This window comes from Phymastichus coffea, unplaced genomic scaffold (genome assembly GCF_024137745.1).
Source record: "Phymastichus coffea isolate CEN01 unplaced genomic scaffold, Cenicafe_Pcof_1.1 PCOF00159, whole genome shotgun sequence".
Taxonomy (NCBI): domain Eukaryota; kingdom Metazoa; phylum Arthropoda; class Insecta; order Hymenoptera; family Eulophidae; genus Phymastichus; species Phymastichus coffea.
This window is the reverse complement of record NW_026706970.1, coordinates 80243-224065: the sequence shown is the minus strand read 5'-3', so window position 1 is coordinate 224065 and position 143823 is coordinate 80243. Positions and strand designations below refer to the sequence as shown.

General features: G+C 43.2%; 8 protein-coding genes and 1 pseudogene across 9 annotated transcripts in view; 3 read left to right on the top strand and 6 right to left on the bottom strand.

Moving 5' to 3' along the window:
* Window positions 1–24914: 24914 nt before the first annotated feature.
* Window positions 24915–52141, top strand: LOC131672826 (uncharacterized). Its single transcript, XM_058950313.1, has 13 exons — window positions 24915–25895; window positions 27825–28050; window positions 32305–32420; window positions 32998–33234; window positions 33805–33956; window positions 41888–42104; window positions 44092–44253; window positions 44776–44973; window positions 45377–45486; window positions 45981–46303; window positions 47858–48187; window positions 50795–51056; window positions 51608–52141. The coding sequence occupies exons 1-13, from the start codon at window positions 25074–25076 to the stop codon at window positions 51780–51782; spliced, it is 3330 nt and encodes a 1109-aa protein (XP_058806296.1). The 5' UTR covers window positions 24915–25073; the 3' UTR covers window positions 51783–52141.
* An 11660-nt stretch (window positions 52142–63801) lies between these two features.
* Window positions 63802–68040, bottom strand: LOC131672818 (lipase 1-like). The gene is made up of 8 exons (XM_058950298.1): window positions 67853–68040; window positions 67178–67376; window positions 65869–65983; window positions 65482–65728; window positions 64859–65017; window positions 64701–64785; window positions 64176–64318; window positions 63802–64093 (listed from the first exon to the last, which is right to left on the bottom strand). The coding sequence occupies exons 1-8, from the start codon at window positions 68018–68020 to the stop codon at window positions 63965–63967; spliced, it is 1245 nt and encodes a 414-aa protein (XP_058806281.1). The 5' UTR covers window positions 68021–68040; the 3' UTR covers window positions 63802–63964.
* A 4194-nt stretch (window positions 68041–72234) lies between these two features.
* On the bottom strand, window positions 72235–74482 carry LOC131672813 (lipase member J-like). The gene is made up of 7 exons (XM_058950293.1): window positions 74321–74482; window positions 73711–73912; window positions 73379–73493; window positions 73057–73303; window positions 72830–72997; window positions 72531–72758; window positions 72235–72464 (listed from the first exon to the last, which is right to left on the bottom strand). The coding sequence occupies exons 1-7, from the start codon at window positions 74480–74482 to the stop codon at window positions 72312–72314; spliced, it is 1275 nt and encodes a 424-aa protein (XP_058806276.1). The 3' UTR covers window positions 72235–72311.
* Window positions 74483–75988: 1506 nt separating this feature from the next.
* Window positions 75989–82094, bottom strand: LOC131672823 (arginine kinase-like). The gene is made up of 6 exons (XM_058950302.1): window positions 82038–82094; window positions 81762–81899; window positions 80710–81042; window positions 79099–79264; window positions 76302–76603; window positions 75989–76222 (listed from the first exon to the last, which is right to left on the bottom strand). Exons 1-6 carry the CDS (start codon window positions 82092–82094, stop codon window positions 75989–75991), a joined length of 1230 nt encoding a protein of 409 aa, XP_058806285.1.
* Window positions 82095–85693: 3599 nt separating this feature from the next.
* On the top strand, window positions 85694–90887 carry LOC131672822 (uncharacterized). The gene is made up of 7 exons (XM_058950301.1): window positions 85694–85753; window positions 86152–86274; window positions 88872–88934; window positions 88991–89053; window positions 89749–89790; window positions 90396–90470; window positions 90813–90887. The coding sequence occupies exons 1-7, from the start codon at window positions 85694–85696 to the stop codon at window positions 90885–90887; spliced, it is 501 nt and encodes a 166-aa protein (XP_058806284.1).
* A 20998-nt stretch (window positions 90888–111885) lies between these two features.
* LOC131672806 (leucine-rich repeat-containing protein 24-like) lies at window positions 111886–118894 on the bottom strand. The gene has a single exon (XM_058950280.1). The coding sequence runs from the start codon at window positions 118623–118625 to the stop codon at window positions 116562–116564; it is 2064 nt and encodes a 687-aa protein (XP_058806263.1). The 5' UTR covers window positions 118626–118894; the 3' UTR covers window positions 111886–116561.
* Window positions 118895–128824: 9930 nt separating this feature from the next.
* LOC131672808 (threonylcarbamoyladenosine tRNA methylthiotransferase) lies at window positions 128825–130709 on the top strand. The gene is made up of 2 exons (XM_058950282.1): window positions 128825–129409; window positions 129485–130709. Exons 1-2 carry the CDS (start codon window positions 129003–129005, stop codon window positions 130707–130709), a joined length of 1632 nt encoding a protein of 543 aa, XP_058806265.1. The 5' UTR covers window positions 128825–129002.
* Window positions 130710–132648: 1939 nt separating this feature from the next.
* Window positions 132649–135624, bottom strand: LOC131672821 (uncharacterized; annotated as a pseudogene).
* A 7858-nt stretch (window positions 135625–143482) lies between these two features.
* The window catches only part of LOC131672812 (ATP-dependent RNA helicase me31b), a 7855-nt gene continuing 7514 nt past the window's right edge, over window positions 143483–143823 (bottom strand). For both annotated transcript variants that reach the window (XM_058950291.1, XM_058950290.1), the window contains exon 8: window positions 143483–143823. This exon is cut by the window's right edge and continues 4215 nt beyond it. The gene's annotated coding sequence lies outside the window, so the exon portion shown is untranslated.

Genomic DNA, 143823 nt, shown 5'->3' with positions numbered 1-143823 from the left:
GGTGCTTTTAAACCGCACGCAGTCGCGATTAACAACAGCTACTTATCTCCCGTGTCAATCTTTCTCGAGATCACCTCTTTTACGAGATGATGGATGGGAGGGAGAGGCCTCGTAATTACAGTCCGTCGGTTTTCGTTGTTTCTATCGACCTCAACATTGAATGGCTTCATTATCACAATTCACATATATATACTCTGCTTCTTTTTTATGTTTGCCTCGTAGTTATGCATTCTTAATACAGGCGTTGCGTAAATGTGCACGCTTCCAACTTCGTTAAAGGTCGCTGGATGTTGCAAAGCGCGGCGTCGTAAGGAGGTCGCTTACAAATCAAACTTCGCACGTTTTATTAGACGACTTTAAAGACTACGTGCACTCGTGCGATTGTTATAAATTTGTCAGCGCGATCGTTTTCATTAGCGATCGTACGCGTTTCCCTCTGAAGTATTTTTAGGACCATTTCGCACGTGCGAATGTGTACGCATTGAATAACAAAACGCGCGAGCGCATTGACTGAAATAGAATTTTCGCGCGGCAGTTTCATTAACATCGCTTTTATGAATACTCATTTCATTCGGAACTGTGGGCCTTTTTAAATAAAAAAAAAAAGAAAAAAAAACACGTTGCCGTATTACCGTAACCCTCGCGAAATATTTCCAGAAATACGATCCATCAGTGGCTGTATTTTTCGAAAAGTAGCGTCGAAATCCCGATGAATCGTTCACGCCAGTCGCAGAGGACGCGCTCAAACCATCGAGAATTGCGAGCTTTTCACGAAACTAACTCGCGTGTAAAGTGAGAAAATTACGTCGCGTCGCGTACGCACACTTTCGGAATGACAGTTCATTCGCGCGATACGCGAACACTGGCTGACAGTTGATCGATAATAGGGCGAAGCAGCAAGAAGAAAAGCTTCCTCCTGGGAAAGAGAGAGAGAGAGAGAGAGAGAGAGAGAGAGAGAGAGAGACGTGCCAGGTGTACGGCATTTTGTTAAACAGTTCCCGAGAAACGAATGTTAGTTTAACTGCCGTTATTGTTGCAAGGTGTTTTTGCTCGCGCGCCACACCGACTCAGCGTGACGAATAGCGGGGAGTCTGCACGGCACTGTTTCCACGTAAACTCTTGCGAAACCTTATCATTCTTCTTTTTTCCCATTTCTCGGAAACCGCGTTCGTCATGTTATCGATCAAGCGTAATTAATACGATCGCGCGGTGGCAATTGTCGCCTAGTTGGGCGGCCTCGAGATCTAGCGTTTGCTCAGCAACTCGAAAGTGCCTATTTATGCGAATTATTATCGACGAGGTGTTCTTCAGCGCACAGCCGTCCGACTCTAATGCGATAAGAAACGCTTTTCTTTGCGAAAAATTCCAACGGTTCCCGAAGCTGCAAAGTCATTGAAAAGTCGCGCAATAAAGCGCATCTCTCGACAAGAAAGTGCTCGCGAATGAAATCGCCAAGTCAGGCCGCGGAAAGCGCGATATCGTTTCGCGATGTGGCTTCCCGCAAGTTCCCTTTGGGGTCGGGGGAAGCGAGCGACTCCGCTCTCAATAACAACCGCGGACACGCAAATACACTATGTGCAATTTCGATCACGCGTGAGATTTTCGCTCGGGCTCTTGGCACACGTGCGAGTTTTCCCCTCGATTATTTGCTTTTCGGTCCGATACGTAATTTCGACGATTGGATCGTAGATTGATAGAGATGAGGCAAAAGAGCTTTGCGTAGCTGTCAGAGTAATGTGTAGTTTATTGTTGTTCCTTCATATTGTACAGTTTAATGGACAAATTGCATATGCAGTTGAAGGAATAATTTATTTACGGTGCAGAACCTTCACGGGCGCTGATCTTAGCGCCGATTTATGTTTTTCCGTAATTGACAATAACGGCTCGAATTTTTTGTACCCCAAAGTATTGGGCTGCGTCGATGAGAGGAACAGCGCTGACATTGTAATTTGAATTCCCAAACCATAGCACGACATCATTCGTCCATTACGACACACAAATCGAAAAGCTCAAAGCACTCCGACATGTAATGAATAATATCGCAAGCGTCAATTTCACCTCGGCCGAGGCGACGTACGTCGTATCCGAGCTTGCCCAGCTTTTTTCCTTTTTTTTTTCGCGAGTTCGCTCCCGTTTTCCTTATCTAACATCGAGCTTTAAGCCTCTTACGGGTATTACGAATTGTCGGGCATAAGGAGCTTTCACTGCTGCCGGTGCTCGCGAGGGAGGGTGAGCTATAAATAAAGACGACCGAGACTCTTACCATTTCAATCATAGAAACGTCAAGAGATGTCTGTTTCTCCACGCTCGTTATGCGACAACTGAGAATTAGTCATCGTAATACACTTTGGAGCTACGGGTTTGATGGATGACCGCTAAGAGGATGTTGGTCGCGATTGCTTCGCGATTGCTTCCGCGCGATAATTGCGCACGCGCGCAGCTCTTAAATGGGGCATTATGTGTCGATGGTGAGTGTACAGCGCAGTTGAAAAGCCAGTGGCGCGTCGCGCTTAATAACAACCAACAATAACTTCACTACATAGAGAGCAAAAATAAAAGACCGAAGCTTTCTTGTCTCCGAAGAGTAAAGCTCATTAGCAGACATATGTGGTACATTGCATCAAGTCGACGTTCATACGACTTCGCTGTATTTTTTTTCCTTCCTCCCTCTTAACACACAACATACATGCTAAACAACACGAGCAGAAAATAATTGCACGGACACGTCCCGCAACCTTGCTATGTGTATAAGTATCTGTAGCAGTCTCTCGCGCGACATTTTAACCAGAGACAAATTTAATTTTCGCATAACGTATCGCTCGTAACGCGCAAATCAAGGTAAATTCGTCGCGAGCAAATCAACGTCGGATAAAGTTTCGTATAATTCGTATAAACTTCGCTTGCATTGTTCGCACATATATCCGCGTCAAGCAGCCGACAGCCAACATCTTCTCTTCCCTCTAGACCGTAATGAAATCAGTGTCTCTCGTGTCGCCTCTGTAGTATCATAAGGGAATTAAGCTCCGCAGCGAGTTGCATTGCACCGTTCAGAAAGAGCCACTACTGCGGTCTCTCTCTCTCTCTCTCCTTCCCTATTGTCAATAAAGAAACCAGAGAACTTTTGGAGCTCTTTCTCACTCTCTCTCTCTACGCCTCTTTTCCGCAAGCTTCAAAATGAACTTACGACTCCTCTCACTTCTTGTGGGCTCTATGAAAATTCGCGGGACTTAAGTGGAAAGAGGTGTTTATCGCGTACTCTTTTTAAATTATATTTTGGTTTTACCGTAATCTTTGGCGTAAAGTCGTCGTTGCGAATACTTTGGGGAGTCAATTAAGTTAAACAATTTGCTTTTGCAACTTGCTGATAGTGCCCGGTCGATTTAATTATTCAGCTTTAGTTATTCTCTTTCTAAATATTGCAATCAATGAGATTTTTTACTTTTCTTTTTTGATGTTCATATGTCGATATAATACTTAATTATCAATTCTTTCTTTAAACTTCAAATTACACCAGTTTGTAAGATCTCGATTAATTGTGCTTGCGTTACCGATAAACTCTGTATTATTTTGGTTGACGAATAAAACATTCCATTTCGATTGTTCACGCAGCCATTTCATACAGCGAACTAATAATTAATCGTGCTATTACATAAATTATTAACTAAATTCTGCTTTACGTCCGATTTCATTCGCAAATTTATTTTACGATTTTTTGAAATAAATTGGGATTTTCAGCTCTCAATTGTTAGCTCTCAAAACTTTAAGACAAGGAAAAGATGGTAAACTAAGAAAATGAGAAACAGTATCCCAAGTGAGACTCGAAACGGTTCAGTAAACCAGTAAGTAGGAGATCGCGAGTTCCATCTTGATTTGGTACGCTGTCTTCGCACTTTCCCAATTTAACATTTTTACCTTGTCTTTACGCTCTCAGACTGAGCGACAAGACGAAGATCTCGCTTGCTCCAAAACTATTTAAAATAAACGTATTTTCAACGACATTCATGTTACCTGAACACATAATGTAGATAAACAAACCAACTGAAAGTTTGATGTTTTTTCGAAGTTTGACGTTTGTTTGTTTATTTTTCTCAGTCGAATCTAACAATCTAATATTTTCATAAATTTTCCTTTTGTTTTGTTTTCCAGACAGAGCACAAATATATGACACGCATACACCCATATATATATATACTCTGTTATCGAAGTGTCAAAGTTCATTCTTGAATACGTTGGGATTCCCATGTGATAAGTAATTGTTACACTCGTAGCACTCGCGACTGTGAACTTGAAATAATATTTACACGCAGCAAAAAGCACGTACACTTGTTTTCGAAAGTCCCGAGTAACTGTCAGACCTTGAACAAATGGGCTAACGGTAAATCGAACATAAGTCATAGCATGATAATTGCAGCACGTTTGAAATTTAAATAAGAGTCTACCTTTACAAAAATATGGCAGCTCCGTTACGTAAATATTCATGGACGAAAGTAAAATAAATAACTTAATAATTATCAGCTTCGAGGGGGAAGCATTCTTCGAGATTGAAATATCAATTATTCCTCTTTGCGCGTCCGAGCGGGCAAAGCGAGAGGAAAAAAAGACGAAGAGGAGGAGCAGCGCAGGCATCTCGGTGGAAACTCGCTTATTGCCCAAGTTGCTCGGCGAGAGGAATTTAAATAAGCCGCAGCACAGCAGCAGCCGAGTTTCGAGCCTTATGCCTAACGACGCGTGAACTATACGCCGACGCTCATTGTTTCGTAATTGGAAGACGTTTTGCCGCCGTGGGACGGACCCTCCCCCAATTAAAAACAATTTTTTTTTTTTTTGGGAGAGCTTGCAGCTGTTTCGCTAGGACTTGTGTTGTACACCAACTGCCTTTTTTCATTCTCGCGCTCGGGCTGTTTCTTAGTTTGGAGGCGTGCTGCCGTTATGAATTTCAGTGCGATATTTTTATGCGCGCGCTCGACGACGTACGGCGCGAAATGAATCTCATATGATTGGGGGATATCGGTGACGTGTCGATCGATGGATTTCGTTTTTGAGGCGCGCGCGAACGCGCCGAATTGATTTCACGTCAGCGGCATTGGAATAAAGCAAAACTCGATTGCCGGAAAGTGTCGTAACGATTCGTTTTCTCTTTGTTCCGAGCTTTGTTGTAGACTTTCTTCCTATATTTGGCGAGGAATCCAATCTGCGCCGAGTTTATTCGCATCGTGTCAACGTCGTTTTTCGCAAAAAGTCTCATCACACAACGTTGCTTTTTTCTTCGTACTGTACAGTAAACGATCTTAATTGTTCGTTCGACAGAGAACACACGTGTTTCCTTCAACGGGTAAATGGTGGTTTCTACTGAAAAATTACTCGATGCATACCTGCCAATACTGTTTTCGATGCTTCAAAGCTCTACTCGATAAAAAAAAAAAAAGAGCATCCGCAACAGCAGAAAGAGGAAAAAAAGAATCTTTCATCTCCTCGTCGTCATCGTGATAAAGACGGAGAGGGGGGAGGAGAACAGCTTCTATCGAGAAGCATATCGCATCTGCATCTTTGAAAGCCGTAATCCGCACGACTGCGATCTCTAATGGATGCGCCTTTGGCGTTGGGCGCTAGCATTCAGTGACGCGGGTAGCTGGCTGAATAAGCCAGCCTCTCGATTAATTCCAGCGGCGTAATTGCTTAAGTGCACAGTCGTAGTCGAAGCTTCCCCCTTTTTCTCTCGCCGATTATTATTCTTCGTCGGGCTTTTCTCTGTCCGCGGAAACCCGTCGGATACGTTCGTTTGATCAAAGAATAGCGCTGCTGCCACTGAAATTCGAATAAAATTTCTCCCTCGCGCTCGTTAAAGAGCTTTAAAGAGCCACCCCGCCCCACCGCCGAACTAACGAGCGGGCGTAATCTCATTATTTTCGGTACGGCCGCGTACGCGCGTTCGTCTTGCGTGCTCTCGCAAGGGGAACGGAGCGAACGAGCCGCCGCTCGCGAAAGAAAGCTCAACTTTCGGCGCTTTCGGGAATTGAAATGTCCTCGTCGTCGCTGTCGTCGGTGCGCCGCTCAACAGCGCGAGCGCGAAACGCCCCAATTGTGCTCTCACGGCGGCGCGGAAAATCAATTAGAGCTTCTCTCTTTGCGCAAACAACATTGCGCCTCGCGGAAATTTGTCGTACATTCCGATTCAGCGCTCGTCGTCGCTTCCAAACGGGCTCCCGTCGCGTTTCGCGTTTTCTTTTCCCAATCGCAATATTTGCGAATTGCATAGTTGCCGGATGAAGACTTGCCTCGGGACTCGTCAAAAGACTTAGGACTGGAGTCTTAGGACTGGCTGATCGAGATGACGCTGGCGTGATTCGCGTAGGTTAGCTTTCGCTGGCAATGGGCTAGAAATGAGGTTGGCTTACGCTCGGGCAATAACTCAGGACAGTCCGATGAACGTCAAAGTCCTCGCGATTTCCAAGCGCGTAATTGCTCGAGCGCCGACCGCACGCGTGCACCTGAAAATCTTCATCCCACTTAACGGATGATTCCGCGCCACCTCGGCAACCGGCGTACGTCAAAGACCCGCGTGCAGTGATATCGGAGAGCATTGAAAAGGCATGAATCAGTGTGTGGGGGACTGTGATAGCGCTCGGCACAGCGCGCGCCGCGAGGCGAAATAACAATCGAGGAAAGCTGCTTACGCGATAAGCCCGACGCCGACTTTGTGCACGGCTCTAGTCGCACGCGAAATCCTTTGACCGCGCCGCCGCATCCTTTCGATCCGCATTCGCTCTCTATGCGCCCAATCCTCTCGGTACTGGCTTTCTCCGCGGCGCCATTGTGAATTAATGCTCGCATTATAATGGATATAACTCGTGTATATATATATATATATATATATATATATATATATATATATCGCACTGCTTCGTGAAGTTTGCGGTATGCGTCTCGCGTAGTATATATCGGATCGATTCTGATTGTTTTTCCCTGCCAATTGGTCTTTCAAGCTCGTTCGATGTTGGTCGAATTTATTAGATCCGACTTGCCTCTTTTGTTTCCACCTGCGCCCGACAACGTCACGGTCATGAAAATTAAGCGAGCACGCGCTCGAAAAAGAAAATAGGGAAAAGGAAAAAGGCAGAAGGCGCGTGATCGCGAGCACCGGTACGTGAAATATTGCGCAATCAATCAGAGGAGGAGAGTACAGCAGATAGCCGTGCGTATCGTTTCATGCAAAGTACATTTTGAAACGAGGCGACGGGGCGACGGGGCGACGGGGCGACGGGGCGACGGGGCGGGACAGCGGCGTGCAAGATAAAGCGGACTCGCAAGGAAACCGGGCAAAGACCGGCAAGCGGCCGCAAAGCTGTAAAAAAAGGATTCGAAACGAGACAAAGGAGCGAGTGCGTCGCCGCTACGCGTCGCGCCGTGGAGAGGAAAAAAGCGCTTTAGCGCGAGATCCCGCGCAGACGCTCACGTATGCATGGAATTTTGCCGTGCATAGGCGATAGATACGTGCGCCTCGCCTGCGTTTGCGAGTGCCTTCGAACACGTCGAACCTCGATGCCCAAGTGAAACTCGTGTATTTCTTGCGCTTACGAGGTATGGAACACTTGTCTTTAATTGACATTTCGCGTCGTCCGGAGGATCTTTATTGGCTCCGCCCGTTCCGCGCGACCTTATTATTTTGCTGCGTATGCGCTTTCGTAGAATTCTCGTAGAGCATGCTGCTTTTGTAATTAAATGCAACAAGGAATTCGTTTAAAATATTTATTCGCAGAATATTACTTTAATTTCTCTGATGTTTACGAAAATTGACATAAACTTAATTTACTGCATTCCTGGAACACCTGTACATTTTTTTGCATTGAAATCCTCGTAAATATTCAATTTTTAAGGAATGTCATTATTTTAACAGCATTTCCAAAGCAGATTAAAAAATATGAATTCGAACGTTTCTGCGTACTTTATCAAAAATTTCATTGAATCTGTTATCGAATTACATGATAAGGTAATATCGATAAAAAGATTCGAGCGACAATATTGACAATATCACAAATGCATTAACAAGCGACTTATGTGCCCTTTTCTCCAAACATCGCAGATTTAACAAATACTTCGTGTATCTTTTAATACGAAATATTCCTTTCATTTTTAATTCTACAAAATCCTCTTTGTAAACTAGAATAAGCTCTTCTAAATTTAAGATATGGTGAAATATGCTTCAACTAGGAAAATGTCACTCGCTGAATATTTTAGTGCTCGAAATGCATTTCTACTGAAAAGTTGATTTTATATTTATATTTATGCCTGCTAAATATTTCATAATTATTCAATTTGCTCACTGTAACAAGTAATTTGCTATTCTGATAATTACATGCATGCGAGCTTTCAGAATATAAAAGAATCCTTTACTGGAAAATAAAGAAGACGCGAAAAAAAGCTCACGTTTTTGCAACTGTCAGTCCTCTGTTTATCCCTCTCCCTCTCAAAGAAGTCAAAGCGTCGAGTGCAAGCAAATCCCCGGCAATTACTAGTCGGCAAGCTATTCTCAACTGCTAGCTTCATAATTACTCGTCGCGCGAGCGTCGGGGCTCGAAATCCGGCGCTCTCGGTATTATTTACTCGATTCGATCTCTCCCGCGTTGCTTTTTTTACCCGTCGCTTCGTTCCCGCTAGATTGTCCCGGGCTTTTCTCGTGCAAACAACACTTCCACTTTTTTTCTCTCGCCCATTATCGGATATCGACACCTCTTCGTCGATCGACTTATGGACCCGACGTATTAGACTCGGAAGTATCTTTTATGCAAGTTGCCATAAAAAGATGTCTGTTTAGCAGCTGCCATCGGGTCACGCGCAGCTTTATTGACACTGCGATAAAAGTTTTGATCCCTTACTTTGCGATCATTTCCTTCCTATATACTGCAACCTTAGTAACTTTCCGCGTTAAAAAAAAAGCGAGGAAAGGAAGGGCCGATATTCCGTTGTGAGTTGATAATAATTTCCACATCGAAGTTGACGCTTTGATTAATGTTTTCCGGGAAAATCGAGCGAATAATTACGACGAGCAAAGCAGACGTTGAGTGATTTTGTCGTAGATCCCGAGGCACGCCCGACGCGAGAGCATCGATTACAATCTCCAACTCTGTTTTATAAAAGCGACTTATTCGAGATGCTCGCGCGCCCGTAAATTACGCGCACTTGCGCGCGCAGCGCACTTCAAAGAAGGCGAAACGACTACATCCTTACAATTCATCTGGTCCCGTGAAATTTGCATTCAATTATGCCGCGCGCTCGCCGCGGCCGCGCGAGAGAATCTTGTTAACTGTCGGCGATGCAATTACTTCCGCTGGCAGATAGAAATGACGTACGAAAACGTCGCTGGCGTATTACACCTTCGCCGATAAAACAGAGAGAGAGGGAGAGGAACGAGTTATCGTTTACAGCCGATGGCGAGGAAGCCTGACGGTGCTGCAGGTATTCTTTCGTAGTCTATTTATGCGAAATCGCAAGGACGATTTTTCGATGATACCGTGCAATGCCAATTGTATCGCCAGCATTGATTCTCAATGAACAGCCAAGTGCGCTGTAAGTATTGCCTGAGCGATTTCGCCACTGTCACAGTTACTAATATTAATATGTAAATAATTAGGATAACGAATTATTTGGTAATAAAGATACATGACCATTCGATTGAAATATTAGGGATACGCTAGTGATAATTTTAGCACATAGTCATAAGATTTATATGACTATAGTATACCAAACATAAAAAAATAATATCTTAGTAGTTGAGAAACGAAAAATTAAATGTTTTACTCTTCGTACTCCTGATACCTTATGCTTGGTATAAAAACTACGTTGACAGCTAGCCGCCAGCGGAATGTCTTCTATAAATTTATAAATATATCCAGATTTAGTATACATAAAACGTCGTGGTATCTTCAAAACCAGAGCTGAATGAAAAAAAAAAAAACGTTCATTCTTCACAAATGAAAGTAGTGCAAATATAATAGTGTTTTTACATCAAATAGCTTCAGTTGTGTTCCACGAGAAGTATCACCTAAAATTAGGTAAAGTACCAGTTCAGGACCAAGCAGTGATTAAAGCGAAAGAGCCAGTCGACACTGACGAGATCCGCCAACCAATCGCTCTGCTCGATGCTAACGAGGAATTAGCATTTGAATCTTTAGTCGAGGTCACTGCGGATTAGACGACACCGCGAATTTCAACTAAGAGCTGGTTCGGTATTGATTGTCGACGAATAAAACTAGCTTGCTGGTGGTGTCACGGCGTAATAGAGCGCCGATTTCATGCAATTTATTAACGACAGGATTAGTTACTGTTTTCAATGATACTTGAGCTGGTGTTCACTCGTTGAAATTGTATTTTGGAATAAGGGACACGACTATACTAGCCAATGCACAATTCTCGTCGAAATTTTTGAACGCTAAGGAATCTCATGAATCAACATAATGAGACATTTGCGTGGTCGATACGCTCTTTGATTCTGGGCGATAAAGCTTATCGGAACTCAATCTTGAAGGTTGTGTAACGACCGTCGTATATATCTGGCTCCTGCATGTATACCCACAATCTTGGCAAATTGGGCGAGCTGTGTCAGCTTGCCTATCGCAGTAGCACTGCAATTACATTCAACCGAGCTCGATGTAAGCATTGACCTAATAGTGTAACTAATCTCCGCGTGTGCTGTAATTTTATGAATACAGATTTGTTGATACCACGAATTAGCTGCAGAGATACTAAAAATTAATCGGGTGTACTACTCGACTGTAATATCTATTTCTGAGGCGTCTAATGCGTGACAAGTCATAAGCATGGAGGTGTTTATGGACAATTTTTAACGCGCACGCAATGGCTCTACTTGATAAAATCGCGTCGTTAAAAAAAGAACATATTACGACTGAGATCAAGGATAAATGTAAGTTTTCCAGGAACTTTCAGAAGTTGCCTTTGCGCCCGCGAGTCAAATATACTCGTCTTAAAAATTCCTCAGTGCGAAAAGGAGTGCAGATTCAAGCTCGTTCTACGCACAAGGCAAACGTCATTGTTCGCAAAGAGAAACCGCAGAGATAATTTGTCTCGGCGTATCAAAATGTAGCGCAAAAGCGACGTCGTGAAACAATCAAGAACGAAGAAAGAAAGCCAAGCGCGAAGAGAGACATGGATGAGATACCGCGATGTCGCGGATTAGCAAAGCCCATCTCCGACTAACGAGCAATCGCGATAGATGCCATGCCACGTCGCGTCACACAATCGGATCTGGCGAAATTACACGTACGCAATGATGTATCAGGTCGCGCGCGTTCAGCCCAAGTAGTGTGTATAAACAAGCGATCGCGGAAAGCCCCTCTCCCGTGGAAATGAGGAGTTTCCAACTCGTAACCAATTACGCTATGTCTACCGGCGAGAGATCCGCGGCTCTCTGCAGCCTGATCGGTCCATCAGCTAAACTTGCGCGCACGATAACTATGTACAGCTATACGTACGTGCGCGCGTGGGCGTTCGGTTAGTTTAGGATCCCGATTGGCTTTTATCGGGCCAACGTGGTAGACGAGACGGTAAACAGTATACGCGCTAACTGCCGACCATGCAACTACCTATATGCTCTCTGTCTCTCTCTCTCTCTCTCTCTCTCTCTCTCTCTCTCTCTCTCTCTCTCTCTCTTGTTTTCGTTGTTTTGCTTTTGGGGTCAACGAGTTTTTCCTTTTTGTCTACCTCGCTCTGTTGATTGCCTACTGTTTGGTTTGCCCGTTTTTTTATTTGCGAGAGTTAATTTTCGGGAGCTAGTTTATTTGGGAATATTCGAATGATGTCAACCGTCGATTAATTTGATCGAATGATTGAGAATTTAAGGAATTTCGATTGCTAATCGACTCGTACTGCCATATAAATACCGCGTTCGCGAGGATATGATTGTTTGATATATAATCTCACAAATTGAGTTATTGCAATGGTATTTCGCTGAAAAGTGTTGATGAAATCCGATTAATTATGAATAATTACACGTTGTCATTGGAAATTACCAAAGCGATGGTATTTATTTATTTATCCTCGACAAGAGAGTCATGGAAGTCCTTTATATCTGTTCTCTTATCCAATTCGTATGTTCGTCATTCAATGAAAAAGCATTCTGAAAAGTAGAAACTGTCACGCGCTCGAATCAAATTCAAAGCATTTGGCTTCCAATCAATAAAAACTTGTGCCATGCAAATATAAACTAAATCACCAATAAACCTTCCAATCAATTGAAGCACTTTTTTCGCCCATTGAAAAATTACGAATAAACGTTGTAAAAAAAGACAAATAGTTCAAAGGCTATATATATTTAAGCCTGCGTTGTGAAAGCCACGAGGTTAGCTTACGTATAATAACAGTTATCCGAGGCTCGTCGGTGGTCTTCAAAGCTACACCCATACATATACACACGATTTTCATAGACATCGCGCTTTGGCGACTTTGATTACTCTTTCGGATGGCGATCTTATTACGAGGCTTGCTGTGCTCGGGCTGTAAAGTTCGCTCGCCGTTGAAGGCAAGAGAGAGAGAGACAGAGTTTACAGTTTCGGTAACTTGGATTAAGGATTAGTTAGGGTTACAGCTCCTCTCTCTTCCTCCTTCCAACGTTGATTAGTTTTCTGCTCGTGCGGCTATCTTATTTACATCTTGAGAGTTTCCAAACTCGTCGTGTCCGTTTGTTCGGCTGTTGTTATTCCCCCCCCCCCCCCCTCCTTCTCTTTTTTTCTCGCTGTATACCATTCATTTTCTTTTCGCACTCGCTACGAAGAAAATTCGGACCGCGAAGCACTGCGCGTGAAAATTCGAGTGGACGAATTCGCTGGCGTTGACAATTTTGTGTAGCGTGCGCGTGTTATTTCGGTTGCGTGGATGGTTAAACAATACCTACGAAAATTATATATTCTATCGTTTGCCCGAAATTTCCAATTCGCGCCGCTCATGCGAAAAATCATTGTCCGCGCGGGCTCGCCGCGAAGGTACGGGCGTCGCTACGTAGGACAGTGGGCAAATGTGGCGCATTATTTTATCTTTTTGACAATTTATGCTTTCGTTGTATCGAATGGTTGTCGCATTAGGAGAAAAAACATGTTGTTCAAAGTTAGAGTCGAGTTTGTGAGACTTGCCAAAGCGATAACTATGAAGCTACTATATATTGAGCAAGAATCTGTGTAGAAACTCCGAGGCACGAAGTAGATCTTTGAAGTCTATATCTATCGAGGAACTGTCATAAAGGTTTATTACAGACTTTAGCTGTGTAGTCGAAACCCTTAACTGCAGTCCTATTCGACGTCCTATTTTAGTTCTCTGACTCTGTCTCGCTCTCGGATCTTTACGGTGCACCAATGTAATGGAACTATCAGAATCAGAGGTAAATACTCTTTTGTCGACCTGCATTGCGGCAGTATATGGGCAATAGCTACCTTATGTTTTCTTAAATTCGATATATTCCTAGGATTTCATATTATCATTCCGAATTTAAAAATGATAAAAGGCATATCCGTCGGAAATTCGAATTTTATAATAGCATGTGATGATAAATGGGAAAATATAATTACAAAAGTCAATAAATATTAAGGAATAATTGCTAACTGGCTTACTGCCAATAAACTAATACTAAATATAGAGAAGACTTTTGGTAGCTCTAGAGATACCAGAATAAGCTGAAATTAGAATAATAAATAGATTATTGAAGACCGTAGAAAATATTAAATGTTTAGGGATAACAATTTACTTCAATTTCATACGGAGTTTTCGTATAAGCAATGTAGCCAATAAAACCAAATAGTTGATATTTATTTTTTACAAATTTGTAAAAACAACAAGTACTAAACTGCTACTAACCATACATTACGCATACTTTCAGAGTTTACTAAATTATGTTATAATAGCTCATGGGGTCACGCCAATAAAACAACTTTATATCCACGTCAACGTCTACAAAACAAACTTTTCAAAATTATTAGTAAACAAACTTTTATCGTATATAACTATTCTTTAAGATTCGATCAAACTTTTGTACACGAATCACTTTGCTATTACTATGATGTATTAAAAATTTTATATACAAATTTTAACATCAAAATGAGATGGAATAGTTTACAATTACCAAGGTTAAAAGAAACTGATGCAATATAGTGACTATTGTAATAACATTTTATAATATACTTCCGCTAGAATAAAAAGTGTTAAAAATTACAAAAAGAACATAAAAAACTTTGAAAGTTGATTATTGATAATACCTAGTTGAGTATACTCATATTAGTGTTATTCACATATAAGCCTTTTAATGTAAAAGCAAATTATCTATTTTATTATTACTGCTGAACCGTTTAAATTTACAATGTATCAATTTTGTAAAAGACTGTATATAACTTTAGTACTAGTGATCGATTAATTTTGTACCAATATTCTGAAGGCTTTCACATATAAACAACTGATCAATGCTATATTTTTAGTCACATAAATAAATAAATAAAATAAATATTTTTCAATTAAAATATGAAAGTTCTAGTAGTCGAGATCAGTTGTCGGATTCTTTTAATAAAATCATTCGATGAATCAGACAGAAACAAAGTATACACCAAAACTGCAAAGAAACATGTTAAGTGTATACACCTCGAGGCAAGACAAGTAGCAAACAAAACAAAGTTTGGTTTTATTAGAGAGCGAAAACGGCGCGTGGCTCAATCGATTATTCAAACTCCCATAATACCGCCAAATAAACAACAATATTAACAACTCGGGCAGCAATGCTATACACGCGTATATATTCAAACGCTTGATCAATAGGCCAAAAGTTGCGTTTGGTCGGTTCATATAGTCTATCGCACAGGAATCCCCGTTGATCAACTATCTTAGCCACTTGGAACTCATCAGCGTAACGAACTGACCTCCATTACGAATGGATTGTTAAATGTGAAAATTATATCAAGACAATGCTAGAGCGAGAAAACTCAACTGAATTTTCATTGGACATTGAAATTAACAATTAATGGCCACGCGTGTAAGACTACGAAATGAAATTAAGCGGCTCACTGTACGCGTACGTAGAGCGATAATATTGAGCCAGGCGTATCGGCCTTTCAAAGACTCACATCCCTAACGTAGCGGCTAATTGACACCACTGCCACTGCTGCTGCTGCTACCGCTGCTGCTTGGACCGTAGAGCCCTTTGACGAAGACGGGCGGACCTACCTCGCTCTGCCCCTCCTGCCCCTTTCCCAAGTCAATTTACTTCGTAGGTTAACTAGATTTTGTGCTCCTGGCCTATACGTGCGATCGATTGCTGGTTATTGAATTCCCACGCTTGTGAAGGGAAAAGCCTCGCTTTCAAGTATCTTTACTCTTAAGCCTTTGTTCATTAATGATTTTTTCTCATGCTTTTGAAAGCCAGAACAAATAGTACGAATTTATAAGTTTCCATTATTGAATAACTTTCTATAAAATAAGTAATTTATTTAGAAAGTAAACTACAATTATCCGTAGTATTCTAGCAATGTACACGATTGTTGTTCACATAATATGTTGGTCAAAATGCAGATCAGTGTTAATGAGGTATATAGACGTATTTTTTTTTAATATTCAATACTTTTATATTTATATAGTGGCAATGTTCGAACTCAAACATCTAAATTATTAGCGCAATTATTAGATAATCCATTATGAAATTTTAATAAAATGACTTGAAGCTTTAATAAGAGAATTGTATTTACTATTCTTGTAGAATATAAATCTTGTGTCTTGATAAATTTTGGTATCGAACGTTGGTCGCAGCATTTTACGCCAATGTCTGTGGTGATATTATTCTTTAAAAGCCTCTTTAACGTTTGATCTTGACAGAAAATTTATGATGCCGTTTGTAAAGTTCAATAATAACGAAAGTTCCTATAGCTTGCAACAGCAGTGAGGTTGAGTTTATGTCCACTGTACAGGAATGTTTTTCGTAACTCGTTGGGTCTATCCTCACATGCAGTAGTATGCCATCGATCAATTTACGCAGAAGCATGCAGCCAAAGAGTCTCTCCAGCTCGTTGTTATAACTGAACAACTCGTATAGCAGAAGCGGGCCATCGTAAAGTTGACGGTCGGAGAAAATTCCGTCTATCCACTTTGGAAATTTGAGGTTCATTCTCTGTGTGGCTACTATACTGTGATACGTGTTGAAACTATTGTTGCTAGGTTTACTAGTCTCCATTGTTAAGTATTTTATAAAATGGGACAAACTCGTTGAGCGTACTCTCTATTACCGCGATGATTCTATTCTATTTATACACAAAATAATATCCATTATTTTAGTTGTCCTGGGTACAAAGAAGCATATTTAAGTTTGTACATTTTTTTGCATTTGTTACTCACGACACTTAATAATTGTAATACTGGTCAAGTAAGCAAGACAGCAAGCTTGATTAGTATATATTCACATCTACATAATATGTATTCAATCACTTTACTATCGGTTCAGGTACAAACAGCTAACTGTTCCAAATTTATTAACAAGGAGCATAAATTATCAGTTGCGAAATTGTAAATACCATGACCAGCTGTGTCTATTTATTCTCAATTATGGACAATTTCACTATGTGAATTGCAAATGCAATGACGTTATTCTGATTCAACAAAGATTAATATTCTTATAAATTTGTGTTGATCTCTTTTCTTTTAATAACAAATGAGAATTCTAAAAACATTAAGTATTTATTACTTTTGAAATGTAATAACTGACGAATTGCAAATCGTTTAATGTTATGATGAATATTTAGAGTTTGTTAAGCTCGTCAAAAGTTTTGTAAATAATACCAAAAAGTGTACCGAAAAAGCGTATAATTGAAGATAATAATATTAAAATAGAAATCGATAAGACTGTACGATGTTGATATTTCTAGGAAAACACGAGAAAGATTTTCATAAGAAGATGAAGTTGTGATGCTACAAGGTCAAAAGTGAACTGCAAAGCGATTTGCCAGTTGCCTGTCAACTTATACTTTGCTTTTGCAACAGTTCGTTCGCAGATAATGTCGACATTATTCCCTTCATTCGCAATTGTCTCCAAGGTATTGCTGCAATTAAATACACAATTTGTTTTATTATGATAAGTCTTTAAACTCACGTCGTATCTTCAACAATTTCCAACGAAAATTGCGTAAACACTTGAGAACTGAAAGCTAATCAAGCCAACGTACTTTCCGAGAGCAAGTCGAGCTATATACTTTTCAAAGATCGCGAGATATCCGCAGCTGTATACAACTCGGAACTCATAAACAATTTGCCAAGGTATACGTATATATAATGTGGCTCGGTGGTGGCTAAAGTTTCGTCGTAAAATTCGCGACGTCGGACGTTTAGCACCGGCGACAATGTCACGGAGGAGGGGGGGGGGGGGCGCTAAGAAAACGAACCAGAGGCACGCGAACGTGCCGAGCCAAAGTAATAAGTACGAATAAGTATTATTACAGTAGCGGGGAATAGTATCATTGAATCATCTTCGCGCGCCGCATTCTTATGACTTTATCGCTCGCACTTCCCCCCGCCCCCTCCGCCCCGCCTCGTGCACACGTGCGCTCGCGCCTTCTTTCTCACCTTACTTTTCACCTCTTCCGAGGCGTATCACGAAAGCGGAGAAGAGGTGGGATTGATTGCAATGATTTTTTTCGCGCGCCATAACGGCCACGCTCGTTTTGGATCTTCATGTTACACTACGGATGTTTTGTTTCGCGAGAATATTGGACCTGTTCTTGTTTGTTTCTCCATTTATTTTTTCTATTATATCGATGATTAAGTTGTTATTTATGAACGTGGAGGATGTTATGGCTGATTTCTTTTTGCTTTTACTGGATATCGATATAGCAAGGTAAAATACAGCCATTGATATTTCATACGCACGCAAATATCGGTCGGTTTTTTTAATTGGAATGTCTGATTATGAAAACGCTTGTATTATTGATGATACTGTATAAATGGTATTATTGTGACATTAAAGCGAGCAATCGTCGTGGAACGCTTATCGAGCGTCGATTTACAACGGTGCTTCGGCTGATCATTCGCAAAATTATGTCCGTTAAAACATGAAACGTTTAATGGGATCAGGAAAGGTAAAGGCAACCGAATGGCTCCCCTTTCAGACAAGCTTTTTTTGGATATTTAAGGGGAGCGCGTGTTTCATGAAAGTAATACTAGCAAGCAGACCAATCAATACGCTTTTACAGCGTAGCAGAAAAGTCCGTCTAACGCGGGAGTTTCTTGCGTCTCTCAAGAGCATCGCAATTTCCTGCGTTACATCGAGCTCCCATCATCTCCTTTCCGTGCGCTTCGCGTTACCGATACACCACCAACCCCTATCACGCTTTAGGTGCAAGGCTTCAGACGCCGCCTAGGTAAATATTTTTCGAGGGCCTTTGCGTCTTCGTATATCGTGTAGCTCGAGTGGCTTGCTAGTGCACTTGTTCAAATATTAGACGGACGCACGCACGTATATGATACTTTACCTTGTGAAGAAGCTTCTCGATAGCGGCTGAGTCACTTTCTTCTCTCCTGCACTTTGCCATCTACATTTGTTTATCCAGGCTAGATAATTGCCCGTGGTTTTATGGAAGACTCGCGATTGATTTCAGTAACTGCGAGCTGACTTCTTGCTTTTTCATCTGCACTTTCCTTCCCAAAGTCTATTCGTTTTTCGATTAATTTACATGGCTTGAATGGTCATTTGCCATGCTATGAGAACGCACTGGATCTGTTTACGAAGTATAATTTTGACTGTAATCGACAACATGATCGAATCGACAAGTATAATCAACAACTAATATTTCGTCTTTGTAATTATATGAAGCTGATATTTAATTTTTCCCGCAATTATTTGTCAAAATACTGTCGATTGCATTGACGTCTTTCCCGCATTGCGCAAATGCTGTAATTTAATGCACACGATAAGTTTATAATCAACTTTTACATGTCGTGAAATATTTTCTAGAACGTTGTATAATAAGTGTATAAATTATGCTTCCACAATTTTCCATTAGCTGCAATTATCTCAATTTAGTGCGAATTTTAAAAGTTTACATAAAAGTTCTTCTCATCAATGCAAGTTTCACATACGAGTACAAGCTTATGGCAAAAAGACGACATTGTGCTTACACGCACCCATTAAAAATAAGAAAATAATTGTGATAAAAGACCCGTAAAACTAGCCTTCTTATGAAGTTACCTTTAAGTCTCTCTTTCATGAGGTATAAACGTACTGCAATGCTTACTGCCGTGAAAATATCATCGCATTTTGAATAGATGTTTCAAATAAGAGGAGCGATAAGAATGTTTTATGCATCGAGAATAAAAGAACCAAAGGTGGAATATTGAAATCTTTCACTTATTCAGATTGAAATTCCTCTTTTTGATTTTCTTTCTTGTTTTTCGCGTAAATCCTTTATTATTATGCTTCGTGTAAGGTGAATCTCTTTCTCCCCTTATTAGTTTAGTAGAAGCAGTCCTAAAAGTTACAAAATGTGGATGTAAGGGTAGAGAGCTATTTTATGTTTGGAATCGCTTACGAATATTAAAGTACTTAGAGTAAGATATCTATAATATCGAATTTACTTGTGCGTTTTCTACAATAAATGTTCAAAGCTAAAAAAAATGAAAAAATGGCTTTTATCGACACGTTTCCTCATGATGCTCATCTAAGACCATACAAACGATAATTTATTAAACATCACTGGCATACAACATATTTTTTTTTTCTTTACATGCATGAAAATAAAGTTATAGAGCGTTGAATTTGAAATATGAGAATCGTGGTTCAAAATTATAATAATATGCCTCGGCCACATGACAAAAACTTAATTGAGAAATTTAGTAACTCAATTTAGTAAATTAAGTTTTTAGCAGAATTAAAAAAGAGAAATTGAAAAAAAAAATGTTTTCGCGCTCGGAATTTCAATCGATAACACAAGTGGACATTATTGATGTACGTTCCTTGAAAACTACAATCTTACAAGAATTGAACGAAAAAGAAATCAGATTCATAGCTCCTCGTTGCTAAGCTATCGCATTTGTTGATTTAGATGATATGATTATTTTGCAATAGGTCAGGCATTGATATTTGCCACGATTTGTTTAGATATACTGCGAAGTTTTAAATATCATATACCGTGATTCATTTAACAGTTTTTTAATATCAACCACCTTAAATCATTTTTAACTCTTCCGATTTTAACGTAGTTTAACAAATGTAATATTTCCGCAACTTTTCGATAGTTGTTAGTTGCGCTCGAGATAAATTAAATTTTTTAATTTTGAACCACGGTCTCGTATTGCAAATTTAATATTATCAAACGTTATTTCTAATCACATCTATCGTTTATGTGTTATTTTTCAATAAAATTAAGAAATAGGAATTTTTTAGTTTGAAACGTTTATGGTGCAAAACTCACTAGGAAAGGCAATGCGATTGATACAGTACTTGGATTACTATAATAGATGGGCGATTCCAAAAATAAAACAGCTCTCTGCTTTTACTTCCCTCTCCAATCGTAATTCAACCAGACTATATCTACAGACTAAAAAAATGCAAACTTGTACTGTATAATTTACTCTTGTATTTATGTCCGTTCAAGTAGCTTTCTTTGAACGTCATTTGGAATTCTCGTGTACCTGCTTGTTTGATATTTGTTTTATTTAGAGCTATATAATAGGATATATTTGAATATTTATAGAGTAACTTTGTATTATGTATGAAAACATCAAGCATTGCCAGATATTCCTTTGAAGTAATTATTTTTAAATGTTGATCTATATTTCTTCGCTAGAAAGTTAGGGAAATAAGTTTCTTATCGTATAACTTTTTTTTAACGGCCGTTCATTTTTTACACTTGTACTTTATTGAAAGTTTATAAGCTATGTATTATAAGTTTTTCATTGATTATTTTTGTTGGCAAAGCGTCAATAGCTCTTGAATAGAACTTTACGTGTTGTATACAAAATGTTGTTGACGATGGTTCTTTGAAGTTGAAACTTTGAAAGAAGTATCATTAAAGGGGATATATTAACGATAATTATATTGGAATGAATGCAGACAAAGGATTAGTGTATAATTTGAAATTCTTGAAAAATAATTTTGAACCAAAGCAACGCGTGTATCAAACAACTAACTGAATAGCAATTTAATGAAGCACACACCGGCGACGATAATAAATAAAAGTTGTCGAGCAGTATTCACTGGTTGCTGCCCTTTCGCGGGAAAGCACACGCGCGCGAGTTTTCATTATCACCTCATGAATAAACCGGCGGGAACGCGGATGATTCATGCCTGAAACGTTGCTCAGCATGCACGATCGACTGACTTTCTCTCGCTATTCTTTTTTCATCGATACTCCATTTACCATACAATAAATCATCAGTAATTATCACTCGCGCATGTCTATCTAAAACTAGCTGTGGTTTTGAGCTTTCGCACAGAGACTGGTCGAGTTTGCTGAATGGTTTCCTCGTATCGCCGGTCTCTATGGTCGGTCCGATGTCCATTTAATGGAATTTTGGTGGCGATGATAGCATTATACGTTAATGACTTTCGACAGCCAATTTTCATGAGATTTTCGGAGCTTACTTTTGTGTAGAGGCAGTCGCGTGTGTTGACAAATATAGTTTAGATAATTATGTTATGGTAATTAGATTATCATGTAAATGTACGCTTTTAGTGGAAGTAACGTGGTAAGCACAACGGAAAAATATCTCGGATATATAGTTCGCTTGCGTCGATCATCATCATCTAAAAGGCATACAGTCAAAAAAAACGCGTCAGCACATTCGAAATAACTATCTGGATTTCCATATGAATAGTGCCAATCACTATTGCTGAAAAAAAACATCAAACAAAGTGATCGACAAATTTTTCACTTCTCACCCAAGCTACGTTATCAAAAAAGTAAAATAAAATAAAAAAATCTCTCTCTATCTCTCTACCCACTCAATAAATAGAGCGGCATGTTGAACACAAAGTTGTTGAAATGCTAAGCTAATAGAATTTTCTACTTCTGTATTTTTCGTTATCTGGCAATGAGCAGTGAAAAACGTATCAAATGCCTTGACAGCCATGATTTATACAAGTTCACACGCGGCTCGAGATTGATTGGTGAGGAGAACGTTATCGCACGACGAGAATTCAACTCTCTATCACTAGCCGATTTTTCTATAATGGACTAGCTCTCAACGGAGAGCACAAAAAGATGTACTGCGATCGACAACGACAAGAGTGATCAAACACGTGACAAATGACAACTTTCGATTAGAACAGATTTTATTTTCGCCCATCAAATCGTTAAAGCTTTGATTGAATAAAAAAATTGCCGTACATAGTAACACACTTATAAAGATACGTTGTCTCACAAAAGATCAATACGAAGAAAAAGTTTCTCTCTCTCGAAGGGTTTAATTCTTTTATCGTACTTGGATTTCAGTTTTGGAGTATAATTCGATAATACGGGCAAAATAAAAACATTGACTCTAACGACATTAAATGTCTCTTAGGGGGAAACTTGTCTCGAGTAGTAAACAAACGCAATTTGAGAAGTTGGAACTCATCTCGCGTGAGCCAATTTTTTCAATGTGCTAACACAATGATGTAGTATATATGAAAAAACAAAGTTTTAAAGTTACAAGGATTTGTCTACACGTTTATCGAAATTGAGTTGATTTGGTAACAGTCGATTTCTCTCAAGTTGACTCGATTAAACTGTTGTTCGTTGACGTCCATTCTCATTACAAATTTTACACGCTGCTGTAAGATCTAATCAAATCTCATTAACACGCTACAGCGTCTGAAACGACGAACATCAACATCCTCCCAGCGGCAAAACAATGGCTAACAGTGAATAGTCTAGAATCTAAGGGGAGTTTCGTGGCCGATGGGGATAACGAACTTCACCCAAGTGCATTTCATCTATTTTGAGCTGCTCCGAGCCCAAATTTTGATGGTGATTTGCCAAAAAATCAGCAGGTAATTAGTTACTAATAATGTTACTGTTTAAATTGATTAATTAGATTATCAATCTGCTCTTCAAATTTTGAAAACGATCATGCATTCCCCATTTCATAACGAATCTCTAACTATCTCACGTTTTCAAATTTCACTTCGATGATTAATCAATTATTTATGGTCATTGAAACATTCAATTTTGTAATAACTAATTATCTGTATCTATCTGAATAATTCACCATCGAAATTCGTGTTCAGTAAGTTAAAAAACAAATTTTATAGCTACATAATGGGTTACAAAAGTGATTTGATTGTGTTGCAACATGTAGGTCACGTATTTTGGTCCAAGAATGTACAAGTAATTAGTTATTAAGAAATTGAACGTTTCAATAACCATGAGAAATAGATTAATCATCTCGGTGAAATTCCAAAATATGCGATTCATTCACTACCTAATAAGGAATGCACTGGTTCTTTCAGAGTTTAATAAGAAAAATGTTAGATACATCTCGAGAGTATATAGAGATTCGTTATGAAATGGGTCAGTTGATTAAGAAACGATAGAATTAATAATAATTAATTATGTATTGGTTTCTTAGCAAAGCAACATAAAATTTGGTGTTTAGCGGTTGAAAATAGGTAAAATGCACTTGGGCCCGCTACCCCCATCGGCCACGAAACCCCTTTGGTCCCAAGACTAGAATAAAAAGCAGGTGCGACAAGAGCCGAGAAAAGGATGTTAAGGTCGCGGCGAAAGTAGATCAGCGAGAGAGCAGCATTGCGCACATGACAGTGGTAAAGGCAGCGAAGCAGCAGCAGCGGTGCTTCAGGATATCGTATTATGACCCTAGCGCTTTAGTATGTACCCTCGTGACCCCATGGTAACAGGCTCTGTGCCAGGCACCACTTATAGATTGTTCCCGCCAAACTAAGCCAACTGTCGGTTGCTATAGCACCCTCTCCTCTCTTGACGCCCTTCTCGTCTGCACTACGCTACCGACAGTGCGTCTCTCTCGCAGTGCAATAGCCAACGTCTAGCAGTACATGCGACCGAGATTTTTGCTTCTGCTCCGTCAACGGTCGCGGTGTGTAGCCTTGGAAGAGCGGACCCTTCCTCGACTCCATTTGCCAATCGCAACGCATGCGCCCTGCCGCGCTGCGGCTCTCGGCTGTGCTCGGCTGCGACTCACGGGCCCGAGTTGATGACGATGACTTCGCCAGTTTTTCCTCGTGATTTTACAAGGTGCGCGCGCGTTCTTCTTTGCACGTCGGCTGTGCGACGTTGAAAGCAAATGATCGTTATTGCTAATTTTCAGCTTTATGCTCTCGCAACATCTTGATATAACGACGGTTTGTTCTCCGAACGCAGCTTTCATGCTCAGCTTTCCAGTGCGAGCGCTAGGCGTGCTTGGTGCAGTAGCGTTGCGCGCGTTTGAGCGACCGGTTTTTGCGATAAAATTCAAAAGATTTTCAGTGAAAATAATAGTGCCAGCATTGTTATTACGGCTGATACTCCTGCACTAATAAGCATTGTTGGATACCTGATTTGCTCCGTTGAAAATCTCTGTCTATAATGTATTTCGTCAATCTATGACTTTGTCGTAGAAAATATGATTCTTTGATACCCATTGATCTCCAAACGACTGTCATCTCATTCACCTGATTCACTATAAATTCATCAACTGATCAAGGAACAAGTACGCAGACAAGTTTTCAAGAATATTCATCGGCGTAAAATAGAAAATTGAAACGTGTTTGATTACATAATCCTGTCAATCAATAAAGTTGATTTGAATTCTAGCAGGCTCGCTAATCGCGTCACAGGCACAAATGTTGATGCAGACCGCGGTCGCGACGCGCGAGATTAACGAATTAGCATTTTGACAGGTTGCGCACCGAGACGAAAATCGCAACGATCATTGATTGAACGTCGACGGGCGTGCGTTGAGGAGGGAAAAGGAGGAGTCGGTCCGTGAAAAGTCAATTGTGTGCGTCAGGTGACGAAAGGCCGAAGAAAAATGTCAGCGGCGTCGAAGAAGCCCAGCTGAGGGCGGTGCAGCAGGAGAGAAAAAGGGGCCAAAGCCGCTCGGATGTCTGAATGGGTGGTGTGTGCTCGTGCCGAGGTCGAGGCAGTCAGGTCAACGCTGGCTCGATCCTCGATCGCGTGATCAGCCAGGCGAGCGACGAAGACCAATGCCTGCTGTACAAATTAGCCAACTACAAGAAGGGCGGCGAGCTCATCGACGCGTACAATGTAGGCGGCCAGGGCGAGGTGGAGAAGCTGATACGCGATAAGTTCGGCATGCTGATGTACGCCGACGGCAAGGGGCAGACGATCAATCGCGCCGAGTACCTCAGATGGAAGTTTCGCGGTCTGGACGAGGTGATACTGCCGATCGAGGCGTCGCTGTCGAGATTCGACCCGCTGTCCAACTGGAAGGACCACGAGGCCTGCTGGCAGATGCAGTACCGCGGCTCGTTGGGAGAAACGCTGCTGCACGTGCTCATCATCTGCGACACGAGGACGCACACGAGAATCGCGCGGACGCTCATCAAGTGTTTTCCACGGCTAGCCATCGACGTGGTCGAGGGCGAAGAATATCTGGGCGCGAGCGCCTTGCACCTCGCGATCGCCTACGCAAACAACGAGCTGGTGCAGGACCTGGTGGAGTACGGCGCGATCGTTTCGCAGCGAGCGATCGGCTCGTTTTTTCTACCGAGAGACCAGCAGAGGCCCAATCCCGCCAAGAGCACCGATTACGAAGGACTCGCCTATCTTGGGGAATATCCTCTTGCTTGGGCTGCTTGCTGTGCCAATGAGAGTGTTTATAATTTATTGCTCGATTCGGGAGCTCATCCTGACGAGCAGGATAGCTTTGGGAACATGATTCTGCACATGGTTGTTGTTTGTGACAAGCTGGTATGTATTCGTTCACATTACACTCGTTCACTTTTCTGCCGATATTTACAGTTACATGCTTTTCTTCTCCTGATTCCACCAATTTCTTTTAAAGCATACGTCTTTCGTTTCCGTCTGTCGAATCATTACAAACTTGACTAATGTTGTTTTATTAAAAAGATTACTGCGGAGCAAAAGTTTTATTATTTACGCGAGAATACAAATTATAGAAATAAATTTGCTAAGCTTACTGCGTCATAGTTGTATTAACGAAATCGTAAGATTGTAAATGATCTCTTTATGACATATCGGCACGTATTTAATTACGTTAAAATAACAGTGACATATGAAACGCACCTGAATACATAACGTGCAGTAAAAACCTGGATAACAAACGTGACAAATATAGCGTACGTTACTACGATAAAACTGCAAAAAACATTTTTGAAATTTGTCAAAAGCACAAGAGAAGCTACGTAAGAAAAATGCAGACTATATTTCTTTACTGAACTTACTCGTAGAAATGTATCTTACCGCCTAAAGTTGCACGGCTAATTATAAATTCTCGTCGCAGAGGACACATTTTTCTTATAATTAAATTTTCTTTGCCCTCCCGCGGGTGAAAAAAATGTGACATTTCAGAACTTTCAACGCCGTTGCTCAAAAAAACATTCCGCGGTGAGAATTCGTGTCAATTATTGTCTGCCCACCTGAAGATTAAGTGTCCATGAATTTCCGAAAAAAAAATCTCGACTCGCGGTCCTCTGCCCAAGTACGGTCGTGGATGCATATATGCCGTCGTAAAAGAAGAATATCATAATTATAGCGAAGGAACTTCGTGAAAGATTGATTTTTGAAGATTCGTCATACGATCGTTCTTTCAAAAATGCTCGGAACTCGACTTGTTGACCATGAAAAGTAAGGCTGTACTCGAACTATGTACGTCGCTTAATTGAAGAAGTCCTATATACACAAGTTCAATGGTATTGATTTATCGAATATACGATGAGTTTATCGCGTATTCAGCTTCGCCAAAAATGAAATCTTGTTTAATTAAAATATCCTCATATCAGAATCAATCTCAAATAAATATTCCCGATATATTATATGAAACAACGTTTAATTTCGATCTAGACCACTCATCAAAATTTAAAGCCAACGATTCATCGAATATCCATAATATCTTCATCCCATTCATCTTCAATCCAAATAGAACCACCCACTTGAAAAATCGCTGACCCCAATAATCCAATAATGCATTCCCGTGCTGCAGCCATTCCGACCTATCCAGTCAACGTAAGACTCACCTGGAATCGAAGAAGAGAAATAAAAAATTGTACTAAGACATTCCCTCGAGAGCACTTGATTTTTTAATACACAACCGTTTGGAAAGCGACGTACAGCAAACAAACTTGTTGAGACAACAAAGTTGAGAACTGACTATGCACGGAGCGAGAATTTTTTTACGATGTGCTGTTCGTTTGTGAGGCTGTTTATTAGGTTAAGTGGCTTGATTAGAGATGAGTTATTACTCATGACTGGTTTAGGAAATAAACGTTGATGATCTCTCGGTTGACAATTGAATGTATCGTTTTGGATTTAAAGAATAAATATTGCAAGCGACGGTGAAATAATTAAATTAATACATTTATGGAATAAAATTACTGAATGACATCATATAGATTTCAACAATATCAGAATATTGTAATTAGTATCAAAGTGTTCTCTATAATTACCTTCCAGTCGATATAAACGTGTTCAGACAATACAGCGTGTATTTTGAAAGGGCTCCCTTGGCTTAAACATACATACATTTCAAAGATGTTCATTGATAATGAAAAAAAATAGAAAAAGAAAAGAAATCTAAAATACATTTGAACGCGACATCATCTCGAAGCATGATTATCAATGATAATAGTGCCTGAGGGGGGTACGTGTGTTATTGCGTAGGACATGTTCGGCTACGCGTTGCGTCATCCGAAGCTACCAGCACGCAATGGCATTGCGAACGAGGCCGGTTTAACGCCACTGACGTTGGCCTGTCAGCTGGGCCGCGCCGAAGTCTTCCGTGAGATGCTGGAACTGTCGGCGAGGGAATTTTGGCGCTACAGCAACATCACTTGCTCGGCCTATCCACTCAACGCGCTCGACACTCTGCTGCCTGACGGTCGTACCAGTACGTATTACCAACGCACCAAGACGACGATGACGATGATGCTTGACCCCAGGCCCTCGCGCTTGATTGATTTCCCGGCGGCTGCCCCTCGGCGTTTCTCGATGGATGCGCACGCACGCCGACCACCGATTGAGATTAGACGCGAGCTGCGACGCGACGCGCACATCGAGCGCGAGTATTTTCTTTTCCTCCGTTCGTAGCGAGCGAAGCGGCTCGCGATCCTTCTCTCGCAGGTAATTCGATTTTGTCGAGTCGAGACTACTGCGGCCCGAGTCGGCGAGGCCTGGAAGCCAGGCGCGCAACGCCGAGCCGCACAATGGGTCGAGCGCCGGGACACACACAGGCGAACGTTGCCAATTTCTTGGCGTTCATCGCGCAGCGAAGCCGTAATTACGGAGGCTATTTTACGAACTTTGCGGAGGAATTAGCCGCTGTCTGGCAGTTTCCGAAATCCATTATCCTTTGCTGCGCGCGCGCGCGCGCGCGCAGGACAGAGGATAAAACGGATCAAGAGAGAGAGAGGGAGATTGAGTAAGATGGATAGGATCGGTAAATATACGCGCGCGAGCGCCAACTTGTTAGAGAGATCATAAAAGTATTACGGAGCTTTGGGCCGCGCTCACGCTCCGAGACACAATGATGTAACTTTGGCAATTAAGAGAGTGCCGCGCGGGGTGGAAGTGCCCCGGCGAATTATTCGGGAATTATTCGCGGGTCTGCCCCCGTCCCCCGAGCGCGCACTTGTTTGGCTGCTTACGCACGCGATACCGTCGCCGAGAGAGACCACCACGCTTGGCTTTCGGCAAATCTCGAGAAGCGATCTCACGCGAGGGCGCGCCGATATTTTACGATCGACCGCGCGTTCCGAAGCGAGACCAAATTCGTTGTGCGCTCGTGCATTCCCTTCGCCCGTTGTGGCGAGCTCTCTGGCGTTTGTCAGTCGCTCGCGTCAGTTCGCGCGACGCACAACTACCGCTCGACGGGTTACCGTCGCTGCCAATTTCTCATGTTAAAACCTCTGCCCTTAAACTTTTATGTTAGATTTGCGGCTTGCCCGATGATCATCGCTTTGGCTTGCTTATTTACGTGCTCAATTTCACGTTCCAGACTGCAGTGACTTTCTTGGGATTTCGTTGAGTTTTCTTCTGAATATTTGTTGCGTTTTATCTTGTTGTTTTGCAAGAAGTAGACAACTTCTTTTTAATATAGATTAATTCTTCTTCGTTCGGTAAAATTGCGCGAAATACTTGAAAATCTAATGCTAAAAACGTCTATTTATTCGAGATGGGTAGTGTAAATATTTCAGTACGTTAAATTTATTACTCGAGCTGTCAAAAGCACTGAGAACCTTGTTGAGATCAAATTTCGTACGTTCCAACTTTACGCTTTGCATAGAAGCGAGTGAAAAATACAATTGTCTTATCTCGCGCATTGTTACTTTCACGCAATAATAACTTTTAATCACATATAGCTACTGAATGATATCGAATTTTGAATGTTCGAACATGTATGTACCGAAATTTTAAATTATATACGAGTAGATCATTCGAAGTTGAATATATCGAAATTTTTAATTATATACGAGTAGATCGTTCGAAGTTGAATATTCAGTTTATAATTGCTATTGTGATCTGCAATCCTATCAACGGATAATATTTTTAAGTTTCCATATTGTTTTAACGTTTGTGTCGTAAAACATTAGGTTCAACATAATATACCGTAACATTAGCGGAAAGGGAAAAGAGGGAAATCATACAACCTTGCGGAATATTTCGAACGATCAAGTTAAACGGCGCGAAACGCAGCCGATAGCGACGAGAATCGAGGGGCGAACGAGTAAAACAAATGAAGTGAGAAAAGAGGAAAAATTGAAGGAAAAGACGAGATAGAAGGATTTAGAACGGCAACAAGGAGTCGAAAACAGAATTAAAGGGGTAGAAGCAGACAGTAAAGTTTCTGCATCATTTCGCGCGCTGCGGGTAGCCTTTCTCTCTCTCTCTTTCTCTCTCTCTCTCTCTCTCTCTCTCTCACGGTTCGATTTTAATTAAGACTGATTGTTTGTAACTTGGAGCGGAAAAGAACTGAAAATCGATCTCGAGACTTCGAGCTATATATCTTTCTCTAGGCGACCCTCTCTCTCTCTCTCTGTCTCTCGCAAGCTGAAGATGGCAGTTTCGAAATTGAAAATTTTCTCTACCTTTCTCTCTCTCTCTCTCTCTCTCTCTCTCTCTCTCTCTCTCTCTCTTTCGCTTGTTTTATTATTCGGATGGAACCCAGGCTAATTATTCACGCGACTAACTAAGATTTTAATTGAAAAACTGCCCCTCTAGCACTCGAAAATTGTTTTTTTCATTTTCGCACGGCCGTTTTGTAAAATGAAGAAAAGTTTTTATAAAAATTGACAGGTATAAACGACCAGTTTATTGAATGAGAAAATATATTTTTGTTCGATTGCGTACAGCGTGCTTATTTTCCAAGCGATAAATATCGCTTTTTACAGTTTCTGCCTTTCGTTTGAAATTGAGAAACGAATTAAAAAATAAACGATCATGGCCGAAAGGATATTACGAATTTACTATACGCTGGAAACGCGTTCGAGATGTGTTTTTTTTTAATCATTGGGGAACGAAAGTAAAATGCTTAATCAAGTTTTGAATTAAAAATATCGGAAGGTTGCTATTTAGTCACTTTTATTCATTATTTGACCATACTCTGTCATTCAGTTCTATGATTCACTTAATAATTGTGTCTAGAAGTTATATTTGTGTATTGAAGAATCGAATCCGTCTCTCGCAAAGTGTAATGTTACAAATTATTTTTTACGAGAAAATATAAACGAAGACTTTTAAAAAATTCAGCATATTCGGAATGATGAAGTTGTTGAAAGGATACTCAAATGTATTTTATAAAAAAATAGAAACAGTGTATACACAACAAAACAAGCAATATTACGGAAAAAGAAATATCTAGTGCACAGCTCATGCAAAAAGGAATACGAGAATTCCCGGGAAAGCAATTCCTCATCTTCAGGCCTCTCTCTCTCTCTCTCTTTCGCCCCCCCCCCCTCTCGTTTCGGCTCTCTTTTCATCAGAGGAGAACGCGCTGCGGCTAAAAATCGCAAACAAGCAAACAGAGTTCGCATTTGCAATGCAAACGCCGCTCGCGTTCCCGAACCGCAAAACGCTAATCACGCCGAAAGCCACTAACGAGCCAAACGCGCGCGCGGGAAAGGGGAAAAAAGAGCGAGGAAGTCGAAGTGCAGCCCTCGCGCGCGCGAGTTACCTTGCTAATTGATCCACGCGCGAAACACCCTCCTCCGCAGGAAAGTGATTAAGCATTAACGAGCCTAATCGGCAGTGACATGCCGAGCGCCCGAGACGGATTGCGCGTACTCGGAGTTTAGCTTTCTACGACGACGAATATTGACGACGCAACTTGGGCTTCTGGCGCGTGATCTATTATCGAAGCTGCCACGCAAATGCTGATGGCTTCTCGACTTATATCCGCGTCAGAGCGTGCAAATCGAATTAATTCTCCGATTCGATCTGCATTACTTTTTTTATTGCAATCTCTAACGCTATTTGGTCATCCAAAAGTTTGGGACTGACTTCTTTCCTTGTCGTAATTAAGAGCGTGAAAGGATATTTAAAAAAAAGCTATATAATAGAAGGGATGTCTGAAAGAATTTTTTCATCGCTAAGGGAATGAAGAACATAATAGACGTAGAAGATTGACTTTAACGTGAAATAAATTAGGCGCTGAAATATTGAGTTTGCGATAGCGGACGGATCAAAGTATAATTAGACGTACGACAAAAAACTTTTCACGTCGAAATTCTTCCAAGAAAATCATCCATTTTAATAAAAAAAAAACCCAGTATCTCGCGAAAACATTCGGAAAGATAGTCCATCAAAAAATAAGCTAGTAGCTTGATGAGATTTTCTTGATGGTTCGAGGAAAAAAATTAAGGGCAACGGACTGTCGTAAAAAAAGTGTTGTCAATTCGTAAAAAGATTGATGCGGCAAAGTTGAGAGCGCTTTAATTCCCACCTAATCATGCGACCGTCGTGGTAGTAAGGAGGGGTGAAGAGAGAGAGAGAGAGAGAGAGAGAGAGAGAGAGAGAGAGAGAGAGAGAGAGAGAGAGAGAGAGAGAGAGAAGAAGGGTAATAACCGCCTAGGGGGCAATAACTATAATAGAGCTCGTAGCTCATCCGACAAATGGATCCTCTCTCTCGATTTTCCAACTTTTGCAGATTGGAACTCAGCCCTATTTATCATTCTCAACGGGACAAAGGAGGAGCACTTGGATATGCTGGACGGGGGTATCATTCAGCGACTCCTCGAGGAGAAATGGAAGACCTTCGCTCGGGTGGGTGAGGCTTCTTCCGCTACTGCTGCGTATGTAATATTTCGCGTTTGTTAAAAGCGCCTGTCTTTTGTACATAATGCGGCTTGTAAACGAAAATTACTTCTGGGAAAGAAGTAATGTTTGACGCCTAGAAAAAGGCTCTTCCTTATTTTTTTTTTTAATTACGTTGGATTTCTGTGATTTTCTTTTCGTTCTGTTTTCGAAATGTAAAACGCACTACTGCAAAGGCACATTACACTCGGCTTTTCATTAGACTTTCTTGTACGCGCGTTTCTCCTCTAAACGCAAGTTTGATGAAATTTTTACTTTTGCAAAAAACATATCATCCGTCGAGCTGTAAAACTTTCCCAGTGCTGTTTGCATTTTTAATTTTGCCAAGAGAATACACTATTCACCAAGCTCGACTGACGCTCACCCGACGCAGCACAGTTGTTTCACAATAAAATAGAGTATCATTGAACGTATTCGCCGACAGACAGCAAAAGAAACTCGCACGAACAACAGTGGTCGAACACGACACGGAGAGTTGCGCGCAGATCGTACGCGAGCACAATAAAGAACGTTTACCCTTTCGCAGAACCAGTTTCTCAAGCGGCTGTTAATCCTGGTGTTACACCTGACATGCCTGTCACTAGCCGTCTACTTTCGTCCCGAGGATGCCGAGGCTGAGTTGCTCGTGTGGCCCGACGAAGCCAGCGAGTACATTCGTATCATCGCCGAGATTGGCACTGTTGGCGGTGTCATTGGTTATATCGGCGTGCAACTTGGCGGAGAGTTACTCAACATCGGCTTCGTCTCATTCTTCAAACAGTTGGTAAGGCGCCACACACACGCACACTTTTTGATACGAGTCGCGCCTGCTTCTTTTATAAATGATGCGACTTCTTTGCTTTTGATAGGTTAGTTTATAGGTGCTTGGAATTCGGGCTTTTTCGGGGTTAGTCAACAATTCTTTTCACTTGTATTGATTTGTGGAGTATTTCAATGAGCATAACCGTAAATCTCACTGAAAGTAGTAAGTTAGCAGTTTGGTCAGACACATTATTTCATTTTTAAGAACGTGAAAATTTAGCTCTCTCTTGTATTCGATATTTTTAATCGATTCGGTTTCGAGTGTCCGTGGAACGATAGAACTCGCTAATTTGTCTAAAGCCACAAATTGCATATAAATAACGTCAGAGAAATTCAAGACATGCCATTTCGCTTTTATCTTTAAAATTGTAACTTATTGTACGTCAAAAGTTCGTCCATTTAGCACATAATCATATATTCTTCGAAATAAGTAAAGATTTCTTTTAAAAGAACTGTCCGTACGAGCAAAAGAACCGTTCGAACCAAACTGCAACTGTTTAATCAAGCGTAAACATGCCAATTCCATTTTCAGACTCACGAGCCGGCCAAATTCATATTCCTCATCAGCAATCTCTTGATCTTGGCATGCATCCCGTTCCGCATGTTGGGCGACAGGCACGCCGAGGACGCCATTCTCGTAGTAGCAGTTCCGGGCTCTTGGTTTCTCCTCATGTTTTTTGCCGGGTAAGCGCTTACAAATTGCGCGCGCCCTCCCCGTCCCGCCCCGTCGCCGTGTGTTTGGTCAATTGAATTTTCCGGATATGTTTGCCGGTAAGAGAGACAGAGAAAAGCCACACGATATCGAACGTGCTTCCAGAGAGGCTGTGAATTGGCTTTTGGTTACGATGGTTTACCGTAATTCGCGTGTCCTCGACGTTTGTTGAATCTAATGTATGCTCACGGTTTGACGATTTTCCATTTCCGGTAATTCCTTTTCGCTGGCGCTGCGAATCGTTTACTGGCGTCAACCGCTGCGTTTCATGGCCTTCGCTAAGACGAAAGTCGCATTATTTGCCTTTTTAGATGCGCTTCACGGACGCGCATAGCGATATCCGACGTCCTCGCGATACATCCAATTTTCATTTCCGAATCCATTGGAAATTGTGTCGTCAGCTTGGCGTCAGCTCAGATATCACATTTCGTTAGTAAGAAGAATATCTGCTTTCCATTTCCCGTTCGTTAAAGAGCGCGTCTCACGTAGCATTGGCGTAAAACTCTCCTCCCTGCTCAAACATTTCTCAGATTCAATCCGAATAATTGAAGTTGTAAATCCACCGCGGGCATGAAAACCACCATCGCGAGCAGTAGCGTGCCGCTTGGGAATTCATCGCACACACGCGCACCAGGCCACCACGCGAGAAAGAGGAAAGAAGCAAGCTCTCTCTCTGCTCTTTGCGAGAGTGAAAAAAGGGGGTTGGAGCTGCAATCCGAAAAAGGAGAGCGGTTCTTACTTAAGAAACCAGCGACGGCAGGAGATCTTGAAAGGCGAGCATTCACCCGAGCTCTCACGCGCAATCGGACTTATAACGTCGCGGACTCAAATCCGGATTTCGCCAGCGGAAATCCCAGGCTCGCGCGCGTGCCTCTGCCAACTCCTTCCGGCCAGAGCAAAGCCCCCGTCCGCGGAGAAGCCGACAAGTTTGCCGGTATGCAAAAACGCGCGCCGCGCGGTGAACCAGCTCCCGTGCGCCGCGCTCGCAATACGTTTTTCGATCGCGAGTTTTGACGGCTGCGGGCTTCGCGCTTTGACCTACATGTACATTTGGCCAACCGACCGCGAAAAAGGAAGGGTGGAGGTTTGGCCGAGGGGCCTTTTTTTCTTTTTTCGAGGCAGAACCTGCTGTTTTTGTTTATCCGATTCGGCGCAACGAAGGCAATCCCTGCCAGGTTATTAAACACGTATTCAAGCGTGAACCTTTGCATTAACGTATATTTCAAGCGGTAAGTGTTATTGTTCGCTGAATCGTTGCTGCGTGGTAAATGAGAGGAACACTTAATAACGTGCGCCGTCGAGCTCTCTTTCGAGAATTGCTCGAGAAAAGCAGTCTGCGGTTGCCGCGGGGTCATTAACATTTTGCCATGGAAAAAACAACGCTGATGTCGAGTGCACGCATCTAGTTACAGAGTAAACGTTGCTACCGCAGATAGGCAAGCTATTCCGTATTGCAGCATCTTGAAAAGAAAAATATGCAGGTGACTTTTGATAAAAACGTTCTATTAAACGCAACTACTCCGTTTGGCGAGCTGTCAATACACGGTACAAGAGCCAGTAGCTCGTCCCGCGGATCCCCTTTCATCATTTGTACGACGGGTGATGCTAATCAGTAGATCAATAATATTCTTACTGATAATTCTTTTAGCCGTCATTTGTCGATACTACTTGTCATCCAAGCGTCGAATACTGTCAAGCTTGAATTACTAACTTTTTGATCTCGTGAGTATGTAACGTAAAAGTGAACCAGCGATAAAATGAGTATCACTATATATATTTTAAGTATTTTCGCAGATTGTTTAGGACAAATAAGATCTAGGATGCAGAATTTTATTAATTAGGATCAATTTTTTGGAAAAAACAAACGATCAAAGACAATATTGAGGTTTACAAGAACGAGTTCAGTTCTAAAACTGATTATATTTCCTGACAGTACTATGAACCAATTTAAACTACATGTCTTCTCCAGTAAACTGACCATTCTAAAACATCATACTATGCTTTTATCATGAGAAATGTGTACGGAGAAACCAAACGACTATAAGGCGATTCTTATAGTTGCCCTTCGTTGTGTGCCTTAACAATTTTTCTCAGGAATTTATAAGCTTATCGATTGATAATGACGATAGACACAGAAAAAGCAGGACAATTATTATCAACAGAGAACAATAAAATTTGAAAATTTACTTGGCAATTTCAAATATAGCAGAGGTGGGTACGAGGTGCATTGCGAAAGTCCAATTGTAAGTAATGACGGCAATCATGGTGACGGCATCAACCAACAGCACATGGCACAGCATGTAATTAAAACGACAACTAGATAATCAGCCTAAAATGACAGCCGTTTTTCAAGTTGATCTCCGCCCTCAAAATACTCTAAGTACTTACTTGCCATGGGTACGCTGTCGGCGATTCCACAAATTACAAGTGCAGCCACTGCGCAAACAGGCAGATGATAATTCGCAAGTTCTGCGACGGTGGATGAAACAAACATTCGTTGTTATTCTCAGGTGTATAGCGAATGGCGAATCGTAAACCGTAAAGTTGGAGAAATCACGTAGTATTTTCGTTTCTTTGCTGCTCGTCACGACGTCAAATTGACTTTATATTAACTCGAAAATAATCTTGTTTTTGCAGAATTCGAGTAATCGAATACGTTGGGAAACCGAGTAAACATATCTCTTCTCAAGATATCGATGCTGTTACTAATTTCGCAATGGAAAGTAATATCATCAGAATAACGTTACAATTTTCCAGTAGTACAATTTTCCAGAGTTTTTTTCTCTTGCGAATAGTAGTATGTTTTCCTACCATTGCCAATGAGCACACGAGCAATATTATTAAGCAACGATCGCGCAGGACGTAGTTCAAATGTTTATTTTGTCAGAACCAATGAACGGATAAACTTTCGAACTCTGTTACCATTTTTCAAAACAAATGCGTGAGAAAAAAAATCTAGCTAACAAGCTCTTGCAACTCAAACTCGGAACAATATTTTTACTAAAGTCTGGTGAAAGCGAATCAAGGTTCGAGATATCGCGTTCGACTGAGACGAAATTACATATTGTGTACTTGTAGACCATTACGTAGTTTAAAAAAATATTAATAGCGATAGATGCATAGTGTAAATAATAAAACGCTTTTGTTCATGTAGGGTGTAGCTCAGATAAGCATCACGGTAACCAAGTATTCGGTGCACGAAGTCAAGGCGTTTTTGAGAAAGTTTTTCGTAGACCACAGATAATTTCAGGGGTGTCGATATATTGATTTAAAGCACAATTGTGCTTCGATTCACGCGGGTGCCAATGAAACTAAATAGGGCAATGAATTGTTCGTGCACAGTGAACTTGGCCATAAACTAGAAAAGTCTGCTTGTCTGTTTAATAAGAGATTTACAGATGTCGAATCAAAGTGAAAGTTCTTGCCTGCCCCGGAATGATAAAATACTTTATTTCGTCGGAAAGCGTATAAAAAAGCGATCGAAAAGGCGTTATACCCTCGGAAATAAAACTACACGGCTAGAGTAATACGCGTTTGGCCGAAACTTGATACAGCACAAAGAAAACTCGGTTAGATATGCACGAGGTGTCACGCAACTTTGCTCCCGCCGGTCCGCCTGCCACAAAAGGAAGAAGAAAAAATAATCACACACAGTCGTACGTAGAAAAACAAATCCTCAGGCGGCAACCGCGTATGACACGTAGCGGTATCCCGTGCAGGGAGTGATTTATGCAAATTGTCCACGCGCGCGCACGGGCGTCGTCACTCCCAAATTACCGGCCATTCATAAAGCACTTTCGCGCACCCGTAATTTTCCAAGCGAGAGGGAAAATCCAGAGTCTTGCGGGCGCTGTACGGCGGATGAGAGTAGCATCGCCGCGGCTGCGCGCAAAAACTGGAGCCGGCTTTTCGCAAATTGGCCGACTCGCGGCTGCACGCGATGAAAAATAAATTGTTCGGGCGCGTTTCCCTCGCTGTCGCGGGATCATGCGCGCGGGGCCCTGACGCGCGGGAGCGCCGCGCTGCACTCCACTCGCGGCAACTTTTCGCGGTCAGAAGACGCAAAGTTGGCTTCCCGGTCGTTTCGCCGCGGCCGTGGCTTTTGCGTCTGCGACGGAAAAGAATGATTTTTGCGCCGAGGGAGGCGTCTCTTGATTCCGATTTATCGTAATAATGATGCACGTCGACGGCGGTCGCGACGACGCAACCTCAATTCCAGTTGAAAATAACGCCGAAACACAAGGCAAAATGGCTCAGCCTCGACTTACTCGCTGTCAAACACCACTGAATTTTGAATGAAGTTCGCTGCGCGCGCGGAAGTACTTTGCGGAGTGAAAGTTGTCGCTCCGCGCCCGTCGAGTTATTCATCACAATACGTCAGCAGTGCATTTCCAGAAAACGAGCTGGTTATGAAAATTCAAAATAAGCGTCACTGTCGCGGAACGAAAGCGAGTACTATGCGTCCGATTGAAACGGGACGAGCCCAAAGCAAAGTCGCGTCGCTCGAGCAAAACAGCGGCGTAGGCTTTTGCAGGCATTAAATATGCAGGCGTGCGTATCGCGGAGAGAGAACAGACATATATCCCAGACGTAAAATGCGGAGATCAAAACTGGGATTATCCGGGAGTGCTGGACGATAAAATTACGCGAAGCGCGCGCGCGGCAGCAACAGCTTTCCACCGCTCATTTGCGGAATAGCCTCTTTCGCGATGCTAATGCCTCTGGAAAATTTCCTAGGAAATTCGGACGAGTTCCATCTTGTCGCACGAGGAGTCGCGCGCGTCACGTGGAGTGTCTTAACCCACATTGATGTCAGGGCTTTTAACTTATTTCCTGTTCTTAACTTGAAATTTTTTTTTTTTTACGTTGGGTGAACCGAAATGTCGGCTTCATTCGATTGCTTAGCGCTTTGTTCTTAGAAGTCTGAGAATCGTTTCGAGAATAAAATTCTTTATAGAGAGTACTTAGTAAATTCAATGAGATTTTTCATTATGACGCAGGAAATGGCAGGAAAAAAGTGAAATGCATTCTCATTATGAGAGAAATGGACGGTAACTCGATTGACCGGCTTCTCGCGTTGGCTAAAAGCGGAAAATCCTAATAATGAATAGCAGTAGCAGAGGCACGAATATTTGTCCTCCGCCCCCCGTTTTTTTCCTTCGCTGGAAAATAGAGCGAAAAGCCAATTAAGCGAGTGGCGATATGAATTTTGCGAGGGAGCGACTAGGCAACAATACGATTTGCAAGCTTTAAAAGCTGCGCCGGCCTCGGGCGTCGCGGCAAGATGAAAATAAAAAAAAAAAGAATTTTTTTTTCAGCAGCTTTGCACGCGTAAATTTCAATTTGCCAACGCACGTATGTATATTCATGATGCGTGCGTGCGTGCGCGGCCAACTGAAAAGTCGAAATACGGCGGGGCCAAAGTGGTGACGTGCGACGCCTCATCCGCGCGCGCGTCTGCCTTTTATGGTGCGTCACGAATCGTAACTGTAAATAATTCCACGTGGATGATGGTGATTTCCCACCATGAATTACGAGCTTTTAAAATTCTCTCGGCTTTCAAGGAAATTTGAATAAGTTCGTTAAAAAAATAGGGGGCCATAAACCTACGAAAGATGCCGTGGATAGCTTAATTTTAATAAAAGCTCGCGGTTGGTCATTTAATTAGTATTCATGAGTTTGTGCTACTTTTCTCGTGAGTGGACTGCGCTGGGGAAAAAAAATAATAGAAAGAAGTGACCATCACGAGATTAATTCTGAAGAGATACGCGTAGATTTTTTTCATTTTGCTGGGAGTCTGCGTTAATTAAAGCTTTGTTTGTGCTGGAAAAAATCTCCTCGATGGTATTTGTTTGACGGCATTCAAGGTTATTCACTGAAAAATGAACGTTTGATTATGTCTTTTAAAGGGGATGCTTTGTCGTGACAATGAACCTCTGTTAGTAGAGAAACTTAATGGATTCTTTCACTATGAATTTTTTTTATCTACAGCCAACTGTGCCCGCGTTAAAAAATTACCGATGCCATAATTTTTCGAAGTCGTAGGACTTGCTGTAAAATTGCAATTTGCAAATGATTGAATGCTATGTCCCAAGAAAAACAAATTGTCCAGTGAACGACCAAGAAACTGTCGTAAACTTTGGGAGCTAAGGGGATCCCGCGATAATGCATTACAATCACCGCAGGCGAAATAAAAAGAATACTAATGAAACTAGCGCAAGCTCGAACGCGAAATTCCATTAGAACGAGGGCACGAGGGCTAAAGTGTAAAATAACTGCGGTGGTGCAGCAAAAGAAAGTTAATCTTGCGCAAAGAGTCGATAAATTGCCCAACAACGTACTTGTGCACGCGCGCTTTTATATATATATATATGTGTGTGTGTGTGTGTGTGTGTGTGTGTGTGTGTGTGTGTGTGTGTGTGTGTGTGTGTGTGTGTGTCAGCGAGGGCAGAGGTCGTTATCGAGCGGCGGTGCTTTTCGGCAGGCGACGCCCAAGACTCCCGAGTATAGAGCTTTAATGGCGTCAAAATAAAGCAGCAGCAGCAGCAGCAGCAGCAGCAGCAACCAAGACGAGAGCTAAAGAGCGCCGTGCGCAAATTTTTTTTTTTTTTCCATGTCGACGGCGACGACGTTGTCGAGAAGCATTATGCGCAGGGTATACACCGAGTGCTTTTTTTTTCTTTCACGCTCGAGGGTCTTTTCCGCGGAAGAATATCTGAGTTTTACACGACGTTAATGTTTCTTTTTTCTCCTCATTCAAGTCTGCGCTAAAGACGTTGCACTTGGCGAATAATTTGTCAAAGTCCAATAGAAGAAATTTGACGAGTTAGTACGGCAAAAACAATTTTTCGCAGACGATACTTGCAGTTGTCAATAGACATTTTCGCGCGCGCGCGGGAGATTATGCAGGCTATCGATAGATGTCTTATGCATATAAAAAGTCGATCGATCGGATCCCTCTGTTATGCAATCCTCCAACCGAACTCAAAACTTACTGGCACGCGCACAAGCCATAAAAAGAACTTCGCGTGATGTATTGCGACCTTTCAGTTCTCAACGAAGCAAAAACATCGCATATACCAGTCGCATCTGCTTATTCATCCCAACGCACAGTACGCAAACAAACGAAAAATCCACGCGCAAAAACGTGTAGACGTATATTCGCCAATATATGCGTATGCGATCGCCCCGGAACTTCTCTGTTGTTCTTTAGTTTGCGCGCGCGCGCGCGCGCGAGTGTGTGTATTGGAAATCCACGTGAGTTATGCACTATGACGCTGGATATTTTTGCTTTTTTTTCCGTTCTCCACTACGAAGAAAAAAAACGCTGGTTGGATATTGTCGAGAAAGAGAGAAAGAGAAGCAGCTTTGGCCGGCTGCTGGCGATGGTCCTTGGCGAAATATTACCGAACCCTCCCTCCCCCTTCCCGCGCGCAATTTCGAAACATAACTTATCGTTTAAAACGCGTTATAATTTTTTTTTGCGCGCGCTGACTGGTTATTTATCGGCTGAGTGGACTTTTTTGCTACCGTAGCGCGGCGATAAGGCTTTTCTTTTATTTTTTGTTAGCATTTTCCTTCGACGTCGATGGAAACGAAAAGTTTGATGATAAACAAAACGATTATTGTTATTGCAGCACTTTGTCCTGGACACAAATGCAACGCGTAAAAACTTTTCGGAAAATAAATAAACGAAGGAAAAAATAAACAAGTCCGAGGGAGCACTCAACAGTGATTTATTTCTACCGAGAGTCGCACCATAATGCCTCGATAAATGCCTCTACGAGTAGGGTGTATCGCGTAATTGCGATAATTCTTGTTTATCGAAGCATGCGCGTGGCGTTAGAGATGCCAGATAAGAGAAGAAGCCCCGTCTATAAGGGAACGTTGAAACTGTTCGCAGGGCAATACGTCTGACTGGTCCTTTCGTCACGATGGTCTACAGCATGATAATGGGCGACATGCTGACATTCGGCATCATCTACACCATCGTCTTGACCGGCTTCTCGCAGTCGTTTTACTTTCTCTACAAGGGCTACCCCAAAGTCAACCAGACTCTCTATCACTCCTACCATTCCACCTGGATGGCCTTGTTTCAGATAACTCTTGGCGATTACAGCGTAAGACTTTTACCCTCTCGAAGGTTTGTTTTGCGTGCCTCTTCCCGTCGTTCGAAGACGAGTCGCTTCTCCATTGCCCGGCGTCCTCCCTCTTTTGCGAATTCCCTTTACATGAACTCGCTCCCGCGCGTAAACTTTCGAAATAATAACAAAAAGGTGGCAGCGAGAACGAAAATTTCCACGGATATAGGCACGTACGGCGCGCGCGTTGCATGGTAAAAGCACGTTTACAATCTTGCGCCCGAGGCCGGCCCTTCTTTTTACGAGCGTACGTGCATCGCGCGCTCGCGGCCACCGTCGTCCGTGCGCCATCCCTCTGTGTGTTTTCGTCAATGAATTATACGTGGCGCTCGGCCGCGTGCGAGTGCTGCAAATAATTGGCGGCCCGCGTGATCCTCGACAATATGGCGGCGGTGGCTTGGCGTTCTCCGGCGCGGCAAAGACGCGCGCCCGCCGGCCCGGAATCGACACGCGGCGTATCAATTATATCGACGCGCGCTCGGCGCCCGGCCCGCGTATTCCACGCTCGACCTGGCGCGCGTATCCACGGTGTCGTTCGTCCCCGCCACCGCGCGTTCATTAGTTTGTTTACGGTGTGCGACGTCGATTAATAGCTCGGCGCTGCCGTTGCCTGGCTTCTGCCTTCGGCGCCTTCGCGCGCCTAAGACTTTCATTACGGATACCAACGAACGATCGGAGAATGCCACTGTACGCTTCTAATAATGCAGTCGAATGGGATTGGATTTACTTTGGGCGGATAACGCGGCCAGAGAAAGATTGATTAAAATCTCGAGTAATCGAGGTCAAACCTAGATTTGTACTAGTATTGATATCTCAAATTCCTACATCTTCGAGTAAAACGCGGAGTAAAGAAGCAAGAGAACAAATATGTACGTAGGTTCGGTCTTTGCTTTCTTTCTTTTTTTTCTCTCGCCTGCCTGCAGTCTTCTTCACCGAACAATCGTTCCTTTTTCGCATTTATGTTTCGTCAATCAAAACCGATGCGAATCCGAACGATTACAATAGCATTATTCAGCGAGGGCTTCGTCGGAATTATTTACGAGCTATGAAGATTTTAACCGAAGCGAGATCGAGTCTGGCGAAATGCAAGCTATTCGCGTCATTTCTACCTTCATTCGATTACGAAACATTGAACATTGGCGGATTCTTTGAATCTTGTTAGAGGCGCAAATCACTGTATATCGTCGAGCAATATTGGGCGATGAAAGTTAATGAGATTGTGGACAATTTGAACGATCCAAGTGTGTGAGAGAAGGTGTGCACTGGCGTGCATCGGAAATCGGGCGCAGCTTTGTCGCGAACGCGTTCGAAAGTTGGCCGAGTTAATTGGCTCATTTGTAGCCCGATATGCACTCGTATTCTATTAAAAAGTCCGCGAAACTCATCGGGCATCATAAATACAGCCCTCCCTCTCCCCCCCACCTTCCTTGACTTTAACGTTAATTTCAAGAGTTTCCGCAACTTTCCGCGAAACTATTTTCGAAGCGAAATCGGAATGGCCGAAGTCAATGTTTTTTGTGCCGACGTATTTATTCGAGCCTCGCTCATTAAATCTGTCTTTTCATGCATATTTTCGTCGGGTCGATCGAATACGAAAATCATCAAGTTTCAGCCCATGCATATATACCGCCGACAGTCGCATTGTAAATTTACGAAAATAGCCAAAAAATCTTTGACGTATTTGGGTGATCGTTGTCCAGCCTTCTCGCGTACGCGCGCGCGTCTGCGTGCGTCTGCGCGCGTTATTTATCAGTGTTTGCTGACCGTGAAATTTGTCGCTTAACCATTTTTTGATAATTTATTGTTCGGGCACCGATAGAAGTATAATAGATAGTCCAGGATGTAGCCGATAAAAGTCGTGTATCAAATTTCGAATGGACTGGTGAAATTTTCCCTTTCTACGTTTTTTATTATTATCGAGCGATTGCAATCTATATTAATGAAAAATGTCACGTTTATTTTCCAGTACGCAGACCTGGCTAAGACAAGCTATCCGAATTTGAGCAAGACAGTGTTTGCCATTTTCATGGTACTTGTGCCAATCTTATTGCTCAACATGCTGATAGCTATGATGGGCAACACGTACGCGCACGTGATCGAGCAAAGCGAGAAGGAATGGGTGAAACAGGTGATACACGTTTATACACGACGACATGGATCTCGCAAAAATTGTTGTGTTGGAAAGGATGGTTTTCTTTATACAAAACGTGCGCGGGATTTTCAAAAATCGCTTTACCTCTTACCAATGAGAAAAGGCTTGAATTTTTGTTATTTGTTTATTTCAGTTGATACTCGCAAAAACTATTTCTAATTTAGAAGCACTTATACGATCTAGATTAAACACATATATCTGTTCAACCTAGACCGTAATAGTATTCAAGCGACTAACTTATGATTAACGAAGATCGTAGACTCGATATCATGCACTCTTTTAATCGGCTATTTTCGCTGCTCGCTCTCTAATAATTCAAGCCGAATCCAGCTTTATATAATCAATTGTACATTCTTTGTCCGATGGATTTCAAGAGAATCTAAACTTTCCGTCCGCTTCGGCAATCTTTCAAATGACAACCTGATTTATAATCGTTTGAAATGAAGTAACCAAGGTGAAGAAAATACAATCTCCTTTCTTATGTTCGCGCGAGCTCAGTGGGCGAAAATAGTGGTGTCGCTGGAGCGCGCAGTGTCGTCGAAGGACGCGCACAAGTATCTACAGGAGTACAGCATAAAGCTTGGCCCTGGGGACGACCCGAACGATCCGGCGAGCGAGCAGCGAGGCGTCATGGTCATTAAGAGCAAATCGAAGACCCGTGCGAGGCAGCGCAAGGGGGCCGTCGCTAATTGGAAGGTGCGCCTCGACCGCTTGCTCTCCGTCTCGCTCCTTTTTCCACCTCTTACCAGCGGTTTCCGCCTCCTTGCCGCAGTCGCTTTATTTTATTATATTTTATTTTTTGATCGAGACGCGCGCCCTTCCCAAGTCGAGGACGCGCCTCGTCCGTTCGGACCGATAACGAGGAGCGTCGGGAGAAGTCGCGCGCGAGAATGCTCTCGCCGAGTGTTATCGGACGCGCGATTAAAGCCTTTGACCCCGCCAACCAGTCGTCCTCTCTCGCGCACAATCGTTTATTTCGCCCCTTGGCTATCGTCTCTCTTCCCCGCCGGGAGGCAGCACCGCAACTCATGAATATTAATCGGCTTGGTTTCGCGCGCTCTGTTGCGCGAAAAATTCTCCTCCTCTCTGATTTGCATAGAGAGTCGGCAAGGTAACTATCAAAGAGCTGGAAAAGCGCGGCATGACTGGCGAGGACCTGCGGCGCATCATGTGGGGACGCGCGTCCTTCTCGACACCGGTCAGAGCCAGGTAAAAGCAACACGAAAACACACGCACCACCTCGCCTCTTTTTATCTCGCGCCACGGTGCCATTTGCATTTCCCTCTTGCTCGAGGCAAAAGCAAAAAGAAAAAAACTTAATTATCGGCGCAGAGCGAAATTCGTTAAAACGCGCCGGATGTAAAGTATTGGAATTTTCGGACGTTTTTTTATCTCGCTCTCTTTTCTTTGTCGCTTTTGCCGTCCGATGGGAAACGTCTTCGATGGATTTACAAAAGTGCTAATTACGTTTTTATTTCATTCGGAAATTGTTGAGCAGATCAATTTAAATTAATTTTCATCCGATCCCGCGTGTTTTTTTCACTCGGACCTGTTACATTTTTAAATTGAATCTCCCGTTCGACAGTAATACTTCAGATCGCATGACAAAGAGGCGAGCACGTATTTCGTTCAATGTTCCACCAACAACGCAGTCGATCAATAAAACGACCCTCATTATTTCCCATTGCCGCGCAACAACAAAGTCCAACCCTGGGGCAATCAGTGCCAATGGTGTCAGGCGGCGCTTTCGGGGAAGCTTTGACCGCCGCCCTCGACGTCATGACCTTTGCCGCGGATACGACCGAGCAACAGCAGCAGCAGCAGCAGCAGCCAACAGTAGCCAATGGCGGACCGCCCGTTCAATCTCAACCCCAACAGCCGCTTAAGACTACAGCTGCTACGACAACGACGACAACACCGAGTACAGCCGTCACAACTGCCACGGTGGTTAAATCCAAAACTTCATTGGACCAAAAAGCCTCGGCCAAGACTGCAATTACGCCGCCTGTTAAGAAGAGTGCGACTGGTGAGGCTTGATATTGCTTTAATTATTGAAGGAGAAGTGAGTGACGTTTCTGCGGGAACATCGTAGGCCGAGAAACTATATCAAGTAGTAGTGTATGCGAATAGTCAGACAGGAACGAGTAGACTACTTTACGTAAAGATATTCTTGAGCTTTTAAAATATGACAGCCAATCTCATGAGAACTGGATCAAGCCAATCTGGAATAACATTTCTTTCCTTGTGAAATAAAATCAACGATTAAATATTTATCAACTTTCTCGCTCACTGCGCGAGAAATATCCGGTTGATATGCATTAATTTGTCAGCGCACTCTGCGACCTTTCGAGACATTAAAACATCGCCATCAAATTCTCCAATTTCGTCGAACTTTACGACGTGTACTTTTAAAAAGCATTCGCTCAAAATACACAGTTAGCCAGTGTATCCGCGTGCTCACGAACTCAAAGTTTCGTTTTTTACGACGCGCTATAACCAAAATTCAACCAGAACTCTGCGCCGGCCATTGGAAAAACGCGATGGTGGCGGTGGCGGCGTCTCCTCTCAACCGAAAATAACAGAGCGCTAAATTCACCAATTATAAATACAACACGAGTCGCGCCAATATTTTTTGCTCACGCGACTTTGGAGCTTTTCTACAATACAACGGAATTATCCGCTCGGTCGCGCGCTCATTGCCGTCGACAAATTTCCGCGCCCGCGCTAATGTATTTATTTTTCGCTTAAAGATTGTCTCGAGAGGCGATAGGGGCCTTCGCCGAACATTTGCTCGGCGGATAATTAAGCTTTCACGAAGATTTTTATTTCGACACTCGTTCTCTTTGTCCGCCATCTCGGTGGAGAATGAATTCGTTAGGGAGTTTTCCAGCAAAAGAGCTATTTACGAATTATCACTCGCATGACGCGATTTGCAAAAAAAAGATTTTTTTTCTTTTCGACGAGGAAAGAAAGAAGACATGCAGGCGTTCTAAAATTGAATAAAGACACATTGAATTTTTCGTTGGTTCGCGAAATATGATTTAATTTGGTCGTTAGGACGACCTTGTTGCATATTTAGTATCTGGCTTCTAAATATTAATCATCGGCCGCGCGCGATGGAAGGTATAATAAAGCTCTGAAATATCTGGAACGGTGTTAAGTTAATGAGGCATTATTAGACTTCCTTCACACAATAGCGCTGCGTGCCTTCGTTTGGCTTCCTATGTAAGAGGATATTTTTTTTTCTTTTCGTCCCGTTGGAAAAATGCAAAACTAAAGTTTTCGAAGTAATTTCAGCCCAAGCTCCGTTAAATTACAAGGTAATCATTTGTCTTCTCCGCAAAGTTTCTTTACATGTATCTTAGATCAGCCCTTGGTTTTTCTCTTTTGATGTAAAAAAAGTTCAAGTTCCCATTCCAATGACTTATCAAACTTCGTTAATACTACTAAACTTCCACGCAGAAATTACGCTACATTTTCAAGTTGACAAACGTACTCTCGAAAGAAGCGAAGGCTCTCAGGAGGAATCGCCCCAAAGGCAGTACGATCGGAATAAAGAAACCAAGTCACACCCTTTCAGTTTCAGCAATCGTGCCAAGTACGAGCCAAGTAGACGCAGCGACGGAGGGCCAGCATCCGAGCAGCCAAGATCCACTGCTGGACTTGATGATCGCGTCGACGGAGAGAACGGATGCGGACGAAGAGACGCTACAGCGCTTGGCCCGTTCGGCGCGGATAGCCGGCGAAAGCGCCGTCGCGGCGGCCGTCAAGTCCGATATCGATCTTCTGGAGAGACTTGCCTTGGGTGGCCTCGGCCTCGCCAACGCTCAACCCGAACTACAACCTATCGCGCCGCAGCCCAAACGAAAGCAGTATCTCGTCGAATCCAGTGACAATGACATTTGCGCAAGTACGCGTGAGATGATTGATTTTTTTTCCTGCGACGATTTGTTTTATTTCATTTCTTTTTCTGGGCCATTCTCGATCGAGCAGATTCTGGATTTCCATTTATTTTTATGGTTGGTGGGATATGGAATATACTTAGAAAAACAACTATTTTTTAGGAAGGATACATTTTTTATCTTTTATTTGTTGTTCTATTGCTTTGTACGTGGAAGCCAAACCTCATATCAGATTGCTTAGGTTCAATTGAAATTAATTCACACTGTATTAATCATTAAATATCTATTTTTGGGGAATACAATTTATACTTGATGATACGTGCACGACGTCTTCAGTAAACATGAAGCAATGGTGCTGCTTTCAATAATTGTGAATTAAGTTTCATTGACACCGAATAGTGGGATTCGCAATCTTATAAAAGAATCCATGTTTTCGTGTGTACTTATATTTTACGAATGCCACTATTTCAATTTTATGAATGTTTCTGTTTAAATAAGTCATCATAATTTTGAAACTGAATGTGAAATCTAAACGGCAATCTTACCAAAACACTGATCGTATGAATAACTTCACGATATTTACCAAGTTTTCATCTAAAAATAATGAAACAATGGCCGTTTCACTAACGCTTGTCATCTTTCAAGACATCGATATTTTTCATTAAAAAATCCTTACGCGAAAACTCGGATACGCCATTCTGCCACTCAGCAATATGTTTTTTCGATCTTCTTCTTCTTCTTCTTCCTCAGTCGAAGTACGCGAGCGGGTATTTCAATTCATGCATTCGAAATAGCCAGCAGATTTCCAACGGCACAGGATGTATGGAATTTCGCTTATACATGTGTTTCCAAGTGTACTCGCGCTTTCTCTCCTCCCGCGTATGTGTGCCCATCAATGTTCTCAAACTGCTCAAGATACCTCTCGCGAGCAAACTTCTAGCACTGAGCAGAGTTGGCTTTTCTCTGTACTCGAAGCCAGTCAAATATTTCGCGGGGAAATCTGTCGATTTATTACCTTCTCCTTTTTGCTTCGTTCGAGACTTGAAACGCCTATTGGTCGAAAAATTTTCTTTTTGAACCGATGTATTTTCCTTTTACATTTACAGAGATCACTTTTTTAACATAGTAGTATCTGAACATGTTGTTTTTACTAAGAAAAATTAATTAGATTTTTTTATTCCGCAAGTGTTACTAGTAAACGAGTCTTTTATCTTCACAAAACTAATTCTCCCGGCATTTGTTTGCTATATCCTTTAGTTAAATTATAGAAGAATGCATTAGTTTGGGATCGTTATTTGTAGATAACTAATCATACGATTAAATAATTTCCTTTCAAATATAACGCTGAGCTGCGTATTTACTTGGACGTGCCGCGACGATTAAGTTCGAAAAAGTAATATTCAAATTTTCCTTAACAAAATCGGAAAAATAAATCAGAAAAAAATGTTTAAAAAAATAAATAAAAACTTACGAACGATTTCTGCGGTGGCTCGTATTGTAGATAGAGCATCGAACTTCTATGCGGAAGGTATTTCCACTGTGTACCTCTGACTTCTTTCTTCCAAAAAGAGTAGGTTTCGAAATCAACACAGTAGTTCGAATTCCACTGGCCAATAAACTGTAGGTCCAGTATCTGAAGGCGAACCTTCGTTTACTTTCGTCACAATTGTAGAAGCTAAAAAGGCATGGATAAACTTCCCTACCACACATCGGGGTCAACGCAGCGATGGTGGGCGAGTCCCCGTCTGTCTCCAGACCAATGTGCTGATACGCAACCAATAACTAATTACCCTTTCCTTTCAAATATTACGCTCAAAGACGGATGCACTTTGGCGGGAGCCTTCATTCCTCATAAGCTCTTTAGATATACAATTAGTAGGCTGCAAAATGTTATTTTTTTTTTGCATTCAATTTTGTGACATGATTTTATAGCTTTCATCATTTCATCTTTTTTTTTATTTCGTAATGGTGAAAAATGTAATGATTATCATGATGTTATATCCAGCTGGCTGGATGTATTTTTTTAACGAAAAAACGTCACAATAAAAAAAAATATTTATTTCTGTTTTTCCAATAAGTATACTATCGATTCCGATGGTGACGTTTTTTCTTTATTTTTTTCGCAAAGAAAAATAAATATTTCTTCACTTTTTATATTGACGTACAGAAAAAATGCTGAGTTAAACCGAATTTTTTGTCGAAGATCTCTTGTGAAAGTAGCGTACATAGTTATAGAAAACCGTAGTTTTTTGAGAGTTTGAATAAAAAAGTCATTCAATAAACCATGACGTAAATTCTTATTTTTTTCTACATAGTCGAAACAACTACTATCGAAACTTGACATGATTTTTTTCCCAGTACTTGTTGTCTTTCTCCAAAAGATGATTTGGTGAAATTGAGTACTATTGAACGCCAAACTTTCCAAAAGCACTAAAGTAAAAAATACTTTCAACTTGTGTAGCATCGGAAACGCATACATTCCACTCGAGCAAATTCTCGCACAAGAAAATCGTAAGCAGCTCAATCTCTGACTATCATAAAACGCAAAGCTCACCTCTAAATCATCGCTCGTACAATAGGCCCTGCATAAAGTGCTTTCTACGCGTATATTTCAGACGAGGGCCAACTGGGTTTGGAGGCACGACTGCGTCGCATCAGGTCAGCGAACAGTCGCAGGAAGTCCGGCCAGCAGCAGCAGCGCAGCATAGACGCGAGCTCACTGTCGTCCCTCGACAACGATACTTCCGGTTACCGGCCACTGGTCAACGAGCCGGACGTACCTACGCTTCTGCCTGCGAGTACTAACCTCGAGGACAATAAGAACGGGAAGCAGCAGCCGCAGCAACGCAAGAGGCCCGGGACAACCGCGAGAAATCGGTACCCATCCCTTTCCATTTATTATACCTTCTCTTCCACCTAAAAATCAAGCTGTGCGCGTTTCACTGTCAACTCCAAGATTTTTCGTTCGTCCGACCCGTGCTATTCATCATCGTATCTCGCGTGTGTGATTTATCGTGTCGGGATGTGCGCTCGTACACTCGCCTTCGCGAAAGATCGTTTCGCAACGATCTCCCTCATTTGCAACTGATTTCTGGCAAATTTTAACGGTCTGGCGCGAAAAGGAATTCAGTTGTCTACCCGAACTCGAGTTGTACTACTAAAATTGAAATATTTTTTTTCTATTATTCGCGTCAAATTTAGCAGTACTTGTGATTTTCACGTATCAAAGTTCCCGTTGGATGTCTTCTTTCACGAAAAACACATCTAAGCACAATAACTAACATCGAGATTGTTTCTTTCTTTCATCATTCCCAATAAATTACTCACCCAATATGAAAACAGCACTAAATCGAAAAATAATCTCGCAAAGACTCGTAGTGCTGTAAAAACTTACTGTTTAACGTTCTCTTATTAACTCTTCGTTGCAGGGTAGCACCAATAGAGCAAGCTGAGCCAGCAGCAGTAGCAGCAGCAGTAGCAGCAACAGCAGCAGAGCCGGACGTAGAGACCGTCGACCCCTTGGAGCCCTGGAGCACGCGCGGCATCAAAAACATGAACGCGATACTCGCGTGGAAGGATGAAGAAGCTACGGGCAGCCCTTAGATCTTCTCCTTTTGTCTCGCCAGAGAGAAAGAGAGAGAGAGACGGGAGAGAGCTTTGCAGATAAAGATCCCCGGAAGCCGCGCTCGCTTTTATTTACTCGCAAAAAAAAATTCGAGCTCAAAGACATCTCAGTCTTTTTTTGTCGGCGTCGACGACGACAAAAGCCTACTGGCATGAGCTATATTATAAATTTCCTTTTTTTCTTCTCGTAACGTCAGATGATCTGGTTATTGTTTTGAATCTTGAATTTTCTCAGACATTGCGAGTGACAGATTCATGTTAGAAATGGTTTTTTACAAATAATTGGTTTGTTTTCCTTTCCACGCAGAGAAAATAAGAATTAACTGTGCCTGTTGTTATGTTCTCATTCAATTTAAATAGTTAGCTGATCATTATCACTAAGAATAAGCGTAAAACCTTTGATAAAATTAAAAATATTAATTGAACCTCTACTTTTTTTACGAGCAATGAGTGTAGCCCAATTATAAGCAGCATAAAAATCGCGAAACATAAAGGAATCTAAGTTTTCATAATTACAGCTGTATAAAATCCGATTATTTTCTTTGGAAACTGTAAAGCTCGATTTACCGCTCTATTCATAATGTACAGTACTTTGGGGAGAGAGAAAGAGGGAGAAAATCGTAAAACAAAAGCTGCCTTTTTGAGTGTGCAAGTGTATAAGTATCATAACTGTTCATTGTTTTACTACTCATTATAGCGTTAATCAAACCCTCCAAAGTTTTATATAGTGAGAATAAAAAAAGTTGGAGCATCAAAAAGTCAAGTATGTAAGCATTGTATCGTGTGTAATATTCATATCAAGCAGCGTGAAAGCATCTAACGAATGTCGTAAGGTCGGAAAAAGGGTACCTTATTTTTCTACATATATATGAATGGACAAAGGCGCCAGGCGAAGAGCGCGGAGTGGAGAAAAAATCTACGCGTACTTCTCTCGGAACTCACAAACAAAGAACAATAAATTTAGAAGCAGAAAATCCCACGCTAGTGCACACTTTTATAAACGCACAAACACTTTAATTTTCCGTTTTGCCTCTGTCCTTTTCAATTACTCTCGGCGTTGATTATTTATCGAGGGGTGAGAAATTGCACGCACGTGCGTTGATTTAGTAGGGCCGCGGATATTGAGCGCTGCGAACGAAAAGGGAAGAAAAAAACGAAAAACAAATGGGGCGGGGAGAGGGGGAGAAAAAGTTATTGTCCAATCGAGAGCAATCAACGCAGCCTCGCGAGCCTAGTTGTAAATAACTTGTGGTTTCGCCGGCGTATTTGAATTTAATTTTAGCCCACAAAGCTTCTCTCGCGCCGGCGCATCGGTTATGAATAATAAAACAATGTATTAAGGGCAACAGCAACAGCTGCAAGAGAGAAGATATCTAATTTGAATTTTCTTCAGTCTGTCGCGCGCCCAAGCTCGAGCTTGTTTGCCTCAATTTAAAGTTTAAACTAGTATATTGATTCTTGAGATTGTAATTGATCCGGCTTGGCTGATGAATAAGATAATTGGATTCGCGCATCTCGCTCGGAGAGATACACTTTCCCCTTTCCTTTGCTCTCTTCGCTTGATTGCTAAAGTTTCGTGCTGCCTGCTTACGGGATCTGCCAAGTCGGCCGCGATCATGAAATTTTTCTTTCGTCGAGCCTTGCCGACAAATACATTGTATACAAATCAATTGGTTGAACGAGCTTCCGTTTCATACCTTGAGATGTCTATTTAAAGCGTTCATAACTTGATCAACATCAGGCTGAGCTAGTTTCATTTTAATTCTCGTGACGTAGAGTGGATTTCAATAAATCTTTCACGTTCATGATCGCTTGTCATCGGCTGTATCTTTAGAGCAACCCAATTTGCATCGAGGGTTTTTTTTCAAACTGGCCTCAATGAGAAAACTTATAAAGTCTGGTGCCTCTTTTTGCTATCGCCTTGTAAATAAGCAACTGGATAACATAAGAATAGCCCGAGCGGCAATAAGTCGCCAACGAAGAGGAGTGAAATCTTAGAGCATGGTTCGGCGAAGGTGAGATTCAATTATAATTAGAGAGCGTGAGAGTATGTGCTCGAGTCGAAATTTAATAATAACACGTCGTATCAAAGGGACGCATAATGGATAGATATACGCGCAGCAGCGAAACAATTTATTGACTAGAGCAACAATTTTGGACTAAAGAGCAGTTAATTTCCTCTCGTGAAGTTTTAATCATTAAATTATGAAACTAAACTCCTCCTGACAAAAGCAAACGCATTTAATTTTCAACAAGTCGCAACTTACACGACCCCCGTTTCAAACGAAACAGCCACGCGCGCGCGTGTGTTAGCCTAAAAGCGCTGGATCGACTTTCAATTCCCATTGCGAAAATATTCATCAGAGAGTGAGCGAGAGAGCAGCGTCCAACATTTTTCACAATAACTCGGCGAGATATATTCATGAAAAAGCCGAGCCGCGCAGTAGAGTCTCCAAATCCACGCATACAAAGTAGGGATTTGCGCACACAGTCTCGAATGGAGAGAAAGAGAGAGAGAGAGAGAGAGAGAGAGAGAGAGAGAGAGAGAGAGAGAGAAAGAGAAAGAGAGAGACTGTCACATTAAAAAGCGTTCCAAGTGTTGCGCGCGCGAGAAATCGATTTTCGATTACGCCGGATACAAGGAGCGGGTGCTTTTGTGGCCAAGAGGAAGTTTCGTTACGAAGCAGTTGTGCTTCTCTCTCTCTCCCTCTCTCTTGGATGAAAGCGTGCATTCAAGCGAGTTAGCCTGAGAAATGGCCCGCGCGCTCGCTCGCTGCCGCGCGGCTGTAAAACAATTAGTTCCAGTTTGGTCCGCTCAACTTCTTCTTCTTCCTCTTCTTCTAAAGTTTATTGAGAACGAGCAACCGCGTTCCGTGTAATCATTGGCAACCACAGTTTTTTTTTCGTGTTTTTCAGTTTGATCATTTGATAATTTGATAATAGGAGCAGCGGAACAGATATCCGAAGTTTCGTTCGTAGACAATCTATTTGTTTCGTCTATCGTTCGCTCTCTGCAGTTGACCTTTCGCTGGATCGACGTTGCCACACGCGGCATTGCTCAAAACAAGTTGCAAATCGCCGTTGATGCAGGGGCTTGCGCGGGCATCTACAGCGCGATCCTTTAGAAGCAAACCATACCCAATTGTGCCATTGTTCTCGTATATTTATTTTTAGATCCAGATCGAGCTTGCGCTAGGGAGGCAAGCTCGAAAGCTCGCATTTGTAATTCTGAGTAATTTGGCCGCGTTCGTAATATCGAAGAGTACAGACGGCACGGCGATAAAATAAAGGGAGGCGTTGCTCGGCAGCAGCGCACGATCGTTAGCGATGCAATTCAGCGGACGACTTTTCGTCTCTCGTCGCGCGAGCGAGAAAAAAAGCTCGGACAGAGAGAAGAGCAACAATAACATTACGCGTCCTCCCTTGTGGCTCTACGAAGCCAATCGCGCGCAAACGATCCTCGGAGACGCCGCGGCGATAAAAAATAATCGCGAACCGTTAAAAAACGAGAAAAGGCATAATGCGATCGGCGATAAACGGAGGGAGGAGAGGGTCACGCGGAGGGAATCACGCGATTGTAAAAGTGCGCTCGCGCCAGACGAAGACGCGCGTATCGAAATCGCGGCGAGTGGCGAGGCGCGAAACGAGAGCGAGGGCGGCGCCACGCGGCAGTCGATGCTCCATAATTAATTTGGCGAACGCGCGTGTTGCATGATTATTTAGAGCAATATGATTGCGACGTGTATCAAAACGAAGGCCTTATTATCTTGCCATTATGTAGATTATCAGGTCGTGAGCCGATGTCGGACAATTAGTGACGGCTAATTGGACTTTCGATGTAATTTAATCTAACGGGGACCGGCGCGAGTATGCGTATACGCTTTTCAGTTGTAATGCCCAGGCTCGGCGCGCCTGCGCTCGTGCATTATCCGTCAACCGTGGGCTTTCACGGCCGCTCCACGTTTGCTCCAGATTAGCGATGGGAATCCAGTCGATCAAGTTGCACATTAATACAGGCACTTTCAGATGCGGACGAGCCATAGCTGCATCGATTCAACATGGGAAGAGGATCGGGAGCAAGTTATTTTTGATCTTCCTCGAGCGACTGCTAAAACAAGTGTCGGGGGAAAAATAGCGAATCTACATTTGTGGATAAAAATAGAGACGTCGAGGGAGGAAAGAGAGACCGGAGTGGTTCGATCCGATCCCCTCGATAATAAATAACGAATTCGATCATCGTATGCATTTTGCCGAGAATTTTAACTTTCCATCTGGGTTGGTTAAAAGTTCCGCCATGTGCGGCATTCCTATTTTCGCCTCGTCTATTTTTCCCGCGACAATTGGCATAGCCGAGAAAAACGCGGCGGACGAGCGTTGGGCCCTCGGCTGCGCGTCGATTTTCAAAACAACAGTGATTCGGCCTGTAACGCGCGTCCTAATTACCAATCCGACCGCAGGCGCCGCTGCCGACCAACAAAAGCGAATCGCCGGTAAACAAAACCTCGGGCGCTAGCGGCGTGCACGCAACGAAAACGGTCAAATAAACCGCATCTCCCAAATTACAGTCCCTTCGCCGGAGTGGAATTCGAATGCACAACGCAAAAGTCCAATAACCGAATCAGCGGCAAGGCAAGAGAGTGACACTGACAAGATGAGCTGGGGCTTGATGTTGCTTTTTTTGATCAGCGCATCGCCGAGCAAGACCTGGCGAGCTACCGGCGATGATGACACTGCTCGTTACTGCCGGATTTGCCCTGACCACACTATGTGCCGTTTTTCCGGTGGGTTCGCCTCAACGTCAATCAACGTCCTCTCTCTCTCTCTCTCTCTTTCTCTCTCTCTTGCTCTGAGCTTTCTCGCAGTCGATACGCGTAACCTCCGCCTCCGCTTCTTCGCGCGACGCGCGCGTGTCATTAACGAGCGTTGTTTCTCCGCGACGGCCTCTCATTGGTTCATTCGAAAGCTTTGTCGTGATTTTCGCGTCTCTTGCTTCGTTAGCAGAAATTTGGCGGAAAAGGGATTTACTCTTTTTCCGTTCGCTTTGACGCGCTCGCCGACCTCCCGGCATCACGATCGATAGTCAACCGGGCTTCCTTGCGTAAGACATTAAAAGTTACCATATTCGAACGCGTTTCTAAAGATCCTTCCGAGCGAATAAACAACTTTGAAAAAGATACCGATGCTGGCTCTCGTCAAAGCTCTTTGTAAATAACGAAAAAATTCTTCGATCGCGACGATACGTCTTGCGGGAAAATTCCACGATACGTTTGTATTTATACGAATATGCGTGCACTTTGAATTCTCCGGAGCTTTCTGAAGCTCAAAGCAGTTTATAATAAATAACGCACAAGTTGTTTTTGAAATACCGGCCTTCCCAAGTTGAGCGCGCAAAAATAAAGAACGCCCCGCGCGGGGTTTAATAACGCTCCGCCCATATCGCTACGAATTATTTACATTTGTCAAGCGTTTTCTCTTCGCTTCCATTACTTTTTTGCACGCGAGCGCTCGCAACTCTCGCACGGCGATCGCTAATTCCATTTTAATTTCATCCTCCACCCGCTTCCTTTCTTTTTCGCTCTCTATTCGTCATCTAATTTTTCCCTTCCTCTCGCGCAGTTTTTACCTCTTCGCGATCCTCTGCTCCTATTTTCTTTCCATCTTTCGGGCGCAACCTCCTTTCGCTTCTTGCTCGCGCGGAGTAGATTATCTTTTTTCTGTATTCGTTTCCGGGCCAATCGGTAAATGCTTTTTAAAGCGCTAACTATCCCAAAGAGAAAAATCGGCCAGAGTCGAAACAACCGCGCCCCCATTAATGTTGTATTATCGTTATCGAAGCCGTTACTTTTTCCAGGGCAATGTAAATGTTTGTTATTGCGAAAGCCAATTAGCATCGATGCGAAAGCTCCAAACTGTGAGCGGAACGATCATTGTTTTATTAAACCGCAATGAATGGTTTTCCCGGAATTGTTTCGCAATTTAATAAAAGGGTCGCTGCATCATCATTACACTTTTTCGCATTCCATAAAAGCGCGCGCAACTCGGACCAAACTTTCGAATAACTTGGCTACATAATTACGCGTTCGTACCGAGGCATCTCTCTCTCTCTCTCTCTCTCTCTCTCTCTCTCTCTCTCTCTCTCTCTCTCTCTCCTCTCTCTCCTCTCTCTCTCTCTCTCTCTCTTCTCTCCTCTCTCTCTCTCTCTCTCTCCTCCTCTCTCTCTCTCTCTCTTTCTCTCTCTCCTCTCTCTCTCTCTCTCTCTCTCTCTTTTCCGCGAAAATGAATGACGCATCTGCGAGTGAAACGACGTCACGCCCAAAACTAAAAACGCGCTGGTATTCACAGTACGACGAGCCAGGGCTCGGCTGCACGGAAGTGTCGAGCGTGGACCTCGACGACGTGGAAATCGAGTGGCTGCTGCTGCGGCATAACTCACTGCTGAAAGCTTCTGGTGACGACGCGAAGGTAACGTTTGCCCGGCCTGGCCGAAGCTAATTCGCGCTTGCTCCGGATCGAAGCGAGGAACGCATCTCTTGGTTTTTCGCAGATCATTTGGACCGACGAGCTGGCGTGGATCGCCCGAAGATGGGCGCTTCAGTGCAATCTTCACGAAACTGACTCGTGTCGCAGTGTCGGTGGGTGTGCATCTCTCGAGTTGACAATAAATCAGAGATATCCGCGTTCGCTTGATTAGCGCGCGCGAGTTGATTCGCCGCCAATCCAAAGTGCGTCGAATAATGAAAGTTTCAGAGCTCGGCCGTGCCGTTTTTTATATCCGCGAGGGACGGAGTGCATTCGAATAATTCATATTTATGAGATCCCGTAGCTGCCGCTGGTGCTTGCTTCTGCTCGGTCTGGCCGAGCTCGCGCGGCCCAGAACCAAGCCGTGCGCAAACAAAGCCCAAAGTATTTTCGTTGTTCGATATCGCTCGGAAAATATATCCCGGTATTAGGTGGATTATTATTATACATTGGCAATAGCGCCGAGCTATCTGACGCGCAGTACTGATACTTCGTAAAAGCAACGAGGCGCGAAACCGGCAGTTACCTTGTACACGAGAAATTTTGAAGCAAATATAACCACAATCGACGTTTGCATTCGGTTCAACATCGGTATTGATTAACATCAACGAGAGCAGTCGTGTCGCGACAACGAGAAGCAATAGCCTTAGGTGGGGATCGACGGGAAAGGCTCTTACTCCACTTACTCCATTGCGATTCCGCGGTAGGCTTTCTAAAAATTAACTTATACGCCCGATAGCATTACGTCAAAGAATTGATAGCCGGGGAATTAGCCTTGTTCTTGCTCATGCCACTCCTCCTTTTTTTTCTGCTCGTGCGCCGAGCTTGCAATTCTCAACGTTTATCAAATCAATTTCGAGCGAACTTGCCTCGCGGGTGCTAATAAAAATTCCGACGCTCGCGCGCGCTAAAAGAAACCTGCCGCCACGACTTGGCCCTCGTTTCCAAAAATACTCGCTTGTTTTCCCTTGCCAATTAATTTACTGCGCGCGCAGCCATCGCAACCATCGCGGAAAAAGGAACAAAGCGAGCGAGTGAGTATTTACAGCGGTAGGAAGGGAGAAAAAAGGGCACAAAGCCCAATCGATCTTCCGGGGAAGGGAGGAAGAAAAAGGCAGGCCTCCTCGTTTTCTATAATGAGCGCCAATGAAATTTGCGCTCCGCCGAAATCGGATTTCGCCCAAGCCAATTTGCCGAGCTTTTTTTTTTTCTTTTTTTTTCACTCTCCCCGGCTCGCGTAATGCCGGATTAGCCGACGGCTTTCGCGAGGGTAAGGGCATTGATCGCGGTGCCGGCGACGGCCGAGACCTGTTACAGCCTCCCTTTTGACGTCTCCCGCCTCCGCCTCCTCGCGCGCACCACTGCGAATTAGCATATTTGCATGAGAACTGCTTTCGACTAATGAGTCTCTATCTCTTTTCCCTGCCCGTCGCTTTTCCACGTGACCCGCTTTCCCTCCCGCTATATCGCCGCTAGTTTGGATTTCCAAAGTTATGAGTTATATCTTGTTAGCTAATGGTTTTAGATGATCTTGTAAATGAGTTATTAAGGTTTTAGGAAGTTGGAGTTCCATTCAAGCCGGTCGTTGGTCGATTTTCGCTCGAAATCTCGTAGATTTCAGGTACGCTACGTATAAGGCCATTCACGCTTCGCTTCAGATTCATATCAAAATTTGTTCTGCAAATCTCAATTGAATTTTTCATTAACTTACGCGATCAATTGCAGCTCGTTGCGAGCCTTGAATGTTGCCGTGGCCTGACAATGTTTCAAAAGTAACATCGACGAACCGACAAAGAAACAACCGTATTCTCTATTTCCACTATAACAATGCCGCAATAACTTGGGGAAACAATTCGGAATGGAAATGCAAACTGAAACGTCACTCGAAAAATATTGATATCCAGTAAGAATGTCAGAGGCCCTTGCCGACAATGCAACGTTATCGAAATCCGGCGAGACTTTCCTATAAAAATGATTTACGCGCGCGCGGAAAGAAACGCGATCGGGAGCCATTAGCAGCGACGCAAACGACGCATAGAAACACCAGTGAGAAATCCAGCCACCCTCGCGTCTTTTTCTTTCATCGATCAAAGAACCAAGCAAGTAATTTACCCAATAAAAAGCACAGAACGATTCGAGGTGCAGCAGCTGGTGAACGCCTTGGAGTTGGCCGACGCGACGGACAAGCGCACGAGTCTTCAACGGCTTGGCTTTCACGTAAGCACTTGGGAGGACGTTTTGAAGGCACGCGGGTAAGTGGACGTACAGAGAGAGCAGTTAATTCGTGCATAACAATTTTTCTCGCACTCGAATACGTATCGAGCAATCAAGGCATCCCACGGATCTCATTAAGTCGCCGAAGCCTCCTTCTATAACCTAATACCTCGCGCAGAAAGCAAATCGGTCGGCGCAAAACAAAGCCCCTTTCGTCGTCCCCCTATCCATTCCGATTCTAGTTTGCTTTCCTTTCCCTCGGGCATGCACTCAAAATACGTCTCTCGATTTGAGTTTGCTTTCGTCAGCCTCGAGAGGAAATAAACAACTTTCGTAACGAATACCTTTGCCGTCCTAGATTTTGCTTTTCAGTTCGATACATCCGTGAAACAAAGTAGAAAAACCGGAGATCAGATGCACTCGTGCACTTGGAAACCGCGAACGAAGGGAGAAGGGAAAATCGTACGCTCAATCACCCAACAACACTACTCCGTCATCCGCCTTCACCTCAACGCTTTCTCTCTCTCTCTCTCTCTCTCTCTCTCTCTCTCTCTCTCTCTCTCTCTCTCTCTCTCTCTCTCTCTCTCTCTCTCTCTCTCTCTCTCTCTCTCTCTCTCTTTCAGAAACGAGTAGAAGCTTTTCTGACGTCAAAGAGCGAATCGAATCAAAGTAAAACGTGCATCAAATCAACCTCCCTCCAACATTCACTGCCAAAGAGCCTTTTCTTTATAAAACTTGAGGCGAATCATTAAAAAGTTGTTGGCCACCAGGGAAAGCTATTGAATATCCCTCTCGCGAACGTTTCGTTTACTCGAACTAACGTGTATTTATTTTATTAATTGTCTTAACAAAGTTATAGCTTCAATTACAGCAATGGACTTCTTAATATTTGTCTATCTTCTCCTGTTCAATACAACTCTCGTGCAATCCAATAATAAGACCCGTGTCAATATTTGCATTACGATATTTATAAGCATCTAACGCGATATGTGTGAATCGATCGGCTTTTACCGCGCAAATTGTTTGGTTAGCTCATTCATCGCTCTGACGCGAAAAAAGAATTTTCGTAAAATAAATCGCTCGGCGTAGATTTGCTTTTAGAGCTGCGCCGCACTCGTAAGATTGCATTGCAATTAGCGGCGCATTACGCGCTTCTGCGTCGCGCGCCCGAGCTCATTTAATATTTGCGAAAGCCAAACATCGGAGAGGAGAATCGCCGAGAGGAGTCTGATTAACCGATCATCGCGCTTTCCTACAAACGCGACATACTGTAATCGAATTACGACGGGAGTACTTTTCCTTTTTACTCCCTCGACAGTTTTCCCACAATCGTTCGGATCGTCAAGTTATAACTTGGTTTGAAGATGCTCGTCATGACCACAAGACTCGACACATACGTTCGTCGTGTTTTAGAAAAGCGTCGTCGAGCAATCGAGTGACGAGGTTCGGCTGCGCCCGAGCGATCTACAGCGTAGACTTCGGCTCGGAGCGAGCGTGGGTCGATACGCTGGTATGCAATTACGGCCCGATCAAGACTACCGACGTACAAGTTCGATCTCCTCGGGTGAGTCGCTGTTTCTTCTAGCTTCTTCCCCCTATCACTCTCGCGGTTAGTTGGGGAGTTGGACGTGTTGTTGCGATGCGACTGTAGTAATGCCACGTATTCGAAAGGCATGCGAGTCCCGAACCGAGATCGATCGATCGCGCGGCTGCTTTGCTTTGCTTTCGGCTCTCGTGCCGAATACTCGAGTCGCCGATTATCGCTTGCGCACGGCAACGCCACCTTGCGACACCAACACCACGCGCGAAATCATTCTTTTTAATTTGCGCGGTACTTTTACGGTTCACGCGTCACTTGGGGCAAGAGCACGTTAACGAAGGAAAAGGCGCGAATCCCGATGGTTTACTCGCAGTCCGCAGAGCGCTTAGTTCTAAATCTTTACTCCGGCCGGAAGTTAACTTCGAAGGCATTTCGAAGCTCTTCCAGCGTCGTTCGAGCGCCGCTCGAAATGAAATAATGCCGCCGGCGTGTCTCGCGCAGTCGCGACAATATCTGCGGGAAGAAAAATTGATCCGCCAGCGAGACGCCGAGAAATCGGGCTGCGAGAGTGCTCGCACGCGAGACGCGCTCGTTAGAAAGCAATCGATCTCGGTTTTTGGCTCTCGGCCGCTCTTCTTGTTCGGCGCACGGCCTCGCCGGCTAAAATAGATTAAATCTGTCTGGGCTTGGAAACTTGCAGGATGAGCTTCCGCAGTTGAATGCCACCGCTTCCGCCGTTAGGATCGCCACGACGACGACGACGACGACGACGACGAGGCGCCGACTTCTGCTCGTTGGCTGCCTTTTCCTCGTTGTCCAGCGAGCTGTAGCTGCCGCTTCTTCGTCTTTTCTCCCGGCCGACTTTTTCTCCTTTCTCGCTCGCCGCAGCTCATTCAGACTTGGGCTTAATATCGTGAGTTTCTCTTGTGTTTCTTTGGGGATTCGATGCAATACTTAATTGATTGCTCGCGAGATTGAGTTTTTCCGTCTTGCCTCTATCGTCCAAGTCAGGAGCGAAGGGAATGCCGTGAAATAAATCACTTTAATGATAGAATAGAACTCTCGCGCGAGCCAGTTTAATTCATGCGCGTGAATTTAAATATTTGGCATAATATCCATCTTAACTAGCACAAGAGTTTACTATTAAATTAAAGCGTTTAGCTGCACGTGCACTTTGCAAATAAAACACAGCAGAGCTTCTAACATGCTTGCGTAGTATCTGAAAAGCAATTTGCGCGGTAATACTGAAGGAAAGTGAATCCACAGCGCATAACTTTATATGCTCAAATATAATTAATAATAAATCAATCGGCACGATCGCAAAGTGAACTTTCTGTCGCGACATGCTCGATGCAAGGTCGGAAAAAACAAGCAGCCGAGCTTTTGGCAAAAGGTTCGCCTAATTAAAGGAAAACAGCCCAAAGCCGACGGAATTAACAAGTCGTCGTCTGGCCGGGGCTTTCTTAGGTGTAACTTCATCGTACGTGGCTGCAAGCAGTCCGCTTTTGAAAACGACGATCGATTTTTCATGTCGGCAATTATTTCTCCCCGCAGCAAGTGTACGTATATAGCTCGCGCAACGTCTGTATTGCGAGCACGAGGCGAAATTTCGGTCTGTAATTCCCTGCCGCGAGCCCGGGGATGGATTTCGCGAGTATAAGAGTTCAAGGATATGTAGGTCGGAGAAAGATGCTGAGATCTGCTTTTCTTTTTCTTTTACATTCGTTCGTGTATATATATTTTCGCTTAACTACAGTCTAATATCTTTTTGTTCTCGAGAAAAACTTGTAGCAATCGTTTTTTATTACGCGAAAAGTCAGTGGATTTATTAATACTTTCGATTGTCATCGAACCTGAAACTCTGTCAAATGAGTGAATTGTTTTATTATTACAATAAGTCGTATAAATACTTTTTGGCGTCCTTTGCCCATAAGAAGTCAAAGTGGTTGAAGCGAGGATGCTTTACAGCCTTTACAGCAAACACGTTTGGTAAACGTTTCGCCAAAAGTTTTACATCCTGAAAGGTGAATAATGATAAGGTGATTTTGAAGATAATCGTCTTTTGTTTTATGATATATACGTGACAAATTGCAACGTACCTTTTCGTTGACGATATCGTCATTTTTTCCGTAAAATATTAACGTTGGCACCATGACCTTGGTTAAATTGTAAACTGGTGGCCTTTTTCGACCGTATTTTTCGATGTTTTTTGATTGGCCGTAATCGTAGGCTGCGAATGTTTCTGCAACAAGATAAGTAATTTCATTATCAATTTTTTAATGACGACTAACGTGCATTCACGTTTCTTTCGTTTTGCAAACATTGACTCAGAATTCAAATAAACATCAAGGTAGATAAAATGTATTGTACTTTCATCAAAACGCGTTTTTATCTATAATATAATTGTATAATGTAAAAATTCAGAGCGAACAATAGCAGGATAATTACATTCTTAACGTTTAAATTATTGCAAGCAATTGATTTTTTTAAAAAGTTTTATTTTATTTTGGAACTGATAATTTTATATATTCCGAAATTGCTTGTTTGAACATTGACGCATACCTCGGATAAAAATTAGCGCGAATAAAGCCAGCTACCTAAGTTATTACAGCTGTTATACTTACTCCTTTTAAAATTCTGGTTGTAATGATAGACTGTTAATTTCGACATGCCTGCAGGAAAGTGTGCCATAATATTTGGAAGAGCAGTCTAAAAAAGATAACACGGGTTTTTTTCAGAATTCTAAGCGTGATAAGACAAGGTTTCCATGCTAAAACTTTACCTCATTAAATCGATCAGGATCTAAGCCAATATTTGAAAATAAAGCAACGCAAATAGGTTGAGTTAAAACGTCACTATCCCCACAAAATCGACCCCCCAAGTACGCAGCCACAGCTGTTTGTGGTAACAGCTCATTCAATTTCAAATAGTCGATGCTCGTCTAAAACAACAAACGATATTCATTCGTAAAATTTTTTTCACGGACGTATGCACCGATAAGATAACTTGTGCGCCTACGTCAAAGAAAATATTGATTTACATCGCGATTGAATTAATCATATTAATAAACCGGAAAAAATGCGCTACAAATGCTTAACTTTTAAGCAATTAGCCTTTACTGTAAAAACATGAATTATTTCTTTATTCTAAAATAATGAATTCGCGGATGACTGTTTAAGAAACAAAGTAAATTATCAAATATTGACATCGAACGCTAAAGTAATGGAAGTCTAATGTGACATATTTTTTTCGAGCAGTCTTTTTCTCCTTGAAATGTTATCTTTAACTTTTTAACAATCACCTGTTGAAAAAGCGCGGCAGAAACGTTGTTGTCTGAAAAATCGATGGCCCGATGACAATCTTTAAGAAATAAACATCCCGAAGGAAAAGAAAAATAACGGGTACCTGTATCAGGTCGAAAAGCGCATCAACGATTTTCATCAGTCTCTTGAGCTCGTGTCTCCAGAACACAACTGGAGCAGCACTGTAAAGCAGATTGATCTTGGCATTGTACTCGGGATAAGTCGAGAGGAGCACGTAGCTCAACGTCGTCCCCATGGAGTAGCCGTAATACGTCAGATTTTCCACTCCTGTTTCAGCGAGAACACGATCGATGAACGACTTCACGTCGTAGATTGCCATCTCGTGGTAGCTGCGCACAAAGATGTGTGTCAAGAACACGAATTCCGTTTTATTTTACGAGACTTTAGCGGATCAAATTCACCGTTTTTCCTCCCATTTACTTTTTTGAATTACAAAAAAAAACTTATTTCTCTCTCTTTTGCAGAATACCTGAACTCCCAAAAGTCCGAATTTTCTGGGCTCTTGGAAACGTGGGATCTTGAATAACAGTTCCCTCGAACGTTTCCTATCCAGACGTCGAACCCAGCATCGACCAGCAGGAAAGCTATGAAAATAATGTTTATACGAATAAGTCGATTTTAAGATACATCAGAACATTTTTCAAACAAATTTTATTATAAATATATAAATACATTACATTAGAAACAAAATAAAAACAAATTAAAAATAATTCTTGGCGACTTGTCATTTTGTTCGGTGCAATAAGCGTTTAAATGCCATTATCTGATTTTATCGTTTCATCCGTATTTTACAAATATAATTATTTATGTAGGTTTCGTAAAAGTACTGATATATCACTTACGTGATTGCACTTATATAATAGAGAAAATTATAATGACAACTGACGTATGAAGGTAATACATTAATCATAAAAGGAAGAAAAATCAAATAATCAAGACTTAAATTCGATAATAATATATCAGGTATCAAGTTCCACAGTCTCTTCATCCTATTCAATGACGCGTTAGAGCCAACATTAGAGATTCAAAAGTATGTAACTTGTAAGACACATAACATATTCAAAATTTGTTCATTAGGCTAGAACTAAAAAAAAAAGTTGTAAAAGTCATTTCACGTAATGAATAGTAATGAATAGTAGCGATAGGAGGCATAATTATGGTCGCAATGTTTGGTTGCGAAAGATTTGATTCGAGGATTAAATAGGATTTCTGAGTCCATGATGAAAAATGCTCTGTTTATTTTTACCGACCCAATAAAATAATCATGTAACTCGGTCCTAAGGCCTTGTAGAAGGGGAGTAAACAGCGGCTTTTTTTTTGGATCAGATGTTAAATTGTTTTCTAAAGCTAGTCTGTTAAATGGCATTGCAGAGCGACCAATTTTCACCCAAAGTCTACGGATACAGCGAAGATTTTAATGCCATCCGCATAAAATGGAATTTTAGCAAACTTTATCAATGAAACGTGCGTAATCTAGTCGAATGAAACGAGGGAAAACAAGCGTAATGTTATTACGAATATTGCTACCGGATACATAACACAATTCAAATACCCAATTATCGAACTTTCACGTAATTGTTTATCTCAGGCAACAATAACGACAAGTTTCCGTATTGGCTCATTCAGCGATAATGTAAACGCATATGAACGATCGACGCACTTGAAGAGTGAAAAAAGGATTAATGATCGATCATTCATAAGTACGGTCGATGGCATCACGTAGCTCGCGGTATTTTCATCGTGTTTGAGGGGAAAAAAGCGATTGAAAAGCGAATTACCAAGATCTCTTTGCGGACCGATAAGTACCCAACTGTCGCTGGAGAGGCCGATTCCATGTTGAAGATAAAAAGCCGGTTTACCAGGTTGTTTCGGTCTTGAAGGACTGCCGCTGATACGATGAAGACGTAAAATATAACCGTCGTCGGTCGTAACATTGTACTCCTCTGCAATGTAACCGTGCTGCTCCACTAAGCCGATCTGTGCAAAGTATCCGCGACAAACAGTTAATCATTGTGAAATTGTTTAGAGCATGTGCGGAAAGCAAATTGCCACTTGCAAACGTTACTGTTGCCGGTTCCAATTTGTTTTCAGAGTTATTTTAATCCATTGTCGATACAAAAATTCATTGAAATTAGAGCGCTGAGATATTTCAGCATTACTGGCGGATTTTCTGCAAGCGCGATAACAGAAAATTTATGGTTTTCAAAAGATGGGTGAAATACTATTCAAGAAACGAATGATTAAGCTTCTTACGCCTATCTCAATCTAATACAAATGTAATCGAAAAGGTCGTGTGATCTCTGAATTACTTTGGAATTACATTGGCGAATGATCGACGGTGGAAGCTCATTCTCAGCGATTGTTTGTTTGTTTTCATTGCAAAAAAAAAAAAAAAAAAAAAACTACAAATAAACTCCATGTGAATTTGACTGGCAAATGCGTGCTGCACTCACAAAATCAAGAACAGCATACTGCGTGTTTGTATCGATCCTTTCTTGCAAGCTTCTTACATGGACGACTTGTTTACTCAACGGTATAAAATCGTTAATCAATGGCTCCAAGAAGTTTTTGTAAGTCGTGACGAGTAGCGGCAACAGCATGCGCAAAAATATCCCTTTCATGGTTATCGTCCTGCACTCACACTGGGACAGTCGTTGTCTCACTAAAAATTGGTCGAGGCCAGGTCGCGCACACACAATTTATAGGTATACACCTCCCCGGCACACACGCTCGAATTACAAATCGAGCGCACTTCGTTTTCCACAGCCACGTGCTTCAAAAGTTATAAGCCTTATCTTAGTCGGCGCGTGGCGTTTTGTTTTACGTAAGCTTTGATTGTTTTCGACTTGCGTATAATTAGTACCGTTTCTTTTTCATTGTTGATACACGTGTGTGCCTGCGTTTGTGTGTATTCTTTTGTGGGTAATGCCCATCGCGCTTGTTCCACTCCTCCGCGATCTGCACATGCAGCGCAGATGCAGCCTTGGCACTTTTCACTTTGGTGCCTGCAAGACTTTCTCTTTTTTAATGTTTGTCATTCGCCGTCATCGCCGCTTATCAGTGCACCTGGCCTTCGCTTACGTACGGGTTAGATCAGAAAGATGTGTATCTTAGGAGTACCGAACGGCGCCATTACTCTACGAAAACCATATGGGCTTGCTCTATAAGTACACACTTAGATTATTCGCGAAGCAAATATTCAAAATCGATAGTTTCGATCTCATATGCAGCATTCGCTCTATCTGGAAACGAACGATAGCACGTACGCGTTGCTAGGGAAAATGTTTAAAAGGAAAACGACTAATGTTTGTCTATTTGAAATACCGATTTCTGTTTGGCCTTCGGATGTTCTGCGTTAATTATTACACGTGTGGGCAATTACGTTAAATACTATTCCTTGAATAGATGATGATACTTGTCAACAGCTAATGTCCACGTTAAAATAGACAAAGTAACGTCGTAGTATTTGATAATTATTGCGAGATGGTTTATTCTAAGCTTGGGGATTCAGAAATCTTTCACGACGGACTCAAATATTTTTACCACTGGAAAACATTACCGTTGTAATGTTATGATCACCTGAGCTTCAACTTGATCTTATGATTCGACATTCGGTACCAAACCAACTATCATTTTGTAATCGGTTTAAACTTTACATCATAAATGCGTAATAGAATTAATTAATTCACAGGTATATCCATTCGTTACAACTTTGATGTAATCAATTACCAATTTTTTCTACTCGTTCAATTTACTTATCGATCAATTCCAAAGAAATATCTCGTCGTTAGCGTTAAACGATTGCTTGGAAAATTCAATTAATCAAAAAGAATTAATTTTTTTTAAGAAAAATATCGTCACCGCGTCATAATATTCACTTTATTGAATTTACTGAGATACAAAATAGTTATAGTGATTTGAACATGTTTTTTTGACAGTTATTAATAATATTAAGTTGTGGTTATTAGCGAGAAAAAGGAAGATCATTTAATTTCTGTGATGAACGCTTCGGAAAAAGAATAAGCAATTGCATTCAGCTAACAACTTTACATAATAAACTAATTTGTAAATGAGAATGTTACCCTGTAGACTAGATAAGATGGCTAAGCTTTAAAGATTGGTTCTGTGGCTTGTCGGAGATCAAAAAAGAAAACTGAATTTCAATATGCCGGACTAACAATTGGTATGCTTTGGGAATATGTTTGGTAGGTCTTGAAACAATTCTCCGACCACTTTAGTCCTTATCCACAGATCGGATAATTGTATTCCTCCAAAACTGTACACTTAAAAAAGTATACATCAAGCTGAAAGTTTGTCATACAAGAAAAGTGATTTACCCAACATCGTTTCGCGAGTGAAAGATCTCGACGGAAGCAAGTGACACTCACTCCCGGTCGCTCGTTAGAAAACGATCGATCTTGCCAATTCTTTACGGTCGTACTTCGTACGTAGAGACTTTACAGAATATCGTATCAACGAAATTCTCAACGAAATAACTCAAATGAAAACAAGTTTGACGCTGCTTATTCCGCAATTCACGTTACAGAATGTTTTCTGCTTAACACTCTAATAAATAATGCACGAGCCGGCGTAATCGATAAGCGATCACTTTAATCCCAACGACGAATGTCAATTTATATGTATTTGTTCAAATAATTTTCCTCGACTATATACGCTCGAAATAAAACAAAAAAAAAGAAATAAAACTCGCACGAGTGTAAGCTACATCTCTTTCATCAAATGACATAAAAAAAATTAGACGCCTGTATCCAATTACAGAGAAAACAACAAACTTAACGAGCGCGCCGTCGAAACGAACAAGTTTTTGGCGTTGAACTCCATCGGCTTACAAGTTGACTCGAGTCTCCTAATATCGACTTCACCTGCTCACGGCAATTATTTTTCCATGACGAATTCAACGCCGCTCGCACCTTATGTCTGCGTCTGTGGCGCCTGTGTGCGTATAATACGATATTTCGAGCACGTAGGCGAAATTTCGGGAGCTACGTAATTCGCCTGCCACCCTACTCTCATACCCTCGAATCTCCTTCGGATTGGATTTCAGCGGTAGAATATGAGAGTCCAAGGATGCGCTCAGATTTAGATATTCCCTTTTTTTCAACATTCGTCGATGCGTCTTAGCTTATATGCAATTGCGATATTATACACTTTATGCTTTATCGAGTTTTACAGTCACATTGCTTCTAATCAAAAGCTACTGTATAATGCTTGCTTATTACTGACAAAAAGGTCCAGTAGTTGAAGCTGGAATCCTTTAAGAAAAATAGACAGTTTTTATTTCATCAGCAATTTTATCGGCTTATCTATACTTAGAATGTACAATTGAGTAATCCAAAATGGAATAGTCAGCATTGCCACTACAGATTCGAAAGAATCCATCGGCAATACTCATCAGCCTCTTAAACTCGATGTCTAACGCTAAGCGCGTAGCTCAACGCCGCGTCAGCATGGAATACAACCGTGATACATTAGATTTCGTGCGCGTCTCAGTTTCTCGGAGATGCGCGATTGATAAACAACTTAACGCCGTACATTGCCATCCGATGATGGCTATATTAGCCAAGTCATTCCTTCAAAAAGGATGTATTTTTCTGTGATTTCACGCGAACCTATCCGAGAATTTAATGTTTCAATCTTGTAACTTATCTCGAATTTTGCGGACGAAAAACTAAAATTGTTAAATAACAATGAGGATTGCGTACAATTATTCGAATTCTTTGATCAACCAACAACGAAACAATCACTTTGAAAATGAAAAGAAACATCCAAAAGGATCAAAGAGGATCTAATGACGCAATTATCTATAGACAGCCGACTAATCAACGATGGTGACTGTACGATCGATTGGAAAATTACAAAGACCTTTCTGAGGCTCGATCAGCATTTAGCTACCTGTACTGTTACTCATCCATAAAAAGGTAAGTAACCGGTTTGTTAGACACTTTCAGTCTCGACGAACTGCCATCGACACGTTTTAGACGCACAATAATATAATCGACATCAGTTATGGCACTGCGCTCCCCTTCAGCGTAGTAGCCGTACTGCTCCATTGAGCCAAGCGAAGGTATCAATTTTGTACATGCAGTGGGCCAAACTGTATCATGTTAGACGATTTGCGCAACATGAGGTATTGTGGAACTTCGTGACGGAAAACTAAGTGCACTGAAAAATGTCTATATTTTATTTTAAATTGAACGATAGTTCTGGTTAGATGGTGGTAGAACAATATCAACGACTGTGTGGTCCATAGCGTCATCAACAGCCGAAGCCGTGCACAACCATTTGATAGCTCTAATTGCATTAGTTCTATATTCTATTAGTTCAAGGCATTAAGTCGACGCGCCGCACGTGTCACGATATATACGTATCTATATAACCTCTGAATAACAACCTTGGCCAATAAATTTTTTCTTCGTTGTTGCACATGCATGATTATTGTACCAGACTGTATTAAACTTGTAACAATTTCGATTTTTTGACAATTATTATTTAACAAATAATGAAATTTTCATGTTAAAATGGACGAAAAATGTTATTAATAATCATCCACTGGAAATCATTTATCATTTCCATCTTATCTCACGAATAATTAAATATTTTAGATTGCGAACAACAACTTGGAAAATAGAGACAAGTCCAGTCTCCAACATTCTTTAGGAAAGCAAAAAGAGCGATGTCTCATGGGTATCCTAACAATTGATAAATTAGTTATTAGATTTCTATCTAAAAATTCATTATTTTTCTGACGAATAGTAGTAGAATTTGTTGAGTTTAATATCTTCCACTTGCTTGAAAAATTACAATAAAAATCGGTTTCTCACAATAAATAATGAGTAATACATTAGACGCCTATCGACTGATTTCTTTGGTACTAAAAATAATGATTGTTGATTACGTAAATTTATGTATAAGCGAGATTACTCTATCGTATAGTAAACTCTTCACATCTTTGTTTATAAGGACATCCAAGTGATTGAAAGAATCGTTTGGTATTTGTTTCAAAAGCACAACATTTGGCAGCTTTTTTGCCAAGTAAACAATGTCCTGAAAAAAATTAGACAAATGAAAAATAAAGCGTACAATCTTTATCTTGAATTATAATTTGCTAACCTCGGGTGAGGCAAAATAATCTTTCTTTCCATAATACAAAGCAGTAGGAACCGTGACTCGGTTCAAATCGTAAGTCGGAGGCCTTGTCTTTTTGTATTTAATGTAATTCAGCTGAGGTCCGTAGTCGAATGCTTGGAATCTTTGGCTTAGAATAAGTTGAATGTAATGTTCGAAACACTTTGCTGAGGTTCCCGAAGGGAAGTACGATAAAAAGGTTGAGTAAGTGGTCTATAAAAAAATCTATAGTTTTATTGGAATGTTGATCGATCAGTTAAACTGTACTATTGAAAATAATTTACCGAGTTGATTCTAGCAACATCGACCATCGGTACTACGGCAGTAAAGAATCCATTGCAAAACAAGATTTGTGTCGATTTCGTTTTATCGCTGCAGAAATATTTGCCCAAGTTTCCTATAAACGACGACTGCGGAAATATTTCGTAGTGCTGATGTCGATCTAAGAATTCCTAAAGATACGAGTAAAAATTGATTAAATTACACAATGTTATTTGTAAAATATCGTTACCTTGATCGCTTCCCTATTATCTATAATCCATTTCATCTGCGGAGGCAACTTGTGTTTCCAAAAGACAATCGGGGTGAAATTGATCAAGAGGCTGACTTTGCTATTGTACTCTGGGCGTGTGGCTAACAAAGCAAAAGCTTCGGTTGTGCCCATCGAATAAGCTATGAGAATCAAACGCGCTTGACTCGTTATTTTTAAAGCATAATCCATTTGCAAGCTCAAATCGTAGATGGCAATTTCGTGAAAGCTGCCAAATTGAAGAATAAATCAACGTACAGATTTTTCTAATGATTGTGTGTAAAGAAATTAGAGATTTCCGTACCTGAAATTCCAGAATTTTTTGTCTTGAGGTTTCAAATTGACGTGAGATCTACCGTAAGCATTCCCACGTGTGTTTCCTAACCATACATCATAGCCTGCGTCTGCGAGGAGGAAAGCTATAACGATAGATATTACGCATGAATAAAAAAATAAAGTTCAAAATTACCGAAGGAAAATCAGGAAGTTAGTGAATAAAACCACCAGTCCGGTTCCAGTGAGTTTGCAAGCTTGTATTGTTGAGTGAGAGATAGAGAAAGAGAGAGAGAGAGAGAGAGAGAGAGAGAGAATCAGAGGAGATCGTCGCGTAGAACGATAGGATATAGCAGCACACACCGAGATCTTTGCCAGGACCAGTTAAAACGAAACAGTCGCTAGACAATAGCATGCCATGCTGCAAGAACACGATCGGCTTGCCTGGTGCTTTCGGACTGAACGGGCTGCCGGTAATCCGGTGCAATAACGAAATATAGCCGTCCCGCGTCGTCAGCTTGTACTCTTCCGCTGTATAGCCGCTGTGACGCTCGACAAGCCCGATCTGCAATAGATTCGCGGGGCCGTGTGAAAACTCGTTTTTCTATTTTTTTTTCATTCACGAGATCGCTGTTCGTGTAAGGTGCTTTTTATGTTTTTTTTTCTTTGTCTGTGCGTGCTTCGATAGGAGATCGCCGTTCACAATCACAGAGAACAAATTACATTTGCCCATTTGAGTTCTTACGTTCATTCGTGAATATATATTTAGAAACTTCAATGAATTCAGAGAGATGTGCAAAGTTTGAAAAAACATTTTTTATAACATTGTTTTATTTATGAATGTTTATTATCATTCTTTCTTATTCGAATGTTGATTAAAAATGTTGCACTATTTGCCTGTTCATCGTGCCGAAATAATCGAAAAATACGCGGATTATTTGAAAATTATTCCCGGCAGTAGTTTGTTACTTACGAAATCAAGAACTGCATATCGATTACCCACAGATCGCATTTGTTGCTCACTTCTAACACGAACAACGTCGTACTTGATCGGAAGAATATCCTTCAACTTCCAGCAAACACTACAATTCAGACAAAACATAAATAATACAAGCGTAATTAATTTTATCTGCATGTCAGCCATTTGGACATTTGCACTCGTGAAAGAAACTACAACTCTTCGATATAGAAATCGGATCCGAGTTCACTGGTCGACGGTCTCTAATAAAATAAGCAAAAATGCCTTGATATCGCGAGTATATAAATACGATAATATATTTCACCATTGCATCATCTCGATCCCAACAGAAATAATCTCGATGAATATTATTCCATCTTGACAGCGCGAGACGAATCTAGTTTTTTGTTCCTCCATCAAAAAGTCACATAGTTGACTTTCGTGAATCGAAATGTATATACAAGCCACACGATGTCACTTTTATCGAGCGTTCGTGTATACCTGAATTTATTACTGCAATTTTTCACTGACCTTATGTAGTATGACATCGAATGAAATTGTTCCACCGCACTCGGAAAAAGTAGCCCGTTTTGTACGGTTAATACGAGCGCAAAATCCCTTTATTTCATCAGCACTCCTTTTGTTTTAAGAGGACTTTTCTTCAGCGCGTAATGAAATTTATACCGAAGAGCGTGTGAAATAACAAACAAGATCTCAACAAACGAAAGCTCGTGTCTCGTTGATCCTGAGGTAGGATCCTAAGGAGTAAGTTTTTCTGACACGATACAATTCAGACGAGCCAGGCGTTTCATTCGGACGGATCACTGGAGCGGTCGATAATCAGTCGCTTGGCTGCGTCATTCTATATACTTATTTGGGTTTCCTCGCGCAGTCCACACAATCGGCACCGGATCTAATCTGCGCGTCTTATCTTCCTTTCCTCCCTGCCGCGATGCTGGCGCTGACGTCGCATAATGTGCTAAGCCGGGCTGGGAGGAAAGTCCAGTGGGCCTTTGTGATTTCCTTGGGCGTCATTAATTTTAGTGCCGTGTTTACTTTGGTAACGACTTTTACGCGTTTCTTGCTTTCGTTGATTGCGCGCCTGTCGATACCCGAGCCACGAAAATCAATAACGATCTAGTCTATCTGGAAATGAACATGTCGATACGTAGCGAGAGCTTTCGCGCTAATCAAAGCAGAAGCCCCTCGGCATATGTTAATTTCCAGTCAACGTTTGACTTCGCGTCGACGACGAATAAAAATCATGTCGTGTGTAATACATTCCACGTGGCAACTCGACCCATCTTTACGCGCGATACAGGCGCGCGTGTCGGGTCGAAAGTGCGGTAGGCAAAATCCAATCTCGTGTTCCCCCCTTCGAGAGTCGCTTGGATCGTCGCTTGATTATCCGTTACCGAGTTTCGTAATACTAGACGTCATAATTGCACAGTGACGCTCCTCGCGCAACGTCCTCGAAATACGTTTCTCGAGCGCACGTGCCGGCGTCGATCGGTCACGAGGACAGCGGCACGGGGGGAGCTCGATAAAATAATTTAAAAAAAGCGTCGTAGGCGTGGCCGTTTATTCGGGGAGGCAGAAAACACGACAGAAGAGGGATTGAGAAAGCCCGCGAGCCTGGAAAAACTGGCCGCTCTGGACGCTCGAAACGTTTAATCCGGCGAGCTACGGAGCCGCGGAGGTCGATGAGGTCGACAAGGTTTTGCGGGCCGGTGACGGAAGACCGGCACTCGATTTCTCGATTTCGATCTCGAGGTTAGCCTCTCGTTTGATGAGCTCCATGATGCCGTGGCTCATTTCTTCGAGAACCTCCCACTCCGTCAACCCCAAGCGCCTTTTGTTGCTCAAGTCGTAGACGCCATCCGTGCTGTCGCTGTGCTCGCCCTGCGTGCCCCGCACCTGCGTCGACAATTTTTTTTATTGTAGTTTTTCTTTCCCCGCGACGAGTGCATTGACGCGCAGCCTCGCGCGAATCCACCTGCAGGTTGTATGTGGAGGCGATGCACTTAAACTGTCGCAAATCAGCAGAGAGATTGGGCAGCTTGATGTGCACCGAAGCGCGAATAGTTGTGCCGAGGTTAGTCGGACAGAACGTCAAGTAGCCGAGACGTTCGTGGCGGGCGAACGTGATTGTCTTCTCCAGACAGGTCACTGCCTCGACTAGACGGCCGTAGACTTCTGCGAGATTGCTACCCTCTTGCATCGAAATCAAGCGCAGGTGGTCTTCCTCGTTGCACCATGCCAGTAATGTTTTCTCGGCATTGTAAAAAATGCCGCGACCTGCGATATCGAACGAAGACAATCGTTGTTCGTTGACATTCCTTTTTCTTAACTTGTCATATTACTCGTAGGACCGAAGACAATTGAACGATGAAGTGTAAAAAAAGCCAGAAACGTAGTATCGTGCTTCGAAATTCGATTTGAACGCCCGAACTCGGATAATTCCTTCGGTACGATGAAGACTTTTAACATTGAATAAAGGGAAAATTGTAACGCTACAAGTGTCAATATTGCATAACTATAGATAGATTCTATTCCAAATTAGTTTATCTCGATCCATTTACATTCCGGTTGACGTCGAGTATAAAGCTAGATCGAGCAGTGTGCATGTTAGAGTAAATAACCACTTCATATCCGTGCTTGACAAACTCTGCATGTAATTAATTATTTTTCCGCGACAGACGATTGATGTTATTTCGAAAGTCTATATAAGTAGACTAATTTTGCACTATTAAATTCAACTAAATCGTCGACGAAGCTTGAATAACAAATATGCTAATTAACGTTCGCGAAGCTTATCAAATTCTGCATAATCAGGCGATCGGCTCGGGGGGCCAATCTTGCGCTAATAATAAATTCAGCTTCGCCGGCCTCCCCCCGAAAAATTAATAATTCAAAATCGATTAATTCTCGAACGAAGCACTGACGAAAATCGATAATTCGCCCCAGCTTTTAGCACGCACGTGAATCCAATTACCTTCCGATTTTCCGCTACTCTTTTTTCCGCGACATCGAAGTTACGGACTGTGTGGAGCTTTGTACGCGCAGGAAGAGAAGATAAGTGAACTCGCTCGCGAGACGTAAGAAAAGAAGGGTGGAGGTGGGAGGAGACGATCGCGATGCTCTAAGGTTCGCTTTTATTGCTCGTGAGAGGGATGATCGATCTTTATTGGCCAGAAATTTTTGCGTCGATTTCCCCGTATTTTTTTTCACATCTTACGATGTTATGAATCGCGCGCGATCTTATATCAGCATTTTTTCGTACGCGCGAGATATTAAATTTTATGAATATCGGATCATCGAATTTTTCGTCTCATCGATATGTCGTTTTATTAAAATTTTAATATTAACTCTTGCGTCGAATGTTGTTGATTGATTTGGTACAACTGTTTTCACAGAGCGCTTATTGAACGAGGATGCTTTTAGAATCGAGAATGCGATAAGAAGTAAGAAATTGAGATGTTTCCAGAGCTACACAGTTATCTTATAGTGGCATACGTCTAAGCAGATACATACATCACGGCTGCTTACCTTTTCAATTAGAATTGGATAGATTGAAACAATACAGTTTATCTAGTTTGTTCCCAAAAAGATACGCTGTTTTATTCGGCATCCCGATAATATGACGTGCTATAGAAATTTTCCATTCACATCGTTCCAGTTTGCTGACGCCATGCATGCCCAAATACCTCGCAGTCGCAAGAAATAAACGCGACAACCTAATTTAAAATCGATAAAGCGTGTCTAGACGTCAATTAAGCACAAGACCCTCGATCGCGTCTCGTTCCTTCTCTGAGCAGATTATATAGAAAATTCGCGTCGTAATAATTTTCCGTCGTTCGAGCGGTAGCTTCTCTCCCTTCTGTAGTACATCAAAAAGCCGACAGTAGCTTTCAAGCGAAATAAATACATTCGCCCCTCTTAAATACGACTTTTCTCTCCTACCCTCCTCGCTCGAGCGCTTCAAAGTGGCGTCTTCCCCGAAATTCCATTCCCATGCCTCCCTCGTCGTCGACTCTATACGGAAGCGACTCAATTACTCGTCGAGAAAGAGAGAGAAGGAAGCGCGTACGCTCGATTGTTTTCGCGAGCGAGCGAAAAAAGCAGTCGACTGGAAAATCAAGGGGAAACGGCAAGTGGGATGAAACTCGCACGTCAAAGGCTCCTTTTTTACCCCATTGTCGGTGCGCGTTTTGTTAAGACCACGCAACGTTGTTCCAAGGGAGGGAATTGTCGTTTGACGAAGAATTTTTATGGCAGTCAAACGTTTTCGTACGATGCAATGCGAGTTCGCGTGGAAAGAAAAGAAAAGTCGAAGAAACGTTTAATCAGCCCGTACGTCTTACTCGTTAGATACGCGACACTCGTTCTTTCGCTCTCGCGGAAGCGGGAAACGAAAAGTTCGCCACATTCGATCACGCGAGTAAGAAACCGCGAGCTTTGTGTATTTTTTTCCTTTTGGCGTTCATTTTAAAATCAGTTTCGCGAAAATTTAAATGGCTTATCAAATGTATTCCACTAGCAAGATTCTTAGAATTGATTAAACCTTTTAAAAAAGCTATTCAACTTTCACCGCGGGAAGAGCTTTCACGCTCATTAAGAGATCTGTTTTGGAAAATGAGAAAAACTTTTTAAATGGCTTCTTTGACAAAAAAAGAGTGATAATGGGAGAAAGAACAAGTCTGGAACAATCTAGGGTACGGTATATCGGATCAAACGAGAAGAACATTTATCCGTAGAATAAATCGACGGTCTTTGAAAGGATTGTCACTCACCAGCCGGCCAAAAAGAACAGGCTCCAGCCTCCTGCAGGAAGCGGTCACCCTCCTTGAAGAGATAGTGTTGACTGATCAGTTTCTCCTTCGTTACACGGTCCATGGAAACCAGTGACTGGTATGTGCCCTTCAGGTCGCCTTCCAAATTGCCCAATGCTTTTGATATCTACGAACGAAAAGAGCGCTACTTTTTTTCTGTGTCTAACGAAACTCTCGTTGTTTCGCGTCGGCTTCAGATTAAAGTCGGATGAAAAGGGAGGTGAAAAAAAAAGAGAAAAGGAGAGGGAGAGGGAGAGAAGCCTGTTTATCCTTAAGAGCGCGAACTGGCGTTTTCACTTGGGCGTGCTCTGTTTCATTTCGCTGAGTGCGCGCGCGGCGGCGAGGAAGGAAGCTTGTGTGTACGTGGCTTTTGTCGGGAGGAGGAGGCTGCGGCTAAACGAATTAACACCCGATAAATTAAATAAAACCTTAGTTCTTCTACAAATGAATTTAATTACTACCCAACGCCAACTGCCTTTACCTTCTTTATTCTTTTTTTTCGCGTTTCGACAATTTCATTGAATCGCCGCTCATACGCAATGAGTTTTTATTTTGTCGAACTGGATCTCACTGATCGGATGATGACAAAAAAAAACCAGAAAAATAACAGTTGAAGAAAAGAGCATCTCTGGCCGGTGTAGCGTTTTGGTCGCGCACCCGTCGACAAGAGCGAGAGCGCGAGACGAAATCTCGCATAAGTAATGAAGTTAGGAGTCCGAGTCGGCGCAGTTGTTTTATTGGCATTCGGGCGCGCGCGGAAGGGGCAGAGATAGTAGGTGGAAATTAATGAGGAGTTTTAGCCCAGACTCATAATTAAACTCTCGGCCGACAACTTTAGTCCTAATCTGCATTCATATTCCGGCGCTAAATGGCGTTAACCCGCGGCAACGCCCGGTGGCATTCATTTCGGAATTATGTGGCCGCCCACGTGCGAACGCGCTGCCGGCGTAATAGCCAAAAATAATACCTGGCGGCTTATTGGTCCGCGTCTGAAATATGCGCGCGAGATTGATTGGCGGCGCGCTCTTGCTGCCGAAAATTTCGTAAGGTCGCACGCGGAATGTTACTAGCGGCGAGTAACTCGAAATGCTCACCGCGGACTGGAATTGCGCGCTCTCTCTCTCTCTAATGAGAATTTAACTGCATCTAAACTCGCGATGCTGTGCAGGCAGCGTTCGTGACGGAGTACGAACCTATTGTCAAAGAAATACCGTGGCATTCGACGCGCAACACAGAATTCGCGTTCACCGAGATAATTAGGAACATATTGCTGAAATTAAAATCTTGTAAATTGATTAGAGAGACGCTAGAGGACGAATGGTGCATTATTCACGAAATAACTTACATGCTTGAAAATACTAATATGGACATTGCAGTTTAAATACAATAAATTGTCTCTGCTTTAATAAAGTTGTGAAGGTATCTGTCAGCAATATGGTATATGTTAAAACAAGTATATAATATGAGATAATATTACGAAGGACATAATATTTAGCCATAATACAGACGCTTATGAAAAATCACTCCGAGATTAAGAATAAAGTATTTTCTTATCTGTCGCTTTAAACTTACTTTTCTTTGAATTTCGCAATAATGCTCCTTCTCCATCTTAGGGTTGAAAGGATAATCATAGACAGACCTGGCACACCTGACCCTCGTCGAGACGACGTACTTGTTCGTAGGATCGAGATTCGGCAATTTCGTTGGATCACCCCAGTTGGTTGGTGGATGTATTTGATCGGCGTTAAAACCCTCGTGATATTCTTCGATGATGGGATTGAAGAGGTCGGCAAACACATCGTATGCACAGGGATCACTGGCGTAAGCACCGATGCTGGAGTCTAGATTTTTTAAGCCCGACCGGATGACGTCGAAGAGGGATGACCCGAACTTAGTTTTCCGATGCTAAGAGAAAGGGCATGTTTATCCGTGAGCTTTTTTTTCCAAGTAATTGTAGAGGTACACGCGAGACGAATTACGCCGCAAGATAAGAAAACCAAACGGTTAATGGGCGGGGCAGGAAAGGTGTTACGCTCCTCTTCCGCGGAGATTGGAGCTGGGACAATAGACGTGGTTTTCCGGCGCTCTTCATTTGAATTGTAACTGCATATAGGTTTTTTTCGTTACTCGCCCTCCGACCCGCTCCCTGCCTCCTTGTTCTACGGTAGTTTCGAGGGAATGATTTTAATTTTAAGCCCGCTGGTTTATTGACATTGCAAGCGCGACGTCACCGTTCCCAAATGCCATCATTTCTCACGAGAAAGACAATTAAAGTTCGATAGGGGCTCGCGAAGATGAGCTCGCTTCTTTTCTCTTCTCCTCGTCTTGGGCAAACAACATATTTCGCTTGTAAATAACAACCTAGCGTTGCTTTCAATGGGGAGCCGAGCGCTCTCAAGTGAGAAACATTCTAAAAATCCCGACTAAAAGATTTCCCAAGAGGGCTTCATACAGAGCGGCTTGCTGCTCGCGGAAGCAGCAAGTAGGCAAGTAGCGAGTTATATACACCTAACTAAATTCGACGCAGAAATGGGGTCGGAGAGGCGAGCTCCAGGACAAAGAGGCAAACTTGGGCTTTTCGTCGGAGGCCAATCGATAATTAACATGCAAGACTTATGCGTTACCTTAATTGCTCTGAAGACATTGCAAGTCAAATACTTCTTCATCAGCGAGTCGCTCTCCTTCAAGAAGAAAGCGTTGAACTCGTTTTCGAGCGATTTTGACTCGTCCCGATTCGACTTACACCGCACAGCCTTATCACTCTATGTGTTTAAATTTAAACGTTTTAAGTGTGTAATTGTGACGTCACCCATAAGAAATACATTGTCGCTGAATTTAAACGTTTAGAAGTGTTTAAAATTGAGGACAATGTATTTCTTATGAGTGATGTCATATTAAACCTTTAAATTTAAACACATGGGTTTACCGTGGTAGCGTTTTTTTCCTTGCAGCGGCATTTGTCATAGTCGCACATCTTTCAAATGCGTTGGCTTTTCTTCTTTGATGTCACTTGTGAATTTTGAGGTACCCAGAGATGACTCGGCCAGCAGGTCGACGCTCCTTTTTCCCGAAATGGGGTTAGGCCATCGCGATGAAAGACATTTTTTTTTTTATAGACTTTCATTTCTTTCGCATTGAACGGATTGTTCTTTTTTCTCGCGAATTTTGGTAGCGATTGTAGGCCGTTTTACAGTGACGCTTTTATTATTAATTCTTAATCTCGAAAATCAGGGTATCCCGTAAAAGAATTGTAAAAGGCAAAATTTCTCTTGGACGGTAAGAGAAAAAAACGAATGAATTATAAAGGTCAACTTTTCCATGAAAAGAAACGAGATATGAGCTATTCTGTTTGTACCCAAGATTTAAAAGAGAAAAAAAGTCCTTTCTAGTTTTTCACCACCATATAGTGCAATATTGTCCTTCTTTGATGGAAATAATACAAGACGAGCTGGCTTTCTTACTACAACTATAATAATTCATCTTGAGAGAATAATGCAAAGATTTCGTCGACGTCATTTCGAAATATATCATCAGTACGAAAAAAAACAATCAAATAAACTCTCATTTAGAATAAAGCCAAGGATAACAATGATGAAAGTGAATTGCACACGATTGCGCACGCGAATCACACGTGAAGAAAGCTAAAACATTAATCGACTGAAAAAACTATTTCTTTTCTTTTCTGTTTTTGGAAAAAAGAAAAGCATTTTTTTTTTCATTCGCTCATTAGTGAATGCTTTAACGATTCTCGCTTCCGTCATTATATTGCTTTTGCTCAATCATACGCGAGCTTTTAATCGGTAACTTTCGTTCCCGGCAGCGACTACTCGTTTAAATACGCCCTCGCGCGCTTCATTTGCCCGTTCATCGACCGTATAGTTACGTCTCGCTGCACTTTTCAAGTCCTGCGCGCAATTAAAAAGGACAACGCTGCAAGTGTGGCTGCGTGTACGAGAGCTCGTAAAGATGAATATGTGCGAGGGAGTATCGGTAGTACCTTTTCGTTCTCTCGCGGTGCTAATTGCCACATCAGCTTAGTCGACGCAAAGTCCCCGAGACTAACGGCCCCCGTGAATTATTGAGGTGACAGTGCACGACTTGAAGTGGAAACGAGGCGCAATCCGAGTCGCTCTTTCGCTAAATTGGATCGCGCACGTATGCCCGTTTTGAGCTTTGCGCTTTGCGCTTTGCGCTCTGAAAATTGGATGTTTGACGTGACACGTGAGCAATGCGCGAGTGAAAAAAATAATTAATCCGATAAACAGCGAAATGAAGCAACGATTACCGACGTATAACGACCGAAATCCGCGTTTTAATAAACAAAGCTATGTCGTTAAAAGTCGCTAATTAGAAGAGTCGCGCGGGAACACGCGAGATCAAAGTCGCGAATACTTTACTAGTCTAGGAACAACGGGAGTTTTCGTAAATGATTCTTATGTATTGTGATCTCCTGAACCTGATTTTCGATGGTGGAGACCTGTGAGTGGTGAAACTAAGTTGTTATTGACAAATTAATTGCTTAAACGTTCATAACTTTCATTGTATTTGACTTGACGAGTCTTGAGAAATGTCAAACGATCCGTTATTTAATAACAAATACATCCGTGTTTATGCAACAACAAAGATTTTTATTTGTCTCGTGTACCGACTGCTTTGAAGGAAAAAAAGTTTTAGTCCCGTAAAGAATAAAAAATTAAACTATCCCGAATTTATTTTAGTTAATTGAGCATATCTCCGGTTATACTAAATATTTTTTTATTTTGAGAACACGGATGTATTTGTTATTAAATAACGGATCGTTTGACATTTCTCAAGACTCGTCAAGTCAAATACAATGAAAGTTATGACCGTTTAAACAATTAATTTGTCAATAACAACTTAGTTTCACCACTCACAGGTCTCCATCATCGAAAATCGGGTTCAGGACGACAAAATACATAAGAGTCATTTGGGTGATTCCGTGGACATCGAAAGGCCACGAAAACCCCCGTTGATCCTAGACTATACCGCGCGCAGACCTTTGATCGGCTCGTTCAATTGTTAACAGGAGCACAGCTTGACCGCAAGCACAATAAGCAATGGGGCCGTCGCTCGTTCCACAAATAATTCATTCACGTCGCGTGTGTTGCGTGATGATCGATCGCCAGTTGCCGGCGGCTCGACAACCCAACAACAACAACAAAATTGTCCTAACTTGTTGGGTTTCTCGCGTGGTGTACGTTTCTCGCATTCTTTTCTCCGCAGTGCCAACAAACGTCGATATGCCGAACGTCATCCGTTACATCTGTCTTGCTTGACTATTCTAAATTTTTCTGTTTCGAACGTACTTTCTTTTTTATTTTTCGTCACTTTTTCAAAGCTCAAATCTCATTATAACGCCGTGCTTGCGATGTTTTATGTTTTCGCTGGGGATTCGATAACGAAATCTTTTGTTTCCTTTTGAATGCATTCTTTTTTTCTGAATATTTCGATATAATCAAGTTTGATAATTGGAAGAGAACTTTCTGTCCAACATGCACGAAAGGGTAATAATTAGAAATGTGTCGAATGTTATTTTCATGTAGAGCTGTATTTATTTTTCATAAATGAATATAAAAAAAATTATTTTTTAATAAATGTACGATATTTTAAGCATTGCTCTACTGTGCAATAGATGCATACTTTAAATTTTTTACTCCACCGATAAATTTTGGCTTTCATTTTCAGGATTTTAATGAAAATTTTTTATTTAAAAATTCTTTTCTTTTAAATTATCATGTTTATTATCTTGAAAAAGAATATTTTCGCAACTGCAAAAAAGTCTAATGTCACGGTTCATTATTAGGCGTCTACGGAATGAAAAACATTTTGTAACTGATTAATCAAGGGGGTATTCACTTTGAAAAAAAGGGGGTGTTCACTTTGGAAAAAATGTAAATTGATTTTTTATGTCATTTGCTTATGACTTCAATCTGATTTCAAAGGCTACTAGTCTAATAAATTACTTTCAACACGCATAACTTGGCTTATAAAAGGATCGTTTACTTCACAAACAAAAGAAAAAGCTCATTTATGATAACTACGTCAATAAGATAGGTATGTTTTTGCCTGTCTTATTGATGTAAAACCACGTAACTGTTTTCTTTGTACAGTACAAACATTAGGCACACGACATCAACGATCACACTAAAAATACGCATCGATGGATTTTAAATTATTCAAAAAACGGGTTATGACGCAATTAGAGTTCGCACTTTGAACCTCGGTGAACTATCATAAAATTCGTGTCGACTGGAAGCAAAAACGTGGACGAGACAAGATTCTTCAATCAATCAATTAGATCAATTAATCAGAGTCCCTCTCGGCTTCCGCGCTCAACTTTATTTTTCTCGTCTCCCACGCTCTATCATCTTGCTCTTGTTTTTTTTCTTTTTTACTTTTCTTCTTCCTGTCAAGTCTAGGTTAGTCCAAAATTAACGTGGTCGTTCGGCAGCAATAAATTATCAGGTGTTGTGGAAATAAAAATAAAAGTGCTGAAAAAAAGAAACTTTAAAAAAATAAAAAGAAAAAAAGAGCTATGGACGACAATCGACTGCTGAGGCATTATCGCTCAACAGAGTTCGGCTGGAAGCAGCTGGTGAGGATTATGGAATTAAGTTTCTTTTGACTTTTAGTTGCAATTTACCGGCGCAGTTAATAGGTTAAGTTTTTTTCCTTGGCCTTCTCCTTTCATTTCGATTTCAATTTTAAATTTTTATAATTTTTATTACTCTCTGCTGCTTGGAAAGTTTTTCATCATCCTCTCTCTCTCTCTCTCTCTCTCTCTTTTCCTTTTATTGTGAGATATTAAGAATATCTTACGAAAGTTTATACCTCTTCTCTCTCTCTCTCTCTCATTTTTTGTACATTTGAATTTTTAAAAAGTAATCATCACTTTCATACTGGTTTCTAATAAATTTTGCGAACTTTTCCTACGCGTTTAGCGGGGTGAAAATGACTTTTTCGTGTACAATAAAGTTTCATGAAATTTTGCAGGTCTACAATTATTTGCTAACTGATAGGTACTTCAGAACATTATTTCACTTTGGACCACAATGCGGTGCTTTAACGGCGATTACGTGCCTTCTTATTGGTCTCGTTTTCGTGTACACAATAACCGTGAGTACTGCAGCTATTCATAATTTTGCCTTAGCCACTCGAAATTATAACGTAGACTTTGGAAATGTAACGAGATCTGTCGAACTAAAAAGAATCTTGCTCTACGCGAAAATCAACGAAACGTTTCGTACGCGAATTTCATCACCAACAGTTGTTTTTTTCCGAGGAATATTGAAATCAAATCCAATTTCGACGCGATAAACTTGAGAAGAAAACGCGAGAAGCTCCTTTCAAGCTCGATAGGCTTTCGTATAACCAATTTCACAACTTTAACGAGCTTTCCCGGGAAGAAAAGTCTTCGTCGTAACTTTTGCCACGCCGAAAATGAACACCACGGACGCTTCCTTTCAGCTAGAACACTAGGCAACGAGTCCTCGCTCCAAATTATCTGCGTGCGTGTGTGTGAATACGAGAAGCGAGCTTTTGTGCGAAATCCATTAAAGACGAGTGCGTCACAGAGAGAGAGACAGATAAAACTAGGTCGAGCGCGGCATCGTATGCTCATTTCTTCTCTGCGCTTGCACCCGCTTTTGTGAAGCGTCATTTTCACACGGCTGTTGATTGAACCTTGTGTTGATTCACTCGTCAAAAATTAGTTTGCCACTTCAACGAGATTCTCGCGCGCCTTCTTTTTGCCGCGACTCGCGTGACGATGAGTTTCAATCGAGCAAGGCCGGTCAAACACGCGACACACTCCGGCATCACGACCGTCAAAATTCAGAAGCGGATTAACAGGAGAAATGGAACTCGACCAGCACACACGGACAATCTTTAGGCCGCGAAGCGAGAAGCGCGTGGATTCGCACATTCATGCGCGGGCGAGCATATACGCAGAGCAACCTACGTGCCCGAATATTGACATTGCGTGTTGGTTAATATGCGGTGACATCGCATCACGTACATTTGCCATATCGACGTTATCGTCATCTGGTATTCCACGCATCTTAATACTGTGCGGCTGGCGGGTCGCGTGAAATGCAACCGCATACAACATCCCGCACACACCCACACACGCGCGCGACCGAATCGCGAGGTATTAGTAAATCAAGCCACGACGACGAGCGGCATATTCAGCATAGATTTAGTTACTGGCGCTAGCGCTGCGGATGCTCCCTCATCCGAAAATTTACATCTCAACGGCTATTAGAGCTCGCAATTAGCTTCGCCTGGCTATTTCGGAAAAGAAAAATATCGCTGGTGGCGCGACGGCGACGCCGCGATCGCGCTCTCCACCGACAGTCGCCGAAATTTCTGAATGCTTCTACGGCGGCTAGGATCCGTTCTCTCTCCGAAATTGAAACTGCAGGACCGACAGCAGTGGCGCTTTCGCGTATAAATGCATTTTTTTTTCGCGTGCATCGCGCGTTCAAAAAAAAAAACAAACAAAAAGAAATTCATAAACGCGCGCGGCGAACGGGAGAGCAAAGCACACTCTTCAACGCGCGCAAATCCGCGGCCCGAGCCTTTCATATCGCGCGCGGTGATCTCTCGCAACGAGAAGCATTCGTATATATCCACTGTTGTAACGCGCGCGGCGAAAAAAAAGAAGGGAGAACGTCGCGCTAATCTCCGCTGACACGCAAATCTCCGCGGGGGCCCGGGTCGATCCCTTTATTTACCGAAAACCGGTGCAGTACAGAAACATTTTTCGGCTACAAAAAAAGAGAGAGGGAAGGCGCCTCTCTCATTTGCGCGGCTTAATAGCGGGCGCATGCTCAGCCAAGAGAGTGAGAGAGAGAGAGAGAGAGAGAGAGAGAGTGCAGCCGCCTGTTGACACACATATTCGAGGCGAGCGGCTGCCGCATAAAAAGCGATATTAAAGGCTGTGTAGCAGCAGCTGCACGTGCTCTCTTTCACCACGGCCAAAACGATTTTTTTCTTCGTCTTCGTTGAAAAGGAAGGGAAACCTTTTATCATCTCCCGTCCCTTTGTTTCGCAGCCTTCTTTCAAAGCTTCTTCTTCTATCGCCCGTCTAATATTCTCTCGATTCGCACTTGCTGCGGCGCGTCCCACGCGCTGTTTTATTGTCGCCAAGACACGGCCTTTTTCTCTTTCAAAGACGAAAAAACGCGGCTCCTCTTCCTCGGACACTTTGGCGGCCTCTCAGCGAATGGAAAACACATCCGTCAGCGCGTTTTTCTTTTTCTCTCGCGTCGAGGCTCACGAGAATATACTTCGCTCTTCTCTCTCTCTCTCTCTCTCTCTCTCTCTCTCTCTCTCTCTCTCTCTCTCTCTCTCTCGGGCGAGCTTTCCGTATTCCGTGCGCGAAACGACCAGCGATCCGTGAAATCTGCCTGTCCAGTTCCTGTCGATGACACATGTATATTTATGTCAGCCGTGGCGGATCCGAAATATACTTTTATTGCGCGTGTCAGCGGGTATCATAATAATTTCTAGAAATAAAATGGAATTGAAAATACTTCGAACGAGCGTTGGCTCGAGTTACCGAGTAACGCAGTTTCGAACAATCAGGACGTGTACGCGCGAAAAGGGATCGCGCTCTTCGGCCAATCAATCGACGAACGGCAACTCGCGAGATCGCGCGCCGATCCGCCTTCGGCGGCAGTCGCTAACGGGACACGTGATTTCTCCCGCAGAGCTGGTGCATCTTCCTGATGAACCTCGACAAGTTCAACGAGCTCAACAGCGAGTCCGCAAAGGTACGCGCGATCGCGGCGGCCGCCCCGGCCAACTAATCGCTCGAGGTGCATTGCAGAAGCTGCCCCGTAAGCAGAGCGTGTTGCAGGTGAAGCCGGCGTACAATTGCATAAACAAGCACGTGAGTGCGCGGCGTCGTCTTCGCCGGCGCTGCATTATTGCCAGGGCGTCGCGCGACGAGACGATCTCTCACAAAAGGCTCGCGCGGCTTTTGTCGAGGCGCGCGCCTTGCCTCCCATTGTTGCGCCGACACCGCGCTGCACGCCGGCACGCGTGCGACGAGCAGAGATATTGTTTTGACGTTTCTTGGTCGGCGAGCTGGCGACGACGACCGGCGCGCTTGTCGCCGGCTTTATTTCCGCGAGTGTTCGCGCATTGAGTGATGCTAATTTCTTTTCTGTCTCTTCTGTACTTTGGCATTCTGCGTTTTTCTTTCTTCGGCTTTTTTTTTCTTTTCTTTCTAATGTTGTTTGCTTGTTTCTTTGCTTTGAGATTTTGAGATTATGAAAATGTTTGGAGGTTAAACTGGCAAGTTAAGTATTCACGCATCATTATTTAATTATCTATTATGTTTTAATGCATTTCAAGCAATCTGTCGGTTTTTATAGCACTGTATGATTTAAGTCCGCAATCAAGAATGTTTCGTCACTCAAATTATTATATTATATATTTAAAGGAATATCATTTCAATTATTGGTAATAACAACTCCGAAATCTCATATTCGGCGATATATTTAAAAAGTTATAATTTAACACTGTAATAACATAGGCAATTCGTATTTCAGTTGCAAAATGTAAACGACCGTTTCGTTACAGCTGCAGCAGACGGACATTTTCCTCGACAAAACGAGCAAAGTTGTAAGTTCAAACTACATTCGATCGCGTTGCGAATAATTTGAAAATTATACCCGGAAATCAACACGGGCTTGTTGGTAGAACGAAGGGAATATCGAATAGATAAAACATTTGTAATGAGCTTTCGCGCAAGCAGGTCGAACATGAGCTCTGTGTTCGCGATCGCAATTTTTCATAATGAGGCGCGTCGCAGAATTACATAGAAAAACAATGAGTGATGGTCTAAACATCGAGAGAATTAAATTGAATATTAATTCGCAGAAAACAAATTTAGAGTTGGCCAGAGCAGTATAATTCCAGTGCATTGTGATAAAGTTTATTCATTAACTATGCCATCAACGTTAAAACTAATTTACCGAGTAAGTCTGAAGTTTATACTGTTGCATCTCGTTGCTCTCGGTCCGCGCTACTCTCCCTTTTGCGCTTGCTTGCGCGCGAGCTTTTTGAAACCGAAACCTTAGCTTAAAGGTGGAGCTTAATTGAAATGTACAATTAGCGTAAATCTACCGTAGAGAGGGAGAGAGAGAGAGAGAGTGAGTGAGTGAGTGAGTAGATAGTGAGGAGGAGGAGAAATGAAAAGTCACGGTAACACAATATCTCACTTGTAGGTGCGCAAGGAGCAGTTGGAAGTTGAGCTGCTCAACAGTCGAATCGACTGTGTAAACGAGTTACTCAATCCTGGGGTACGTCCATTATTATTTTTCAGAAATTTCAGGTCTTTGATCGAGAAACAAAAGAACCGTTCATTGTAACAAATCGGTGCACTTTTGTTTATCGACTCTACTCTGTCGATCCGAGTTTTTTTCTCTCTTTTTTATAACGGCTTAAACGACAGTAAACAACGTCGAAAGCTTAAAATCCTTCGATATATTCATAGTCGAAAATTGGACGATCGGTGACAAGACGATCATCGTCGTCACATTCTAATTCAAAGAATTGATAATTAGCTCACTTTAAGGAGAAAGTTGATCTCGCTGCGTTGCAAGTTTATGAATTTCGTAACCGCTTGCATAATTTATTTTCAGGACAAGTCGCAGTGGAGCTTCACCAGACCGCCAAGAGGATACTTTCGTGACATAAACACGCCGTCGACGTTGTAAACAAGAAAGTTCAATTAATTAACGCCAAACTGCAAATATATCGTTTACGCTCGGATTACTGGATTACAGATTTTAACATTCGGTCTGTTTCTGTGGTACGGCGTACGAAGTGATTCCGTAATAAAGAGCTCGAACGGAGCACGATTAATGTATCTGGATGTCGAACATTTCCTCATTGAAATATTCTCTAGCGCACGTCAGTCGAGTGGGTATCCGAAAATCCCGAGGTCGAATGTGACAGTCCGAAATTTTCATTAGGGGAGCTTTTCGCCCCCCCCCTCCCCGAAAACTTCATCGCTCATGCATTTTGCAGGAGAGCAAGCGTGTCTCGTCGCTTAAAGTTTCGTATACACGTCCTTCACTATCAGCGCCTTCCTTCCCTATTCTCCTCGTTTCACTGTCATTTCTGGCTTTTCATTATTCAAGGCCCCGCCCCCTTATCCTTTTCTTTTGCTACTTCCTCAGTTTGGCTTTAACTATTTAAGTGCAGCTACAGTCCACTTTTACTTTTGCCTCTTCTTATCCTTGTCTCGCCAATGTGCCGAGTATTTTTATTTGTTCTCGCGTGCATTGGTTTATTATTGATGAATTGTACGCCAAAAGAAGCACGAACGCTGCTTGGTATTTCAGCCTGGCTTGAGCACGTATACAAATTTTGCATGGGTTCATCAATTATGGACGGAAAGCTACGCGTAGGCATGATGCCTCGCTGGGACATTATGCGCGTCCACGTCCAATTAGTTGACTCTCGAGTGGCTTTACGGCTCAATGAAATTAACGTTGATCGATGTCATAGAATCATAGATTTCCAACGCGCAATCGATCATGCATTTTTTCCTCGACCGCGTCGCAGTTGATTGCACGTATCGCGGCGCCCACGCGCGCATTTACGATCAAAAGTGCGTGAGCACGCGCTTCCTCGTCTCACAATATAGCAGCAGCGGGGCGGCGATGTTTCACGGAAAAGCTCATACCTTCCGTGGAAAATGCTGTTCCGCAGCAGGGCAACAATTCGCCACGCATAAGTATAATATACTTACTCGCTCTCGCGGCCCTGCGTAACGTTACTATTTTTCACTCGGCCTGTATGAAAAGAGAAAAAAAAGGGAAAGAAAACTTGATTCCATTTTTTATTTCTTCCGCACGCGTGCAAAACTCGATCCTCGCCTTATCTCGCGCAAGGCTTGGCAGTTGTATTTTGCGCGCGCGCAGCTCTCTCTCTCTCTCTCTCTCGAGTCGAGAAGGGGCACGGAGAACCGCGAAAAAATAGCTCGAGGAGCAAGGTTGGCGCGCGCTCGAGTGATTTTCCAAGACGAGAAGAGAAAACACAAGGAGAGAAGGGAAAGAAGAAGAGGAAGATGTTTCGCCACCAACGTTCCGCGCTCTTTGTTCCCCCTCTCTCGACGCGCTGGATATAGTCCTTTTATTCCTCTGTTTTCTCTTCCGCCGCGGAGCGCAGCTTTTCGTTGCTCCTCGCAACGTAATTACGGATGTTTTCATTCATAGAATCAGTTGATAAGCGCTGCCGTGGAAACCGACGCGGGGGCAATTTTTCGAAAGGAGGTCGAGGACCAATTGAAGAAGCTACATGTTACTCGTAGTACACGTTGCTCGGACCTTCGAATTCTTTTCAATCATGCGGCTCGAGTGGTTTACTCCTTCTTCTCCGAGATGCCTTGGCTGCTGCTTCAATCATCCCAATGAAAACACCTCGAATGTCAGATGAGATTTTAATCCGGGCATTGAATTTCTGTGATTCTTTTGCCGTAGCAACGAGCTGGTGGTCGAGTGATTTATCCATAAAATCGAACATCACTTACAGACGGATATTTGATTGGGAAATTTCTCAAGGGAATGGAAATAGCCCGAAGGAGCCGTAGTTCGATACAAAAGTAGACATAGATACGTGCCGGCAACCAATCAATCACAATGACTCGGCAACGCAGGTATTTATTTTCTCTGGAATATATATTGATGACGCGTCATCGACCGGAACGAGATGAGATGTGCGGGCGTGTTTGCGAAGAAAATATATATGTGTTTTGAGGTGCACTCGCCTTTATGTGGCTTTGACAGCTCGGCTGTGTAACAAGGGAATGCTTTTTGCGCATATAAGTGCTATGCTCTTACTGAACGCCGCGCTACGCTATCCACATCCTCATCGTATCAGCGTATGAATAAACGGTCGAACTTTAATACCCATCAACATGCAAATTTGACGTTTATTATTTTGTTTATGATTATAATATCGCGGTTAAATGGGACGATGAAATTTTAGCACACGCATCGTGCGCGAGATTGCGACCGAATCTAAAAACCGTTGTTTAACGACCATCGTATTCTGTATACCGCGGATAAGTGATCCTGCTCCTATCAATATATTTCCTAGTGGATTTTTCTATACGGACACTAATAACATTCATACCTAAAGGCTTCCACTTGCGATTTGGAAACGGCATTGAATGGCGCTAATAAACGTACACAAGTATGGAATATGTATAAATTGTCGGTGAAATGTATGAGTAAAACGTCGGCCGAGCAGGCAGGCTGCGCCGAATTCCGCGTGAATACCGTCGACGTGCGCGGCAAATTTAATATAGGAAATAAATAAATTTCAGGCAGACGGGAAGGAAAGAAAAACAAGCGACGCCGTACCGACGGACCATCGACCTCTGTTTTTCTCTGTACTATTGTCCGCGGCATAGGAACGTAGAGACTCGCTCGGGGATATACTCGCGCGTCATTGGAAAATTCCACGTGTTGAGAAGCATTTCCAGACTTTACTTCCAGTCACTTTGTTATGTGTACCTGTATATGCAGACGCGAAATGAGTAAGCAATGTTCAATAGAATTTTTTTTCGCCGAGTATGTAAAAAAGTTTGGCTTTTCTTTATCTCTGCACAGCGAATTCTAAATGAAATATAAAGTCGAAAAGAAATGTAAATAAAAAACTTCTCTTTGATTTTTATGCGTATATAAATAAATCCTACCGAAAAATGAAGGTACCGTTTGAAGTAATACGACTGCAAAGAATTTATATGTTTTGATTAAAGAACGATTTGTTCCTTTCGTTCGGACTTTTGCAGAAAAAAAACTCAAATTAATTTGACATCAGTCACTAATTTGAATAAAAGAAAGATACAAAGTTGTAGAAAGCGGTAGGAGGAACCTCGGTCGAGGCAGGAAAAGGAAAAAAGGACACCTCGAGGACCGACAAGATGTATTGTTCGTTTGGCGAATCGAAATCGCGAATACGAGATGACTCTGCAGCTTTGCCTCGTTCGATAACTACGATAAGACTCGATAACTGTTCCATTAGCTGCACTAATGACGACAGAGAGCATCGCCGGTGAAAATTTCGCCGCGGAAGTCGGCCGTCTTCGTCGTTCGATGCTTTCTCAGCTGTCGAGTAATAAACGGCAATGTCCCGCGCGAGAAAACGAAGAATAAGCGCAGTCGAAAGCTAAAAGGAAGCGATGTCTCACGTGCGTGACCGGCCGCCGTAGCCGTAGTTTGTTTTTAAAGCTCGGGGATTTGCTCGCAGTCGGAGATGCCCTGCGAGATGCGCGAGAGCCGCAAGTGTCGACGGACATTATTGCAACGCGACACGGAACTTGCACAGCTTACGCGCCGTATGATTAGCGTTACACTCTCCATTCAGCCGCGTCTCGCTTTGACTTACATCGTTTATTCGTCGTAACCGACTCGCGAGCACGTGCTTTTCCGCGTTTCGCCAAAAAAATCTACTCCCACGGGTTTGTTGTGTGTACGTATAGAAATTATTAATATTCTGATCGCAAGAGCGTATAGACCGTTACGTACACGCTGCGTAGGCTATGTAATCGATATTACCTTACATAGCTATCACCGGTGATATTTTTCCGTGCAGCAGGTACATGTTAATATCGTAAAAATAACACGCGCGCGGGCAGTTATTGAATTTCTTTTCAAAGCTACAACGTCAAATTGAATTTTTGGAATTTCGCTCGATTTATGTAGATACACACACACACACACACACACACACACACACACACACACACACACACACACACACATCGAACCGCGATGCCAACGACAACGCGGTAGAGCTTCGCACACAACGGGGAAAACAGCTTACGTGCGCGAAAAAGTGACTTTACATATTCATACACGCGCAAAAATTGCAGATTCTTTGTACCGTCGAACATTCGCCGCGAACGGAAAACAAGGTCGCCCACCGCTGACGAAACGGGAGAAGTTAATAATTTTTTTTTTGCGCGCGCGCACCTCTTCTAGAGCTGCTCGAGCGTAATGTATTATCCCTCGGAGCACGCCATAAACATCCGATCGAATTAAAATTCAACGAGCTTTTTTTCTGGAAATAATGCAGAGGGAGGGGAGAACTGAAGAAAACAGACGCGCGAGCTTTTATCGCACGCGTCAGCGGCGGAATGAGATCGTCGAGGGGAACTTGTCGACGTTTCTGTTGCGTATCGTGATGGTTATATTCAGCGACGATGACTCGCGAGAGGCATCTAATTATTGAAAAGTCCGTTTCTCTTGCCTTCCAAGTAAACTACTCGACCGACTCCGAGAAACAATGGCATAACAATAGGAATGCAGGTTAATGAGCTTTCTCGATTACTCTTATCGATCGTTTGGATGCTGTTTGCTACTTTACATCAATTGGAAGTCCTCCTCCACGCAGAAACTAAAACGCTGTACAATTGAGTCTCTCTCTCTCTCTCTTTGTTTGTCGCGTCGCTTTTTCAGGTGATCCATCTTTCTTCAAAGAAATTAAATTCCTACTTACCTGTTAAACCAAAGTGTAAGTCTCGCTGGAGGTACAATTTAATAATTCTCGAGGCGAAACTCGCTACTCAGCAATCGAGCGAGACTGCGAAAACTTGACCGTTATTTTGTTATTTTCAACTGACCGCCTGCCACCCCCTCGGAGAAAGAACCGATGTACAGCGAAAAAAAAAAATTCTCGGCCCATTAATCACAGTCTCTTTTCTCCGTCAAAAAAAGCGTTGCGCAAAGCTTCCTAGTATATATAGGCCGAGCGAGCGCTAGTACGTGTAAGGGTCGCGGTGTCGACACCTGCGGTCTTTGTCCTCCGCTTTAATATTTCAGATGGTTCATCGACGCTGCGATGCGCGCGCTCGGCTATACATACGCGCGCGCGCGCGCCAACGACTGAATTCTGCTCGCCGGCGTTCGACCAATGTTTCCTGGAATCGCGTATAATATTTGTGGTGAACGCGCGGCTTGCAAGGATATGCTTGCGAATAACTTGGGCCTGTGCCATTCGTGAAATAAAAGCGACAAGGTCGGATTCCAAGTAAAATTTATAAGTACTTGCTGATCTTCGAGGAATGAGTAACGAGGTGAGTGCAATCGACGCTCTTTTTCAATGAAGGACGGATGAATTCGCCGATTGGATACCTTGGCGCAAGCTCGGCAGTAATGTTACAACTTTGCCTCGTCGAGTGGATTTACGAATGTTTCGAGAATTCTAAAAATGACGTCGCGAGCTGCAACTCTTAATATTTCTGCAGCGTCGTCGAAGAAACATTTACGGCTGCTGCTGTAAATGTTTCGAATGCATGTTTTTAACTGTCGAATGATTTCTTCCTTTGCGACGCGAGAAAATTACTCCCTAGGATAAAACAAAGAGAAAAAAACCTGACGCTAGAAAGCGAATTTCATCAATAAGCTTGCGAGATGGTCGAAAGTGTGGCACTTATTCTGTTCGTGTGGTTGCGCACCAGAAGTGACGCTTGTAAGAATACTTATTCCGACGTACGCTCTAAATTGATCAATCGCAATTCTTTTGTTCATTGTCGTTGATGATAAGTTCGTAGGAAACATTGTTGACTAGCACAGTTGCATCCTATTATAGACCGTGTTTCTTGGAGACGTGTAAAGACGGTATGTTGTCGCGATCAAGCAAAACAGCAGCGCAATGAGGATCCGGTATAAAGAAAGTAGGTCAAATGTTATAAATGGATAAATTGTAGTTTGTCAACCGGTGCTTCCCGAACGAACGGCGCATCAACGTTGGAAAAAATTTTTTTTTTTTTATATCGTTTAACAATTTATACCTTGACAGTTGAGGAGTTGACTTTGTTCGAGTGTAATATTTCGGATTCACAAGCAGTGATCTACAAAGAGTACGGAAGTATGCGCGATAACCGCACTTAACCCCAATGATGGCAGCAGTATTAATAGCTTTGAAGTAACTACGAGAGCTGATATTCATCGGCGATAATGACGTATCAAAGGAAAAGTTGGTTAATATAATAACAGTGCAGAAATTGGCCTTGCGAACAGAGCAGACACTGCCGGTTGAAAGCGTCTCGATCGATCTCCCGCGGAGTTAGCAAGATCGACGGGGGTCGGATTGACCGTTCTGTTGCGAGGCGCGTCTGGATAAATAGGTCGAGCTTCAAACCCGACAGTATCAGGCTGGCATTTGCTTGAGGTTTGGGCTCACGTGTGTGGCTTCGCTAACGCGGACCTGATAAGCGCGATAGCTACAGTCCTCGATTGAGCTGTTGCACTTGAGCACTGCTGATCGTTACTTTGTCTTGACGAGCGAATGGAAAGTCGTGCGATGAAAAAGTTTATTCGATCGGAGGATCAATCGCTGGAACTGGCTACGAAGATAACAGCGGGAGTAAACTGAAATGTCGCCTCTCGTCTTCGCGTCAGTGACTCGACCAATTAGATTTCCGTTCCGATACAGCGGCACTCGAACAATTTGCCGCTCAGCTCGTAACTCCGCCTTCGCAATAAACTACGAGTACGTCGACAGGCGTATTCCGTATCGCCGGAATAATTCGATGAAATATCTGCACGCGAAAGCATTCGCGTTCAGGCGACGCTGCGAAGAAAGCAAAGCCGGACGAGCAAACTCACGGCACTGATGGACCAGTCGGCGTTCGCATCGAAAAGCAGCGCGGGTGTAATAACGCAGGCGAAGAAAAGAGGAGGCAAGCTCCGCGCGGGAAAACGCAGCCGAGGGAGTTGCGATATTTGACGTGCTAGGAAAAGTCACTCGTGTATATTCAGCAGCGAGGGCTCTTTCGCTCTCGCCTCCGCTATTGTTTTGTTATGCCTCGGCAAAGAGAGAGAGAGAGAGAAACAGAGAGAGAGTGAAAGAGGAGGGGGAGACCCTTATCGAATATGCAGATCGGTCGCTACTCCTGCCACAACGATTGAATAAAGTCCTTTCGATCCGCGAATCGCTCTCGGGACCTCGGGCAAAGTTAAATCTCGACCCCCCCTCCCGCTACCCCTTTTTTTTCCTCTCGACGTCTGTCGAGAAATGCCTGACTTCTGCGGGATTTTACGGGCGCCGCGTCCCGCTTATTTCCGAATACCTATCGCCTTTACTCTCTTGCTCCTCTTTCGCCGTCGATTGCCGAGGCTCTATGTTTTTTTCAAAAGTCGAGAGAGGATTATCGATTGCATTCGGCGGACTACCTGCTTATTTCGCTCGGTACACGTAAGCTTTGAGTTTGGCACACTTTCGAAAAAGTTGCGTCGGCGTCAGTCGTGACGTTATCGTCGCGAAACAAGCGGAAACTATACGAGGCCGCCGGAGACGTAAAGCCCGAGCGGGACTTTTTTCCTCCCCCAATAAACAATTATCCGCGCACAATGAATCCCGAAAGAATGGCTTTTAGCACACGAGAACTCCATCGGCCCTTTGTTGAGATATTAAGGTCTTGAGAGAGAGTACAAGCCTCTGCGTTTCAGTGCCGAATAAAGGGAAGAGAGGGAATACTGCCCTCCCGTGATTTATTAACGTGAGTAAATTTCCTCGAGCTCTTTGCCCTCTTGCATAGGCGCGAGGTTGTTTCTCAGTGTGCGTGCCGTGAAAATTGTCCAACGCATCATTTCGCCTCAATAATTTCGTCAAAAATACGTTCGACAGTTCGTCTCGTGTCACAATCCAATTTTTGTTATTGTAAAAAATTCATTCTTTAGGGAAATTTCCAGGATTTTTCGTTAAAAACTGACACCTGCATTCGTTAATATTGTGACGTCGGGGTCACTCTCAGGTACGCTTGGAGCAAGCGTAAACTCAGGGTTGCTCTGATTTGGCTATCGTGTAACACACAAGCCGGGACGAGCAATATTGTTGCGTTGAGAAAACTGTATGCTAACGGGGAATGTAATAACCAAATGTTATTACGAACACACCAGACTCACGCTTAATGTGTTCTTAAGGGACTTTAATGGAAATTCACCAGACTCACGCTTAATGAATTTCCAAAAGAAAGGCGGATTACTTAAAGAAAGAAAAGGATAGCCAGGTTTAAGATTTTACTTACTTTTATTTTATCAATTTAGTTATTATTAATGTTGCGTTCTCTCTCTGCTCTTTGGCCTCTTTCTCTCTCTATATGTTCTGAATATAGTTGGGTGATTTGATGCTTGCTCCGGGACTCGCTCACTAGTAAAAACTTCTTATTACGGACTTCCTGGTGCTCACTCCGCACTTACTCTATCTGAACTTGACTTCCTCTAACTTAACTGACTGAACTGAGCTTAACTTCACTTAACTTCCTCTCCAGCCTTGTACAGAGCTTTTTATAAGCCGTGGGTGGTTGGGTGGAAATCCCTTTCCTCAGGCCCATGAAGCGATAACGGCTAAATTTTGTATTGGTCGGAAATTTTCTAATCATATCCAGAATTTCTTTATTGGTCTGTGGGCGTGAATTTTCAGAGAGAGAAAGGGCGGTCCCTTTTTAACTTGGGCCCTTTTCTCCAGAGATGGCTCTCGGAGTGCCACTTTTAAGAGCAAGAGTAACGCTATAGCTTATAATTACTTATACATAATTGTACTAAACTTAATTAATTATGACGATACATAGTGACTATTATGAACATTCAGAAAAATTCAAACCTTTTACGATTTATTATAAAATACATTATTGTTCTATTTATTGGTTATTCGGTGACAAAAAGGTGCGCATTATAATGGCTTACAAAATTGATGAAAATCTATTTAATATTACGGATATTTTCTTAAAAATCGGTGGGAAAAAAAAAGATAGATTGCATTTTTATGGTCCCCTTCCATTATCGGCGTGATAACACTTCACGATGTATACGCGATGATCGTAGGCCCCTGTCAACACATACGTGTGGGACAAAGCAGGATAGAGCGTTGATTGTAAGCTTGAGTACGCAGGCTCGGGCCACTATCAAAGTTTATATTTCGAATGCGTTTTCATCGTGGGAAATCAGGAAGGTTCCCACTCCGTTCGTCATATTTAATAATTAAATATAAAAAAAACTAAGTTATGGCTAGCCGTCACAATATCGTAGTTCCCTAAAAAAAGCATTTTTTTACCTGTGTTCTAAAACAAGCGTAATATAAAAATTCGATCGGAGTAAAGTTACAGCGAAAAAAATGCACGAACAAAAGTAGTCATCTGAATTTTCATAGGAGTTTCAATACCGGCAAGTCAGTTGCTATTTTTATTCGCAAATCAAATTTCGCGAAAACTATTTATTTTGATAGACTCGGTAAACATAAAATAAAAAATATAAAAAAAAAAGCAGCAAGCTTACGAAACGCGCCGGTGCACGGCCGATCGATGACAGAGGCGAAATCAGCGAAATGACGCGCAACAATTCACCGACGGGCAAAATCGAAAACTATAGTAATCAATGCGGCGAGAATCGAGCGAGCGAGCTAGGCTACAAAAGCGAATCAATCATCGACAGAGGCGGTCAACGCGTGTGCCGGCTGCAACGAGGAGAAAGCAAGTAGAAAACGCGCGCGCGGGCGATCGATGTTCGCGAGCGTCATAATCCAATAATTAATTCAGCGCAATTACCGAGGCTATCGGTTGTCAGTACGCTCGCTCGCGGGGACTGTAAATGCGTGCCCTCGGAGCCGAGCCGAGCATTCGAATGGCGCATTAGGCCGCCTACCTTGCTTCAAGTATTTTCGACGATAGCGTTTATGCAACTGTGTCGCGCGACGCCTACCCCCGCCAACCAGATAAAACTTCCGGCCGTTGGAAAGTTTGCTTTTGCCCTGACCGCCTTTATTATTGGCCCGGCCAGCGGCGTTCTTTTTATTTAATCCCGGGTTATTCTGCCGCGCGGAACTTTGCTCAAACTATTCTCTCGACACGGGCTTTCCTGCTGGTGATGCTCTCACGACGAGTCCGCTCGCGCTCCAATAATAGCAACGAGCTCAGGCATTCCGCGATGTATCCACGTCGCTTCATACCTAATTCAATTGAGTATTGTCACTTACAAATGTTACGTATCGAGGCGTCGTCATCGATCGAGTGCACAGAACAGAGGAGAAAAACATTGCCAAGAGGCGAGATTGTTTATTGAGTCGGTCGTTCGCTCGGTCGCCGTCTCCCTACCAGTCACGTCGTTAGGTCTATGATTCAATAAAGCCCCGCTTTTACATGCGTGCTGTCCTTGTTTCAGATCGTGCCCCAATACATTTATTAACGCAATTGCCGACTGACTTGAGTCGGATCTCGTGCTGGTTTCACAAGAAACAACGACTGAGCAGCCATCGATATTCCTAGGTCTGAATAATTATCGCCAAGCAAAGCTCTGTCTGTCTCTCTCTCTCTCTCTCTCTCTCTCTCTCTCTCTCTGCGCCCGGGAGTAATAATGTGTGTCTTTGCGATTGCTCGTTAATTATGCGCGAGCGCGCGCAGCCAGGCGAAGGGAAAGCCGAGTAGTAGGCAGGTGAGAGTGAGGTGCATTACGTGTTAAAAAGTCCGTAAACTACGGCGAAACTAGCGCACGCGCCACGCTCAAAGAGCAAATAGTCTGTCACTTTCAAACAAAGTTCAACTTGTGTCTTACGCGTATACCTATGAGCGCCCGGAACTTGCGAGAACGATAGATAAAATCTTGGAGCGTCTAATGAGAGAGGAGGACTGTATATGTGTTCAGGGAACGCGTGGATTGCAGTAATTTTATTCTTGCTTGAGTTTCTTGCTTGCTTGCGTACGGCCGCTTGCTCCCCTCTTGCCTCGGACTGCCATACCTTCCGATTCATTTCTAATGTCCTGTTATGAGCATTAGATCGTATCACGCGAGACGCAATCTATAGAGGTAATTTAGCCGGGGCGCCTGAGCGATCGATTATGCGCGACGAAAACTTCAATTTCCTGTTGAACAATTCGATGTTCTATTATTTCCATAGCCAATATTATCGGCCAAAAAGAGATCTCGCGAAAAAGCGCAGACTAATTACTGAGCGAGCGACGTTAATCCCGCTAGTCAATTATCAATAACACATCAAAAAGCAACGTTATTGAAATATACCACGCTCCGCGAGCGGAAATTGATAGAATTGAAAGCTAACTTGAATTAGACCACCGATCGAATTTGACGGTACACACAAAGCCCTGTCGACGCCGAGCGCGATCCGAAAGCAGTGTAAGTAGATACGCTCCGTTATTGGTCAGACTATATATACAATAGTAGCGCGAGACTAAATCCGACTGGCATAACTTTCATCTGGATATGGTTCTGTGGGAAATTTGTCGCCTGATAATTGATATGATCGTTGCGAATTAATCCAAACTCGACACTCGCGTCCGATTTAATTATCCTCGAAATGACAGGCTATTTTTGGATTTCGCTCGAGCTGGATTCAGTCATCGGATTTCCATTCGTCCGTTAAATCACGCTGTGCCTCTCCTATTTCGCCGAAACGAGCTGCGAATTAGTCGAGCGATTTTGCCGCCGGCAGTTCGCGTCGGGTATGTCCGTAGAAAAAAAAAAGAAAAAAAAAAAAACAGGAAATCGTCTCGACGTGGCGACCAAGAAAAAAAATCTTTGGCGAAGCAGTCCACGAAGCGATCGTCCGTTTGGCGGGGCGGCCGGAGCGTCGAAAAACCGGTCAATCTTGTCTCGGAGAAGCGAGCTCGAAAATTTCATTTCGCCTCGCGAGATACTCGCCGAACGTGACTTATATACCCGTGGCTTCCGGCGCAGGTGCGTGTACGCGCGCGAAACGAATGATCCGCGCGTGTCACGTCTCTCGCTCGCGCATCGACTCCCGCGCGCTTCTGTGCAGTGATAAAACTTGAAGCAGTACGAGTGGCTGTAAGTGATCGCCACTATGGCAAGTCTGATCCAGGCTTCGTTAATGAGATTGTACAGAGCCTGGAGATTTCGAGTTTCTTTTTCATTTTCAAAACACTAATTATCATTATTACGAAATGTAGAAAATCTGAGCGTCAATCCGATGCATCGCACCTAACGATCTCGAATGCAAACCAGCAAAGATAGCTCGCGAGGCGAAACAGTGTTTCCTCGCGAACGACGCGAATGCATCTTCGGGGAGCGACGTGCCGGCCGAAAAGGGCGGGAGAAAAAAAAAAGAGAAAACAAGCGAGCCGAGATGGAATATCGGGTAATTTTATCGCAGATTTACGTGTCTTAGAAAACTTTGCCGCGCGCGCTCCGTGTTTCATATATCTTCCGCCTTTACGACTCTCACGCGAGCTCCCTCTACACGTACGCTCTCTCAAGGCGCACCTTGTGTGCGCGCGCGTTTGTGTTTTTCGTCTTTCTCACTTTCACTTTGTTTCGCTTCTTCTTCTGTGCTCCGCTCGCTTTTTGCTTTTCTTTCGTTCTTTTTTTTTCTCTCAATTTTTTGTTTGCGAACCCCGCGGGCCTTTCCCAAAGCCTCTCCGACTCTATTATTCTTCGTACGCTATATTTCCGCTCGTCCGTTCTCTCTCTTGCTTTGCTTTTTTCCTCGTAGTTCTAATGCCTGTTAGTTCGGGCGTAATTGCAAAGATATAGCAGAAAATGTGAATCATGAAACGTATTGCTTTGTTTCGGAGTAGGTTATACTAACTCGAATAATTTTGAACGGTAACTGACAATAGTTCCATTATCTACATAGCAATTACACGCGCGCGCGTGCACATACACGTAGACACACGTACATACAGAGAAAGGTTAATCCGAAGTAATTAACTTGGATAATTGACTGACTGCTTGTTTGATGAATCCAGGTACATCGTTAACCTTTGGATAGTCGTTTCAAATGTATCATGTATGTGTGTATATATATACATAAATATATCGCCAGCTAGCTAGGAGTGCATTTCCAAATGTTCACCTAGTAGAGAGACCGAACGCGTATCTTTGGGAAAGCGATAGTCGAGGAGCACAATTTTCATAAAATTATTATCATACTTATTTCTACATCTTCGTTAGTGTGGATGCTATGTGACAGTGTTAAAATTAATTTAATGTAATACGTTAACGACGGCAGAGTATTTTTCAATTCAAAAATTCGCTAAATTTGTAAGTATCATTTCAAAGGAACATTCCCTTCTCGGAAAAGCCGTTATCGGACAAGTATTCTTTCAAAATTCATCTCTAAAATTGTGTATTAATGAAATGACTTTTCTCTTTTCTGCAATAAACATAAAATTCGAAGAAGCATCAGCAAAGAGATACGGGTTGCGCTAAGCTAAACAGTGAACCAAAAACGGAAAGCTATATATTACGTGCAAACCGACAGGAAAGCTCGCATCGCCGTCGGCGCGCGTGCGTGTAAGTTGGAAAATCAGCGAAGAAACGCAATAAACGTCGGCACTTCCACATAAGAGTTCTCGTCCGCGCGCCTCTATTTACCCGGTCTTCGCATTCTTCCCTCGGCGGTGACGCGCCCCTCATATCTCCATAGCGCTGGAACCCTCGAGCGTCGAATCTTTCTCTCTCTCTCTCTCTGTCCCGCGCTGTAGTACGTGCCGTCTCTGCTTTTTGGCTCTCCAGCGCACCCCTCGGCGTACAGAGCGCTTTCTGCGAAGTATCGATTGGTCGACTGCCGCGGACGAGTTGAAAGCATGGGAGCAGCTTGCAGTTTCGCAGAGCGAGAGAAAGGTTGATTAGGTTTTGATGGGCTGCGGCGATGAGACCTTCTCCCTCTCGTCTTTCCACGCGCGCGCATTGATATTTATGGATTTGGTCGCGCCGGGATTGCAGCGACGATTCGCTTTGGTCGCTGCTGCAGCTGCATATAAAGATACAGATCGCCGAGCTCCAAAGTTAAGTTTCGCAACGCGGAAGTTTTTTTTTAAGGGTATTTCGCGACGAAGCGTTGTAGAGCGAAAATTCAATGAATCCCAATCGCGAAAGGCTGATTTGAAATCTGTAATACTGTAGCTATAAATAAGCGTACAATTAATAGCAGATATATCATCGACGACAGTAGCACTGACAGAGTTAACTGCTGATAAGAAAACAATCGTGGTCAAATGTCCTTTATATCAAAACAATAATGTTCGGACAGATAAGGCTTTCGATACGCACCGTTAGGGAGATGAGGGTTAGTGAAGCACACGCGAAAAAACAGGAAAGTTAAAGACCATATAGAAGATATTGTCGCGGGGGTCGGGAAAAGAGAGAAAAAAGAGAGGAAGCAGAGCTGATAATAACCTCGAGGGACGACCTTTTGTGTGACCCATATCATTGCACATATATATATATATATATATATATATATATATATATATATATATATATATATATATATATATATGTATAAACATATGTATATGAAAGCATAAATTTAGAAGAGATTGACCCAGTTGATCCCTCGGGGAAATAAAAAAAACAGCCTGTTGAAATTGAATCGTGTGTACAACTTTTGTAAAACTTCATTTCGAAAAAGTGGGGCAGTCGTTTACTGAACACGAAGTATTTTGAGAATGATGGAAAACATGTCACACGCACACACACGCACACACACACACTCGTGTTCAAGGGTAATTTAATAAGAAAAGTATTCGCGTGGAAGCTATTGCGCTTAAAACGTACAATTAATTTAATCTGAAAAGAGCTCCGTGTAGACCGGATTAATGCAGCTTTCGCGATATCCTTGCGCCAGCTTTCGCAAAGAATCGAGATCGCACACGCCGCCAATCTTGCAAATTGCCGCACTTCACCTTTGAAGAGGGCATAAAAGAAAAAAGAAAAAAAAAAGGAACAGCGCGCGAGCGAGAAAAAGGGCGCAAGGTTATGAGGAACGCTCGCGTTGCGCGCACGTGATCCGCCGAGTTTCGCGAGCCTGACTGTTTCTATTTAACTTTCGCGTTTGCAATCGAAAGCGCGCGTGGTCGCCTCGATGCCCAACCAACTTTTTCGCGATATTCCTCGCGAACGCCGCCTTCCATTTTTCGATCCTGGGACACGCGAAGGTGGCGCGCGGCCAAAGCGGCTCTGCGTGCGACACCTGTTCGTAAGTTTCTTCTCAAATTTGCACGGCATTTGCGCCGCGCCGAGCGTGGAGTTCGCCGAGCGCGCCGGTTTCTATTCAGATTTCCCCAATTGTTCCGACTTTTCGCTCTCTTGTAAGGATTTTTTTTCCTCCCTCTCCCTTTTCCTCCTCTCTCTTTCTCTCTCTCTCTCGATCTCGAGAGTTTGATTTAGTACTGAAAATCACGAACGTCCCACTTTTTATCGTCGAGTTTCACTCGGTCTGATTATATTGATATGTTAATCAAAAAAACAAGTTCAAATGCAGTGCTTTAGGTTCAAGGATCTTTCACGTAAACGCTTGCTGTTCTACATCGAAAGCAAAGTAGAGAACGATTTATAATTATCCTAGCTACTTGTGTTATAGTGGGTACTTGAATTCTCATTTTATTTGAAATAAATACTAAAGTATATTTTTACGTATACAAGTTACTTGAAATGTTAATACGCAATGAAAAGCTGATTAATAACATGCAGGAAAATAACACATCACAGTTCTTAACGTAATATTGCATGTTCCGATTGAATAAGATAAATTGTTTTAGTCGTAGACTCACGGGACTTGCGCGTGCCGTTGCTGTGCGAAAAATATATTTGGCATCACAGCGCCACTTGTCAAAAGGACTTTTTCATTTTAAGGAAAAGTAGAAAAACACAGGTTTGAATATGTACTTAATTAAAGCAGTATAGTTATAATCACCTAGGTCAACCGTCTCGATAGCTCTGAATTATCGAAATCCAATTTAACGATTCCACTTCGCTATTGAAACGATCCTCGTGAGTAAGACTCGTGTAAACTGGTCAACGATTCTATATTTTTACAGGCAACGCGAACGGCCGAGCTGATCCGAACGTCGCGATTAATCGAATCAATAAACGCGCACAACTTGTTTACTACGTGCTGCAGACGAACGAAAAACAAAGTTGAAGCTTGTAAAGAAACTCCGTTATTATGGCAGTTTACACACTTTTATTTCTTAAGCACGAGCTTAATTGCTTCCTTTTCATATATAACCTCGATGCGCGTTCCCCGAGTATTTTTCCCTCGGAAGAAGAGAAGGAAAAAAGTTTTCCGCCGTGGCCATTACCTTTCACGTGTTTCTTATCACTTTATCTTATCCCTCCTATTCTTGTGCCGCCACCACTTAGGCGTCTCGAGAATTTCCTGCAACCGACGACGAGAGGAATCTCTCTCGCCGAGAGAAAGGATGGAAGACCCTTGTGCGCGATTATTATTGAGAACTTTTGCTCGCTATGTCCTCGCTGTGGCGCTTCTAACTCGCGTATACGACCGACTGTTTAGTTCCTTTGTCTGCTTTATCGCATTTTTTCGTTCTTCCTTTTCCATTTGCAATTGAAGAATCTTCATTGGAAGATCGCAAGAATGACAAACAACTATTGCAAATAAACTTCCACTCGACGTCAGCCTGCGCATGACACTTGAATTCCCTTTCCACTTGGAATAATCCAGCGCCGTCGAAACAATCATTTGTCTCTCTCGCACACACGACTTCCCCTCGGGCCACGCACATACACTCCTCTTTTTTATTCTCTCGCTCTCGCTCTCGCTCTCTCTCTCTCTCTCTCTCTCTCTCTCTCTCTCTCTCTCTCTTACTTCTCTCGGGAGACGGATTTTTTTTTCTTTCGCGCCCCCTCGCTCTCCGGAAAAAAAGTTTTTAGCGTGTCTGAACTCGCTCACGGCGACGCGGGTGGCGCCTCAGACAAACGCCGCGATGGTTTCCTCCTCTTCTGGAATTACTTTTTTCATGCGTCACGTTATACGGTCGGGATTGTTGATCGTATCCTCGCTTTATGCGCGTTTCCCGAGAAATGACAATTTAATAATACCGTGTCGATCAATGGGACTTTTTTTTTATTTCGAGGGTAGTAAAAGCACTGGCTCCGGGCTAGATTGGCTCAGTCTCCTAAAAAAGGGGGAGAATATTTTTTATTGCAGAGTTACCATTGTTTACGGATACGCATCAGACAATTCTGAGGTTCGTTGGCGTTGGCTCTCACAATTGTATTACCAAGTGCCTTTTTATACCTTTTATAAGTTATGTATCAGATTCGTTGCGCAACTCACTTTCATGCATTTCAAATACACTTATCAAGATAAAAAATATATTTTGAAGCCGGCGACTGAAGATTTCTCCGTTGCTGCTGCTGCTGCTGCTGTTCGAGTGAAATAGTGACTAATACCACTCAAAGTTGAGCGAATTCGGCCGCTACGAAAAATCTGCTCTGATCCAAGCATTTTTCATGCACATTTACACGAAATTGCATTGTTACACCTTTTATTTACACTGAAATATGTGAAAACGATCTATTTCATCAATAACAGTCTTTCAGTACACGAGAATAAAGTCAGACGTTACGTTTGGCCTTCTAAAACGATGTGATAAACTGTACGGCAAGTTTGATTTTTCAACGTATTCCTTTGGACGACCCATACGAAAAGTTCCCCTCTTGCGTGGCTCGAGATCGAATGTAACGGACACGCCCATTTTTAACGGACACGCCATTTGACCAACAAGCGTGACTTTTCTTGCAGATCGTACGCTTTGGTTTATAATTTTAAGCGACGCCTACGTGCCATTTCGCCAGTAGGCGCTTCCTTCGACAAGACTTTACTAAGCGAAGTCACTCTTCAGTTCTTCTATCGCATCCTTCGAGATTCTATTGAACACAGAATGGAATTGATTTGCTTTCATTTATATAATCAGCTGCGCTTTTTCACTCATGATCAATTACTCGTGTGCGCTGCCTTACGTTCAAATTAATCCAAGTATATCACTAATGATCGTAATAAACATCCTCCATAGGTTTTGTAATTATAACATGGAAAAATATTTTTGCTGAAATTAAAATTAATTAGTACAGTTGATACCGCTTGTCAAGGAATGAAAGCGCAATTGAATTAATAATTATAAATTAATCTGTTGTTAATAAACCGACATAGCCAGAAAATTTCTTAGCTAATTATATTTTTTTACAGGTGATTGAATAGTTTACAGAAATGAAGTTTCAAATACCTCAGATCGTTTCGAGCACTGTTACTTATCAAGTGTGAAAATGCTAATCATCACAAAACAAAGATTATTATGACGTTCAGTATTTTCACGTTCAAGAATAGGAAAATTAATTACATTGCTGTAACGGCGCAATTATATAAATAAAGCAATAGTGCTGAAAAGGATCTTCAAAACGTATTTCTGTAAACTACTCAATCGCTAGTAAATCATATTATTAGTGAGCAGTGTTATAACGCACCAAACAAACGCGCTGAACAAAAATGTTGATAAGTTATTTCCCATTCTTTCAGGGGCCCATAACTTACTAAATCGATCGATTATGTCACTATGAATGTAATTCAATATCGTTCTACTCCGTTTAAATAACTATAAAATTGTGTCTTTCGTTAAAGTAATATAAACTACCATTAACAAGAATTTTGTACTCATATAGTTAATAAGCCAGGTTGAAATAAAATAATCAAATTTTCTAAAAAGGAAAGAAATTGGCAATAGACTGGTAGACGTTTAATGACGCTAGTTTTCATTATCCTAGCAAACAATAGAGTAATCAGTTGGACGGATTATGCTGCCAGAAAACTAAAAAGAAAAAAATTATCTCCGCAGACGTGCAGTAGAGCACGACAACGTTCGAGGGAAAACGGAGCATGTAACACCAGCAGCTGTAGGCACCCACAAGGAAAAAAAAAATAATAATCACTCGTGTTCCCCCTGCACTTTCACGAAGGAAAAAAACGAAGGGAGAGCTCTAAGAATGCCACGGCGAAATTAGCCGCTGATGACAGCCGATTTCCGTAGACACTGCTGATGAGCCGAGTGGCCTCGTTACTTACCGATAGGCAGCTGGCTTCTTTCCTTTTTTAGACTGCTATTGTTGCGTGGCGGATTAGAGTGATGGTGGATTGGGCAACGAACCACTCTTTTTGGCAGTCTCTTTTCGCGCTTTAATCGTTGGAGTACAGAGGGTTATTTAACAGACTTACACGAGTCGATATTATGGGATTGAGATGTGTTTTTAAAAATGTTCTTTTCATTTATTTCGATTTTTACACAAGCACTTTGTTCAAATATATCAATACTGCGTGCTTATTCAAATGTTTATCTAGTTTGCTGCGTTAAATATTTAAACAACCTTTGTGTCAGTGCTGTTCAAATTTAAGTACATCAAATCAGCGAAAACCTAACTTATTTAACGATATCTATTTTTAAATTGAATAATAAGAGTAGTAGTGACTGATATAAAACATTCCGTTTTATTTTACAATTCACTCTAACGTTGGTTTCAAATCTTACCAACTAAATCTTCACAAAAGTTTTACCGAATGCATCCAGTTTAAATAGATTTAATTTTTCTTGTGGTCAGCTGCGCCTGCAAATAATTATTGTAATTTCTGTTAAAATCAATGTCTTGCAAGCTATCGATTTTATGTCCGGAAATAAAATTATTTAAAACTTGCAGTAATTAAATTTAGACATAAAGTTATATAATTATGCATTAATTTGTTTTCAAGTAATATCGATCAAGATTGTAATCTCATTTTACGCTATTAATTCTTTTTATTATCTGAATACTCTCCTCAAGCTTGAATCAGTTAAAGCAATATAAAAGAAAACTAGACGCGATTTTGATGGATGCTAGATAAGCCTAGTTCTCATTGTGCTTTTTCGACAATGGGACGATTACTCTGATTGCGTTGCAACGACCAAATTTATTTGAATAAAAATTGCAGTTTAAAACGAAAAAAAATTTTCAAATACTTTGATAACGTTTCTAGTAATAAAAAACGTAGTATCTGACAGAAAGGAAAAAATCATAATCGTTTTAAAAATGTGCTTTTCATGAATTTCTGATAAATTAGCATCCATATTCGTTGAAAAGATAAATATATTGCACTGCCATCAATAGGACCAGGTCTCTACTTGGTTATTGCGGAGATTGAAAAATATTCGCTTGGTGGTCTCGAGGCAAGCAACAAAGCCAATAAATATCCCCGAATAAGTGCGGCAGGCGAAAACAATATGGTGTCCCCTCGGAAAAAAAAATTCCTCGTGTAGCAATCTGGCGCGCGTACGGCTATGTAATCTGGGCATCGACCAAAAACTTGGCTGCTGCCGTTCGTCGTCGCGCGAACAAAAGACGTGCAGGAACAAAGCCTTTTTCCAGCAGAGCGGTCATCGAAGGGGACGAGAGAGTGAGCAGCACGGCAGCGTGTCACTTGGAAAGTTGTGCAGCTGCTCCGCTCCAACTCTCGCACACGTGTTTTTCGAAATAATTGTTTGACCTTTAATTAAGGCCACGGCGATTGCTGCAGCCATTCGTGCAAGACTTACACCTACTGCAATTACGGATGGTTGGGCTCTAACGAGATGCGCCTTCTTCCTCCTTCAGCGCCTCTTTTTTCGCGCCCTCCAGACGAGCAGAAATGCTGTTTATTGGGATTCTTCGGCTCGCTATCGAAAGTGGAAAGGCTTTTCGGATTTCAGACTTGATGTAATTAAAGTCGAGAATTCATTCGTTTTTATGATCGAATACTTGGATTTATTCAATTGACTTTTGATCAGTTCGCAATATTTCATTAGAATACACAATTTATTAAACGTCAAATTCTAAGATATATGTCGAATCGACTGTAGCAAACGGAACGAGGATAATTTAATTGAGTCATCCATATCCCAAGTCCCATTCAGTCCGTCGTTATAAAGTCAAATTAAAATCAAGATACCATTCTGTTCACGATAATCTGGTTGATGATTCCATTGAATTTTTCAAATGAAGAAAAAGTAATTATTCAACTAGGTCAATGAATTTCAAATGAATAAAAACGAAGATGTAATTTTTTACAAATATAATAGTTTATTACATCGTATGTATATAATAATTATGTAATAAATAATACAGTGTCCATACGAAATTATTCGTTACCCTTATACAGTAATTATATCCAACTAAGTGGGTCTCTTCTTTTAAACAAATAGAGGTAGGGAAGGGCCACCCAACCGATTGCTATACAAATATTCGACGCGCATATAATACGACTTTACAAAGTAAAAAAGGAAATATTTCTTAAATCCATAAAATCACGATTATTTATATCCTCGTCATATAACCTCATAATCAGTCCACCGAAGCAATATCAGAACGCAGAACTCTCGAACCGCTAGGATTTTTTGGTTTTATTTATTTAATCTTTTTTTAGTTATTTTTTTGTCTGTAGTTACTTTTTAATATTGTATGTGTGTGTATGTGTATGTTTGTGTTGTCATGCATATCGTATTTCTTTTGTTACTTAATTTGTCGTTTATCTTACAGAAAAAACTTGTCTTTTTCTCCGCTCGTACTTACATCATATAATTATACGTATAATTATGAACACGTACTGAGTAGTCGCTCGGAATAACTTTTAGGGATTTCTGTTTGTTCAGCCACCTGCATCGTACACACGTGTGTTTGTCTATGTTTTTTTTTTTCTTTTTTGCTTTGGTATCTAAATCTTTACGCCGACGTGAATTTTTCTTTAAGAAAAAACTGGCTATATACCCAACTCGACATCCCTGTCAGAATTTCTCGCTTTACTTTTCCTTCGTATTACACGAGGCATGTGATCAGACACATTATTAGTTTACAAAACAACTCTTGCCTCGTCGCGGAGCTTTCGCGCAGGAATATCGAGATTTTTTTTTTGTTTCTCGCGCAACACTAAATTACACAATTTGTACATCTTTAACATCGTCCTCATTTCCTTATGTTTTATTACGAACGTTCTATGTATACATATCATACGCGTGCATATGATACACACACACATACACATATCACGCGTCGCGCTCGCGCGATACACACATTACAACAGCAATGAAATATAGTCAGCCTTCGCGTTTTTTTGTATGGTTGTTTCTCTCTCTAGCGGAAAAAAGAAGGGAAAACATAAAAATGCAGCGATGCCGTTCTCGCGATAATACTCGTTATTTACATCAGCGCGCGGAGCCCCACTGATAAGGCGCACTCGTAATTATTTTCCTAAGAGCGAGGATGTTACGCGGATGAGGAGGAACTTTGTGGCAACAATAACAACAAAGAGAAAAACAACCCTTCCACTACGTATACACCCCGCTTGATAATTTATTTGAGTGGGACTTCAGACTCGTTTGTTTACTTTCTTTTTTCGTCTCGTCGACAAGTAGATTAAGCACTTCTACTACGTGCGTTGTGTTTGAATTCATTCACGTTATGGATTCAAACGAGTAGTGATAACATTTGCAAAAGTTTTTCTTCGTTACGGATTTTACGAGCCTTGTACGATTTTGAAAAGCGGTCATTTAGGAAAAATAAATCCACTACAGTCTCCTACATGAGTATGCTGTTGCGATATCGACACGAAAGCGTTTCGTTGAGATGACAATACAGAATCTCAGCAAAACGTTTTCCACGACAAGACCAAATGAAAGAACCTTCGGCGCGGAAAACTTTGTTCGTAAGAACGGCATTGCCACATTTTTTTCAAAACTCGATTCTTTGAAAACTATATATATATATGTATATTTTTACGGACGCACGCTTTGTATAATATACTAGTGTAACGTTGCACTCAACCAACATTCACTAATAATCTTACATGCGTTTGTTTTCTTTTTCATTCCTTATCGTCGTCCTAATTTACGCCTTACATTTTCGGTTTTTTCTTCGACAGAGTTACGCTCGATACGAATCAATTGCACCACACGCTCATAGAATCACCCAAACGAGTTTAGTACACTTAAAGAGTGGAAAAAGGGAATCGGGTGCGTATCTCGACGGAAAATTTCCCCCCGTTTGGAATTGTATTGTCGTACACCCGGAATGGTTTTGCGAGCACTTTGATATGTGTTGATATGCAAATGGAAATTTTCCCTCTCGATGCATCTCTTGCGGTTGAATTTTTATTCGGGATATGGCGCGATTCATATATTTCTGATTTTTCATAAATAATCAAGATTTTTGTCCGGGATTAATTTGCAAATTATATACGGGGGTAATTTCTTTTTCTTAAGAAATGCAATTTTGGATATGTTTGTTGAACGATAATCAATAGAAATTATAGATATGTAATGATGATGTAATGATATTGTTTGTACGAATAAAATATTTGGAAGATATGTTGTAAGAACGATAAACAAGGATATGTAATTGTATTGCCGATATTTTTTTTAGTTTGCACCGAATTAAAAACTCAATCGTGCAAATTTTGATTTTTACTTTAAAATTATTGCTTTTACTTTTTCCGATAAGATATGTTGAATTCAAAAACTAACAAATTGACAAGTGTACAGTTTTTCGATTAATTCAACTTACACATCGTTGGTGATTGAGAAGAATTTTAAGTCTTAATTGTAAGACTATAAAACTATTCTCTTAACGTGTTAAGCATTACTAAAGTTGACATTTGATTAAGCGTGGTGATTAATTGATATTTTTTCTTGTTAATGATAAAAATGTTGATATTTTTAATCATTATAATTTGAATAATTGATAAGATTCGATACATATGACCGTTGTAATTTTGATAATTGATAATAGTTCACATATATATACATATATTTGTTTTCCACCGATATTATCGTGATTTACGAGGTATAATTGATAGTTTGAAAAGGAAAATCGAATTCTATATAGCAACGAATAAAAATTCAACCGTAACCGATCGAATCCATTCCCCTGTACTAACACTTAATTAATTACTCTAAACATATGATTACACTTAACTCAATTTTGCTTTTGTTAACCTTAGAATAAAAGTGATAACTACTAGTCAAGTCTTGGAATATTTTCCATAATAAAACGCATAATATTGTACTTTGCCATTGCAAACTTAATGATACATTATTGAACGCATTATTTAAACTCGTAAGTGTCATTCGAAGTGTGACATTGTACCGAGGAAACAGGCCAAACTCGGAATGTTGAATAATGGCTAATCACGTTTAGGAGCATCGAAAATTCAAACGATAAAACTCAATTAAGGGTAAACTGAACGGGAAAAAGTGCATGTGGAGCGAATCGAGGATAAAAGTGCACGGGGTCAATCGGATTCAAACGGACGAACGAAAAGTAAAAAAAAAAAGAAAGATCCATAAGTATGTACACGTGTTCAATGTGAGGCAGAACCTAGGGAAACAAACAAAACAAGCGGCGCCGGCACGTCGTCGTCGTCGTCGTCGTGTATCTCATTCGTTCAGCCTGTCACCTCGGGAATGCCTAATATCGTCGTCGGAGCGTTTGAGGGATTGATAAATGCGCGGCTGCTTTCCTTGGTCCGCGTCTCTTCTACGAGACGCCGTCAAGAGTACGAAAGGGGCGGGGGATAGTCTATTGTTTGCCTCGTTCAATTTTCGACAATTCAGTGCCATGAGCATCGGAGTCATACTGAATGCGATACGTGACGGCGAAAGAGAGAGAGAGAGAGAGAGCTGCTTTAGTCTTTGAATCGATGTACTCTCGCGCGCTTACGTAAAGCCGCGCGGCAGCGCTCGGCCGCCCCATGTGTCTGCGCGAGCTCGCGTTATAACTTTCGTCTGCCCCGCGTCGCGGTATTGTTAGTGTACTGCACGAGAGGGGAGAACGAGGCTCTCCGCTCGATTGCCTTTTATCGCACGCGTGCGCCGTTTTCAGAATTGGCCCTCTTTCTTTGCCCCTCGCAATTCTCAATCGACGCTCTTTCCGCGTTGTGCGACCGCGGAAGAGCGATGACGGGCAGCGCTGCTCTCTCCCAAATAAAAGGAAGCTCGTGCGCGCGCTCACAGGCACGAGATTGGATAATCTCTGCGCCGCTGTGGCGCGGTGATCGTCGAACGAGCGATCGCGCGGCTCGCGCGGCTCGCGCGCTTTTGCAATAAATTTTTATCGCTCCTCGGGAGAAAAGCGCACGCTAATGCTCGCTCCGCACGTGATATAATGTCGAGGTTGTAGTGCTGCCCGATCAATCAGGTTTTGCGGCAGACAAAAGAGCGCCACACACCGTATATTATACGTAAGTGTGTGTGTGTGTGTGTGTGTGTTTGTTTTTTTGCTTGTTCGAACAACAAGAACAACGCATGAACAACGAACGACGAGAAAAATTTCAATTTCTTTTTGCTTATCGCAGACATGTAATTCAAAAACAAATTGTGTGAAATTCGCATACAGTAGACGTCGCACTCGCACCTGTGATTGAGGATAGAAAGATGAAGAGAGAGAGTGCAAGGGAGGAGGGGGGGGAAGAGAGAGAGAGACAAAGAAAGTGACAGAAGTATCGAGTATGAGAGAAGAGTGCGTGTGAATCGAGAGTCCATCATCTGTATGTACATGTAAAACGCACTATACACTCCACTCTAGCACAGTCTTGAGCCTCGTGTTGCACTAGACGTCAGTACCGGTGCCTTCCTGATAGCCCTCGTCGGGCGACGAGCGCGTGGAGCCGAGGACGCGCTTGAGAGCGGACACCGGCGGCAGCACCGGCACGCCCTTCTGCCACACGCGGATCTGTTTGGCACCCGGCGGGAACTCCTGCAGCTGTGCCGCCGCTGCCGCGGCCGACTGGTGCGCCGGCGTCGGCGTCGGCGTCGTCGTCGGCTGCTGCGACACCGACGGCCTGCACACCTGCTGCTCCCAGCTGAGGCACTCGGAGTAGAGCAGCTTGCCGGCCTCCGGCTCCATGTCGACGAGCCGGCTGCCGTAGGTCGCGGTGACGTCGAGCGCCGCCGCCGCCGCCGACGCCGCCTGCAGGTAGGTGGCGGACGAGGGCGGCGGCGGCGGCGGCAGCAGCAGCTCGTCGCCCGAGCCGCCACGCGTGTCGCGTATCAGGTCCGGGTTGTCGATCAGCTGCGACGAGTACGCGGCCGCGCTGCTCTTGGCCACCAGGACGCCGGGCTGCAGGCGCATCGTCGACGTCGTCTCCTCGTAGCCGCGGTTCACCAGATAGTGGTCGAGGCTGTTCTCCGGCACGTGGTGATGATGATGATGGTGGTGGTGGTGGTGGTAGTTGTTGGTCGCCTGGGTGCGCTGCAGCGCGTAGCCGGCGACCGCGGGGGGCTGGGTGCTCTCGCCGGCGAAGCTCGTCGTCTCCACGAGCTCCTCGGCCTTGCGCCGGCTGATCGTCGACGTGGCGGACTGCGGGTCCTGCGCCGACTGCGGATTGCTCGTGCTGTTGCAGCCGTCGAGCGGCAGGTTGTCCGAGTTGGGCGCCGCCGACTTGACGTCCTTCTGCGGCATCCGCTTGAGCCGTATGAACAGCACCATTATCGTGAGCAGTATCAGCAGAATGAGGACGACCAGGGCCGCGGATATGCCGGCGATCTGGCCGGAGCCCAACGTGGACATGCCGGCCGTGCGCAGCGATACGTGCAGCGTGAAATTAGCCTCGACGCTGCCGGCCGGGTTCTCGGCGACGCAGAAGAACATGGAGGTGTCGGTCTCCTGAGCGTTGGTCAGCACCAGCGTGTTCCGCTTGCGAAAGAAGCCCTCCTCGTAGATGAGGATCTTCTGGTGGTTGTTGACGGTCGAGTGGTTGGTGTAGAGCTTGCCGTTCCAGATCCAGCGCACCTTGGCGGGCGGCACGGCGGTCACGGTGCAGACGATGCTCGCGTTCTCGCCGATGGTCGCCTCGGCGTAGCGGCTCGCCAGCAGCATCACCGGCGGACAGGCGAAGTCGTCGATGGACAGCTCGGCGAAAGTCCGGTTGGCGAGCCGCGCCGGCTGCTGGCAGACCGGCGATATCGTGGTCGGCAGGTTCTGGTTGACCAGCCAGGACTTGACCTCCCGCAGCTGGCAGTCGCAGATCCAGGGGTTCTCGTGCAGCTCGATGCTGCGCAGCTTCTTCAGCGGCTCGAAGGTGCCGAGCTGCAGCGTCTGGATCCGGTTGTGGTCGATCGTCAGGGTCTCGAGCATCTCCAGGCCCTGGAACCCCTTGCTGGCGAGCTCGGCCAGCTCGGCGTTGGACAGGTCAAGCTTCACGAGGCTGGGCGTCTCCTGGAAGGCGTGCGTCTGTATCTTCTGCAGCGGGTTGTGCCCGAGGCTGAGCTCTCGCAGGAAGGGCGTGTTCGCGAAGCAGGCGCTCGGCACCTGGCCCAGCCTATTGTGGCTGAGGTCCAGCTCGACGAGGTTGGTCAGCCCCGCCAAGGCCTGCTCGTCGATGCGCTGGATCTTGCAGGCGCGCAGGTAGAGCTTCTGCAGGTTGGTCAGGCGCACCTTCACGAAGATGTTGTTGGTGAGGGCGCCGATGTCGTTGTCGCTGGCGTCGAGCACCTGGGTCTCCGGGTCGATACCGTCGGGCACCGAGGTCAGCGAGCGCGGCTTGCACTCCACCGTCCTCTTGCCGCTCTTCCACTTGCACGTGCACACGTCCGCGCACTTGTCCACGTTCGCCAGCACCAGCGGCCCAGCGTCGCAGCACAGCAGCGTCAGCAGCAGCGACAGCGGTCTCATCTTCTTCCTCGCCTCCCGCGCCTCCCTCGCGCCTCGTCTCGTCCGACCGGGGCCCTCGGCGGCTTCTCGCTCTCGGCGGCGGCGGCAACTCGGGTTCGCAAGCTCGCGACTTCAGCTGGCGTCCATCGCGTCGGGAGCCAAGCACAGGAGAGGAAAGATGGAGGAGGCTCGGTGCAGCGCGAACCACCACACTGACTGCACTCGCTCGGTCGCGCGCGCCCGATCCGAACGCCAAGCCGACTGGATCGCTACTGCGGCGGCGCTCGCGAACTAGGGCGCTCTTTCTCTGTCTGGCCGTATGCGTGTAACGCCGCTGCCGCTGCGGCCGCTGCCGCTGCCGCTGCCGCTGCTCCCCCAGAACCCAACGGACCAGCTCCCGTTCGTTGACTTCGGCAGGGGGGTGTCTGCGCGCGCAACCGCCTGCCCTCCTCGCCGTGCCGCCGCCGCCGCCGCCACCATCACCGCCACCACCACCCCCCGCGCTGTGCGTGCGAGAGCGAGAGCCAGACCAAAAGCAACCCGAGACATGGCTGCCGACATCTATCTGTTTTGCTCTCGGCACTCGAGGATTGACTGCGTACGAGCGGCCGATTCGCCGATCGATTTTATAACGTGGCATTTTTCTTCGTTCTCTCTCGTTCGAGAGTCTTTTGCAGTCAAGATGCCGACGCTTGGCTTTTGTTATGCATACGGGCCAGAGGCGAGCGAAGCGCTGGCAGGGCTGAGCGGCCTGAATGTTTCAATCGTATGTAAGTCGATTACGTAAATGAGAGATTGGATTTGCTGAGGATTTTGTCTATCGAGAATTACAAGTTTCTCTTGTAAGCTTGTTTTTTAAATGTTATGATGGGAGACTATATCCGCAAGTGGCCAAAAACGGGAACGAGGGGGCGTACAAGGAAACGAGTAGATTTTTTGAGGGCGTTATTTCCATTTTCAAAATCACCGATGAAGAATTTATCGAGTTTGGATCGATATACAACGTTCAAAGCTTCATTTCAGCTACATTTTACGAGCAGCGAGTTAAAAAAAGTCGGAAATCGATACAAATTGCAAGTGCAGCTGAATCCACAATCATCTTTTTACATTTTGATCCAAATGAATTATTTGCTCTATTTTCCAACGTTAATAGTAATCTCGTTAGTTGGACTGCACATATAAGATCATCGATATCACTCAAGAGTGTGTAATTAACATAAATTTAATTACGAGTACACGAATCAATGAAATCTGAGGTCGACTCTCGATACGTGTGCAAATCTGAAAAGATATAAATATTTTTATGAGAATTGGGATGTACATTTTCGAAATACGAACTCGATGTAACTCACGCGTGTTATCCACAGTCAACCATTGCCCGACAACTTGGCCTGGACTTCACCACCGAAAAGATAAATTTTCGACGCGCGACTATTGATAACGACACCGACTTTTTCAACAATTGCGCCAGAAATATCCTCAAGCGTGTCGCTCTCGCATCGCTAGTTTCGTCCCCTAAAGTGCCTGCAACAATTGCCCACCGTCTGCGAATCGCTGAAAGCAGCCGTAACTATCTGGCTAACTTTGCATTTAACGCTCTCCTCGCCGTTAAAAACGCCGCTAACTCTATTCTGCATGATTTTCAAGTTTGCCTTCAACGTTCTCTTTATTAAAAACCGAGGCGAACTTTGGAAACTTGGCTTTCGAGCTCTTCTCGCGCGTTCCCGCTGACATCTCTGACTTTATCCGTGATGTCGCGGCTTTTTCAAATAAGTACACCAACAGTCTCTTTCACTATGACGCACGAATTTTCCGGGACAGCTCCGCGCTATAGCGTTGATCGTCTTATGGTCACTTTGGATTACCATTCGACTTGCAGGCATATCGGATGCTGAACTAAGAAACGCAAGGCAGGTTAACGCGATTTCGACGCCTACGCCGAGAATTCTTTTTAGTCTTCGCATGTACAAAGACGAACGTATTTGAAAATATTAGGACTGCAGCAACGCAACTGCACAGCACGAAGATGCGATTTACGTATACTGTCGAGGATGTTAGAGACCACTAAACTGCAATATACTCACGGGCGACCAATCCGATTCAAGATTTTAAGTGCCAATACGTATATACCGATGTAGATTTTTTTGCGAGGTGATCAAGACTGCTAATTTTGCCAATTGAAAAAGCAATATCGAGCGAAGTTTTTCCACGTTTAAGAACTGTCTACCGGCGAAGATTGAAAATAGCAAATGTGTCTAGAGTTATAATTCACGTTTTCTCTCTCTCGAGACAGTGATATAAGAGGCGACTTTCAAAATTAACTGCATTATTAACAAAAACCCAAAAAGTTCTTAATTCCTTAAAGCGAGTTTATTTGCCGCTCGCGAGCCAAAGTGAAATCTTATGATACTATCAAAAACTTGGACGTTGTAAGGAGGCTCTTTCTCCTTTAATCCACACGACCCCGATTTTCGCCGTGAAATATATGATATGCACTTTACTTTTCGCCTTTTGCCAAAAAAGAAAAAGAAAATATACTAGTTCTGGTATTAGTATAATATATTCGAGAGCCTTAGTGCTCGTGCAACTTTAAGGCGGCTCTAATTAAACGTGATTGTCGAGTATAAAGTTCGAATTTGCATGCGTAATCTCGCGCGCAAATTTAAGAGTCCGTTTGTGTATTTTCAGAACGCCTTGCCAAGTTTTTGAAGAGTGAAGGGGGTGGGGTAGTGCTACTTCACGTCAGACAAGTTGCGAAAATAGCCCCACTTTTAAATTCCTTGCTGCACTTTCACACCAGACCGGCAAGCTTCTCGCAACTCCACTTCTGATTTATACATTTTGAAAATATTTATTGCGAGCAATTTTTTTCCGTGAAAATTTCGAAAACTCGTCGATATTTCCTCGATCAACGTTTGCCATGTATGAGTACAAGAACGGAGCTGCCTTGTGAATTTTATGCCTCAAAACACTCTCTTCGTCTATCCACACCGTTGCGCGACAAACTGGTAAGCGGATCGATTAAATTAAATGACCATTCGTACAAAGTGATCGTACAGGCTACCCGAGCCTCGTTGCTTTTTTAACTTTAATTGCATTGCTTGTTTTCACGTTTATCATTCACTTCTGCGTTGTGTTCACGCAGTTATACCAAATGAGCGCAAATTAGTTGTAAATAATTTATATTTTAAGGTCGCTTTCTCCAGCTAAAATTGGATCTTCGTGCCGGATATCTCTTTCTGTTCAAATTTCATTAAATTTCGTTTATTTACAGTTACCATTTATAATTCTCGCACCTCTACCTCAATTCAGCGTATGTACCTCTTCAATATGGCATTAAAGAATTCAAGTGATTCAAAGTGAGCTTTTCACTTTACTTGTCATTCTTTATCTATTACTTGTTTTAAATTATATACGAAGCTCCGGATGAAGAGTCTGCTATTGTGTGTACCAGGATAAAATCAGTCAATTTGTTTATTCGTGTATGGATTAGATAATGGATCAAAGAAGCGTAATTTTATATCCAATATACCATCGAGCTGCATACCTATGGGCGCTTTGTTGTCACAACTTGATACGAGTCACGCGTGTAGATAGTCACTTGAGAGGTCCACCGTGCGCTCGATACTTACCTATTCTAATTCGTATTTCTGCACATGTTAACAACTTGCGCTCAAAGCGCGTCAAATAGACAAAAAAATCTTCAAAAGTTAAACTTTCAAACTTCATTAAAAACTTTCGAATCCCAAACTTTATCCCCCCCCTCCAGCCCCATGTTCGTTAAGCGTCACGACGTTAATTCAATAATAAAAGTTTTGCATTAAGTAAAGATCACACTTGCGTATTACCGCGAGATGATCGAACGAAAGTAGCGTACATGATTAGGGTAACGATAGGCATATTTAGATATATAACATTTGACGTGCAACAATGATCAACAAGACAGTGCACAGCGCGATAACCCAACGGAAACAATCCCTCGACGAAGCTTGCAGGGCTCATTCATCAAATCCCATACACACATACATACCCACACACATGTTCGCCATTCTAATTCATCCATTTCTCGTACGTCTGCCGCAGCTACGCGTCTATTTATCATTCGTCTGTCTCGCTGTTGTATATCGCTCTCTATTTATATATGATGTTTGACGATCGTCTCTTTTGACTATGCAAATAGCGGATTCCCTCTTTCGAGAGATTCATCCGACGTTTCTATTAGCGCCCCACGACGGACGTCGTTCGTTTGGCGATCAGTGTCGCATTAGCGAGGATCAGACTGCTTTTTTACGGCTTCCGCGATATTGCCATTTCGAGTTAACCCCGCGCGCGTAGTAATTGCGTTCGCTCGAGGGTTTCGGAAATATTATAGATGGGGATATTCGATTTCGTAGTGATTAGTGAATACGATGCCACTTCATCTGCACAGAGGCGTTTGAACTATGTAAACGATATTGCTATACGCGGGTGTTCAACTCGATTGTAAACTTTGCAATTTTGCGGACCAATCGGTATTACGGAAATCTATTTCGTTTCACGCGTTAGTTTGCTTTGTTTGCCGTTCGTATAATCTTAATTTGAAAACGTCATCTATAAACACAAAATTGATTGTACGCGTTCTTTAACAGTTTCTGTTTAAACGAGCCTATCGTTCACGAGTAGTTCTATTAATTTAGGCACTGATTTCAGTTGTATCTATTATACAGTAATACGCAGCCCAATATTTACATCTAGAATAACAGAGGGCAAGTCATAAGTAATTCAGTGGATTGGACGTCATAAGCGAGACTAGGCAGGGCCGACTATAAAATTCGAGCGGTCTGCTCTCAATTCGGCGTGAAAATAGCCTGCTTCGGTCTCTCGAGTAGCGGCCATTCTCGCAGTAACTTCATCAGTCCACACACACGCGCGCGCGAACGTACCCATACAGCGCCCCGAAATCCCTCACGGCCAAAGTATCAATGTAAAAATGTAATCTCCCGGGCGAGAGAGAGAGAGAGAGAGAGAGAGAGAGAGAGAGAGAGAGCCGTAGCGGACGTGAGCGCTCGCCCCTCGCAAAAAGGGAGACGACTTCTCTGCCGTCTGCGTTGCGGACGTTAATCAAGAGAAAGGGGAGCGAAGAGAAGCGCACCCCTAGGTAAACATCGCCGCTCCCGCGCGCCTCGACGCGCCGAAAAATTTAATGCAAACGCCCCGCGAGGAGAAAAACCTCGCCGGCTGCGAAAGGATAGAAGCGGAAATCAGCATTCCGCCGTCGCCGCCGCCGCCGCCGCCGCGCCTCTAACTAGCCGACATCTTTCTCCGCGACTGCGAGAATCTTAATGCCACTTGCTCCTTCTGTTATATCGGTTTCGCATTGCGCTCGGCTCTTTCCGAATGAATAATGCAAAATGCCGAGATCGATTGCCTTCTGCCTGCGCGACAATGACGCAATCGTCTTCACGGATGATAATTCTTTCGTTTTCTTTTTTCTTTCTTTCTCTTACTCTTCGCCGTCTACTCGAGTTTTCCATGCGATTTCGAAGGCTATCGTATATTTAGCTTTTCATTCGCCAAGCGAGATCTCGTGACGGGTGAAACCGTTGTTTGGCATTCGTTGAATGGCAGCGATGCATCTGCGGATTAACGCGACATTTTTTTTCACTCCTGCATGAGTGATCGGCGTCAACGCTCTCGTAAGAAGATACGATTTAACGAGCGAAGAATAAATTGTCAAATAAAATGAATTTCAACGGGTCTGTTTACTTTAGCTGCCGCGCACGTAGGACGCTAGTACACGACGTAAATCCAATTGCGATAAAAGCATAATAAATCTCGGCGCAACAACAACAGTCATTGAAATCAAAGCTCGTAATGTTTCGGCTAACGTGACTCAACGATAAGCGAGAGAGAGAGAGAGAGAAAGCATCCGAACAATCGTTGGAAATGAGAGAGAAAGAGAGAAGCTTATAGGGCTGCACATTTGCATCGAAAGGAAAAGGAGCAGCGGCAAGCATTACAGTGTTCTCCCCTCTGTGTGGATGGGGTGGGATTTTGCGATGCCTGCAGATGTATTTCGGCTGCTGCGACGCTATGAGCGCAGACTCCCTCTCCTCGCCCAGAAGGGCCTTTTAGCCCTAATTGGCCGGCGCAATCGATATCGACGCCGCCGCCTTCCATTTAGCCAGCTCGTGCCTTTTCTTCCATTGTCAGTGCTACAGGAATCGATGGTTATTGCTCTCAGCTACTTTTCTGCGTTATTGTTCGCACGGCTCTCTTGTCGCATCCATTGTCGTCTTCTGCCGACGATATATACGCGTTCCTTCTTTTTCCTTTTCGGCGTCGTCGTTCTTGCCGGAAAAAGATACTTCATTTTTTAGTCAGCGAAAGCGTTTCACATTTGGTTTTTACCTCTCGCCGAATGAAAAAGATCGCGGCTTCAATAGACGCTAAAAGCCTCGACGAAGGATAGACGTTCGCATTAAAAATGTATTTTAACGCGTGAGTTGTTGTGAGTGTGGGTCGGCGATTTTCCAAAGTATTTCATTTCACTCTGAATTCGTTTCTCTCCACTTTGATCCTCTTCCGATATTCATTGATAAATTATTTGGATGCGCGAACATAAATATTTCATGCGCCACCACAATGGCAAAGCGTTTAATGTCATAATACGTACAGCGTGCTCCAGTCGGATTGTGCGCGCGCTCGTCAATCTCTAGCAACCTTTGTAATTTGTACGATCCACGGACGAAGCGGTCGTGCATCGGAAAATCGCGGAGGTGGAACAGGTCGGCGTTATTTTTTCGAAATAAGGAGCCCATCCGCGTTCTCGCGAGTGGAGGCGCGTCGCGCGACGACAGCGACGACGACGACGCGCGACAGCGTCGCGGATGGCTTTCAAACTTTTTCGACGGGCGTCAAAATTCGCCGCTCGTCATCGCGCCACACAGCGGCCGCGCGCTGACAAGTTGCTGATAAAGTTAGTCGCGCGGCTTTTGTCCGTTTCATAAATATGTAAAATGTGCAAATCCAAGCGACGATTTGCATTTCCTGATGGGCCGTTGCGTGCCGCGCCGTTGGACTCGCTGTCACGCGCGCCGCGGGCTATTTCGAGAGCCGGCTCGCAAAAACGTTCGCGCTCGCGGTTTCGCCCGCGTTCGGCTGCGATCGCCTCCAAAGGCCAACGCCTCTCTCCGGGACCGCCGGCAATGGGGATAGCGAGCTAGGGGCGCAGGAGGAGCTCTGCGACAAATCGCCCCGACGCGGCCAGGGGTGCACCGGTATATCGCGAACGACGCAGCGGCCAAGCGACATTCCTCGCAACTAATGGAAATAGTGGCGGTATTTCACATATCGGCGGTAACGGAGAGTGCAAACATTTGTATGCGCGCGACTTTGAGAGAGCGAGAGGGAATGAAAACAATGCTTGTATACCTGAATGGAATTGAAATTCACGTCGTTCCGTGGTAGCTCTCCGCGAGCGAGCGAGCGAGCGCTGGCTGGCCGAAAGGAAGGCAAATAGTTTGACTGACTGCGAAGCTCATCGATCTCCTCTCTCTCTCTCTCTCTCTCTCGCGGCTCACTCGCGTGCTACCGGTCTATTAAGCCGAAACTATGAGCATTCGGGCTTTTTATCTTGCGCGCGCCGCCGTTATTTGTGTTCTTTTTCGGTTGTTTCTTTCCTTTTTATTCAGATCGACAGCGCCGCGCGCATCGCGTTCAACGGCTTGCCGTGGCGCCTCTCCGCGAACATACGTGACGGAGATGGTGTGCGCTCTTCGCCTTGATTTAGCACCTGGCGCCGACACCATCGGAAAACTCGTCCAATGAGAAAAGCCAATTGCGCATTCGTCCCGGCGGGGCTCACTAGAATTGCCATATATATGTATATACATTCATAGAGCGGCCAGCGACGGCGATGAATTCGGTGGGAATTTGCATTTCGATTAGGCGCCAATCGTCATTGCACTCTCAAGACGCAGCCCTCTCGCGAGCGAAAAGAAGAGGAGGATGGGTCCCGCTCGTGTTTATCGCTCCCAACGGTGGCGTGACGGGAATGCCGTGCAAGGCCTAATAACGCTCTCTGTAAATTGCTCAGTCCAGTCAAACGGGGATTCATTCGTCCCCGGCGCCTAGCTTCTCACGCGCGCGTTTTTTTTTTTTTTTTTTTTTATTTTCACAGGCAAACTGTTTTTTTTCCTCGTCGCGTAGTGATGATCATTCATTGGAAGGGAAATCATTTGTTTCCACCGTCGTCCGATGTGTGCGTGTATGTGTGTGTGTGGTCGAGCGAGGAATGATGTATGTGCATGTGCGTCTTGATCTGCCGTGTGACTGATGGTCGCGACGCGCGGCCGACATCAATCTAGGCCGGGCTACTAATGAAATCTCGTAGCAGTGCTTTTTTATTCCTCGGCCGTTACGGGCCTTCATAAATAATCAGTTGTGCGTCTGGGATAAGATCCAAGACAAATAACACGGAGTGCTGGCGCGCATTCGGGAGGAGGGCAATTGGTCAAACATCCTACAAGCGTACAAGTAGTCGTGTATCTAATTCACGAAAACGTCATTCACTCCGACATCGAAAAGAGCACGACGCGTCGCGTTCACGCTCGAGCGTGCGAAACGATGTGCGGCTGAGTAATCGCATTCGGTCCGACGGAAAAGTAACGAGCACTGCGTCTCCTTCGTGAAAAACTTTACGTGTGTCAATTCAGTTTCAAATGCACCGGCCGCAAACTCGACTGGTTTTTTCATTCGGCTGTGACGGACTAAGGGACGCGGTATTGCCGTCGCGCCCCACAATTTCCGACAGACGTCTCGATCGAAAATTCATATAAACTCTTCGGCGCTCGCGGAGGATGGATACGGCGATTCACCCGCGTGTAATTAGTAATTTCGGGCGGGAAATGGTTGTCGCCCGCACGCGCGGTTTGCCTGTCCGCCCTTCCCTTTCTTTCGCCGTCGCGATTGATGGATCGAGCGAGCGTCGCCGGACCATTTGTCGCGAGTCCGCTTTTTTTCGCACGAGGATTATTACTCGATCGCGAACGGCGCGGATGTTCAAGACGTTGTTCCCGTCTACGACTGGGAAATCGAGCATCGACGGACGCATCGATCTCGCACGCGGCGACGCGCGCAGATCGATCGAGCCGCGAGCCACGAAGGCGCACTTAATTACCATCGAGCACGCGACTTGACCTCCAACAAAACAGCAATTTATTTATGATGAATTAGGTTATGTAAACGTGTAAAGTGGAGACTGAAGTTTAGCGGACTTTCTTGTTAAAATATAATTATAGTTAACACGGGAGGAAAACAGAAGACTTAAAGACTGATTAAGCTGTACGCCCTTTCTGTGCGACATCTCATGAAAATCGGGCAAACTTTATCTGAAGTCGGATAAAACATCACGTAGCATAACAAAAGTTAGAGCAAACAAAAATGAACGGAGAAGCACGAGAACGTAGTTAGAACAAACGACTTTGATAATTTACACCATTGAGCCATAGACAGCAACGCGCGAAGAGTAAAAGTAATCGAATGAGCGTCTACAGCCGAATCCCACTGGTATTGTTATTTTTAACACGCCTGTGCATGTCAACGAAGCTCTGGGTCATCCGGCACCGCTCGCCCTTGTATTCCCAGCAAAGCGCGAGGTTCGGCAAGTCGGTGCAGTAGCACAAAGTGCAATTCTCGAACGTGAACGTCCTCGAAACGCAGGCGACGTACTCTGCAAACGCGTCCAAGATAAGCGTTATAGAATGCTTGGATATGTCATTTTGGACAATTAATAATGCGCTACTTACTCTGGTATGGCACGAAGTCCGGATCCGGGTAACGACCGCTGTTGGTACCCACTAGTTTGACGTTGAACTTTGGTGACGTGACTACTGTTCCTGTATGAAGGATGAAGTGTACTTCCGGTTAATTGTGTTATATTATCGTAGGCTTAATTTGATTTTGACTCGGAGCGCGTATTGTCCTTTTCTGATGGCTATGGGAGGAAACGAAGTTGAAATTACGGTATGGAGCGTTCATTTTATTTAAAATGAAATCCCGTTATGCGTAGCGGCTACTTTTATTGATAAAATTCCTTTTATTCAGCACATTTTTGTTAAAACTATAGAAATAACGATGAGAAAATTCTCCGCTAAATATTGAGATATTTTACGGCTTCGATCAAACAGTAAACTGCCGCACCGACAGCTTGGAATCACATCCGGATAGTAAAATACGCGTATCGGTCTCACGTAACCTTAAACTGTTTGTACAAATGTAGTGTAAATAGTTAGAGATTTTCTCAAAAATCGAGTTCGCAACAGTTTTCGTTAGATTTTTCGTTTGTACAAATTGCGCTAAATTATTTTTGAGAAAAAAAATCAATAGCATTGCATATCTTTATGCATATATTATAAAATGACGGCCCCATGCAGTGACATTGTTGAGGATATTGAAGATTTGATATCCTCCCAAGACATAACTCCAAAAGATCGTTATAGTTATAAAAAGACACACACAGTCGCATCGCGTGTCAAAAGAAAAACAAAGGAACAGATAGTCTATCCAGAATTACAACCTTACTCTAGTATTATTCCTGGTGTTCAGACTATTTTTATTAAAACATGGGGATGCACGCACAACAGTTCGGACAGCGAGTACATGGCTGGTCAACTTGCTGCTTTTGGATACAATTTGACAGAGGACAAAAGTATTGCTGATTTATGGCTTCTCAATTCTTGTACAGTTAAAAATCCAGCCGAAGATCACTTTAGAAATGAAATTGAAGAGGCACGAAAGCTTGGAAAATATATTGTCGTTGCTGGGTAAGTCTAATATAATGTAGTGAAAGTATGATTTGTTAAGCACACGAACTTGGAACAAATTTATATTGATTCAAGGTGTGTGCCACAAGGAGCTCCAAAATCAAGTTTCATACAGGGTTTGAGCGTGATTGGAACACATCAAATTGATAGAGTAGTTGAGATAGTAGAGGAAACATTGAAAGGCAATACAGTTAGAATTTTAAGTCAAAAGAAAGTAGCTGGTAAGAAAATTGGAGGTGCTTCACTGTCATTACCCAAAATTAGAAGAAACCCATTAATTGAAATTATTGCAATCAATACTGGCTGCCTTAATCAATGTACATACTGTAAGACAAAGCACGCAAGAGGTGAACTTGGAAGTTACAAACCAGAAGAAATTGTTGAGCGAGCCAAACAAGCTTTTGAGGAAGGTGTTTGTGAACTTTGGTTGACATCAGAAGACACAGGAACATATGGCAGAGATATTAACACTAGTTTACCAGAATTGTTATGGAAGCTCATAGATGTTATACCAAATGGTTGTCGTATGAGGATAGGCATGACAAATCCACCTTACATCTTGGAGCATTTAGAAGAAATGAGTAAAATTTTGCAGCATCCCAAAGTTTATAGTTTCCTGCATATTCCTGTTCAATCTGGCAGCGATCGAGTTCTTTCAGATATGAAAAGAGAGTACACCGTCCAAGATTTTGAATGTATTGTTGATTACTTGAAAGAAAGAATCCCAAGTATAACCATAGCAACAGATATCATCTGTGGCTTTCCATATGAAACTGAAGAAGACTTTGAAGAAACAATGAAACTTTGTAGAAAATACCAGTTCCCAAGTCTCTTTATTAATCAATTTTTCCCAAGACCAGGTACTCCAGCTGCACTGATGCCTCAAGTGTCAAGGCAAGAAATTAAAAAACGCACAAAAATGCTTTCCGAATTTTTCAAATCCTACGAACCGTATAATCACAAGGTTGGCGAAGAGCAAGAAGTTCTTGTAACCGAAGTCGCTCACGATAAGCAACATTACGTCGCACATAACCGTTGCTACGAACAAGTTCTAGTACCAATGGAGAAAGAGTACATGGGAAAAATTGTCAGAGTAAAGATTGTATCAGCCTCGAAACACTCGATGGTTGGACAACCTCTAAACAAAGGAATTTCCTCGAATTTAATTCCGGCACTGGAGAAGGGATGTATTTCAAGAATTCCGGTAAAAGATGAGACGAACATGATGTACTTGTACGTTATAGTTGCGATTTTTTTAGTCGTCGTTGCGCGATTATTATGGAAATATTTACAAATGTAAATAAATTATTGTTAAGTATATTTACAATCTTTTGATTTCACCTACGTTCATCGAGATTTTTCCTTATTATTACTAGAGCGATTGACAGAATAACAAAGTGGTATAATCAGCGTTTAATCCGACGGATTGAAATTAGTTTTGCAAAAAGCTTATGAACTGATAATCGTAAAAAAATACTTTTTATAATTCTTAATACTATTTGAAATTCAAAGTAACATTTGAAAAAATATATTGTTAATTTTATGGCGATTCAATCGTTACGTTTGCGGCGAATGGTCTTCCCTTTTTAAACGTCATCGAAGAAAAAGTTCCACCTGGTTTAAAAAATTCACATGCCAGAGCGCAAAGTATCTCATCAGAAGCAAAACTATTATTTAAACAGTAAAAAATAACGCGAAAAGTTTACCTGACCGCTTGAAATAATAATCCAATGGGTTTTGAACAGTCTGCATGGGTTTGCCGTCGGCAACTGTGAAATAATTCAGAATTACATAAAGAAAAACCATCCCCAAAGGAAAACTTCTCCAGATAAATAAAAGAAGAAGAAAACTCACCAATGAACACCAGAGCAAGGGTAAAAACGGTTACAAAGTATTTCATGATTAGGAATGAAGAAATAACAAAAACTACCCAAGGTCTGGTCTTGTTCCGAAAACTGCGTGTTCGTCAAGGTGCAAGTGTCAGTTGAGGCTAATGAGAACAGGCGCAAGCATATATACCGCACCGTTGTTGAGAGATAAGTGGGGCGAGAATGAACATCACACAGTATGCAACAGTTAACGATTCCTTTTCCTCGGCACAAACTTTCCCTGCATTGTTTCTCTGGAAAGCCATTATTTTCGGTATGCCAACTGTTTGTCATCGATCGGACCAGTTTGTTAATTGGGTTCGCTCGGAAATTGAAACTCCGCGCCGCTGATAGTTCGTCAGGATAAGAATATCGTCATTTTCGCGATGAACATGCTGATGATAAATCCGTTTGGATCTCGCCTAAAGCGAGTTGTGGCGATCTGTCGCGCGCGTAAACTATTAACTAGACGTTTAGCAGATTTTAACGAAATGCTCGATCGGAGTGCATACGTCGCTTTGTTTGTGTTTATTTTTTTTTTCTTGCACGTTAACTCGAATTTCGATTGTCTCTCTTTTTTCTTTTTAAGTCCAATACATTTTATCAATAAATAAATCCTGCGCTACTTGGGCATCCTTCTAATGTCAATTATTTCCCTATTATTATGCCCGTTCGAAATCTTGATAGTGTACCTTAGTCAACGGGAAACCTATCGCCGTTCTACACATAGCGAAGATAAGAAAATTCTCGTGGAATTTCCCGAAAATTCCAAATTTTTCGAAAATTCCAAATATATACGCTCATATATATATTTACGCGAGCCGAAGTTAACTCACAGCTACTTTATTGTGGCCATCAACTCGCAAGCTGTCAGGAGCCAGCGGTGTTCGCGCTCGTCACATGAAATCATGAATACTGTGCGTGGCTGACTGTAAAAAAGGGTCAATGGGGAAAAATGAATATTTACCGGGGTTTGTAAAAAAACTTAATTAAAAGGGTTCTTTTTTTTCGCCCCAGCCGTTTCGAGATAAAAGCACTACGTGTTTTACTTTCTTTTCCTTCGCTCTTTCACGTGCTTGCTGCGGCGTGTGCGTAACTTTTTATTTGCATTATTTACATGTGGGTTTTACGTTCGAGTCTGATATAGCTTCTTTGCGAATGTAAAGTTTTAATATTTTGTCCTTTTGCGTACAGTACAAAGTGCTTTTATGTAAATAAGACTTTATTTTTTTATTTTAGAGAAAAAGCACTGAACATTTCCAAGCAATGTATTAGCTCAAGTATTTTATAAAGCAATACATTGTTAACGAGTTGATAGGTACTCTAACTCATCTCTAAATGAACATGCAGTTTATTATTACAGTGCGCAATGAAACTCTTATTCATTTAAAAATTAAAGATACGAGACATATATTTTGGAATAATTTTCATTCATTATTCAATCTATTTTACAAATACAATACACATAAATTATAAAATTACCAGTTATATTATTAAATTAGATCTCAGTCATATTTGAAACCATGTGCAGACGTTAACTAATTACTATTAGATGTTTATCTAATTAATGCATTCTTAAATATCTGCAATACATTGACACTCCATTCTTCTCACAGAGTCTCTTGTTCCTCATACATTGTACGCAAAGATTTTTTCTCACTGTGAATCAAAAATAAACTCACTTTACATTTTATTTTCACCTCAATTTTCAAAAAATCATCTTATAATATTGAAATAATCATTGTTCATTATTGATACAATTTGTAAAACATTACTTCGATGTAATAAGATAATCGGAGGAACCTAATGAAAAGGATAAGTTTGAAGAGTGTTCCTTTTTAAATTTTGGAAAAATAAATAGTAATCCTTATTTCTCAAGGCAAGAATCAACTTACCAATTCTCCTTTCGCCATCTCTGCTTTATTCCCAACCCATTTCACAATCCATCCTCGCACAGGCAGCTTTGCCATCGCGCCCGCAAATGAAAATATTGCAAGCATCCTTAAAAACAGCGCCAGGAGTGCGGAAAGGCCTGGACTCGGTCCACGTAGGTGTGTGCATTATTTCGTCGGCTAGGCTGTAAATCGCGTTACCGCCATTGGCCGAGCACAGACACTCGTGACGGTTATACAGGAAGAGGCTCTAGGGTGTGCAGGCAAGCGTTAGGTCTGACGACAGATGTACAACCGTTTTTAATTTGCCCGCGCTTGCACACGAGGGGGGTCACTTGGGCGGATGTGATATTAAAAAAAAAAATTTCGCTACTCCTGTTGTTATCCGCTCGACTGCTCTCCGTAATTACACGCTACGTGAGTTTTTCGTTTTGTTTGCCTTTCGGAGGTGTAAAAAAAAAAAAACAAACACGAGAGACGACTGTTTTTTCCTTTCGGAGATAATTGCATGTTTGTACTGCTCTTTTGTTGTCGTTGGGCCTTTCGATAGAAATTCGAAATGCACGAAGCTGCGTTACTCGAACGTATTATTTGACGCGGCTCACTCATTATATATTCGCTTTGAATAACCGGCACGACAATCGCCATCCATTTAATCGTAAAAAGTGTTTGCGTATACGTTCATCGTCGATATTCTTCAAATAAATAATGATTTTCGTGTTGACGCGAGCCAAACAAAGAATAAAAATAAAAATAATTAAAGCATATGCGTATATCGAGTCAAACAAACATGCGGGCATATATGTAAAGGCAAACAATGCCGTATGACATACTTAAAAGTTGATCATCGCGCATTTCCACTCCAAGGCAGGTGAACGAGACACAAGAAAAGGAAAAGCCATCGTTGCTACACACGCACTGATTGCAGTCCAAGGAAAAGCTCGACGACGGCACACATACCTTTTGTTTTTCATCGCCCGAGGTGTTATTGTTGCTGCTGCTGCTGCTGCTGCTGCTGACTATATACCGAGAAAGAGGGAAAAACATATCAAAGTTGGATTAATGGAAAAACTCTTCTCACGGAGCCGGAGGACGCCTTACTATCGAAGACGCTTTGTACGAGATAAACCGCGTATCAATTGTAATTTACTTTTAAACTCTGAACAGCGTGTTTTTCTTGCCTTGCTCGGTGAGAATCGTAGGCTTTAATTGTTCTTTGGATTAAAGCTAGATTCACGCTTTTTTACAATAATTCCTCGTCCAGTTTTACAGACAAGGTGAAATCTCGACGTCTATAGAACCATTCGATCTATCGTATTCGCGTTTACCAATCCTCTTTTGATTTGCCGTTTGCGATTGGCCAAATCGCGTACGAACAATCCTTTCTTTGGAACATGCAAATCCACACCCGCGGGAAAAAAGGATCGCAACCTACATTCCGTTGTGGCGTGAGAAAGGGCGGGAGGGGGGAGAAGAGCATAATAGCATAAATCTCATACGTGAGTTAGCGTCGTCGGCGGCGGCAGCACGTGCGCGTACGCCAAGACAAGCAGCAGTGGCGGCTGGTTGTTGTCAGCACTGCTGCTGCTGGCTCTCGTGGCAGATGCACGTGTCTCCCGACCAACTCTCGAATACGAGACCAGCCGGGCACTTGCTGTAACGTCGTCGTCGTCGAGCTAATGAGACGCCTCTTGCGTTGCTTGTAGCTTGCAGCTTGTGCGACAATTCGTTTTGCGCCAAGCTGCACAAGGCGTTGGCAGCCGAGCCCGTGCGCAGACACTTCGAATCTTCGTAGACGAGTATCTGGTTTGATCGGCAATCGACGCTCGCATCTTTCGAATTGGCTTTTTTTTGAGCTGTTGCTCGCGGGACAATGGAGCTCGTCGCGAGTTCTTGTTCGCAGGCTCGAAAGCTCTCAAAGCGCGCGAGTGACGGACTTAAAAATACACGCCGCGGGCTTTAAAAGTTATACGATGACGTGTATATAGCAAACCTTAATGAGCATTTTTCGAATTCATCTCTCAAGAGCTCTCGACAAAGCGCCGCTTCTGGCGAATAAAAAATGAACTAAGATATGTGCAGTCCTATCTCAAGAGTAGAAGATCATAATGGATTTGCAGTGTCGCGCACATCCAATCGGTGCAGTCCATTGACATTCCACTCGGACTGCATCTGCACCTGTTGCTGTCAATATGAAATGTCGCATTAGGGATGCAAATCATGTTCTCTTCGTATTCGAAATTCACCACTGAAACAAATAATTATTTGCATTTTATTTCTGAATCGCACGAAATGCGAACGCAACTGAAAGCTTCTAGGAACATTAGAGATTGCTGAATACGTAATATTGATTGCACGAATGGGTTAATGATTTACTTCGAAACCAACATCTTCGCACTCTTGTGGCCATCTAATCAATGACTGGAAGAGAAAAAAAGAAACAATCGATTGTGCAATTTGCCAGCTACGTCCGTGCGCGGAAGGAAAACAAAGAGGGCAGCTATCGTCCAGCGAATAGTGCGCGTAATATTGATGAGTGGCCATCGCGAACTTGGTGTCCGCACTGCGCCGCGACTACGATGGGAAAGCCTGAAAGCGATGCCGATCTACATTTTCCTAGTCGCGGGCGGCCTTGGCGCGCTAAATAAAGCCATCATCGCCGAGGCGAGATTTGGCAACGCCGCGCGCATCGCTGATAACGCCCGCGAGAGAACTATCGAAAGTGCGCCGGTGTGGAAAAAGGGACGCGAGCTGTTACGCGGGTGATTCAGCGCGTTGTTTCCCACGGTGTCGAGTCTCTCTCGCTCGCACGCGTGCGCGCGCGCGTGCGCGCGCAGATGTACGGCCGGATCGGTAAATCATAATTCATCTGTTTGCTTGAATTACTGCGCCCGCGGAGCGCGCGCACTGGTAGAGATACACCGCTCGCGGCTTGATGCTGATTACGCATTCAAGCGCGTTTGTATTTGCCCTCATTGATATGTGCGCGCGCGCGCGCGCGTTATAGGAGTTTGCTCATCGTTGAATACTAAAAGCCGATACGTTAATTGTATAAAATGCCCTGCCGCGAGCGCGATAATGCCTCGTTAAATGCGAACGCCGACGTGCTCGTGATTCAGTCTCCGCAGTCTCCGCGACGACGCGCTACCAGTATGACGCGCTGCTGGCCGATTTTGTGAGTGGAATCTTCGCTTCCGTCGACTAACTCTTCGCGGAGTGCCAATTGCAAGGCGTTCGCGCGCTTATCGAATATTCTAATAGGGACCTAAATGTGTTTTAGCGTTCGTCGCCGCGAGTACATTCATAAAGTCACGCTGATAGGTTTTCGTACGCGATGCGAATGTCGGGCGCCTGTCTTTACAAATTTACAGTTGCTTTTACGGATTCATTTCTCGACTTGTTCGGGAATAAACTTTGCCGCCTCGAAATTTAATCGACTCATCGCTACACTGCTACTTTTGTCTTTGTGAGCTCACGCTGATCGTAAAACAAAAGCCGCTCGACGCGCGTTCAAATGTAAGTTTCCAGTAGAAAAAACAATATGTAAATAAATAACGAGACGAAGATTGAAATTCGAGGCGGAAAAATCGCGCGAGGAGGACGACCTCGCCGTCGTAACTATGATTTAGGACAGGTAAAAATGAGTTTTGAGGTGCTTGAAGGCAGCCATTGTTAGTTAGCAAAGCAAGCTATGCTATACGTACACTGAACATTTGACATTTCATGCGGGTTCTCGCGAGTTTCCCTGAAAGTTTATTCGGTTCACGTGGAATGAATAATGGAATACTTTATCGCCTGTCGGCTAATAAATGACGATAAACGAATTACGTGACTTCGGATACTCGTGGAAGATGGTAAATTGCTCTAGGACTGTAATTTGACATTATTGGGGTTTCAGATTTTTATTGATAATTGGCGTAATGCACGCGTACGCCAATTCGCAGATCGCAACGGATTTGGGTGAGTAGATACGAGCAAGATTGGTGTACGATACACCAAGTTGGCGCGTTACGCTAATGTTGCGCGAATATCCGTAGACCGCTCGGCAGGTCAGCCGAAGAGCAACGATGCAGAGGAACGCGTCTTCTCGGTTGTCAAGGAGCTTGCCAGAGGAGGTGAGCACAGCCAAATGTTGTCCCGCAAGGCTCGTCGGACGATGAGCCGAGCAATGACTTTCTCTATTTTCAGAAAACACGCATACTAAGAAGCCAGCAACTCGTCGACCGACCAGAAAGCCGGGAACGTATTTGCAATCGATCTGGGACACCTATTTTCCAGAAAGGAACTAACCGCCGGAGCCGAATAGAATTTTTCGAGTCGGAACGAGCCATCGAAAGCGTCCTAATAGCTTCGCTTAACATATTTGTCGTATCGCACGCCAACCTCACTCAAACTTGTATTAATGTTTAATGTATTTTAGATCTCTGACAATAAAACGTTTGTTCTGAAACAGCCGAGATAAGCCGTGACTTATCTTTGTCCCGCGGGCACAGAGCGGCAAAACTTTCGTCGAGTCTCCTTTGAAAACTATGAAAGGCGATTGATCGCCTATCGGGAAAGATCAATCTCCGAAAGAAGGAAAGTTCAGAGCACACGCGCGCCAAATCAGCGCGCCGCGCAGGTGGCACTACTAGGAGCCTCGTGCAGCGTCAAAAATTCATAGAGCTCTCTTGCTCTTCCAAGCGGACGCAACGCCGGCTTGTTTACCAGAGCGACGCGCGTACGCCTGCGTCGATCGAGAGCTGATGTGGCGGTGCCGCGACTTTTATCTGGCGCAACGCCGGAGAGGACGCGGCGCGCTATGTTTGCGGAAATGACGAACGACGAAAGCGCTCGCTGGACATTTTTCCTCGTCTTCTTTTCGATAGGGTATAGCGATGTCTCGACCATTAATTACCCATTAAACTTGAATTTCTCCAAGTAATTATGCTCTAAGCCAATGTTACTCATAATTCATTAGTATTATCAGCATTCGTAAAGCGACAGTGTATCGCCAGAGCTCAACACTTCGTATTACATGTGCACAGTTTAACGGAACTCGATTTTGTACATTTTCATCGGGCAGATAAAATGATCTAGGTCGCAAGAAAGTCGAAGCCATGTGGCGGTCGAGAATATCAACTTAAAACTCGAAATCGAGATAAGGGTCGCGTGGACTTGGAAAACGCAGGCGAACGCGACGAGTCGTACGAGTGGCAGGTGGACAACGTGCTCGCGCTGCGCTGCGACGCGCCCGGGGATTTGGCGAGAGATATGCGCGTCGCGGACTAGGGCTCGCTCGGGTCTCTCGCGTAGTCACCGTCGAAGCGAGTAGTCCCCGGTGCGCGATGCCGAGCACAATACCGCCGTCGATGCAAGCAACGCGAGTGAAAGCGCACGGCGGGTCGATCCCAAAGAGCGTGGAAACGCAATCGATAAGGAAAGCAATCGCTAGCGCGAGGAAAAGCGCAATTAAGCTCGGGTGAAGCTTATCTGCGAAACGTAGCGTGTGTATGGCATCGATTAAACGCCGCTGCCGCCGCCGCCGCGCGCTGGCGGGCAGGCGATGCGTCATCGTCACGCTTGCGCTCGCGGAAAAGCGCCGGGCTATCTCTGACTGTTTACACAGGCGAATTATCGTATTTTGCCTACTTGCGCCTCCCTGTCTTAGTAATCTCGACACACCTTGCAAGCGTTATAGACGAAATTAACGCGCTTGGCCTTCTTTTCTTTTCCCTTTTTATTTTTTACGACAGATTCTTGAACGTGCGAATGATCAGTTCTATTGGCCGGAAACGTGACAAACGTGGAAACACTGGGATAAATTTGCCGTATGATCGCAAGGCTATGCACAAACAAATTAATGACTTGAATGTTTACATGAGTATTTTTTGATTCGCATTTTTATATATGAACTCGCGTACAAGAAAAAATTTGAAACTCAGCGCAATGAAGTACTCATCGGATGAGAAAATTTATCAAGTAAATTATACTGGTGGTCTAATTAAAAAAATCAAATGAAACATCTTCCAAATGAAAATTTCAGCGTCATAAGAAACTCCCATACTACATACCCATAACTCAACATTGATTTGTTTGTTACTGAAAGGTAATCATTGAATAAATAGCAATAGATGATAATCTTAATTTTTCATAACACTGAAATTTTATATGATTATATTTACACAAATAACGTTGCATTTCTAAAGCACTGAGTCACTATGAAGACGTATCTCTAATCTTGTCAACAATAAGCAATGAATGACGAATATCAACAAATCCAAATATCCCATACAGACTAATAAGCCTAATCAGCAATTTGGCCAAGCTTCAAACTGTAATGCCGGTCACACGCGCAGAGATGCGCGATCAATAATAGAAATCACAAAATCGAGCCAAAGGCGACGGCGCTAGCACTGAATCTCCCTCCCCCTCCATTCTCATCATTGGCATCATCGGAATCAATCGGCAAGCGCGCTCGCGTAAACCGAATAATCACCGAAACCTCACGTACGCAGGCGTGTGCCTCGGTGGCCCGTGAGGGCTCGTATTTATAATCCGAAAATCGCTGATCGCCGATGTAATGAGTCGTTGCACTCGCAGTCCTAAGCTCGCCGACGATCTCGTGCTCACGTTTATTTGTCTTGCGATTTATGTTGATTAGAAAACAGTTGATTCGAATCGCGACCGCGTCGTAAACTTCTGTTCTTCGCCCCCCCCCCCCCCCCCCGGCCTTATCCCTTACCCACCGCCACTCGCGAGACTTTCGACGGTAATTGGTTGCGAGTTGCGTCACGGCTTCCCAAGTAGCTTGCCATCAACGCAGATTTACTCGCAACAGTCTGACGATTATCGCTGCCAGGCGACGCCTTGTACTGCCAATTCGAGTTAGCGGTCCCTGGATAAATGCGCGTGACTCGGTGCAGCTCGAGCCACGACATCGGCGCACGCCACTACATTGACATTCCAGTTCCGCAAGTAGCTCATCCCTCCGCTCCGCCGCGGCATTCGTAAATCAGCGCGAAGGCGCATTCGACATCGTGGCCGCGCGCTCGGGCGATTTTCTCGAGGCGCCCGTTTCGCTCTCGAGGAGGGCCGGGACGGCGAATCGATGACCCGGAGGCGTCGTAGTAGCGCGCGACATTTGGGTCGTGTGTACCGGAGAACAGCCGTAGGCTGCGGAACGTGGGGTGGGAGCGGGGTGGCAAAAAAGAAATCGAGCAACCAGTGTAAATAGAAGCTAGCTGTAAATGCGACTTTCGTGTTCCTCTATCCGTTCCACTTGGGCGCGCGACGAAAATAAAAATAACGCGCGTCGCGCTCGACTCCACGCCTGGCTTCGTGCTCTCCTCGAACTTCTCTCGACTGTCAAATCACCTCGTGCCTTCTGCCGAGAAAGCTCGATCGAATCATCGTGATTCGACGCGTTGTTGTGGATTTAGCGATGGGCGCAATATCGGAGGGCAGTTCCCGTGGCGAATTAATATATACGCGTGTGCACCTTCGAACCGCAGCTATAGTACTCAAATGTGATTTTACATCCTAAAGGCGCAGCTTGTGCGTCATTAAAATCCACCGCGCTGCAAACTAGCCTGCGTGCTTTAGTAGGCGAGTTATTGTGTGCAGATGCGCGCATTGAATTGCAATGTATTCGAAATGAATTTTATTAATGGCTGCGGCAAGGGAGGGGGGAGGTGTACGGAGCCTCATCTCGTAATTAAACTTGTAACGCTAACGTGAAACGCGGTAATCGGTAAACGCGATGCGTCGACGGCAATGTTTGTCTCACGGCACATCACAGCAATTAGCCCATTCGACCGAGCCGCCAAAAGTTTTCTCGTTGGCTCTATTTCCCCGACGACAGCGCGCGTCGACGTCGAAAACGATAATAAAACGGCCGCGGATAATTTCATTCGCGGAGTTGCGTCGCGCGGCGAATCGTAAATTGGCGGGCCGCGAAGGCGCACGGGGACACATATATAGGGGCGAAACCGCTGGCTGCAGCTGCGCCAAAGAAAACCGAGCAGCGCGACGCTGAGTAACGACACCTGCCGAACTCGCTTGAGTTTCGTGCGCGCGACGAAATCGCATGCGACCCCCGTGGGCCAATTTGCGTACGTCGGACAGGCGGCGCTCAACTTGGGAGTAGCCAACCGGATGATTTTAATTGCGAGGTCGCGACGAAATTTCCCTCTTAATCAGCGGACGTTTCCTTTTTCGTCGCGCTTCGCGCACCAAATAGCCGGGATCCGAGTCGAATTAACGGTCGCGCGCGGGTCACGGCGCGGCGCGTATATGAATGCCATTTGCGAACGATTCGTTGCGCGGGCGTGAAAGCGAGAGGCGAGGCTGGTTAATTTCGATACGGAAATTGCGGTCTCGCGATCGGCCTCCCCGCGCCCGCGGGCCTGGATTTAAATTGAAGTTTTGCTCGTTTAATCGGCACGCGCTACTTCATTCACTCTCTCACTCTCCCAGCGTAACTTTTAAAATAATATCCGTATAATTATTCATTGAAATCGACGTTTTCATTCACTGGCAGACGATCCGGGGAAATCCTTTGTTTGACAATGAAACAGTAGGCGCTCTTTGGCGAACGGCCGGTCGCGATGTTTTCTGCGTCGCGCGAGCGATGACAACGAAAGCGCGACGGATAAAGAAAAAAAGCAGAAAGCATTCCGGCAGCATTTCCTCGAACAAACGACGCGCGTATGTACCGGTGGCGCGCAGCTCCGCGTATCCGCGTCAAAATCACCACATTGTTCGGCGTGCCCATATACGTGACCGCAACATCCCGTAACGATCCTCGGGAAAGATACACTTCTGCCGCGGACGTATTTACAACTCGCGTATGCAGAGCCCGAAAGTCCTTATCAATGATGAGCGCGAACAAATACAATGCCCAACGCGCGCGCACGTCTGTGTAGTGTGGGACATGTATTTTCGGGGGGGGGGGGGGGGGGCGCCGGAATTCTAAATAATACGCGCAGCCGGACGGATAATCGAAATGCCAAACCGCCGTTCGTCAATGGCGATGTAGTTGTGTGTATGTACATCGCCATCCGTAGCCCCGCAGTCTTTCTGCTTGTTTGGCTATCTGATTAGATTGATCGCGCGCTGCAACCGTGTGCTTCTCTAAATTTTTTGCGAGCAGCTCTTTGAAAGCTGCGGGCAAAGTATAAAAGATGCAGCTATTGTATTTTGGCCAAATACGTCTACGTTTTATTTTCTTGCAAATAGTTGATAAACGAGCATATATTGGTCAATGATGTACTTATAGTAATGAATGGATTACGATACTCGAACTTGTAATTGCTATCGTAGATCCAGGTGAAAGTTGAAGTGCGAAAAAGATAATATTTCATGTTTCCGCGATCCAGTTGGATAATATTAATAAAAAGAACTGTAAAATCAATAATTAACGAAAATAGTAAGGCAACATAATCAAAATTTGTATATAACGGCGAAAAACAGTAGAATTTATGTGTGTGTGTGTGTGCGTATATATGCAAACAACTGTGACAACAATAATTAAAAAGAAAGCTATTGGTACAATCTCATTTGAAAATCTAGGCAAAAGGCACAAAGAACCTCAGGAACGCGTGTAGGCGAATATCGATTAGCGAAAATCTTGGACAGCATATCTCAATGCCGGAATAAGGGAAGTAAAGAAAGGAGAAAGACAGGTGAAGCCTTTACTTTCGGGGGGGGGGGGGGGAGTAGCGAATATCGTTCCGAAGAGGTTTTAGCGGGAGAGGTTTTATTAATGACCCTCTGGGTTAACGACGAGTTTTCTGTGTCGCGCTCGACGATAAATTTGCTACCTCGCTCTATACCTATACGTCCGTAGCCAACTCACTGCCGCGCGTACTTCACTCGCATGCAACCTACGTTTTCGACATTCTTCCTCCCACCTTTTTTTATCGCGAGCATGAGGTGTATTAATGGGTCGTACACGCGACTTGCCGATTCTTTTCCTTTTTTTTAACGAAACGGCGGACGCGATGTTGCTTGGATTCGTGAATGAAATAGTATCATCAATATTCACCTTGAAATTTTCCAGAATGTTTAAATTCAGTCTTACTTGTTCTTTATCTAGTCACTGCTAGGAGATTTGACTATTATTGATAGATGCCAAAGAACTCATGGAGTTTCCAAACATTTCATTTTACCTCTCTTGACACTTGAACATTAAAAAATGAGGAAATACATTTTATAAAAAAAAATCTTACTTTCTGACTACATTACAAAGTAATAAGCCATTGAAAATTAAGTAACTGCAAAAAGATTTTTTTTATATTAAAAGAAGTACATGGAGAAATAAGTAGTGCCACTTGTAAATTTGAGGTGTTCAGATTGTTTTTTTTTTTATTGAAGAAACGAAAGCCTTCTATCTCCGTCTTAAAATTTTGACAAATAAGTTTGAAGTTTGATATTTATTAGACGAACTCTGTCAACGCAAAAAAAATGACTCGACGCAAAAACTAAATCAAATATTAAATGTTGCTAATTATTTGTTTGGAGATTTTTCTGGTTTCGTTTTGCAGAAAAAAGTGACGACAGAGTTCGTCTGCACAATGTTGTAAAATTATGATTGACAAAACATTGAATTTTAGTCCTAACGTTTTTTTTTTACAATTTTCCGATAGAAATGCAATTTTATAAACTTTTTATA

Excerpts from the sequence above, each read along its gene's own strand:
- LOC131672822 (XM_058950301.1), top strand. The coding sequence starts at position 85,694 with ATGGACGACAATCGACTGCTGAGGCATTATCGCTCAACAGAGTTCGGC. Across the intron at positions 86,275-88,871 it reads TTTTCGTGTACACAATAACC|AGCTGGTGCATCTTCCTGAT; the intron begins GTGAGTACTGCA and ends TTTCTCCCGCAG. Across the intron at positions 90,471-90,812 it reads ACGAGTTACTCAATCCTGGG|GACAAGTCGCAGTGGAGCTT; the intron begins GTACGTCCATTA and ends ATTTATTTTCAG.
- LOC131672808 (XM_058950282.1), top strand. The coding sequence starts at position 129,003 with ATGACGGCCCCATGCAGTGACATTGTTGAGGATATTGAAGATTTGATA. Across the intron at positions 129,410-129,484 it reads AAATATATTGTCGTTGCTGG|GTGTGTGCCACAAGGAGCTC; the intron begins GTAAGTCTAATA and ends TATTGATTCAAG.
- LOC131672806 (XM_058950280.1), bottom strand. The coding sequence starts at position 118,625 with ATGAGACCGCTGTCGCTGCTGCTGACGCTGCTGTGCTGCGACGCTGGG.
- LOC131672823 (XM_058950302.1), bottom strand. The coding sequence starts at position 82,094 with ATGCCGCTGCAAGGAAAAAAACGCTACCACGGTAAACCCATGTGTTTA. Across the intron at positions 81,900-82,037 it reads CCATGTGTTTAAATTTAAAG|AGTGATAAGGCTGTGCGGTG; the intron begins GTTTAATATGAC and ends TTAAACACATAG. Across the intron at positions 76,604-79,098 it reads CTGTTCTTTTTGGCCGGCTG|GTCGCGGCATTTTTTACAAT; the intron begins GTGAGTGACAAT and ends TCGATATCGCAG.
- LOC131672818 (XM_058950298.1), bottom strand. The coding sequence starts at position 68,020 with ATGAAAGGGATATTTTTGCGCATGCTGTTGCCGCTACTCGTCACGACT. Across the intron at positions 65,729-65,868 it reads TCGGACTTTTGGGAGTTCAG|CTACCACGAGATGGCAATCT; the intron begins GTATTCTGCAAA and ends CTTTGTGCGCAG. Across the intron at positions 65,018-65,481 it reads CGCTTTTCGACCTGATACAG|ACGAGCATCGACTATTTGAA; the intron begins GTACCCGTTATT and ends TTGTTGTTTTAG.
- LOC131672813 (XM_058950293.1), bottom strand. The coding sequence starts at position 74,482 with ATGCAGATAAAATTAATTACGCTTGTATTATTTATGTTTTGTCTGAAT. Across the intron at positions 73,304-73,378 it reads AAAAAATTCTGGAATTTCAG|CTTTCACGAAATTGCCATCT; the intron begins GTACGGAAATCT and ends TCAATTTGGCAG. Across the intron at positions 72,759-72,829 it reads ATGTTGCTAGAATCAACTCG|ACCACTTACTCAACCTTTTT; the intron begins GTAAATTATTTT and ends ATTTTTTTATAG.
- LOC131672826 (XM_058950313.1), top strand. The coding sequence starts at position 25,074 with ATGGGTGGTGTGTGCTCGTGCCGAGGTCGAGGCAGTCAGGTCAACGCT. Across the intron at positions 25,896-27,824 it reads TTGTTGTTTGTGACAAGCTG|GACATGTTCGGCTACGCGTT; the intron begins GTATGTATTCGT and ends GTTATTGCGTAG. Across the intron at positions 33,235-33,804 it reads TCTCATTCTTCAAACAGTTG|ACTCACGAGCCGGCCAAATT; the intron begins GTAAGGCGCCAC and ends TTCCATTTTCAG.